The sequence below is a fragment of the Aegilops tauschii genome, chromosome 7, assembly GCF_002575655.3.
Source record: "Aegilops tauschii subsp. strangulata cultivar AL8/78 chromosome 7, Aet v6.0, whole genome shotgun sequence".
NCBI classification, from domain to species: domain Eukaryota; kingdom Viridiplantae; phylum Streptophyta; class Magnoliopsida; order Poales; family Poaceae; genus Aegilops; species Aegilops tauschii.
The window spans coordinates 177,618,321-177,762,499 of record NC_053041.3 but is presented as its reverse complement, the minus strand read 5'-3'; the positions used below and the strand labels follow the sequence as shown (position 1 = coordinate 177,762,499).

At 45.6% G+C, this 144,179-nt stretch overlaps 5 protein-coding genes and 1 long non-coding RNA gene across 7 annotated transcripts; 5 read left to right on the top strand and 1 right to left on the bottom strand.

Annotated features, from left to right (window-relative positions):
- Window positions 1-16,412: 16,412 nt before the first annotated feature.
- LOC109770094 (ADP,ATP carrier protein) lies at window positions 16,413-20,067 on the bottom strand. Of its 2 annotated transcripts, XM_045230728.2 has the most exons (5): window positions 19,991-20,067; window positions 19,758-19,907; window positions 17,342-17,836; window positions 16,875-17,246; window positions 16,413-16,787 (listed from the first exon to the last, which is right to left on the bottom strand). In XM_045230728.2, exons 3-5 carry the CDS (start codon window positions 17,810-17,812, stop codon window positions 16,491-16,493), a joined length of 1,140 nt encoding a protein of 379 aa, XP_045086663.1. In that variant the 5' UTR covers window positions 17,813-17,836; window positions 19,758-19,907; window positions 19,991-20,067; the 3' UTR covers window positions 16,413-16,490. The 2 variants fall into 2 exon arrangements, with proteins under 2 accessions (XP_045086663.1, XP_020184396.1); XM_020328807.3 differs by having other exon boundaries at window positions 19,758-20,036.
- Window positions 20,068-58,974: 38,907 nt separating this feature from the next.
- On the top strand, window positions 58,975-66,573 carry LOC141027165 (UDP-glycosyltransferase 90A1-like). The gene is made up of 2 exons (XM_073504140.1): window positions 58,975-59,096; window positions 65,703-66,573. The coding sequence occupies exons 1-2, from the start codon at window positions 58,975-58,977 to the stop codon at window positions 66,571-66,573; spliced, it is 993 nt and encodes a 330-aa protein (XP_073360241.1).
- A 2,122-nt stretch (window positions 66,574-68,695) lies between these two features.
- LOC109770089 (UDP-glycosyltransferase 73C7-like) lies at window positions 68,696-85,466 on the top strand. The gene is made up of 4 exons (XM_073503911.1): window positions 68,696-68,700; window positions 68,863-69,274; window positions 84,587-84,597; window positions 85,304-85,466. The coding sequence occupies exons 1-4, from the start codon at window positions 68,696-68,698 to the stop codon at window positions 85,464-85,466; spliced, it is 591 nt and encodes a 196-aa protein (XP_073360012.1).
- Window positions 85,467-86,164: 698 nt separating this feature from the next.
- Window positions 86,165-86,985, top strand: LOC120969719 (uncharacterized). Its single transcript, XR_012189152.1, has 2 exons — window positions 86,165-86,463; window positions 86,581-86,985. It is a non-coding gene; the product is annotated as an uncharacterized lncRNA (long non-coding RNA).
- Window positions 86,986-96,695: 9,710 nt separating this feature from the next.
- Window positions 96,696-97,461, top strand: LOC141027001 (uncharacterized). The gene is made up of 3 exons (XM_073503910.1): window positions 96,696-96,841; window positions 96,953-97,262; window positions 97,360-97,461. Exons 1-3 carry the CDS (start codon window positions 96,696-96,698, stop codon window positions 97,459-97,461), a joined length of 558 nt encoding a protein of 185 aa, XP_073360011.1.
- A 9,592-nt stretch (window positions 97,462-107,053) lies between these two features.
- Window positions 107,054-111,876, top strand: LOC141027000 (uncharacterized). Its single transcript, XM_073503909.1, is given in 8 exon segments — window positions 107,054-107,419; window positions 107,741-107,815; window positions 107,901-108,140; window positions 108,256-108,462; window positions 108,851-109,578; window positions 109,875-109,951; window positions 110,348-111,556; window positions 111,869-111,876. Coding segments are annotated over 8 exon segments (2,625 nt in total). The 5' UTR covers window positions 107,054-107,338.
- The last annotated feature ends 32,303 nt before the right edge of the window (window positions 111,877-144,179 follow it).

Genomic DNA, 144,179 nt, shown 5'->3' with positions numbered 1-144,179 from the left:
AAAAGGTATATTTGATATACATGTTATTGATGTGTACCTTACTAATGCTCGTAGTAGCGCCTGGGTATTTGATACTGGTTCTGTTGCTCATATTTGCAACTTGAAATAGGGGCTATGGATTAAGCGAAGATTTGCTAAGGACGAGGTGACGATGCGCGTGCGAAATGGTTCCAAAGTCGATGAGATCGCCTTCGGCACGCTACCTCTACATCTACCTTCGGGATTAGTTTTAGACCTGAATAATTGTTATTTGGTGCTAGCGTTGAGCATGAACATTTATCTGGATCTTGTTTGATGCGAGACGGTTATTCATTTAAATCAGAGAATAATGGTTGTTCTATTTATATGAATAATATCTTTTATGGTCATGCACCCTTGATGAGTGGTCTATTTTTGTTGAATCTCGATTGTAGTGATACACATATTCATAATATTGAAGTCAAAAGATGCAAAGTTAATAATGATAGTGCAAATTATTTGTGGCACTGTCGTTTAGGTCATATTGGTGTAAAGCGCATGAAGAAACTCCATGCTGATGGGCTTTTGGACACTTGATTATGAATCACTTGATGCCTCATGGGCAAGATGACTAAGACTCCGTTCTCCGGAACAATGGAGCGAGCAACTGACTTATTGGAAATAATACATACTGATGTATGCGGTCCAATGAGTGTTGAGGCTCGTGGTGGGTAACGTTATTTTCTAACCTTCACAGATGATTTGAGCAGATATGAGTATATCTACTTAATGAAACATACGTCTGAAACATTTGAGAAGTTCAAAGAATTTCAGAGTGAAGTGGAAAATCATCGTAACAAGAAAATAAAGTTTCTACGATCTGATCGTGGAGGTGAATATTTGAGTTATGAGTTTGGTCTTCATTTGAAACAATGTGGAATAGTTTCACAACTCACGCCACCTGGCACACCACAACGTAATGGTGTGTCCAAACGTCATAACCGTACTTTATTAGATATGGTGCGATCTATGATGTCTCTTACCGATTTACCGCTATCGTTTTGGGGTTATGCTTTAGAGACGGCTGCATTCACGTTAAATAGGGAACCATCTAAATCTGTTGAGACGACACCATATGAACTGTGGTTTGGCAAGAAGCCTAAGCTGTCATTTCTTAAAGTTTGGGGCTGCGATGCTTATGTGAAAAAGCTTCAACCTGATAAGCTCAATCCCAAATCGGAGAAATGCGTCTTCATAGGATACCCAAAGGAGACTGTTGGGTACACCTTCTTTCACAGATCCGAAGGCAAGATATTCGTTGCTAAGAATGGATTCTTTCTAGAGAAGGAGTTTCTCTCGAAAGAAGTGAGTGGGAGGAAAGTAGAACTTGATGAGGTAGTTGTACCTTCTCCCAAATTAGAAATTAGTTCATCACGGAAATCAGTTCCAGTGATGCCTACACCAATTAGTGAGGAAGTTAATGATGATGATCATGAAACTTCGTAGGTCAACCAGAGTATGGTCCGCACCAGAGTGGTACGGTAATCCTGTTCTGGAAGTCATGTTACTAGACCATGACGAACCTACGAACTATGAGGAAGTGATGATGAGCCCAGATTCTGCGAAATGGCTTGAGGCCATGAAATCTGAGATGGGGTCCATGTATGAGAACAAAGTGTGGACTTTGGTTGACTTGCCCGATGATCGGCAAGCCATAGAGAATAAATGGATCTTCAAGAAGAAGACTGACGCTGATGGTAATGTTACTGTCTACAAAGCTCGACTTGTTGCGAAAGGTTTTCGACAAGTTCAAGGAGTTGACTACGATGAGACATTCTCACCTGTAGCGATGCTTAAGTCTGTCCGAATCATGTTAGCAATTACCGAATTTTATGATTATGAAATTTGGCAAATGGATGGCAAAATTGCATTCCTTAATGGATTTCTTGAAGAAGAGTTGTATATGATGCAACCAGAAGGTTTTGTCGATCCTACAGGTGCTAACAAAGTGTGCAAGCTCCAGTGATCCATTTATGGACTAGTGCAAGCCTCTCGGAGTTGGAATATGCGCTTTGATAGTGTGATCAAAGCATATGGTTTTCTACAGACTTTTGGAGAAGCTTGTATTTAAAAGAAAGTGAGTGGGAGCTCTGTAGCATTTCTGAATATTATATGTGGATGACATATTGTTGATCGGAAATGATATAGAATTTCTGGATAGCATAAAAGGATACTTGAATAAGAATTTTTCAATGAAAGACCTCGGTGAAGCTGCTTATATATTGGGCATCAAGATCTATAGAGATAGATCAAGATGCTTAATTGGACTTTCACAAAGCACATACCTTGATAAAGTTTTGAAGAAGTTCAAAATGGACCAGTCAAAGAAAGGGTTCTTGCCTGTGTTACAAGGTGTGAAATTGAGTCAGACTCAATGCCCGACCACTACAGAAGATAGAGAGAAAATGAAAGTCATTCCCTATGCCTCAGCCATAGGTTCTATCAAGTATGAAATGCTGTGTACCAGAGCTGATGTGTGCCTTGCTATAAGTTTAGTAGGGAGGTACCAAAGTAATCCAGGAGTGGATCACTGGACATCGTCAAGAACATCCTGAAATACTTGAAAAGGACTAAGGATATGTTTCTCGTTTATGGAGGTGACAAAGAGCTTGTCGTAAATGGTTACGTCGATGCAAGCTTTGACACTGATCCGGATGACTCTAAGTCACAAATCGGATACGTATTTATATTGAATGGTGGAGCTGTCAGTTGGTGCAGTTCCAAGCAGAGCGTCGTGGCGGGATCTACGTGTGAAGCGGAGTACATAGTTGCTTCGGAATCAGAAAATGAAGGAGTCTGGATGAAGGAGTTCGTATCCGATCTAAGTGTAATACCTAGTGCATCGGGTCCAATGAAAATCTTTTGTGACAATACTGGAGCAATAACCTTGGCGAAGGAATCCATATTTCACAAGAGAACCAAACACATCAAGAGACGCTTCAATTCCATCCACGATCAAGTTAAGGAGGGAGACATAGAGATTTGCAAAATACATACGGATCTGAATGTTACAGACCCGTTGACTAAGCCTCTTCCACGAGCAAAACATGATCAGCACCAAGACTCCATGGGTGTTAGAATCATTACTATGTAATCTAGATTATTGACTCTAGTGCAAGTGGGAGACTGAAGGAGATATTCCCTATAGGCAATAATAAAGTTGTTATTTATATTTCCTTATATCATGATAAATGTTTATTATTCATGCTAGAATTGTATTAACCGGAAACTTAGTACATGTGTGAATACATAGACAAAACAAAGTGTCCCTAGTATGCCTCTACTTGACTAGCTCGTTAATCAAAGATGGTTAAGCTTCCTGACCATAGACATGTGTTGTCATTTGATGAACGGGATCATATCATTAGAGAATGATATGATGGACAAGACCCATCCGTTAGCTTAGCGTAATGATCGTTTAGTTTTATTGCTATTGCTTTCTTCATGACTTATACATATTCCTCTGACTATGAGATTATGCAACTCCCGAATACCGGAGGAACACCTTGTGTGCTATCAAACGTCACAACGTAACTGGGTGATTACAAAGATGCTCTACAGGTGTCTCCGAAGGTATTTGTTGGGTTGGCATAGATCAAGATTAGGATTTGTCACTCCGAGTATCGGAGAGGTATCTCTGGGCCCTCTCGGTAATGCACATCACTATAAGCCTTGCAAGCAATGTGACTAATGAGTTAGTTGCGGGATGATGCATTATGGAATGAGTAAAGAGACTTGCCAGTAACGAGATTGAACTAGATATGATGATACTGACGATCGAATCTCGGGCAAGTAACATACCGATGGCAAAGGGAATGACGTATGTTGTTATGCGGTTTGACTGATAAAGATCTTCGTAGAATATGTAGGAACCAATATGAGCATCCAGGTTCCGCTATTGGTTATTGACCGGAGATGTGTATCGGTCATGTCTACATAGTTCTCGAACCTGTAGGGTCCGCACGCTTAACGTTCGATGACAATTTGTATTATGAGTTGTGTGTTTTGGTGACCAAAGTTTGTTCGGAGTCCCGGATGAGATCACGGACATGACGTGGAGTCTCGAAATGGTCGAGAGGTAAAGATTGATATATTGGAAGGTTATATACAGACACCAGAATGATTCCGGAGAGGTTCGGGGATTTTTCGAAGTACCGGGAAGTTACAGGAACCCCCCGGGAAAGTTAATGGGCCTCATGGGCCATAGTGGAGAGAGGGAGGTAGGCCACAAGAGGTGGCGCGCGCCTCCCCCCTGCCCAATCCGAATTGGACAAGGGGTGGGGGCGCCCCCCTTTCCTTCTCCCTCTCCCCTCTTTCCCCTTTCCCCTCTCCGTTGGAAGGAAGGGGGCGAATCCTACTAGGGGTGGAGTCCTAGTAGGACTCCCCCCTTTGGCGCGCCTCCTCCTGGCCGGCCACCTCCTCCCCCTCTCCTTTATATACGGGGGCGGGGGGCACCCCAAAGGCACATCAATTGTTCTCTTAGCCATATGCGGTGCCCTTCATAGTTTACTCCTCCAGTCATAGCGTCGTAGTGCTTAGGCAAAGCCCTACACGGATCACATCAACATCACCGTCACCACGCCACCATGCTGATGGAACTCTCTCTCGACCCTCTGATGGATCAAGATTTCGAGGGACATCATCGAGCTGAACGTGTGCTGAACATGTAGGTGTCGTACGTTCGATACTGAGATCGGTTGGATCGTGAAGACATTCGACTACATCAACCGCGTTAACCTAACGCTTCCGCTTTCGGTCTACGAGGGTAGGTGGACACACTCTCCCGCTCTCGTTGCTATGCATCTCCAAGAAAGATCTTGCGTGATCGTAGGAATTTTTCTGAAATTGCATGCTACGTTCCCCAACAGTAATACCGTCATCGTTCGATCTAGAAGACCAGATCCTAAGGTTTCCCTCGGAGCAGCACGAGTGGGTCGACAACAATTACACGACGATGCCTTCATCAAGGTAACGATGCAAAATGCCGCCATCGCCCGCCAACGACTCGGTTTTCACCGGCAACTATGTCTCCCCGACTCGAAGCCGGGACTAGGTGATGAATCTCGAGATCCGACCACCCAGCCGTGGGCCGACCACCTCTGGCGAAACAGATGACCACCACCGCCGGTTGCACCAGCCATAACAGATCTGACTGGCGATGCCGCCGACGCTACCACCAGGCCCTCCATGCCGCTACCACCGATCCAAAGGTAGATGGCGCGCTGCCGCCGCCGCGCCCGCGGCCCACGCCGCCTCTGACGCCGCTGCGCCACAGATCGGATCGGGTGCGTCTCCATACGAATCGGGACTCCGCAAAACCCTAGAGACGCGGGACATAGGTGATGTCCTCCGCCACCGCCGTCGGCCCTCGGGCTTAGACCGGCGACGTCCCCCAGCGGTAGCGGAGGGAGGGAGGAGGGAGTGCGGGCTGGCGGCGGCTAGGTTTTTGGGTGCCGCTCGGGTCGCCCTAGCGGGAGGCGACGTGGGGGGCTCACAAAAAAAATCCAGGACCTGGCAATAGCAATAGCGGTCACATAAATTGCTTTAAATAATGGGTGCCACCTTATTTCTGATCACTTGTCTTGTGGCCATATGCAAAGGATCACTCGAGTAACTAAAGGATAGTTCTCGAAATATATTTTTAATGGTAATATTCCGAGTCTAAAGAAATACTCCCTCCGTTTCTAAATATTTGTCTTTCTAAACATTTCAACAAGTGACTCCATACGAAGCAAAATGAGTAAATATACACTCTAAAATAAGTCTATATACATCTGTATGTGGTAGTCCATTTAAAATTTATAAAAAAACAAATATTTAAAAACGAAAGGAGTAGTATTAGTATGAGTAGAATGTACCCGGGTTTCCTAACTTGACAAGTTGGTTCACTTTAGCAAACAGTAAGATCAGCGTCTTTTACTCCAAGTGTGAACACATCAGAGAAAACTTGCCACGATGACATGCAGAGCTAGTCACCTGGGCTACCCCTTGTCCTTTTAACAAAAAAAGTATTTATAAATCCATTTAACTACTTGTGTGTTGTCCCACTCACCCGACAACGAAGATCATGAGGTAAGGACGTTTATTTTGTCTAAAAGATTTTTATTAAATTATTGAACAAAACCTTGCAAAGTAAATACATGAGACAACTCAAAGTCACCTTTCTGACAAACACTGTCATCATACCTACAAATTTGATGATGTGCTCTGATCTCTCATCAACACACACCATGAGATCCGGTGGTCTCATCAATTCGCTCGCTGGCTAGCCGGGAGCACCAACTGGTCTAGTAGACCCTAAACACACACCACATGCACGCGGTCAATACTCCATCGTCGCTATATTTTGTTGTCCCATCTTCAGGAGTGCTCAATGCATTGACGTTGGCAGACGCTTCTGCCGTCGATGCCACCATGATGCCAGACAGCGCCATCCTCCTGCGCGTGCCCATCAACACGCTCCAGCACCAAGACCCCACTATGCCACGCCGCCGATACCCACTCTCCGCGATGCCGAAGATGCAACACTGCTCCACCTCCCGCCCTTTCCAGCTAGCACTTGCTCCAAAACGATGCTCCCAGGAGGGAGAACGACACTGACGGTGCCGTCATCGTCCGATCCAGGATACCCAGGTATGAGGCGAGGAGGTGGCGATCGAGAATGAAAACACCACCCCACATTGCAATGCTTCAATTGAATGGAGACTGGTGTTGGATTGTGCATTCGTGTTGACTAAAGTATTACTCACATCCTTTCCATCTTCCTTTGAAGAGAATTAGGTAAGACTTTTACCAAAAGATCATCGAATAACTTTTGGTCCATATGTGATTGTGTTTCAAAGATTCTGGTTGCTCAGTTAAAAAGAGAGAAAGATTCTGGTTGCTTAGGGATGTTTATTTCTTCAGTAAGCCGACAACGGTTGCAAAGGCTTTCTCAAAATGTCACTATATAAAGAAGTTGCGCTATGAACTGAATTGATAGATCAACGTGTCTACTATAGAGCTACTTCATTGATGGAGGGGACGCTCAGAACGTACATGAATGCTCATGTGCTCTCTATAGCAATATTGAATTACATATAAGCATCCAGCCACATTAAAGTTGCACCACATGATATGAAGTGGTCCTATTTAAGTGTGAGAACACATGGAACATGATCATAATTCACAAGGAAGAAATCTTGCGTACCCGAGCCGAGCAAGGAATAGAACTTACCCATTGCTATGTATCATCATGCCATGATTGAGCAAGGTTAGAGCTTACCCATTGCTATGTATCATCACACCATGCTTGCACGCTGCCAAAACCCACACATAACTAGGACTTGGAAGCATCAGGATATGTGAGTGTGCTGGACTGGATGCAATCAGGACTTCAGACATGCCCTCCAACACCTACGACTTATGCTTAGTAATTTTGATCTCTCATGACTTTGCTTGCTGTGGTGTGTGTGCGTGTTCAAATTAGCATGCGTGCACTCTAGTAGTGGAGAGTTCGTGTATGTGCTTATCATGCCAAGTATCCCCGTAATGCTATATTAATAAGTTCACCCTTTATCCAAAAAAAAATCAAGCAGTAAGTCACATCACCACCATGAAACCATCTTTAGATAACTCACGAAAATTCCAAGCAATCCTAAGACCTCCGAGAGTGAGGTGTCATAAAATAGTACCATGCATCCTTATGCAATGCCAACTAGTCATATGAATGACATGAGACAATATAAACTGAAGAAAGAGAAGCTATTAGTATCATACTGTGGTACCATATCATAATAAATATGATACTAGTTTAAGACGATGAAGTAGTAAATGAGTTAATCTTTGTGCATGAGTTTGGTGTTTGGGCTGTCTTAGAACCTTAATAAATTATTCCCTGAAAATGTTTGCCGAGGAAACTTTGAGGAGGTTGAGAAATAATACTTGTCACATGCAAAGATTTGCCAGAACTAGTGGTAAGGCTCAATAAAGTTTGATAATTTGGATATGCACTGCAAATGATCTTTAGATCAATTTCATTTTTGCAATTTTTGTAAGCAGGGTGTACTTCCTTGATTACTCGGGTTGAAATATAATCTTAAGCGATAATTTGCTCTACATAACGGGGTGCCACCTTATTTCTGCTCACTTGTCTTGTGGCCATATGCAAAGGATCACTCAAGTAACTAAAGGATAGTTCTCCAAACATATTTTTAATGGCAATGTTCTGAGTCTAAAGAAATATTAGTATGAGTAGAATGTACCCGGGTTTCCTAACTTGACAAGTTGGTTCATTTTAGCCCATAAACTCTCAAACGGTAAGATCAGCGTCTTTTACTCCAAGTGTGAACACATCAGAGAAAACTTGGCATGATGGCATGCTAAAATGGACAAAGTGCACGTGGGAGCTAGTCACCTGGGCTACCCCTTGTCCTTTTACAAACAACAAAAAACATCAAGTATTTATAATTCCGTTTAACTAGTCCTTGTGTGTTCTCCCACTCACCCGACAACGAAGATCATGAGGTGAGGAGGTTTATATTTCCGAAAAGGGGGATAATCCCAGTCTCTGCATCAAGCGATGCACACAATGATTTTTATTAAATTATTGAACAAAGCCTTGCAAAGTAAATACATGAGACAATCAAAGCCACCTTCCTAGCAAACATTGTCACCATATCTACAAATTTGATGATGTGCTCTGATCTCGCATCAACACACACCATGAGATCCTGTGGTCTCATCAATCCACCCGCTGGCTAGCCGGAAGCTCCAACTGGTCTAGCAGACCCTAAGCACACACCTGATGCGCAAAATAATCCGTCGTCGCCATCTTCCCCCGCCCCATGTTCAGGAGTGCTCAATGCATTGACCTTGGCAAGCCCTTCTACCGTCGACGCCACCATGATTCCAGACAACTCCATCCTTCTGCGTGTGCCCATCAATACGCGTCCAGCACCGAGACACTACTGCGCCACGCCGCCGATACCCACTCTCGTTGATGCTGAAGATGAACCACTGCTCCACCTCCTGCCCTTTCCAGCTAGCACTTGCTCGAAAATGATGCCCCCTAGATGGAGAATGACACCGAAGGTGCCGTCATCATCCGATCCAAGATACCCAGATATGAGGCGAGGAGGTGGCGATCAAGAATGAAAACATTGCCACACATTGCAATGCTTCGATTGAATGGAGACTGGTGTTGGAACTATGCATTCGTGTTGACTAAAGTATTACTCATATCCTTTCCATCTTCCTTTGAAGAGAATTAGGTAAAACTTTTACCAAAAGATCATCGAATAACTTTTGGTCCATATGTGATTGTGTTCCAAAGATTCCAGTTGATCAGCTAAAAAAGAGAGGTTTTGGTTGCTTAGGGATGTTTATTTCTCTAGTAAACAGACAACGGTTGCAAAAGCTTTCTCAAAATGTCGCTATATAAAGAAGTTGCGCTATGAGCTGAATAGATACATCAACACGTCTACTATAGAGCTACTTCATTGATGGAGGGGACGCTCAAAACGTACATGAATCTTCATGTGCTCTCTATGATGGCAATATTGAATTACATATAAGCATCCAACCACATTGCAGTTGCACCACATGATATCAAGTAGTCCTATTTAAGCGTGAGAACACATGGAACATGATCATAATTCACAAGGAAGAAATCTTGCGTACCCGAGCCGAGCAAGGAATAGAGCTTACCCATTGTTGTATCATCATGCCATGCTTGCACGCTGCCAAAACCCACACATGACTAGGACTTGGAAGCATCAGGATATGCGAGTGTGCTGAACTGGATACAATCAGGGCTTCAGACATGCCCCCCACCGTCTACGCCTTATGCTTAGTATTTTTGGTCTCTCATGACTTTGCTTTCTTGCTCTGTGTGTGTGCGCGTTCAAATTGGCATGTGTGCACTCTAGTAGTGCAGAGTTCGGATATGTGCTTATTATCCAAGTATCCTTTATCAGAAAAAAATCAAGCAGTAAGTCACATCACCATCATGAAAACCATCTTTAGATAACTCATGAAAAGCCCAAGCCAATCCTAAGACCTTCGAGAGGAGGTATCATAGAACAGTACCATGCATCCTTATGCAATGCCAACTAGTCATATGAATAGTATCATTAAGCAACAAATGTTCACTACATCATACACATGACAAGATATCATGTGCAGGAAACTTGACTTTATGCAAACCTTATTTAAATTAATACGGGATTTAATTCTCAGCATGATTCAGCTATACATGCATCACCAAACTGCAAATCTACGCACCTTCATATAATTTGTGTGTTTTCTTTCACTAGCCATCATTCTTCTTTTTACAGAGTAACTAGAAATATAAATCAGATGCTCATAGTCTGATTCAAATAGAGGTGAAGATAGATAAGACATCAAACAAGGAGGGCTAACAAAACAAGGTACTTGAGTAGTACCTGGTGGCAACGCATGCAACCAAAAGAGCATCACGGTAGTGAAGGACAACAGGGCAGAAGGTGAAAAGGCAGATGGTGGGGTTACTTCTGTGTGTGTGTGTGTGTGTGAGGTAGAAAGGTACACGGTGAAAGGGATGGGTGGTATTTATAGCTGGGTGAATGGCTATGTCGGTTTGAGAAGGAGTATATGTGACCTGCATCGGTGATTTGGTTCGCATGCATGCCTCCACTTGTCTTTCTGTGAGCTGTACTAGTGACAGGTGTAATTTGCTTGGCTAGCTATTAATTAGCATTTACTTTGTGTGTAAGAAAACGAGACGAGGGTTCAATTGTAAATTTTCAAACTATATAAAGGTTTGGAGAACAAATATTGTGTACATGGCTAAATGCTATCTGCTGAAATAAAAATTAAATGTCAGACGTTGCTATGATTTTAACTAATGTTTTGTGCCTGAAAATTATCGTTATCTAATTTTTACGGTTTTTACATTAGTCACGAGTTTTCCAAACAAAAGAAAAAGACAAATAGGGTTTCATGTTACTGAATCAGTGTTGGGCAGGCCAGGTGATTTTAACCGTCTGAACTCTGGACCGTTGGATGACTAGGTGAAAAGTGTTAGAGTAGTCATTATGGTATACGACTTCTAGTCCAAGTCAGTTTTGTACCCCTACCCCAAGTCGGTTTGTACCCTCTTATATACTCTTGTATGCCGCACCAAATTATCAATAAGCAACAGTTTTATTCAGCTTTCATGGTATCAGATACCGGTCCCAGGGTTTAGGGTATGGCTCCGCCAACGCCACCGCCGCCGCCGCCGCCCGGCTACTTCGAGCGCCGGGCCGCACTCATCGCCAAGGCTGCCAACGCCGCGGCCGCTTCTCTCTTGGCCCTCACCATAGCTCCACAAAACTACCCTGCACCGATCCTCGCCGCACCAATATCTCTTGCTGACACAATCTCCGACGTCAGCCCCTACATCCCCATAGTTCTTGATCTCGCCGCCCACAACTACTACCATTGGAGACATCTCTTCGATCTCCACCTCGGCCACTGCAACCTGCGCTCGCATGTCGCCGCCAACTGTCTTCCTCGCCCCGACGATCCGCAATGGTTGAAAGACGATCTCGCGATCGTCCAGTGGTTCTACACCCGCATCACCACCGAGATCTTCAACATGCTCGATCACGACGGCGCCACCGCTGCCAACATCTGGCACTCTCTCCGTCAGCTCTTCCAAAGCAATACCGACGCTCGGAAAAACGCTCTCCACACCGAGCTTCGCAATATGGTGCAAGGAGACGCCCCGGTGAACCTGTTCTGCCAGCGCGTTAAGACCATTGGTGATGAGCTCCGCGAACTCGGCGATACAGTTAGCGACTCACAGCTAATCAATATCGTCGGCGGCGGCCTCAGCGAAGACTTTGACAAGCAAGCCTCGTTCATACCGATGATACGGCCCCCTCCTACCTTCGCTGAAGTTCGTTCCTTGCTACAACTCGCGGCGGAAACACAAGCTCGCAAGGACTCTCGCCCCAAGGTCTTTCATGCTGCGGCTCGTCCTCCTCTGTCGTCTACACCAGCGCCGCCTTTCAGGCCGGCTCCTGCCGCCGGGCCGTCCGCATCGTCATCTGTTGAACCGCCCCCAGGCTGGCGTCCTAGTCCGAACTACCGCGGCAAAAACCCTATCTACAGGCCGCCGTCGACTCGTTCGGTTCCGCCTATGACATCCCCAGCACCGAGTCCTGCACCACCCACCAGTGCTCCATCTGCGGTTGCATGGCGGCCTCCTCATGATCCTTGGACGGGGCTTGTTCAAGCATGGCCCATGCCCTGGTCCGCTCCGTCCACCCTCGGTGCTCCGCCGACATACTCAGGTGCCTGGCAACCCGGCCTTCGGCCGCCTACTGGTGCTCCCGGGGTTCTCAACCCCCGACAGCCGGCCAATTCCTATCACGCCGCCCCGACGTATGCTCCTTATGGTCATTACAGCACCGACGGCGGCGCCTACTACACACCTCAGCCGGTCCTGCTCCCGACGCCACCCCCACCACAGCCGGCCAATGCCTACTACACTCCCCAGCCGGCCCTACTGCCTTCACCATCGTATCCGCAGGCACCGCTTCCGACGCCACCCTCACCTGCGACGCCGAGCTGGGATCAAGCTGCCTTTCTCCAGGCCATGAATAACTTTGCTGCACAAGGAAACTCAGGTACGGATTGGATCTTTAATTCAGGGGCCTCTAGTCATATGTCTGCATCTAGTAATTGGTTATCTTCTTGCACTAAATCTCCTTTCCCTTCCATTATCCTTGGAGATGGATCATCTATTCCTATATATTGTGTTGGTCAGGCTCAACTTCCCTCTTCCACCAAACCTCTTTTACTTCGCGATGTTCTAGTTGCACCCGCCCTCATTAAAAATCTTATCTCTATTCGCCAATTTACTTGCGACAATCTAGTTTCGGCTGAATTTGACCCTTTTGGTTTATCCGTGAAGGATTACCTGACCAAGGCCGAGATCGCTCGCTTCAATAGCTCCGGTGATCTTTATTCTCTTAATGGAGTTCCTGCCGCCACCCCTCCAACATCCATGCTGGCCTCCGTCGATCTCTGGCATCGTCGCTTGGGCCATCCCAACCCCGCCGTCTTAGCTTCTATGCTTAGTGAATTTACCATACCATGTCATAGGGACTCTCATAATTTTGTGTTTTGCGAGTCTTGTCAATTAGGCAAACATGTGCGTCTTCCCTTTAGTTCCTCTAGTTCTTGTAGCACTTATCCCTTTGAATTAATACATTGTGATTTATGGACCTCTCCCATTGCAAGTATTTCGGGTTTTAAATACTACCTTGTTATCCTAGATGATTTGACCCACTTTGTCTGGACTTTTCCTCTACGCAACAAATCCGAGGTCCATTCTCTTTTACTTAATTTTCAACGCTATGTGTCTGTTCACTTCTTTCTCCCAATTCGCTTTATCCAATGTGACAATGGTCGCGAGTTTGATAACATAAAAAATCGTACTTTCTTCTTACAACATGGCATCCTGCTTAGGTTCTCATGTCCCTACACCTCCCCTCAAAATGGTAAAGCAGAACGCTCTCTTTGCACCCTCAATGATATAGTTCGCACTCTCCTCATTTAATCATCTATGCCTCCCAAGTTTTGGGCTGAAGCCCTACACATGGCCACCTTCCTTCTAAATATTCAACCTTCTAAAACTAAACCCAACACTACTCCCTATTATTCCCTCTTTCTTTCCCACCCCGACTACTCCGCAGTTCGTGTTTTCGGCTGCCTCTGTTTTCCCAATGCCTACGCCACTTCTGCAAATAAATTGTCACCACGCTCTATCCCATGTGCTTTTCTCGGCTTCTCTGACGAGCACAAAGGCTATCGCTGTCTCGACCTTCACACCGGACACGTTCATGTCTCTCGTCATCTCACGTTTGCTGAGCACATTTTTCCTTTCTCACAACGCACTACTACACCATCCAACACCCCTAGCTCCGCAAACACACCCTCTCCCCGTCCTTTCCAACTATATACTCCCCTACCTGCCGAACACAACTTATCACCACCACCATTAACACCCACCATAGCCAATCCCAACCATACACTCACCCCACCCGAGACGTCTCCAACTCCCCCGACCCCTGCTTCCTCCCCAACACCCCCGGCCCCTACTCCCACTCCACCACCCAGCCCTACTCCTTCGTCCGACTCTTCCGCTGCGCCGGACTCACCAGTACCCACCTTACCCCCTCGTGCTATTCCTACAGCAGCCCCGATTAATGATCATCGCATGCGTACTAGGGCCAAATCAGGATTTCATCAACCCCAAGACCGCCTAAACCTTCATACCTCCATATCTCTCACTTCTCTTCTAAAGAATTACAAAACTGCTCTACTTGATCCCAATTGGGCCGCTGCCATGCAAGAAGAATATAATGCTTTACTTCAAAACAACACCTGGCAACTTGTTCCTCGTCCTCCCAATACAAATATTGTTTCTGGCAAATGGATTTTTTCGCCAAAAGTTCCACTCTGATGGGAGCCTCTCACGATATAAAGCCAGGTGGGTTTGTCGTGGCTTTTCTCAGCAACAAGGAATTGATTACGAAGAAACCTTCTCTCCTGTTGTTAAACCTAACACCATTCGCACCGTTCTTAGTGTTGATGTCTCCTCTTCATGGCCCATTCACCAACTTGATGTTAAAAATGCTTTCCTCCATGGTTCCCTTCAAGAAACTGTCTACTGCCAGCAACCTCTGGGTTTTGAAAATCCATCCTTTTCAACTCATGTATGTCTTCTTCAGAAATCTCTCTACGGTCTTAAACAGGCCCCACGAGCTTGGTTTCAACGCTTCTCCTCCTTCATTCAAACAATAGGCTTCACTCCATCTCTCTCCGACACCTCTTTTTTTGTGTATCATCAAACTTCTGACACTGCCTATTTACTTCTCTATGTAGATGATATCATTCTTACCGCCTCCTCTCAAAAGTTCCTAGATCATATTGTCTCTCTTCTTAGATCTGAATTTTCTATGACTGACCTAGGACTCCATCATTTTTTAGGCATTGCTGTTGTTCAAGATTCCTCCAGCCTTTTTCTTTCCCAACGCCAGTATATTCTTGATCTTCTTAATCGTGCTGGTATGCTTGACTGTCAATCATCTCGCACTCCTGTCGATACTAGTTTTAAACTTTCGGCTACCGGTGAACTCTTTTCCGATCCTACTCTCTATCGTAGCCTAACAGGTGCTCTCCAATATCTCACCATTACTCGTCTTGAAATCTCTTTTGCTGTTCAACAAGCATGTCTCTATATGCATGATCCCCGGGTTCCTCACTATAATCATGTTAAACGCATTCTTCGGTATTTAAAAGGAACTCTCAATCATGGTCTCCACCTCAATAATTCTTCTCCAAACTTGCTTACCGCATACTCTGATGCAGACTGGGCTGGTTGTCCTGACACTCGAAGGTCCACTTCCGGTTTTTGTGTTTTTCTTGGTAACAATTTGATTTCTTGGTCTTCGAAAAGACAGGTTACAGTCTCACGTTCGTCGGCCGAGGCTGAGTATCGCGCTGTGGCACATGCCGTTGCAGATACCATCTGGATTCGGCAGTTACTCTCCGAGCTACACAGGCCTATTGAGCAGGCCACTATTGTCTACTGTGACAACATATCAGCAGTCTACATGACCAGCAATCCAGTTCAACACCGACGCACAAAGCATATTGAGATTGATATTCATTTTGTTCGTGAAAAGGTTGCTCTTGGTCAGGTTCGGGTGCTTCATGTTCCCTCTACGGCTCAGTTTGCTGACATTTTCACCAAGGCACTGCCTACTAAGCCGTTTCAAGATATCTGTTTCAGTGTCAACGCCGTCGAGCCTGCCGTTGATACTGCGGGGGATGTTAGAGTAGTCATTATGGTATACGACTTCTAGTCCAAGTCAGTTTTGTACCCCTACCCCAAGTCGGTTTGTACCCTCTTATATACTCTTGTATGCCGCACCAAATCATCAATAAGCAACAGTTTTATTCAGCTTTCAAAAAGGTCTTCGCCTTCGTGGGCTGAAAGTGTTTGACCGGTACAGTTAACTGAACAACAGAAACAGATGCCCGGTACAGTCAAGTGGAGAACAGATGACTGATACCAATACTGAAGAACTGGAATTGGATTTGGTATAAATTGAAAGATGATCAATAGCTTACTGGCTTTGTTATTTCTGAACCAAATCTTCGAAAATAGGTTTCATTCATTCCTCCATCCATCACCGTTAGAGCCACATGATGCTGCAAAGTGCAAACTAGTCTCATACTCTGCTATTCAGTTTGTTCGTTTGATCAGTTGATGTCTGTATTTTTTATTGCTTTGTGTGATGTTTCGTGTTTGCAGGAAGGAGAGAACAGATCCACCGGAGAGCACCGTTGGCGCCGAAATAGGATCATCCACAAGATACACACCCCATATGGCAGATTTTATTCAAAAGCAGCGCTACACCATCGCACAAAATTTAGCCCTACAGCATCCATACTTAGCCGCCACCGGACCCATACTTCTTGCCAAAGACGACCACCTGGAGCTTGTCATACACAGCAAGCACACCAGCACCCGCAACAGCACGGAGGATGTTGGCGCCAGCACCCTTGAAGAGGGACTTGGCGCCCTCCTCGGCGATGATCTTCCTGAAAGCATCCATGGAGTTCTTATACTTCACGGACTCACCAGATGTCATCATCATACGGCGGCGGACGGTATCAATGGGATACGAGGCAAGCCCTGCACCCATCGTCACACCCCAGCCAAGCAAGAAACTGGCAAGCAAGTTATCCTGCAGAATATGCATAGAGTAAAGAAATATGATATCAGTGAAAAATGTGTAGAGTGAATTTACAGAAACAATGGTATGGTTACTCACCTCAAGAGAACCAACAAGAACCGCCGGCTTGAGGGAGTCGTACATTCCGAAATAAAGACCTCGATAAACGATGATGCCCACACAGGAGACGTTGAAGCCACGGTACAAGCCGCGGACACCGTCGCTAGCAAGGGTCTTGCGATAGACATCTACGATGCCATCGAACTGCCTCTGGCCACCCACCTTTGCAGCCTTGGCATCATTGGCAAGGCGAGTACGAGCGTAATCCAGAGAATACACAAACAACAGAGAAGAAGCGCCGGCGGCTCCTCCGGAAGCTATGTTGCCGAAGAACCACTTCCAGTAGCCATCCTTGTCCTTTCTAAAGTTGAACATGCGCTTGAAGTGGTCCTTGAAGGCAAAGTTTAAGGCCTGAAGCAAAGGTGGAAATCATTCAGTCCACTTTCATGAAAAGAAAAATGCAAAAAGAAAAAAAAAGTAAGGGCGGAATGTGTAGGATGCAGGACCTGAGTCGGGAAGTAACGGATAACATTGGCTGTGTTTCCCCTCCAGAGTGCAACCACACCCTCATCTTTTATTGTGCGGGTGAAGCAATGGCCGATACTTTTGTAAGGATGAGAAAGCCTACCACTCTTGATCATTTCATCCTGGTTCTGAATCAAGAGCTTAACACGCTCAATCGGAGCAGCCGCCGTTTTGGAGACGGCAGCAGAAACTCCACCCATTAGAAAATCGATCATGAATCCAGAAAAACCCTTCTCCTCGGGCGCGGGGGCACGGATCGGGGATGGTGTATTGCGAGGCAAACGCCCAATACTTCCATTCGTCTGATGGTATTTTGTCACGGAGAAATTGCGCGCATAATGTGCATTGTTGATTACATGACTTCTCATGGCAGAAGAAGAGATTTCTCTGAACAACATGGACTGTCCATGGAGCTTCTGGACCACAGATGGAGGCCGCAGCTCATCCATCATTTCAATATGCAAGTCAGAAGTGATCTGTCAGACAACAATTGTGGACATGTTTGGGTTAGATTGAAGTTAATCCATCAAACACATCTTAGATTATAAATATCTCGTACTCCCTCCGTTTTTATTTACTCCGCATATTAGCTTTGGTCAAAGTCAAGCATTGTAAATTTTGACAAAATTTATAGACAAAAATATTAACATATACAATAACAAATCAATACCATTAGATTCATTATTGAATGTACTTCCACACATCATATAGATTTGTTATGGTATTTATATTCTTTTCCATAAACTTGGTCAGACTTTAGGAAGTTTGACTTCAGTCAACTCTAATATGCGGAGTAAATAAAAACGGAGGGAGTACAAAGTTACAAGTAGAACACAAAAATAATTAAAGGGAATTTATGTTCCAACTACATTCCTTTAAGGATGAGTGCAGCAGAAAATATTTCAATTGAATATAATGGCAGTAGGGAGAACAACTACATGTTTAACAGCATATTGATGTGCACCCAAATAATCTAAACAAAATAAAAATGTTACTCCCTCCGTCCCATAATATAAGAGCGTTTTTTACACTACATTAGTGTCAAAAACGCTCTTATATTGTGGGACGGAGGGAGTAGTATTTAAGTAAACATGAAAATACATCGCCAACATTACGGCCAGCAGGAGGTTGATGATATCTAAGCAACAAATTGTTACACAAAATTTTGCACTTAACTACGAACTAAGCTTAGCTCAGATGGCTAGGTTCCTTGTCGTGAGACCTGCCCACTACGAGACAGTATCCAGCAACTTCGTCAATCTAAGATCTGTTGGCTCAATCTCTTCGAGGTACTCATAGGTGTAGGGTTGAGGTAGGGTGTGCGTGCGCGTATGTGAGCATTTGTGTCTGTAGTGTGTTTCTCAAAAACAAAGTTGCACTTATCTCCCTAGAGACTGAAGCACTATTTTGGTGTGGTGGTAACTTTGTAAGTCCCAGCAACCAAACTATAGTATACCAAGTTCTTTATTCCGATTTTTCTTTCGCCGACATGGGGGGTCATCAATTTGACAAGTACAAATTGCCAGTGTCATGAATCAAACACAAGACCATGATGTCTAGAGTAGTACTTGCATATAATATATACCCTAAAAAACTTGCATATAATATAAAAAACCAAATATCAGATTTTTTGAGAAAAATAAATCAAGAAATATGATTTTGCTGAAACATTTCCAATTTTTTCCCCTTAACTTCCAGAATCGGATGGAATCCCCATATCTTGAATGAAGCGAAAGAGACATACAAAAATGAAGTTGTATTACTGCTTCTAAGACCCATCTTGGGATATAAGGCATCATTGAGTACTCAACAACCCTTCCATGTGAGGGCACATGGCAGTCGTGTTGTGTGCCAAAAAGTTAAAATCATGTGTAATATTATTCACCGAACGTTCGCTGGGGTGCATGGCAAAACGGACGTTTTTCACGACAACTTATGTGTTGGGAGCATGGCAGTTCTTTCCAGCGAACAGGGCAATTTTCTCAGTAAAATCCTCTATTTGCCAGAAATTGTCATGTGCTTTCATAGAATTTGGCATAAAAAACAATCGCAATTGTCATGCCCCACAGCGAGCCGTTCACCGGCTAGGCCAAATTAACAGCAACAAGCCTGATCACGGCGGAACTAAAATTCCCTACTAAGAGCAATTCTGGAGGAACAAAGCGATTCTAAAAACAGAATTATCCACGGACAAAGTGTGAAGAACTCTCAAAAACAGATATTGCTGATTTCTGTTTGCCTCTGTACCGGACTCCGAGGCTAGCGGCGGCTATTGAAGAGGAAACGAAGATCTAGCGTGAGAAGCACCAGACGAAGATCTGAAGAGCCTAGGAACCATGAAGAGGCCACAGGCATCTACAGCTGCAAACCACGAACTGATAATGCGATTTTCCATACCTGCAGAGTATGGTCGACAGTTTATCTGCTGGCTTGGTGGACTCTGCGAGGAGCGGAATGATTAGAGGTCCAATAGCACTGCGTGTTCCCCTTCTGAAGCCTAGTTTTGCTGCTGATTGGTTGATCTTCTCCCTTTGTTCGCCTGGATATCTGTTCTTTCATCCCCTTCTGTATCAATGGAAAATGTAGAGCTGACGTTAAAAAAATATAAAGAAGGGTCGAGAGAGAGCTGCCCTGCCCCCGTGTGCTGGTTCGGTTGGCGTCTGATCTTCTTCCAGAGAGCTCCATGGGACACCTTGCCGCCGCTTCTCCTGGCACTTTCTAGGATGAGTGGTGAGCTGGACCGTTCTATGATTTTCAGCTGTTTTTCTTATTGAATTCAGAGATCGGAATGACTTGTTGTCTTTGGCAATTTTTCTTTGACTTGTTTGTTGTCTTTTAGCGATAACAATTAGACAAAGTCTAGATCTCAGTCCTTGCACGAAATCACTAATTAAGAAGTACTCGTTGCAAAGAACACTCCACCTTCCCAGGTCACGACAAGTGGCGTACATGCAGCGCGCCACTTGTCGCAACCGGGTAGTTTTCTCTTTTTTCGTAGATCTGTTTATTCAAAACATTTTATCTCTTAAACCGTGCGTCCAAATCTCAAACCGTTTTCACCATTGGATTCCTCGCGTCGAGATCTTCAAAACTAGATCCCATGTTGATAGGTTTTAACGAACTTTTTTTTCATGAAAAAAAACGGATGAAAAAACCAAACCGGGAGCACGTTTTTTTTCCTTTCTGAAAGAGGCACGCCCGTGCCTTTCGCGAAATCACAACCGTGCCTTTCGGGGAAGCAAAACCGTGACTCTCGTGGAAGGAAAAAAAAACAGAAAACACGTTTTTTTTCCTTTTTCGAAAGAGGCATGCCCGTGACTCTCACGAAAACACAACCGTGCCTCTGGCGAAAGCAAAACCGTGACTTTCGCGAAAGAAAATAAATAGAAAACGCGTATTTTTTCCCTTTCCGAGAGGCACGGCCGTGGCTCTCGCGAAAGCACAACCGTGCCTCTCGCGGAAGCAAAACCGTGACTCTCGCAAAAGAAAAAAAAACAGAAAACGCGTTTTATTTTTTCCTTGCCGAGAGGCACGGCCGTGACTCTCGCGAAAGCACAACCGTGCCTCTCGCGGAAGCAAAACGGTGACTCTCAAAAAAGAAAAAAAACATAAAACGCGTTTTTTTTGTTTCCAAAAGGCACGACCGTGACTCTCGCTAAAGCACAACCGTGCATCCCACGGAAGAAAAACCGTGACTTTTCGCACACAAAAAACGAGTTTTTTCGCGTAATTTTTTTTTTCAAAAGAATTTTTTTTGTCGAAAAGTTAAGGAAGGCCGGGAGAAAACCAAAACGTCGAAAAAACCCAAAAAAACCATTTAAAAAGCCGAAAACGCGTGTGAAAAAATAAAAAAAACCAAATCTGAAGGGAGTGTCCAGAGCGCGACACGTGGCGAATGACTGAGAGCGCGCCAAGTGGCGCTGATCGTTGCGAGGCTCCCGAAGGAGCGCTCGTTAACTAGTTGCTCTCCCGTTCGCATGCCTGGGGTTAGTTTCGTGTTTGTTTTGTGTTGGCCTGAGTTGGCCTCTGTTGGCTCACCAAGTGGGCTGCTGTTGGGCTGTATTGACATTGTCCATTCGTTGTGCCTGTGTTTGTTTTCTTATTTTTTTTATTTGTGCGTTTTACTGGAATTGCTAGAATATTGTCCCGTTGGTGTATTGCTACACAGCACAATGTAGCTCTTATTTTTTACGCTAGAATTGCTAATGCTCCGTTCCTTCTTTTTGTGTCATCTTGTTTTTCTTTAATCTTTTTTTACAAAAAATATTTTGTATTCTTAAATGATAAATAAATATTTAATGTAACAAATAGAAAAAATAAAAACAAACAACATATAAAGAAGAAGACAATTTAATTGAATTGTCTGTGACTGACGAATAACTATATGCGGCCGACTAGTGTGTAAATGGGTATCAATATTATTTTGGAAGGGGAAAAAGTATTTTGCATGCGAATGACATGTAATTGTATGCAACACGTAATTGTGTCCGATCGAGGACATGCAATTGCATGCGGCTAACATGTGTGCACCTAGGTAGACGAACAAGCAACTCATGTGACCAACGTGTGTGCCACCTGATGGCAAATATTAAAAAAAGAAAACAATGAAGTTTGCTAGCAAATATTTAAAATACGGATTTGAATCTTCCCTCATCCCTCACAAAACAATAAAGAGTTGCACTCTCTTTGAAGACATGCAATTATAGTCGGGCGACGCTTGCACTGGCGTGCATAGTAGCAACTGCAATGCCTTCCTTCACCCGGACAGAACAGTACTGAGTTGGAGCTGCAATCAGAAGACGCGCATGCAATTACGTGCCTACTAGCAAACTCCATTCACAACAGTATTAAAAATGTGTCCGAGGATCTGGACAAGTAACTCTTCTCTACTTTAATATGCTCCTTTTTTGAGAAAACGAGCTCCGCTGTCAGAATCAGATACAAAAAAAATATCTTCATCCTTCGAAAAACAAAAAAATGCAAAAAGAAAAAAGGAAAATAATGTGTATGATTTCAAAAAATAAGAAAAGAAACACAAACTGGTTGTGAGATCGGGTGTTTGATTTGTGTTTGCATGGCAGAAAACGGGGGTGTTATGGTGCTCGTGTGACACATAGCGAGGGTAGGGGATTCACGGGGGAGCTGCCCCCTTCCGACCAAGCAAAAAAGTCTAGTTGCGAAAAATGTTTGTAAAAAGATATGTAGTTATAGTCCAGGGGACAACGCTTGCAATTTCATGACTAGTTGCCTCCCTCTCTCTTGTTGCCGCCCCTCCGACAAAACAAAAGCGCCTAGTTGCAACTAAGTTAGAAGATACTAAGTTACGACCATGCTAGAAGACATGCAGTTACATGAGTATAGTCGGACATGCAGCTGGACACCTCTCTCTCGTTGCCGCCCCCTCCGACAAAACAAGCCCCCCCTAGTTGCGACCAAGTTAGAAGACATGCAGTTGCGTGCCCGTTGTGGGTCATGCAACTGGCCCCATCTCTCTCAACGGCGTCCCCTCCGACAAAACAAGGGTCCGCCCCAGTTGCGACCATGGTCGAAGACATACAGTTGCGTGCCTAGTGTTGGACATGCAACCGGTGCCTCTCCCCGTACAACAAAAAATGGAAGCTGAGTTGCAACCAAGTTATAAGACATGCATCTGCGACCAAGTTAGAAGACATGCAGTTGAGTGCCCGTTGTGGGACATGCAACTGGCGCCCCTCCCCGTACAACAAAAATGGAAGTCAAGTTGCAACCAAGTTATAAGACATGCAGTTGCCACCAAGTTAGAAAGACATGCAGTTGTGTGCCTAGTGTGGGACATGCAACTGGGCCCCATCTCTCTCGACGTCGCCCCCTCCAACAAAACAAAGGTCCTCCCAGTTGCGACCAAGTTAGAAGACATGGAGTTGTGTGCCCATTGTGTCAACCCGGCAATCCGACCCAAGGGCGGCCGCGCCCATGGGCACCCGACCCGAATGGGTAGGGTATGGGTCGCCATCTTCACCCATGGGTAAGCCCGATGGGTAACCCGATTAGTCATGGATAGGGTATGGGTATGAGTTCGTGCCCGTGGGTTACCCATGGGTCGCCCGATTAATATTAATAAGTATATATATGTTTTACTTTACATGACTTGTGAATATTTTTGGTAAGATCTTTTAAGACATCATGCACCCACGTTGCTTTGTTATTGCTGTAGACAGACTTTTCTTTTGAGTCTAAACACACTTTATTATTCAAGGAAGTTCATAGGGATACAATGAATGTCTGGTGGGTTTATAAGCCACAAATGGCGCCCAAAATCCAGACCGAAAGTGTGCTTAGCAAGACTATGCGCCTCAATATTGGTGGATCTACCTTGGAAGATGAAGGTAAACTGATGAAAATCTCTTGACGTCTCAATAATCTCCTTGACAGTGCTTGCATACGTCCCTCCTGTACCATGCTTGATATCGTTTACAACACCCTGACAGTCAGTAGCAACAATGAAATCGGTCAAAGCCAAGTTTGAAGCTAATGCTAGCGCCTCCCGGCAAGCTAGCGCTTCGAGAGTTGCAGGCTCCGTGATCCCATGTATTTTAATTGCTGATGCGCCCAAGAACTGACTAGAGGAGTCTCTGCAAATGGCGCTGAACGAGCCATGCAGGTTATCTCTCAAGACCGCACCATCCACTCTGATCTTCGAGAGCCCCGGCGGTGGAGGGATCCAGTTTTGCCTTGTCTCTTCAGCACTTGGGGCTGAATGCGGTACACTCTTCTTGGGTTTACAATCCTCCAACTCTCTGATGTATCTCATGATAAAATTATGCGTGGTCAGGGGACTTTGGAAGATATTTTCATGGAGTGTCTGCCGACGAGCATACCAGAGAGCCCACATGGTAACTGCTACCTGGGTGAATTCAGCGGAAGAAAGTGTATCCAAAAGGGAGAATAGCCAACGTCGTGCATCCGGTTCATAGGTGTTGTTTAAAGCTTCAACCAGGTCATGATCTTGCAACGCCCAAACACATCGAGCTACTGTGCAATGGAGCAAAGAGTGCTGCCATGAGTCTTCAGAGCCGCACAGACCACACCTCGTAGTGGTTGACATGTCCCGGTGGTGTAGAACATCTGCTGTGGGAATAGACTGTTGTGCTAGCCGCCATAGGAAGATTTTAACTTTGGATGGAACATCCACTTTCCATAGTCTCTCCCAGGACTTAGTTTCTCTGGCCGTATCTGACGAGTGGCCTCTACCCTCGAGCCAGGCTTCTCTCCTCATCTTTGTTTCAACAAGCATACGGTAAGCCGATCGAACTGTGAAAACACCGTTCTTCTCGTGTACCCATGACCAAAAATCCTCAATTTGTCTCGTACACAAAGGTATAGACATGATCGCTTGTGCGTCTGTAGGTAAGAAGATCTGTGAAACTGCAGCTCGGTCCCATTCTGCGCTGGGCAAAATGAGATCACTGACCCATTGTGGTGGCTTAGCGACCAGACTAGCTATAGGTCGCATATTTGCTGGTCTCAGGAGCCAGTTCTGATCCCATATACGTGTCGTGAGTCCATCACCGATGCATTTGATAATGCCCTGCTTGAGAACATCACGACCCTCAATTATAGCCCGCCAAATCTGAGAAGGAGCCGAGCCGAGCTCAGCATTCAAGATATCAACTCCTGGATTGATATTTGGCCCTCAGAACTCGTGCACTGAGTGAGTCTGGGTCCATTAATAATCTCCATGCTTGCCTTGCCAGGAGAGCTAGGTTAAAAAGCTCGATATCCCGGAATCCAAGACCTCCACAATATTTTGGCTTGGTCATCATGCTCCAGGAGACCCAACTTGGCTTCCTTTTCCCTTCTTTGCTCCCCCACCAAAACTTTCTGATCAAAGAGTTGATATGTTCACAGAGGCCACGCGGTAATTTGAAACATGACATGGAGTAAACAGGGACGGACTGAGCCACAGATTTTATCAAAACCTCTTTGCCCCCTGCAGACAAAAGTTTTTCCATCCACCCCTTGACCTTATTCCAGACTCTGTCTTTTAAGAATTTGAAAGCTCCATTCTTGCAACTACCCACGTCTGTTGGCATTCCCAAATATCTATCTGAAAGTGACTCATTTGTAATATTTAGCGCATTCTTTACTTCGGCTTTGAGAGTGGAGGGGCAGCCCTTACTAAAGAACATAGACGATTTTGATAAGTTAATCCTTTGACCAGAGGCATTACAATACCTTTCCATCAAGGAAGACAACTGATTTGCTCCATCAGCTGGCTTTGACAAACAGCAGGCTATCATCTGCAAAAAGCAAGTGGCTCACCGGCGGTGCCGACGGAGCAACTCGGATTCCACTGAGGCTCGATGATTCATCTTGGGTTTTTAAAAGGCACGAAAGGCCCTCCGCTGCCAGCAAAAACAGGTATGGAGAAATTGGGTCTCCCTGTCGGATTCCCCTAGAAGGGAGAAATTCCTCTAGCTTGCTACCATTGAAAAGAACTGAAAATTTTACCGAGGTTACCATGCGCATAATTGTAGCCACCCAAGAAGGGGCAAATCCCAACTTGGTCATGATAACTTCAAGATAATTCCACTCGACGCGGTCATATGCTTTCATCATATCCAACTTAACTGCACAATATCTATTCCTTTTGGCTTTGTTCCGCTTCATGAAGTGTAAGCACTCATAAGCTGTTATAATGTTATCTATAATCAGCCGTCCCGGAACGAAGGCAGACTGCTCCTCTGAGATTATGTCAGGTAAGATCCTGTTTCAATCTGTTAGACAAAACTTTTGAAGCAATCTTGTATAAGACGTTGCACAGACTAATAGGCCTGAACTGGGATAAATTAGTGGGTTCCTTCACCTTTGGAATTAAAACAAGGATCGTTTCATTGATTACCTCCGGACTTTCTTCTCCTCGCAGAATGCGCAATACCACGTTAGTTACCTCGGCGCCACATAATTCCCAGTGCCTCTGAAAAAAATGTGCCGGGTATCCATCCGGCCCCGGGGCCTTGGTAGGGTACATCGGAAAAAGGGCTTTTTTCACGTCATCACCGGTGTAGGGAGCGGTCAGGAGCGTGTTCATCGCATGAGTAACCTTGACCGGGACTGCATTAAGAACCGAATCCATCCCCGTCGTTCCTTCTGAAGCAAACAGGTTTTTGTAGAACTCATTTGTGAGCGAGGCCATCTCGGCGGGATCGTTTGTAGTCGTTCCATCCGATCTTTCTAGACTTTTTATGGTATTCTTCCGTCGACGAAGGCTAGCTCGCCGTTGAAAGAACTTGGTATTTTTGTCCCCCACCGTAAGCCAATCCACACGTGATCTCTGCCGCTGTTTAATTTCCTCCATGTGGTAGAGCTCAACTAGCCTATCCGCGATTTTCGTCTCTGCATGTGAGGGTGAGATCCGCTGGGGGTCATTCTGCAAAGTGGTCAGCTCCCTTTTCAGCTTTTTGATCTCCTTCCCCACGTTTCCAATCGTATATGCACTCCATTGTCTCAACAAAGCCGACAAGTCCCCCAGTTTTTTGCTCATCTGTGTAACTATTTGTCCATCTGGTGACCCGCTCCACATTGCTTCGAGAGACGAACCAAAGTCCTCATTTCTTTCCCAATACACCTCATATCTGAATAATTTCCTTTGAAGTTGGACAGGGTTAGCAGGTTCCAATTGCACTCTAATCGGACAATGGTCCGAAGAGGCTGCCGTTTCGTGTGTAAGATTAGCATGCGGGAACCTAGCTGCCCAATCCATATTTGATAAGGCTCGGTCAAGGCGTACCCTGCAATACCCGCCTCCGGCAGTTTTCTTCTCAAAGGTCCATGGTTTGCCTTGATAACCTATATCGGCCAGAGCACACACGTCCATGGCTTCCCTGAAAGCTTGCATTTGTGCATGTCTTCGTTGTCCCGTACCTACCTGCTCGTGTGGGTGAAGGACTTCATTGAAATCTCCAATGCATAACCACGGCAAATCATTTACGGACACGAGCGACTTGAGCATATCCCACGTTATGTACCTCTCCCCAACTTGTGCTTCACCATACACACACGTGAGCCTCCACTCACCCTGATCAGAGCTAGAAACTGTTGCATCAACATGGTACTCAGAGTAACCAAAAACATCAAGATTTATTCCATCATTCCAAAACAATCCAATTCCGCCACTCCAGCCTGAACTACCAACAGCATATGAATGATTAAAGCCTAAAGTACCAGCAAGATTTTCGACACGTGCCTTAGATATTTGTGTTTCTACGATACATAGCACTGTCGGGGCAAATTGCCTCGCTAGGTCGCGAAGCTCTCGAATTGTCGCGGCTCTGCCCGCACCGCGACAATTCCAACCGCGACAATTCCAACATATGATATTCATTGTGCCCGGCGATCCTCCACGCGGGAGGTCGCCGATTTTGCATCTTGTGGTTTCTCTTGAGCAGCGTTCTTCTTCAGGCCATTCTTGTCTGAGTTAACTCGAGTTCTCTTTGGATCTTGCTTCGAGGATGGACTTGCAGGCACTTCAGGCGGGAGTAAAGCTAATGCACTTGATGCTGCAGGGGGGAACAGACTTGGCTCCTCCATCTGACTCAGCCGAACACTTCCTGCTATCTTCCACCTACCATGACAGCATCAGCATCACTTTCTCGTGGCAGCTCGGGGTCTGCAGCACCCGTGTTGACATGATCTGATCCCCGCCCCAGATGAACGCCCACCACGGCGACCGCCGCGGCGTCCTCGACCACGACCAGCCCCTGGACCTGCTCCCACACGCATGTTCCAGTCCGCTCTGAGATCTTTAAAGTGCAGCGCAGAGGGGGGATGGATTCCATCACCATGCTCCTTGTAGACATGTCCAAGGTGACCACAGACCGCACACCAGTCCGGCAGGCGTTCATACTTCACACGATAAATTTGTCGCTTTCCATCACGGACCATGGTGACCGCGTTTTTTTAGAGGATTGGGCACGTTGATCTTGACCCAAACCCGATAAAAATTCCCGGCAAAGTTTTGTGTCATAGTTTCTGTGAATAGGACTTCGCCAACTCTTGCCACTAGGGGCTGGACAAGGTGTGCGTAAAGATCAGGCACATCATGGATCTGGATCCAGATATTGAGCGTGTCAAGGTTAACCTCTGTTGGCTTGGTGATTCCATCATATGGGGTGATGATGACCGCATGACCTCTGAAGTTCCATGGCCCATCCTGCGTCACCTGTTCCCAATCACCCAGACATTGGAAACGCAGGGTATAGAGGTTATCCTCAAGGGGACGGAACTTGACATCATGAGCCAGATCCCAGGACACCCTCATGTTCTTGAAGAACCAGTATTGATTGTACGGCTTGTCGATATGAACCCTAGCCACCGCCGTCCACCTGGTTGCCTCTGGTGGAGCATCCTTCTCATCGAAGACGACATCGTCGAGGTCTCTCACGGAGGCCTAATTCAGCCATCATCTTCTCTACTTCCGCCGCGGAGGATGAGCCAGACGCTCCCATCGATCCCATCTCCGCCGAATCCTGAACCCTAGCCCGAGGTATAACATGATCGGACTTTTGAAGCTAGCCCTAACTCTCCTTTCGCCGCCAGGGAATCAATCAAGGCTGGGTAGTGATGCCAGGATCACCCCGTAATCGGCCCGAATCGAAAGCTTGGGGCGATTGGAGGAGGGGAGGTGAAGGTCTTGACGGTGGCGAGAATCGCCGCTGGGAGAAGAGAAACCCTAGCTTTCGCAGGGAAGATTGGTCGCTTATTGCTGTAGACAGACAAAAGCATAAAATAACAAAAAGCTTAGCTCAGTAGCATCAATGGAGCAACACGTTCGGCTTGTTGGGCCACAAAAGCCAGCCCATGTGCTGCTCTGCATGCACGTAGCAAGCAGAATACGCAACTTTCCGGCTGCATTAGTACCACCTCGCCTAGCGAGTGCATAGGAAGTGGAGCGCTGCCTATATAAGTCAATAGAAGGAGCAGTATGCGAGTAGAAATCCTTGGTTCGGAGGAAGTGCATGGCCCCAACAGGTAGCATAAATTAAATAATAAATAAATGTATTATGCCCGATGGGTGCCTGATCGGGTTGGGTAACCCGATGGGTTCGGGCATGGGTTTGGTAGAGGTCGACTCGACCAAACCTGATCCGATTGCCAGGTTGGCCATTGTGGGACATGCAACTGGTGCCTCTTCCTGAAAGTTGAGGTTATAAGACATGCAGTTGCGACCATGGTTGAAGACATGCTATTGCGTGACTAGTGTGGGACATGCAACTGGTGCCTCTTCCCGTACATCAAAAAATGGAAGTTGAGTTACAACCAAATTATAAGACATGCAGTTGCGACCATAATCAAAGACATGCAGTTGTGGGACATGCAACTGGCGCCCCTCCCCGTACAACAAAAATAAAAGCCGAGTTACAACCAAGTTATAAGACATGCAGTTGCGACCAAGTTAGAAGACATGCAGTTACGTGCCTAGTACGGGGCATGCAACTAGGCCCCATCTTTCTTGACGCCCCCCCCTCTCCGACAAAACAAAGGTCATCCCAGTTGCGACCAAGTTAGAAGACATGGAGTTGCGTGCCCATTGTGGGACATGCAACTGGCGTCTCTCCCCGCACAACAAAAATGGAAGCCGAGTTGCAACCAAGTTATAAGACATGCAGTTGCGACCATGGTCGAAGACATGCAGTTGCGTGCCTAGTGTGGGACATGCAACTGGTGCCTCTCCCCGTACAACAAAAAATGGAAGTTGAGTTAACGTTGCAACCAAGTTATAAGACATGTAGCTGTGACCATGCTCAAAGACATGGAGTTGCGCGCCTGTTGTGAGACATGCAACCGGCGCCTCTCCCCGTACAACAAAAATGGATGTCGAGTTGCAACCAAGTTATAAGACATGCAGTTGCAAGCAAGTTAGAAGACATGCAGTTGCGTGCCTAGTGTAGGGCATGCAACTGGGCCCCATCTCTCTCGACGCCGCCCCCTTGACAAAACAAAGTGTTGGGGAATGTAGTAATTTCATAAAATTTTCCTTCACACACGCAAGATCATGGTGATGCATAGCAACGAGAAGGGAGAGTGTTGTCCACTTACCCTCGTAGACCGAAAGCGGAAGCGTTAGCACAACGCAGTTGATGTAGTCGTACGTCTTCACGATCCGACCGATCAAGTACCGAACGCACGGCACCTCCGAGTTCAACACACGTTAAGCCCGATGACGTCTCTCGAACTCCGATCCAGCCGAGTGTTGAGGGGGAGTTTCGTCAGCACGACGGCGTGGTGATGATTTCGCCTAAGCACCGCTACAGTATTATCGAGGTGGACTATGGTGGAGGGGGCACCGCACACGGCTAAAAGATCAAACGATCAATTGTTGTGTCTCCAAGGGGTGCCCCCCTCCCCGTATATAAAGGAGTGGAGGAGGGGGAGGGCCGGCCCTCTCCATGACATGCCCTAGGAGGAGTCCTACTCCCATCGGGAGTAGGATTCCCCCCCTTCCAAGTAGTAGGAGTAGGAGTCAAGGAAAGGGAAGAGGAAAGAGAAGGAAGGAGGGGCGCCGCCCCCTCCCCATAGTCCAATTCGGACTAGTCAATGGGGGGGGGCTGCCTCTCCCTCTCCCCTAAAGCCCAATAAGGCCCATATACTTCTTCCCCCGTATTCCCGTAACTCCCCGGTACTTCGAAAAATACCCGAACCACTCGGAACCTTTCCGATGTTCGAATATAGTCGTCCAATATATCGATCTTTACGTCTCGATCATTTCGAGACTCCTCGTCATGTCCCCGATCTCATCCGGGACTCCGAACTACCTTCGGTACATCAAAACACATAAACTCATAATATAACCGTCATCGAACTTTAAGCGTGCGGACCCTACGGGTTCGAGAACAATGTAGACATGACCGAGACACGTCTCCGGTCAATAACCAATAGCGGAACCTGGATGCTCATATTGGCTCCCACATATTCTACGAAGATCTTTATCGGTCAAACCGCATAACAACATACGTTGTTCCCTTTGTCATCGGTATGTCACTTGCCCGAGATTCGATTGTCAGTATCTCAATACCTAGTTCAATCTCGTTACCGGCAAGTCTCTTTACTCGTTCCGTAATACATCATCCCACAACTAACTCATTAATTAGTTACAATGCTTGCACTAGTGACGTGCGTTACTGAGTGGGCCCAGAGATACCTCTCCGACAATCGGAGTGACAAATCCTAATCTCGAAATACGCCAACCCAACAAGTACCTTTGGAAGCACCTGTAGAGCATCTTTATAATCACCCAGTTACGTTGTGACGTTTGGTAGCACACAAAGTGTTCCTCCGATAAACGGGAGTTGCATAATCTCATAGTCATAGGAACATGTATAAGTCATGAAGAAAGCAGTAGCAACATACTAAACGATCGAGTGTTAAGCTAACGGAATGGGTCAAGTCAATCACATCATTCTCCTAATGATGTGATCCGGTTAATCAAATAACAACTCTTTGTCCATGGTTAGGAAACATAACCATCTTTGATTAACGAGCTAGTCAAGTAGAGGCATACTAGTGACACTATGTTTGTCTATGTATTCACACATGTATCATGTTTCCGGTTAATACAATTCTAGCATGAATAATAAACATTTATCATGATACAAGGAAATAAATAATAACTTTATTATTGCCTCCAGAGCATATTTCCTTCACAAAGGTCCTTCTAGTTGCGACCAAGTTAGAAGACATGAAGTTGCGTGCCCATTGTGGGACATGCAACCGGCGCCTCTCCCCGCACAACAAAAATGGAAGTCGAGTTGTAATGAAGTTATAAGACATGCAGTTGCGACCAAGTTAGAAGACATGCAGTTGCGCGCCTAGTATGAGACATGCAACTGAGCCCCATCTCTCTCGACGTAGCTCCGTCCGACAAAACAAAGGCCCCCCTAGTTGATACCAAGTTAGAAGACATGCTGTTGCGTGCCCATTGTAGGACATGCAACTGGAGCCTCTCCCCGCACAACAAAACTGGAAGTCGAATTGCAACCAAGTAAAACCAACAAAAGGGCTATACAACTCCTAGTTATGGCCCAATAATACATACGAGGGTATTTGAGTTCAGAGATAATCCTCAAAAACATGGATCTGATTCCGCGAAAGTAATGTTTCAGCAAAATCATATTCTTCGACCTACTAATGTCGACTAGAATAAAACAAAACAAGTGAATTGAATCACTCATGCTGATGGCTTCAGTAATGTGTATGAGGGGATATGAGAGAAGCACTTCTTGAGACACCAAAAAATATCCCAGTAAAGAACAGTATAAATGATAGCTCTCACCAGATTAAAAAAGAAAAAATGTGTCCAAAAAAAGATAACTAGCAGAGATTTATATCCTAAAAAACAAAAAAGAATGTCAACTTAGCAAAAACCCCAAACACACATCTGTCTTGTCACCTACTCATGAACAGAGGGTGTAAAAAAATGCACTATACTCTCAGAGGATGTACAGAGGGGTGTGAAAATTTCTCTATAAGTACGTACAAGCATAAAAAATGTGTTGATCAAATACTACTTCCAGTACAATCCAACGGAGAAACACACTTCATCTTCAGTCCTTGGCCTACTAAAAGAAATTTAGTACTACTAGTTGTAAAACAATCTTTACGGGAAAGAACCTCAAAATAAACAGCAAAAAAAGCAAAAAATAAATAAATCTGAATGACACTTGACGGTGGCATATAAAAACGGAGATTTATTTATCAAGGTAAGTGAATCTACCTACAAGCAAAGAAACCAGTTTCATCGTCATAAAATCCACCACACCGACATTGCCGATAGACACGCGTGAGCGAGAGACATGTAGTTGTAAACTAGAAGGCAATATTTTCAAATAAACATAAAAAAAGCAAGTTTTTAATAAATAATTTAAAACAAAAAGGTAGGAAGAATGGCCATTAGCCTGAAAAATATTTGTAAAGACCAAAAAAAGTCACATAATCAACCGATTTTGCAAAATGAACACGCCCAAAGTTGCTTATATTCCATTGGATATCGACTTCTAGGTCGGGAAAGAAGAAATTTCAGAAACACAAAGAAATAAATTTTTTGTAAAATGACACATATCAGGCATCTCATCCCCACACACACTACCTCATCGTAGTTGCAAACACATTGTACTCCTTGCAGTTGCCCGTGAGTTTGGATGCAGGCAGTTGTGCAGGCGTTCTACGAGAAGTGCATGGATGAACTCTGGTACATATGAACCCACTTTGAAAAACACATTTCTAAATGCTAAAAAAATCTGAAAAATGTTGCACGGGTATGTCTCAATGTTCTATATGCGTGCATAAAGTTTCATGAAAAATTAACTTTTTTTGTGGCCTGTGCAAAAAAGACAAAAAATTATGTGATGGAACACTATTTAGAAGCACTAAAATTTGTTTTTTTTTGCGGAGACAAAACAAAAGACATTTTTTTCATAAAACTTTGTGCCGCGTACCCACATTTGCGAACATGTATGCATGATATTTTCTTTTAAATTGTTTGACATTTTTAAACGTGCTTAAGATGATTTTTTTTTAAAAGTGGGTGCATATGCCCATGGATTCAGGGGGTGCCCTCTCGGCGTTCTACCCCCTTGTAGTTGAACGTCGTTCCCATAAATACAATTGTGCGTACGGGACACATGATTTTTTTAGTGGTAAAAATACAAAGTAAAAGCAATTGTTTCTCTATCAACCTGACATAGAAAAGAATAAGACATATAAACATGACTAAAATATTTTTTGGTAATACATAAATGAGAAAAGCAAAAACTATAAAAAGAAATAGGCAAGATAATAAACAAAAAAATCACGTAGAAAAGACATCAACAAAATTAGAGTAAAAATAGCTCAAGCGTGCCAAAAGGTTTGTTTTACAATATTTTAGATGGTCCATATTTCAATAAAAATAAAAATATAAATAAATTTAAAAATAGCTTAATAAATATGATAAATAAATGCACTAAAATAGAAAAGAAAAAATAAATAAAAAGGAAGGATAAAAATAGACGTGAATACACAAACTGAGTTGCTCTAGTGAGCTTCTTACTGTGCACACTTGCCCAACAAAAAAAATAAAGAAAAATACAATGCATTCACATGGCAGACCTATGAGAAAATAAAAAACAGAAAAGAAAAAATATAAAGAACCGCAAGCGACAACCCATGGCCCAGATAGGAAAGCAATGCAGCGGCAGAAGGTCCAGTGCCCGCTGGGACAAAGCCCAGTACGTTTGGACAAGAAATACATCAGCGCAACAGAACACAGATCGATCAAAGCAAAAGCAAATCGTACTGCTAATCATCGACTGAGACTTCACTAAATCTCAGTCGACTGAGATATAGCAAACCCCAATTATTATTTCCTCACCTGGAGATCAAGAGCTACCATTGGTATACATAATCACATCAGGGCAAACATCAGCTATTACAGGGCGTAGGTGTCACCCAAAATAAGGAAAATCAGGAGCTGGCTAGAATCGATACTGCGACCCGCCGTTCACAGGCGTCCCGGATAAACCACCAAGCCACGGCGGAGAAAAATCAGGCGCTGGCTAAAATCAGGTTGGCCTAGTTTGGATCAGTACGCTTCCGTCCGGCGCTTGCGAGTCGCCAACTCTGAACCACCGGCGCCTCTCCGCAGCTGCAGTACTAGCATCAAGCCGCCAGTGCCCCGCGACCCCTGGACCTCGTCAAATCGCCGGGCCACCCGGCTGCCACTGCCGTGGCCTCGCCTTGCTTGAAGTCGCCACGGACTTTCTGACCCGCCTCGTCTTTGAGACGCTCGCATCTGAGCCGCCGCATCATCACCAGGGGCTGCCACAGCGCCCGCTTCAGCTGCCGTGGGCCGTATCATCGAGCCGTCACCGCGACCCGACTCTCGCATCAAGGGCTCTCGCCGTCGCGGATTCGCCTATAAACCGGCTTGCCGCCTCTACTGTCGCACGCCGGGCCGCCGGAATCTGCCTCTGCCGTGGCTCTCTTGCTCGTGAGCCGCCATCCGCTTCCATCGGTCACTGCTGTGACCCGCCATACCTCTGTCACGGTCCGCACAACCGGCCACCAAGTGCTCGGACTCGCCGCTGCAAGCCACCGACGGCCTTCTACCTCGAGCCGCCTTTCCGCTCTGGTCTCCACGCATCTGGGCCGCCTTGCGCTGCATCATGCTGGCTTTCCACCGCGCCGGCTGTCTTTTTTCCTCTGCTGTGGCACTGCCGAGGCTGCGGTGAGCCGCCCCGGCGTGAGTGGTCTCGCCTCCGTCATGAGCAGTGCCGCCGGTACATTACCGTTGTCGCTGGTTGACGCCTCCAAACTGTCGGCTGCAGTTGAGCCGTCGTCGTAGATTCGCCGTGGCCGCCTCAACTCTCCGCAAATCGCCGAGCTCCTCGCCTCGCCTCTGACCCGCCCTCGCGCGGTCCCTCACAAAGAGCCGCCGTTGCGACCGCTTCCAGGTTGCCCTGGCCTGCTCCACTTCTGCCAGGCCACCGCCTTCGCCGCCGGCCTCGAGCCGCCCTGTGATGGCGGGTCTCGTTTTTGCTCTTAGGCCCTCCACTATGTGACCGGTGCCTGGTGCATTAAAATATGGTAGATTGAGCATCGATGCCCTCAGGAAAAAATTTGGCACCGCCCTTACACTGTTGGGTTGTAAAACCCGTAGAAAAGCGGGACCCGCACGTACATAAAGAAATCGAGCAAGCCAACCTCCCCCTCGATCCTTCGCGTTGGAAGTGGGCATCGGTGTACAGTTTAATGTATTTTATTGTCATGCTAGAAGTCGGCATCGGTGCCAGCACTTGCTCCGGTTCCCACAATATTTTTTATAGCACCGCATGGGTTATGGAGGGCACCGGTGCCAAATTGTGCAGAAGTAGATTTGGCACCTCTTTTGGCCTACATAGTGAAAGACCTTAACAGCGAAAGAAGAGATAAGAGGAGATTGGATTGAAAGAAAAGTCAAAATGGTCAAAAAAAGTCAACATGAGCCGGAGGATCCCTTCTAAGCCGCCCCGGGTCGCGCTTTAAGCCGCCACCTCTATCATTGTTGCTGCAACCCTACAGCTGATATTTCGTGATAAAACATATTAGAATTCACTATTGCAAAGGAGGCCATCAAGCTATGGCCCTTGCCTACACCGGATGGGTCAATGGACAGGATCAATTATAACCGTCAAGATTCAACATATTCCACCAATCTACTGGTCATATCATGGTCAAGAATGGAGAGTCTCAAGCCAACTCCTCGAGTAGTCTTAAGACTCAGGGGCTACAATGACATGACTCAGCAAATCTTGCCAGTTCCAGCAGATTCAAGAACCCGAGGACGTTGGAGGGAAAGATAACCCGGTCCCGGAGGCTACTGCCATATTGATGAAAATTTAAAGGCCGTCAGAAAATTTCCGGCTTAAAGAGAATATTCTGGTTTAAAATCTGGTCCAAGGGAAATCTGTCTCCCACAAAGCTCTGAAATTTCCAAATCCGGTTTAAAATTCCGGCTCAAGAAGAATTATCTCTTGCAAAGTTGAGTTCTCAGGAAAAATTAAAGGTTGCCAAAGAAAGCTTGCTGCCATGATGCGCGGTTCAAACATGGGTATTCTGCCTTATTGGCTTATCTTATGGTCACTTGGTGGCTTCCTGATCGTATACGAATCATAGATGTGAATATCCCTCTTGATCGGCGCAATGCCACACTTATAGTCACTTGGGGGCTTCCTGTTCAAACATAGGTGTATTCACCAAAGAAACATAGCGTTACTACCCTCTTGACCGAATATGTCACTTGGGGGCTTCCTATTCAAACATAGGTGTATTCACCAAAGAGGACATAGCGTTACTACCCTTTTGACTGGGTCATTTTGTTCAAACATAGGTGTATTCACCAAAGAGGACATAACCCTTCTAGGTCATCCTACCTGTATACCAGCTGCTTCTTCATCAGGTAATCCTGATTGACCCGCCGAACTCTTAACAATCAACCTTTTACGGTGTATTCACCAAAGATCCTGAGCTTGTCAAGGTTAAAACGCCGGTTGTCATGAGAGAGCACGGCTTACAGATAGTCAGGATAGATCCAGGCTACTAAAGCTGCCTTCATTGAAACTTGGTTAAACCTGCCTGTTTGCTTGATGCTACTCCGACCTCGTGTACTCTCGATAGTCATATCTGAACTTATCCAGGTTCAAACATCGATTGGGTCATGTGAGAGCTGGCTACAGAAAGCGAGGATACTCCAGTGGCTCATGCTAGTTTCATTGAAGTATTCTATTATCATGCACATACATCATCATATATTGCACCATACATTGCATCATCATTACATCATCATAGCATGCATGCATAGATATACTGGTTTATATTGCAGGAACCGGTTTACAAACCAGGTTATATTATTCAAATCTTTAATAGCCAACATGGCTGGATTTTTATTATAGTTATCAATAACTAGTATTATGATTAAGGTTTTCAAAGTCGCTTCAGCGCAATGGCTAGTATTTATCAATGGATATGATTTATTCTACAATGAAAGGAATAGTCCCGAGTTGCTGCAGGCTTACGACCCGGCACTTGGGGGCTACATTATTCAGATTGAGATTACATCAAATATACAAGTCCCATGTCACTGCCAGCATGCACCATGGCACTTGGGGGCTAATGCAAAGTCATTTTTTGCTCACCTTATTGAAGACCCGACTCATCACATTCTAATGAGCTGGCCCTTGGGGGCTACCAATTGCTCCTATCAAAAATTCAAGGTACACAAGCCTTAATCCATTATATTGAAGGGTCCACTACTCAGTTGGTAGAGTACAAAGCTCTTAACCTTGTGGACGTGGGTTCGAGCCCCATGGCAGGGGTTACATCATATGATGTTATTTTCAATGAAATATACATATAAAGTCCCAGCTCAGTATTATCTTACTGAGCCGGCCCTTGGGGGCTACACGTTGTTGTTCAAGTCTGCATGATCATATCTACAAAGTCCCTGCTCATTATTGCATAATAACCCGGCCCTTGGGGGCTACACTGGTTGAAATTTTTATGAGCATAAGATAATTACAAGTCTCAGGCTATTGCAAGCATGACAACCCAGAACTTGGGGGCTACAGGTAATATGGATATATCTTCAAAATTCTCAGTTTTGAGTAAACCAGATTGACCCGGTATCTACAACAATTATGACCCGGCGTCGGTAACAATTATGACTCGGCATCATCTGTTTATAACCCGGCAATTTTGGTAATCATAAATTGGCAAGCTTTACATATTCAAGCCGTTTGAAGACCAGATGAGTATTTCAAGACTAATATTTTTTGTTAGCATTGGGAGCTGAGTCAAATGAATTATTCTTCATAATATTTCTGTGAGAAACCAACGTTAGCAAATTGAGTATGAAGCTGGCCTATTGACCCGGATTTTCTAGAAGAAGGAAATGACAAGGACTTAAGGATGTTCAGGTGCCGGCTTAGAAGAATATTTAAACCGGAGCACAATGTAACGCCCCAGATCCGTTGTGCCAGGTGTCTGCGAGTTATTCGCCGTCCTTGCCTTGTCATCTGCTTGCGTGTTGCATTTTTGTTCATGTCATGCATCCCATATCATGTCATCATGTGCATTGCATTTGCATACGTGTTCGTCTCATGCATCCGAGCATTTTCCCCGTTGTCCGTTTTGCAATCCGGTACTCCCAACTCCTCCGGCGCACCCCTCTTGTCTTCTTTTCGTGAGCGGGTGTTGAACATTCTCGGAATGGACCGAGTCTTGCCAAGTGGCCTTGGTATACCACCGGTAAACCACCTGTCAAGCTTCGTTCCATTTGGAGGTCGTTTGGTGCTCCAACGGTTAGCCGGGTAACCGCAAAGTCCGTTTGCGTGTTGCAGAAAACCCGCCTCCAAACAGCCCAAAACCTCTCTAAGTCTCCGCCATGCTCTCGGTCGTTCGATCACGATCGCGTGGGCGAAAACCGCACCTCGTTTGGACTCTCCTAGCTCCCTCTACCTATATATAGGCCCTCCCCTTCCATTTTCGCGCAGACGAAACCCTAACCCGCTCCCCTCGCGCCGCGCCGGACATGTCCGTCCGCGCCGGACGCTTCGCGCCGCCGCCCCGGACCAGTGGCCGCCCGCCACGTGGCCTCCTCCGCCGCCAGCCACCGCGCCCCGCCGCCAGGCCCGCCGGGGCCCGAGGCAGGCCCGCCCCGGGCCGCAGCCGGCCGCTCGCCTCGCTCGCCACCCGCGCCCTCCGCCTCCTTCGCCGGCGCCCTCCGCCACCGCCGCCGCGCGCGCCGCCGCCCAGCGCCTTTCCCGCTCCTCCGCCCCGCCGCCAGGGTCGCCGGAGCCCCTGCCCCGCCGGCGCCCTCCGCTGCCATCCCATCCGCCGCCATCGCCCCGAGCGCCGTGCCCGCGCCTCGCCGTCCTTGCCGCCTCGCCTCCTCCCCATCGTCGTGCCGCCGCCTCGCCGGGTCCCCGCCGCCGGTGCTCGCCGTCGACATCCACGGAGCTCGCCGAAGCCTCTCGCCGCCAGGGCTCGAGCCCCGATCCGATCCAGATCGAACCCCGCGTTGACTTCGCCCCCCCTCGAGGTCGTTTTTTTCGCCAAGTCCCCAGTATTTCTTAATATGTGTGCATGTTTGACCTATCATAACTCCATGCATACTGCTCCGATTCATGCATATTATATATCAAAATGTTCGCCTCGTGATGCTCTTCATTTTGTTCCATTGCACCATGTTCATTTGAGTCCATCTTGATGCCCAAATCTCTGATGCAAAAGTGCTATATGCTGTTAATTTCTGTTTCTTATCAGAACATGATGATTTGTTATTCTTGTTGCATTTAATCTGTGCATCTTATCAGCACGAGCTCTACATGTGTTTTGTTGTATGCCATGCCATCTTTACAGAGGTATATGCCATGTATTTTTGTGATCTCTGTGGTGACTAGCACAAGCATGCAAACTAGGCTTCGTGATGTTTCTGATTTCAGAGACTGTAATTTTACCAAGTCTGGGACTGCTGATATTTTGTTGCTATGTATCCATGTGGCTACAGAGAGATCCGTGCTTATTTTGAAGATGTTCACTAAGGATGTTTTGTAGATATTGTTGTAATTGTTCTATCCGTGCTCATGTTTGCAATTATGGAGTGCCATAACATGACTCAATCTTGCTCTACTTTTGCTATAAAATGTTCCTGGCAGATTGTTTACATGTTATTCAATTTTGCCAAGCTTGTTGTAGTTGATCCTTTCATGCTATGTATTTGCTCTTGCCATGGATAGCTTCATAAACATGCCGTCTTGCTGTAGGTATGCTTGTTTTGTCATGCATTGCTTTGTGATGAGTGCATCAAGCTCACAAAGATGCCTTCATAATGTCTGTTTTCTGCCATGCTGTGTTTTCTGCTAACTCTGAAACCTGATAGCGAAACTTGCTATGTTTACATGGGTGCCATCATATCTTCTGATCTTTTTTGGCTTATGGTCAGAAAGGAACTTTTGTTCTATGCCATTATTAGATTCATTCCATGCCTTTAATTGCCATGATATGTTCCTGTAGCATGTTGTTTGCTTGCTCTGAACATTGCAACCTGATGTTATTTCTGCCATGTCCAGTAATTTCTGCCAAGTCTGTGAACCTGTTATTATTTGCAATCTTGCCATGTCCTTTTGAGCATGCTCTGTTGGTTTCTGGAGATAGCTCAGTGTTCATGTTTTGTTGTGCTTTACCTGCACATCATGTCCATGCCTTTTGTTTTCATGTTGAGTTGCTGTAGCATATTGTTTTAATGCTTGCTAGATGCCTAGTTGCTGTTTTGGACAGATTGTTGCTATGTCTTGTTTGGAGTGTATGTGTTGCGGCGTTGCTCCGTTTTGAGCATGTTCTATATGAAACTTGCTTAGATTTGCATGTAGTTTCATATTATCATGTTGCATCCTTGTTTTGAGGTGTTTGCTTGATGTTTGCATGCATTTTGCATCAATGCCATGTTTAACTTGTTTTGCTCTTATCTTCTAAACCGTAGCTCCGAATCTAATGAACTTTATATGTAACTTGACTAAATTTTCGTGTAGATCATCATGGTGCTCTTTAACTTGCTGTTTAACAACTTGAATATAGGGTTTATTCAGTTCTGGACCAATTTCGAAATTTGCATATGAGGACTTACCGGATTTGTCATATGTTGTTTCCGGCCTCATTTAAACTTGCTTTGATGTGTTGTTCTTGTATGCATCTTCTCTTACCGTGTGTAGCTTCATGTAGCCTTGTCATGCATCGTACTTGTTTGAGCATCATGCTTTGTTCATGTGTGGTGTGTTTACCTTGTTGTGTGCTTCTTCTCGATAGTTCCCGTTTCGTTGCGTTCGTGAGGATTCGTTCGTCTTCGTGGCTTCATCTTCTTCATGGACCCGTTCTTCTTCCTAGCGGGATTTCAGGCAAGATGACCGTCACCTTGGATCTCATTACTATCATTGCTATGCTAGTTGCTTCGTTCTATCGCTATGCTGCGCTACCTTTTCACTTGCTCTTCAAGCCTCCCAAATTGCCATGAACCTCTAACCTTTGTCACCCTTCCTAGCAAACCGTTGTTTGGCTATGTTACCGCTTTGCTCAGCCCCTCTTATAGCTTTGCTAGTTGCAGGTGAAGAAGAAGATTGCTCCATGTTGGATTATGTTTATGCTGGGATATCACAGTATCTCTTATATTATTAATGCATCTATATACTTGGTAAAGGGTGGAAGGCTCGGCCTTATGCCTGGTGTTTTGTTCCACTCTTGCCGCCCTAGTTTTTCGTCATACCGGTGTTATGTTCCTTGATTTTGCGTCCCTTACGCGGTTGGGTGATTTATGGGACCCCCTTGACAGTTCGCTTTGAATAAAACTCTTCCAGCAAGGCCCAAACTTGGTTTTACATTTGCCTCACCTAGCCTTTTTCCCTTGGGAGTCGCGCTCTCGAGGGTCATCTTTATTTATCCCCCCGGGCCAGTGCTCCTTCGAGAGTTGGTCCAAACCTGTCAGTCGCCGGTGGCCACCAGGGGCAACTCTGGTCTGGCCTACCGGAAGCTTGGACAATCCGGTGTGCCCTGAGAACGAGATATGTGCAGCTCCTATCAGGATTTGTCGGCACATTCGGGCGGCTTTGCTGGTTTTGTTTTACCATCGTCGAAATGTCTTGTAACCGGGATTCCGAGACTGATCGGGTCTTCCCGGGAGAAGGAATATCCTTCGTTGACCGTGAGAGCTTATAATGGGCTAAGTTGGGACACCCCTGCAGGGTATTATCTTTCGAAATCCGTGCCCGCGGTTATGTGGCAGATGGGAATTTGTTAATATCCGGTTGTAGAGAACTTGACACTTGACTTAACTAAAACGCATCAACCGCGTGTGTAGCCGTGATGGTCTCTTCTCGGCGGAGTCCGGGAAGTGAACACGGTTTCTGGGTTATGTTTGACGTAAGTAGGAGTTCAGGATCACTTCTTGATCATTGTTAGTTTCACGACCGTTCCGTTGCTTCTCTTCTCGCTCTTCTTTGCGTAAGTTAGCCACCATACATGCTTAGTCGCTGCTGCAACCTCACCACTTTACCCCTTCCTTACCCTTTAAGCTTTGCTAGTCTTAACACCCATGTTAATGGGATTGCTGAGTCCTCGTGGCTCACAGATTACTACAACACCAGTTGTAGGTACAGGTGTGCGACGATCATGACGCGAGAGCGATGTTTCTTGTTTTGGAGTTCTTCTTCTGCTTCTTCTTCGATCAGGGGATAGGTTCCAGGTCGGCAGCCTGGGCTAGCAGGGTGGATGTCATTTGATCTTCTGTTTGTGTTTCATCCGTAGTCGGATGTTGATCTTATGTATGATGTATTGATGTTTTCTTGCGGCATTTGTATGCCTTGTATGTATCCCCAAATATTATGTAATGTTGATGTAATGATATCCACCTTGCAAAAGCGTCTTCAAGATGCGCTTCTATCCTTGGTGGGACCTTCGTGTTCCTTTAGGATTGGGTCACATCTTGGGCGTGACAAGTTGGTATCAGAGCCTCGACCGACCCTAGGAGCCCCCCTTGATTGATCGTGTAGTTTGGCCGTTGTTGAGTCTAGAAGAAAACTTTTTTCTGAGTCTAGTTATATCGGAGAGTAGGAATTCTTTTTACTCCTCAGCCCCTTTCGTCGCTCCGGTGAGTAATCTTGACGTAGGTGTTTTGAATTACTTCTCTTCCCCTTCAAAATTTTCTTTAGGATCACGCAGTTGGTTTTTAGTTCGTTGGCTCTCAGTTCTTTGCATCCAGTGCTTTTCTCTTCAAGATGATTCATTACTCTTTGACTTTTGTGAGATCAATCCTCAGCTCTTTTCAATCGACGTTGTTTTCCCTGTCCGAAGTTGTCCTTGTTTTTCCCACCCGCCCTCCCTTCTTCTTCTCGGAACCAGAGTCTGTAATCGAGTATCCATCATACTCGTGCGAAGTCTTTGCATTCTTTCCTCAATGATTTCAACCGGTGCTTTTCTCTTCAAAGCTATTCGTCGATTTCCCCTTCCTAGTTGCCGTTGTTTTCCCGCCCTCCCACCCTTTTTATTCCCGGAGTCTGAGCCTCTTTTCGAGCATCAATTTCATTCGTACGGAGCTTCTTCAGTTTTTCCTCAATTATTTCAACTGGTGAATTTCTCGTCTCATTTGACATTCTTCATCTCTTTTCTTCTCCGGTGGATTCAATTCCAATTTTCGGTAGTGATTATATTCTTTCCTCGGCTCAAATGTTTTTCCGTTGCTCGTTCCTCTCTCGTCATTTAATCGTTCCGGAGTGATGAAGACATCTCAGGAGATTCGTCTGTGTTCGAATTAATTCGAGGTTGTCACCTCATTCAAATATTTCAATTGTTCCGGGCATCATTTCCCTTTCAACAATCCTTTTTCAACGGTGATTTCTCTTCAGTGGGCCCTAACCCACAGGTCTTTTCCCAGGATCTTACCTGACTCTTCTAATTTTCCGGAGCTATTCTCAAATCCTTTTCAAAGTTTGATGTAAGTATGTATTTCATCAGTCATATGTTTCTCCAAGATCGCTTTCAAATTCTTTCATGTTCGGGCCAACCTTTTTCTCCCGGAGTATCTCAACAATTTTGGCGTTATTTCTCGCCATCATTCTCAACATTGAAGATCGAAGTAGAATTTTCTCAAATCTTGTCCGTTCTCACGGAAATTCGCAGTGCTAGCTCGATGGTTATCCTATCAAATTGTTTCTAGTCGTGCAATTCTTTTCATCCATCCGGAGTATTTCAGGAGTTCTTTTCCATCTCAATTATCCGGAGGTCATCTTTTCGAAATATTTCCTTGTTCTAAGTTTTCAAATCCGTTCTCCGATTATTCTATATTCATACCGTTTCGTTCATCTCCATATTCTTCCGGTGCTTTGCTCTTTAATTAGTTTGCGATCTCTTCGTTCTCTTGTCTCTAGATTCCCTCAAGTATCTTCGTGCTTTTCTAATTCTTTCCGGTGAGTCATTCTCCTTCGTCAGTCAATTTTGAATTCTAACGGTGGCTCGTTCAAGACCCCTTGTCATTCGTAATGATATCAATTAATTCGTTCTTTCCAAATCCTACCGGTGGTTCACGAAGATTTTTCTCAAGTTTTGGCGCTATATCTCCCTTTAATCTTTTCCAACGAGAATAAGTAGTATGTAAATCCATGGTATCTCATCAATTTAATTGGTGGAGGACAAGCATAACGTATTTCTTATTCTTCTTTCTTCATGTGGATTAATCTATTATTTTCGGAGATTGATCATTTCATCACATTCTCGGTGCAAAGTGTTTTCATCTTTCCTTTTTCCGGAGTTCCAAGCTTCCTTGGCCATCCCGTCGGAACCTCCATCGGAATCATCGCAAAGCTCAAATCTTATTCTTTCATCCTTCAATTTTTTATCTCGTCATTCTTTTGTTACCAGAGTTCTTCACGGTGGCTCGTCATGATTTAATTCATTCCTCAAGTGTTCATCAAGATTCTTATCGAAGGAGCTCAAGTACCTTTCCTTCTTGCTTTTCGAAGTGCAATTAAATTCTCCGTATTCTTTTGAAGTGGAGTTTTGCATTTCTTCGTTCTTCTCAGCTATCCAATCGTTTCCGTTTGTGGCTGGTTATCACCCTATGATATGGAGATGTTATCCATAAGTCCACAACAAGCTTATTCTTTTCGTCGTTGATTTTCTCAACAACTCCGTTCAATCCATTCTTCGAAGGTTGCTTTCTATTTCAGTCGTGGCACAAGTTGTCATTTTCTTCCCCGTTCGTTTCATTCCACTATTTTATTTTCTTCCGGAGATCTTGTGTCGTGCCTTCATCAAGTATCATTCCATCCTCTCAAGCTCGTGTTCTATTCTTTCCTTGTTCAGCCGGAGTGCTGCCTAATTCTTTCATTCTTATTCCTTTTCTATCTTGTTCTAACCGGAGTGGTTTCAGAGTCTATCTTGTTTCTTGAGCTTTACATTCTCTTCAGATCCTTCGTTCTTCTTTTATACCGGAGTGCTCTTGATTTTTGTTCATCTTCTCTCTTGCGTTCTTGTTTCACCTTATCCCTTTTTCCTTCCATCTTGTCGGGGATATACCCCGCGGTATGACCCGGCCGGAATTGGCGGCTCACTGGTGACCCGCCCGGAGCTTGGCTCTTCACAGATAACCTGGCCGATCTTGGCGACTCATTAGTAACCCGGCGGGCGGGTCAGATGGACAACAAGGCCTAAAGCCCAGAAGGCCGGCTCACGTTATGATGGGCCGGATTAAAAGGAAAGGGATGACGAATATTTCCTTTACGAGGAAGCAAGACCCGAACTTGTAATTAACTTGTAAGAGAAGATAGACTAGTCCTAGTCCTACTAGGACTCCACATGTAATCCGCCCCTCTAACTTATATAAGGAGGGGCAGGGCACCCCAAAGAGGGACGAGGAACAAGAAACAATCTCTAGGGCTAGACACCGAGAGCCGGTTCCCGGCGACTCTCCCGTGATCATAATGAGACCTAGCCTCAAATAGCATGTAGGGTTGTTACCGGATGATGTTTCCCGGGGCCCGAAGCTGTCTAAATCCTTGTCTTGTGTTGCGTCTCTCGATTCCGCCCAAGCCCTCTCAAGCTACCGCATAAATGCGTTGGCCTCACGACTAAGTCCTTACACTAGGACATCTGCCGTGACAATTCCACGACAGTTGGCGCCCACCGTGGGGCTCGCGCACGGTGGTGTTGAGTTCTTGGAGGGATATTTTCTAGGGTATCGAGAAGCTCACGATTGAGTAGAAAAAGAAGAGCCGGCGCAGAGAAATTGCGTAGGGTAACCCGGCGTGGTACAACCTTAAGCAAATCCGGCAAATTCAGCAGTCAACTGGAACAAATCATGGGCGAGAAGAAAAATATTTTTGATCCACGAGAATTGTGATTGAGGAGATCAAGGTTTTCGTCTGTACGCGCGGCCACTGTGTCACGGGGTCTACTTTCCATTAAAACAGCAGTCATACGGATCAAGTCCCGAGAGGCACGGTCGATTTACTCGGTGGACGCTCCAAGAATTATAAAAGAAAAGAAAAATCATCAGCTCAAAACGCTGGACGCGAAGGACCGGGTGTGTCCACAGCGCGCAAGCCCCACCCGGTCATCACTCAAGAAGCAGAACCAGCCGAAGAGCCAACAGGAATCAAATCTCGTTTCCCAAGGCGATCTTGGAGGGTGCATCACGGACTCCCAAAGAAAGTTTCTTTTGTGCACAAGAACACAAGTCGATCTAGGCTACACATGACGTGGAGGAGAGAAGGCGATGCCACGGTTAATTGGTACTAGTCAGACCCCAATCGTACGCAAGTTACCGAGACCGTCAGGAATTTCTACTGCAGATTCAATCCGTGTAGCGGACATGTCCGATTGCTGCTATGTCTTCCTGTCTACATGCGACTGTCCGAGTCCCAAGGAGATTGAGATCTATACTTCTCACGTGGGCTGATTACTAATATCTGGCACTTGGAGAACAATCAAGTACATCTGGCGGTAGAAGGAGGCTATGGGGGCGCTATTGGTCAAACTACTACTATTGGTTAAAAAAAAAGAAAAAAGTGCCACGATGGCGTATCTGGCCGGAGAGTCACGGGTGCATGTACCATGAGCGGCCGTTAGGCCGATGAAAGCTGCTGTTGCTACTGTCATTGCTGCATCCCACACAAGGACAATTGTTCATTACAAATGAGGTGTTATACTACGCCGGTTTTTGGAGCCACGGCTGAATTACCTGTCTGTGCCCGTGGCCGATTCACCCGCGTCCGTGCCGCCTTTGAGCCCGTAGAGGCCATCTTGAGTTGCCGAGGCCACTCTAAGGCGCCGGGGCCACGTTGAGCCGCCTCTGCTGTGTTGAGACGCCGGGGACACGTTGAGCCGCCTCTGATGTGTTGAAGCCACCAGGTCCGCGTTGAGCCGCCTCTGCTGTGAGATCATCTGTCGTTTACAAACATCAGGTGATATCCATCTAAGTTTATTAAACATATTGTTTTCAACAAAGAACAATTACTTTGGTCTGTATATTTTTATGTGCAGCAAAGGTGGTGCCATGTTGTGCTTATGAAGTGTACGTCAGCACCATCACGCACCGGCGTCTGCACCCGCTTACTGATGGAACAGGTGTGCGCAAGTCGCCGCCCGTGCATCTTAATCTACATCAACCCACCGGAGCTGTGTTGAGCCGCCCTTGCCGCTTTGAGCTTCCAGGGTTATATTAAGTCGCCGGTCTGCCTGAGCCGTCGGATTTATATTGAGTCGCTGGTTTGCCTGAGCCACCTCTGTCGCGATAAACGGATCATCCGTCGTCTAAACAAATCAGGTGATATCCATCCAAATTTGTTTTATTAGCACATGTTGTTTTTGTCAAAAAACAAGTTTATCTTTGCCTTGGTCTGCAATATTGTTGATGCAGGGCATTTATTTATGACAAAAAGTGATATTATACCAAGGGGATGGAGGCACGCCAATATCTTTTGGCACAGGTGGTCGCCGTTACTCAACGGACTCCCGCACCGGCTTACAAACGCCGTGGCCGTCTCTCGCGACCACGCCGGCTTACAACAAGGAGGACAACTCACATGTCTGCGATCGGCTTACAATGTGACGGACAACTTACCTGTCCGCCCCCGCGGCCGACTCGGCGTCCCCGTCGCTTACCGCTCCTGCGGTTGACTCGCCCGACCGCACCGACTTACAACGCCACGGCCGGCTCATCAGTCTGCTCCCGCGGCCGGCTCGGCCGTGATTGGTTTCAGCTTCACCGTGATGATCATCAACTCCACGGTGGATAATTTCTGGCCTGACATATCAGGTGAAATCAATCCAGTAAATTTTTATATATTATATATTGTTTTCTTTAAAAAGAGCAATTACTCTGGCTTGCGAGGTTTTTGTTACAGGACAATTGTTCACTACATCAACACAACGTGGTTGACTCGCCCATCCACGTGGCTTACCGTGCCGGCGATCGATTCGCCCGTCCGGACCGGCTTACAACACCACGGCCGGCTCATCTGTATGTGCCGCCTCTGATGCAACGGTCGTCTTTACCATCCGTCTCTCGCGGGTTGGTCTATATAAACACGCTGGGCCGCACTTGCATGCATGAGCTGTTTATTGAATATGAGCGAGTCACTGCTTGGGAAGCCCGGTTTTCTTCCAACAAATTGGAGGCGAATTATCATGTATTATCAGCCGCCGTCTGCACTGGATGGTTCAATGGGCAGGCGCACAAGTCGCCGCCACTACAGTTTGGTTAACTTCAAAACATCCAGTTGGAAGGAATCGTTGGCCGAGTTGCTGACACGGCTCATACGGGATCATTTATAACCCGCCGCAGTCACTTCAACCTTCTGTGGATTCACATCGCGCTATCAACACCAATGATATACACCTTATGCTATATTCAATATGAAGAATCTCAAAGCCAACTCCTCGAGTCGTCTTGAGACTCGGGGGCTACAATGATATGACTCGGCATCATTGGTTGATATCAATGCATTCAAGAACTCCGGGTCATTGGAGGGAAAAATAACCCGGTCCCGGAGGCTACCGCCATATTGGTGAAAAGTTTAAAGGCCGTCAGAAAATTTCTGGCTTAAAAAGAAGGATTCCGGTTTAGATCCGGCTCAAGAGACTTGACATCTCCCACAAAGCACTGAAGCTCTTAAATATCCGGTTTAAAATCCGGTTCAAGGGAAATTTATCTGCCACAAAGTTTTGAAGCTCTCAAATCCGGTTCAAAATCCGGTTCAAGGTAAATTTGTTTATCACAAAGCTTTGAAACTTTCAATATCCGGTTTTTCCGGTTCAAAAAGAATTTATCTCTCGCAAAAGTTCGAGTTCTCAGGAAAAATTAAAGGGACCAAAAAGAGTCTGTTACAAAGCACAACCCAAACATAGGTACCCTGCTTTAATGACCATTGGGAGCTGATCGTATTCGAATTTAGCTTAACCCTTTTGGTGTGACTCTGATCGTATTCGAATCAGAGTCGTTAAATATTCTCATGATCACTAGGGGGCTTCCTGTTCAAACATAGGTCTTATTCGAATCAAAGAGAACATAGCTGTCGGTACCCTCTTGATCGGCACACTGCCGAGCTCACTAGGGGGCTTCTTGATCGTATTCGAATCATAGCTCAACCCCTTTTGGGAACCGACGTGGATCGTATTCGAATCAGCGTCGTTAAACAACTCTCAAGGTCATTTGGGGGCTTCCTGTTCAAACATAGGTCGTATTTGAACCAAAGAGAACATAGCTGTCGGTACCCTCTTGATCGGCAACGCCAAAGCCACTGGGGGCTATATGATCGTATTCGAATCGTAGCTTAACCCCTTTGGGACGGTTTTCTGATCGTATTCGAATTAGAAGCCTCAAAATTTTTTGAAGTCTCTTTTTGAAAACAATTTTTTGGATTTTATTTGAAGTTCTTTTGATCATATCTAAAGTGTATATGAGTGGTTTCTATTTAACCCGGCTTGATTTTCAATGATAAATCGCCATCTTATGACAATCATCATCTATTTGGAAGCGTTGGCTTCTAAAGATTGGGTTATCACCCTCACTGCACATGTCATGTAAACCGGCAGTACAAATTCAATATCACAGTGGTTATATGTGAGATATTGTGACCCGCCCTGCGGTAAACCGCCAAGGGATCTTGTGATCTACTTGTGTGCAGGATAAGACTACATTTGGGTGGTTACCCGCCCTGGTTTTTGACATTAAGTTGCCAGGGCATATGTTGTTTAAACTCTGCAGGATTTACAGAGCTATGACTTACATAAATGATTAAATTCAAGCCCGTCATCATAGATTGAAATTGGTGTCTCAAAAGGGTTATCAATTCTTGATTTTCTCAAAGGCTATAAGCCGTCGGGTTGTACAAATTCCGGCTTACAATGGAGGCGTATTAAATCGCCATCGGCCAAGAGCCGCCGGGTATTTAAACTCCGGGTTTACTTATCAACAGATGAGGTATTCAAAGTCGCTTTGGCGCAATGGCTATTATTTTATCAATGGATATGATTTATTCTACAATGGAAGGAATAGTCCCGAGTCGCTGCAGGCTTACGACCCGACACTTGGGGGCTACATTATTCAAATTGATATTACATCGAATATGCAAGTCCCATGTCACTGCCAGCATGTACCATGGCACTTGGGGGCTAATGCAAAGTCATTTTTTGCTCAACTTATTGAAGACCCGACTCATCACATTGTAATGAGCCGGCCCTTGGGGGCTACCAATTGCTCCTGTCAAAAATTCAAGGTACACAAGCATTAATCCATTATATTGAATGGTCCACTAATCAGTTGGTAGAGTACAAAGCTCTTAACCTTGTGGACGTGGGTTCAAGCCCCATGGTGGAGATTATATTATATGATGTTATTATCAATAAATTATATACAAAGTCCTAACTCAGTATTATCTTACTGACCCGGCCCTTGGGGGCTACACTGGTTGAAGTTATCATGAGCATAAGGCAATTAAAAGTCCCAGGTTGATGCAAGCATGACAACCTGGCACTTGGGGGCTACAGGTGATATGCACATAAGGGAGAAAAAATCTTCAAATTCTCAGTTTGGAGAAGATCGGATTAACCCGGTGTTTGCAACAATCATGATCCGGTGTCACTAATAATTATGACCCGGCGTCGGCAACAGTTATGACCCGGTGCTATGAATATTTACAAGCCGGCAATTTTGGTTATGATAAACCGGCAAAGTTTTACCTCTTCAAGCCGACTGAAAGTCAGATGAGTATTTCAAGACCAATATGTTTTAAGCCGGCGCTTTGGAAGCCGATTCAAGTGGATTATTTCTTACAATATTTCTCTACAAGAGACTAATGCGAGTAAATTGACTCTGAAGCTGGCCTAATGACCCGGATTTTTCAAAAGAAGTATCTGGATTTTTTGCATTCACAAAGTTTGAACATATCTACTAAAGGAGATTTGCTATGAGTTCATGGGCATGTATCAAGAAGGAAATGACAAGGATTTAAAGATGATCAGGTGCCGGCTTACAAAAATTTAACGCGGAGCACAACCTATCAAATTTGTTCTTGTGTTTATTTTACAGGATCAGTTTAACATGGATAAATCAAAATTAAACTGGGGGCTAATGTCGGGGATATACCCCGCGGTATGACCCGGCCGGAATTGGCGGCTCACTGGTGACCCGCCCGGAGCTTGGCTCTTCACAGATAACCTGGCCGATCTTGGCGACTCATTAGTAACCCGGCGGGCGGGTCAGATGGACAACAAGGCCTAAAGCCCAGAAGGCCGGCTCACGTTATGATGGGCCGGATTAAAAGGAAAGGGATGACGAATATTTCCTTTACGAGGAAGCAAGACCCGAACTTGTAATTAACTTGTAAGAGAAGATAGACTAGTCCTAGTCCTACTAGGACTCCACATGTAATCCGCCCCTCTAACTTATATAAGGAGGGGCAGGGCACCCCAAAGAGGGACGAGGAACAAGAAACAATCTCTAGGGCTAGACACCGAGAGCCGGTTCCCGGCGACTCTCCCGTGATCATAATGAGACCTAGCCTCAAATAGCATGTAGGGTTGTTACCGGATGATGTTTCCCGGGGCCCGAAGCTGTCTAAATCCTTGTCTTGTGTTGCGTCTCTCGATTCCGCCCAAGCCCTCTCAAGCTACCGCATAAATGCGTTGGCCTCACGACTAAGTCCTTACACTAGGACATCTGCCGTGACAATTCCACGACACATCTCGGTCCTAAGATCTCGGGACGAGATCTCTTGTTAGTAGAGGAGTGTTGTAACGCCCCGGATCCGTTGTGCCAGGTGTCTGCGAGTTATTCGCCGTCCTTGCCTTGTCATCTGCTTGCGTGTTGCATTTTTGTTCATGTCATGCATCCCATATCATGTCATCATGTGCATTGCATTTGCATACGTGTTCGTCTCATGCATCCGAGCATTTTCCCCGTTGTCCGTTTTGCAATCCGGCACTCCCAACTCCTGCGGCGCACCCCTCTTGTCTTCTTTTCGTGAGCGGGTGTTGAACGTTCTCGGAATGGACCGAGTCTTGCCAAGTGGCCTTGGTATACCACCGGTAGACCACCTGTCAAGTTTCGTTTCATTTGGAGGTCGTTTGGTGCTCCAACGGTTAGCTGGGTAACCGCAAAGTCCGTTTGTGTGTTGCAGAAAACCCCCCTCCAAACAGCCCAAAACCTCTCTAAGTCTCCGCCATGCTCTCGTTCGTTCGATCACGATCGCGTGGGCGAAAACCGCACCTCGTTTGGACTCTCCTAGCTCCCTCTACCTATATATAGGCCCTCCCCTTCCATTTTCGCGCAGACGAAACCCTAACCCGCTCCCCTTGCGCCGCCGCCCCGGACCAGTGGCCGCCCGTCACGTGGCCTCCTCCGCCGCCAGCCACCGCGCCCCGCCGCCAGGTCCGCCCGCGCCCTCCGCCTCCGTCGCTGGCACCCTCTGCCACTGCCGCCGCGCGCGCCGCCGCCCAACGCCTTCCCCGCTCCTCCGCCCCACCGCCAGGGTCGCCGGAGCCCCCTGCCCCGCCGGCGCCCTCCGACGCCATCCCATCCGCCGCCATCGCCCCGAGTGCCGTGCCCGCGCCTCGCCGTCCTTGCCGCCTCGCCTCCTCCCCGTCGCCGTGCCGCCGCCTCGCCGGGTCCCTGCCGCCGGTGCTCGCCGTCGACATCCACGGAGCTCGCCGGAGCCTCTCCCCGCCTGGGCCCGAGCCCCGATCCGATCCAGATCGAACCCCGCGTTGACTTCGCCCCCCCCTCGAGGTCGTTTTTTTCTGCTTAGTCCCCAGTATTTCTTAATATGTGTGCATGTTTGACCTATCATAACTCCAAGCATACTTCTCCGATTCATGCATATTATATATCAAAATGTTCGCCTCGTGATGCTCTTCATTTTGTTCCATTGCACCATGTTAATTTGAGTCTATCTTGATGCTCTACATGTGTTTTGTTGTATGCCATGCCATATTTACAGGGGTGTATGCCATGTATTTTTGTGATCTCTGTGGTGACTAGCACAAGCATGCAAACTAGGCTTCGTGATGTTTCTGATTTCAGACAGTAATTTTACTAAGTCTGGGACTGCTGATATTTTGTTGCTATGTATCCATGTGGCTACAGAGAGATCCATGCTTATTTTGGAGATGTTCAGTAAGGATGTTTTGTAGATATTGTTGTAATTGTTCCATCCATGCCCTTGTTTGCAATTATGGAGTGCCACAGCATGACTCAATCTTGCTCTACTTTTGCTATAAAATGTTCCTGGCAGATTGTTTACATGTTATTCAATTTTGCCAAGCTTGTTGTAGTTGATACTTTTATGCTATGTATTTTCTCTTGCCATGGATAGCTTCATAAACATGCCATCTTGCTCTAGATATGCTTGTTTTGTCATGCGTTGCTTTGTGATGAGTGCATCAAGCTCACAAAGATACCTTCATAATGTCTGTTTTCTGCCATGCTCTGTTTTCTGCTGTCTGAAACCTGATAACGAAACTTGCTATGTTTACATGGGTGCCATCATATCTTCTGATCCTTTTTGGCTTATGGTCATAAAGGGACTTTTGTTCTATGCCATTAGTATATTCATGCCATGCCTTTGGTTGCCATGATATGTTCCTGTAGCATGTTGTTTGCTTGCTCTGAACATTGCAACCTGATGTTATTTCTGCCATGTCCAGTAATTTCTGCCAAGTCTGTGAACCTGTTATTATTTGCAATCTTTCCATGTCCTTTTGAGCATTCTCTGTTGGTTTCTGGAGATAGCTCAGTGTTCATGTTTTGTTGTGCTTTACCTGCACATCATGTCCATGCCTTCTATTGTCATGTTGAGTTGCTGCAGCATATTGTTTTGATGCTTGCTAGATGCCTAGTTGCTGTTTTGGACAGATTGTTGCTATGTCTTGTTTGGAGTGTATGTGTTGCGGCGTTGCTCCGTTTTGAGCATGCTCTATATGAAACTTGCTTAGATTTGCATGTAGTTTCATATTATCATGTTGCATCCTTGTTTTGAGGTGTTTGCTTGATGTTTGCATGCATTTTGCATCAATGCCATGTTTAACTTGTTTTGCTCTTATCTTCTAGACCGTAGCTCCGAATCTAATGAACTTTATATGTAACTTGACTAGATTTTCGTGTAGATCATCATGATGCTCTTTAACTTGCTGTTTAACAACTTGAATATAGGGTTTATTCAGTTCTGGACCAATTTCGAAATTTGCATATGAGGACTTACCGGATTTGTCATATGTTGTTTCCGGCCTCATTTAAACTTGCTTTGATGTGTTGTTCTTGTATGCATCTTCTCTTACCGTGTGTAGCTTCATGTAGCCTTGTCATGCATCATACTTGTTTGAGCATCATGCTTTTTTCATGTGTGGTGTGTTTACCTTGTTGTGTGCTTCTTCTCGATAGTTCCCGTTTCGTTGCGTTCGTGAGGATTCGTTCGTCTTCGTGGCTTCATCTTCTTCATGGACTCGTTCTTCTTCCTAGCGGGATTTCAGGCAAGATGACTGTCACCTTGGATCTCATTACTATCATTGTTGAGAACCGGTTATATCCTCAACATTAGGCCCCAGATTGATTTGAACCGGTTCAAATCAATCTGAGGCCTAATGTTGAGGATATAACCATTAGAGTCACCCGCCCAGGAGGGGCTGGGTTACGTTATAATGATCATCACGTGAAGCCCAATACCAGGCTAGAGGATGGCGGATCAATAGTGGGCTTAAGACCCGGAGGCGGCTTAAGGCCCGTAGTGATAAACCGCCGTTATGACAAGACTTGTAATGTAAGGCAAGAGTAGTTAAGAGTTCGAGGCGGATACTGTTATAAGCCGGCCGGGACTCTGAGAGCCGCAGGGCGTCAACCTCTCTATATAAAGGGACGACCCGACGGCGGTTCAGGACGGGAGACAACAGATCGAGAGCCAGGCATAGGGATTAAGCTCCCTGGTCATCGAAACCCTAAGTAATACCACCTCAATTGGACGTAGGCTTTTACCTTCACCGTAAGGGGCCGAACCAGTATAACCCTCGTGTTCCTTGTCCCGTTTAACCCCTTTAAGCTTCCTAGCTGCGATGGCTCCACGACTAAGTCCTTGCACGAGGACATCTGCCGTGACAATTCCACGACAATCATTGCTATGCTAGTTGCTTCGTTCTATCGCTATGTTGCACTACCTTTTCACTTGCTCTTCAAGCCTCCCAAATTGCCATGAACCTCTAACCTTTGTCACCCTTCCTAGCAAACCGTTGTTTGGCTATGTTACCGCTTTGCTCAGCCCCTCTTATAGCGTTGCTAGTTGCAGGTGAAGAAGAAGATTGCTCCATGTTGGATTATGTTTATGTTGGGATATCACAATATCTCTTATATTATTAATGCATCTATATACTTGGTAAAGGGTGGAAGGCTCGGCCTTATGCCTGGTGTTTTGTTCCACTCTTGCCGCCCTAGTTTTCTGTCATACCGGTGTTATGTTCCTTGATTTTGCGTCCCTTACGCGGTTGGGTGATTTATGGGACCCCCTTGACAGTTCGCTTTGAATAAAACTCTTCCAGCAAGGCCCAACCTTGGTTTTACATTTGCCTCACCTAGCCTTTTTCCTTTGGGAGTCGCGCTCTCAAGGGTCATCTTTATTTACCCCCCGGGCCAGTGCTCCTTCGAGTGTTGGTCCAAACCTGTCAGTCGCCGGTGGCCACCAGGGGCAACTTTGGTCTGGCCTACCGGAAGCTTGGACAATCCAGTGTGCCCTGAGAACGAGATATGTGCAGCTCCTATCAGGATTTGTCGGCACATTTGGGCGGCTTTACTGGTTTTGTTTTACCATCGTCGAAATGTCTTGTAACCGGGATTCCGAGACTGATCGGGTCTTCCCGGGAGAAGGAATATCCTTCGTTGACCGTGAGAGCTTATAATGGGCTAAGTTGGGACACCCCTGCAGGGTATTATCTTTCGAAAGCCGTGCCCGCGGTTATGTGGCATATGGGAATTTGTTAATATCCGGTTGTAGAGAACTTGACACTTGACTTAACTAAAACGCATCAACCGCGTGTGTAGCCGTGATGGTCTCTTCTCGGCGGAGTCCGGGAGGTGAACACGGTTTCTGGGTTATGTTTGACGTAAGTAGGAGTTCAGGATCACTTCTTGATCATTGTTAGTTTCACGACCGTCCCGTTGCTTCTCTTCTCGCTCTTCTTTGCGTAAGTTAGCCACCATACATGCTTAGTCGCTGCTGCAACCTCACCACTTTACCCCTTCCTTACCCTTTAAGCTTTGCTAGTCTTGACACCCATGGTAATGGGATTGCTGAGTCCTCGTGGCTCACAAATTACTACAACACCAGTTGCAGGTACAGGTGTGCGATGATCATGACGCGAGAGCGATGTTTCTTGTTTTGGAGTTCTTCTTCTGCTTCTTCTTCGATCAGGGGATAGGTTCCAGGTCGGCAGCCTGGGCTAGCAGGGTGGATGTCGTTTGATCTTCTGTTTGTGTTTCATCCGTAGTCGGATGTTGATCTTATGTATGATGTATTGATGTTTTCTTGCGGCATTTGTATGCCTTGTATGTATCCCCAAATATTATGTAATGTTGATGTAATGATATCCACCTTGCAAAAGCGTCTTCAATATGCGCTTCTATCCTTGGTGGGACCTTCGTGTTCCTTTAGGATAGGGTCGCATCTTGGGCATGACACACAACCTGTTAAATTTGTTTCTTGGAAAATAATTTTACAGGATCAGTTTAACATGGATAAATACAAATTAAACTGGGGGCTAATGTCGGGGATATACCCCGCGGTATGATCCGGCCGGAGATATGACCCGACTAGGACTTGGTATTTCATTGGTGACTTGGCAGATTGTAAGCCGGCAGATGTTAAGACAGATTATAAGCCGGCAGATTGTAAGACGGCAGATGTTAAGCCAGATGTTTAAGCCGGCAGATGTTAAGCCAGATGTTTAAGTCGGCGGATGTTAAGCCCAAGACGTTAAGAAGCCTATGGTGAGAAGCCCATGGAGAGAAGCCCGTGAAGAGAAGTCAGAATAGTTTAAGTCTTAATCCGAGTTGGACTCTACATGTAACCCGCCCCTTCAACTTATATAAGGAGGGGCAGGGCACCCCAAGAGGGGGAGAAGAAATAATCTTAAGGCTAGACACAACTAGGAGAGCCGGTGATACGGCAACTCCCTCATAAGCATAATGAGACCTAGCCACAAACAGCATGTAGGGTTGTTACCGGATGATGTTTCCCGGGGCCCGAAGCTGTCTAAATCCTTGTCTTGTGTGTTGATCCGCCTCGCGTCTCTCATCCCGATCAACCCCTCTCAAGCTACCACATAGATGCGTTGGCCTCACGACTAAGTCCTCACACTAGGACATCTGCCGTGACAATTCCACGACAATATGTGAAAATAACACGATAATTTACAAACTGTATACCCGATAAGTTACATACAAAAATCACAGTAACTTCAACCAAGAAGGCAAAAATTTGTTGAAAAACATATCCCCTAATAACTTCTATGAAATATCTATTTGGCACACCAGATCGTTTTGACAAAACTGCCGAACGACCTGGTTGTCCTTCGATCCCGATCGCTAGATCCACACAAAGTTCACTGCCCTCCTCCATCCCCACTCGATTCATGGGGGAAACCCAGCCGCACCCTTTCTTCGTCCTCTCTTTCGACTTACTCCCCAACCCCAAACCAGCAGTTATCGCCTACGCCGGCGATCTCACCGTCTTGTGCCGTCCTCCGCCACTGCCCTAGCATCTCTACCTCCCCTTCCCTCACCCTATCACCCTACCTGAGGCCCCAAATCGAGCAGCCTGGTCACCCGGCGGCTAGATCCACCACGGCCACCGCGGTACCTCCGGATCCGCGCCCTCGTGACGCGACGGAGGTGCTCGAGGGTGGTCGCAGCCACATGCGCCGAGAAGGGTTCGAGACGACAGAATGTTGACGATGGAAGTGCTCGAGGGCTTGCGGGCAACCATGCGTGAACCATCATGCCCAAGTCTGGACGCGATTGTTCAAGTACAATGATACCCAGATGGGGAAGTTGAGCATTGTTGCTGGAATGGCACCATCGAACCCATGTCTGGACGCGGCTCAAACAAATTCAGCGCTCCAAATGCAGGTGTTCAAGATGACACTGGATACCAAACGAACAAAGTTATTTGAAAAACATACCCCTGTTAACTTATGTAAAAATAGCATGGTAATATATGAACAACATGGACAATAACTTACATACAAACACCTAGGTAAATTTAACCAAAGGGGGAAAATGTTGTTGAAAGCCATATCCCCGATAACTTGTATGAAAATAGCACGGTAAAATATGAACCGTATACCTGATAACTTACGTACAAACACTGCAGTAAATTTGACCAAGGGAGAAAAAGTTGTTGAAAAATATACCCTCGAGAATTTCTGTGTAAATTGTATGGTAATAAACCAAATCCATACCTGATAACTTAAGTACAACCACTGCGATAACATTTTTTTTACTATGGGCAGGGGGGAAGGAGTTGTTAAAAATATACTGCGGAACTTCTATCTAAATAGCATGGTAATATGCAAACCACATAACGAATAACTTAAGTACAAACACCATGGTAATATTTGACCAAGGGGAAAATGTTATTAAAAAATATACCCCAGTAACTTCTATGTAATTAGCATGATAAAAGATGAACCCCATACATGATAACTTACGTGCATACACCATGGTATTTTGCATCTAAAAAGGAGGGAAGGGGACACTCGGGTTTGTGAACTCTGTGAACTGGTGTGAAACATGTAGAAAAAATATGAAACTAGGGTACATAGTCCTAATACCCGAACTAGTGAGGCTCTCGGTTTGAATTTTAAGTTACTCTTTTTTTGTTCAATCTCGTCTCAGCAAGATACGATTAGTCTGTAAATTGTTTGTAATTAGTAGAGCCGACAAGCCCAACTGGATGTTGTTGCTAAATTTACTATGTTTGTCCTGGGTTCGTGAAGGAAATATGCCCTAGAGGCAATAATAAAGTATTATATATTTCCTTATATCATGATAAATGTTTATTATTCATGCTAGAATTGTATTAACCGGAAACATAATACATGTGTGAATACATAGACAAACAGAGTGTCACCAGTATGCCTCTACTTGACTAGCTCGTTAATCAAAGATGGTCATGTTTCCTAGCCATAGACATGAGTTGTCATTTGATTAATGGGATCACCTCATTAGGAGAATGACGTGATTGACTTGACCCATTCCGTTAGCTTAGCACTCGATCGTTTAGTATGTTGCTATTGCTTTCTTCATGACTTATACATGTTCCTATGACTATGAGATTATGCAACTCCCGTTTACCGGAGGAACACTTTGTGTGCTACCAAACGTCACAACGTAAATGGGTGATTATAAAGGTGCTCTACAGGTGTCTCCAAAGATACTTGTTGGGCTGGCGTATTTCGAGATTAGGATTTGTCACTCCGATTGTCGGAGAGATATCTCTGGGCCCACTCGGTAATGCACATCACTATAAGCCTTGCAAGCATTGTGACTAATGAGTTAGTTGCGGGATGATGTATTACGGAACAAGTAAAGAGACTTGCCGGTAACGAGATTGAACTAGGTATCGAGATACCGACGATCGAATCTCGGGCAAGTAACATACCGATGACAAAGGAACAACGTATGTTGTTATGCGGTCTGACCGATAAAGATCTTCGTAGAATATGTGAGAGCCAATATGGGCATCCAGGTCCCGCTATTGGTTATTGACCGGAGAGGTGTCTCGGTCATGTCTACATAGTTCTCGAACCCGAAGGGTTCGCACGCTTAACGTTACGATGACAGTTTTATTGAGTTTTGATGTACCGAAGGAGTTCGGAGTCCCGGATGAGATCGGGGATATGACGAGGAGTCTCGAAATGGTCGAGACGTAAAAATCGATATATTGGACGACTATATTCGGACTTCGGAAAGGTTCCGAGTGATTCGGGTATTTTTCGGAGTACGGGAGAGTTACGGGAATTCGTATTGGGCCTTAATGGGCCATACGGGAAAGGAGAGAAAGGCCTCAAAAGGTGGCCGCACCCCTCCCCATGGTCTGGTCCGAATTGGACTAGGGAAGGGGGGCGCACCCTTCCTTCTTTCTCCTTCCCCCTTCCCTTCTCCTACTCCCACAAGGAAAGGAGGAGTCCTACTCCCGGTGGGAGTAGGACTCCCCCCTATGGTGCGCCTCTCCCCTTGGCCGGCTGCCTCCCCCTTGCTCCTTTATATATGGGGGCAGGGGGGCACCCCAGAGACACAACAATTGATCCTTGAGATCTCTTAGCCGTGTGCGGTGCCCCCCTCCACCATATTACACCTTGATAATACCGTTGCGGAGCTTAGGCGAAGCCCTGCGTCGGTGGAACATCATCATCGTCACCACGCCGTCGTGCTGACGAAACTCTCCCTCAACACTTGGCTGGATCGGAGTTCGAGGGACGTCATCGAGCTGAACGTGTGTAGAACTCGGAGGTTCCGTGCGTTCGGTACTTGATCGGTCGGAACGTGAAGACGTACGACTACATGAACCGCGTTGTGATAACGCTTCCGCTGTCGGTCTACGAGGGTACGTGGACAACACTCTCCCCTCTCATTTCTATGCATCACCATGATCTTGCGTGTGCATAGGAATTTTTTTGAAATTACTACGTTCCCCAACAGTGGTATCGGAGCCTGGTTTTATGCGTTGATGCTATGCACGAGTAGAACACAAGTGAGTTTTGGGCGATATAAGTCATACTGCTTACCAGCATGTCATACTTTGGTTCAGCGGTATTGTGAGATGAAGCGGCCTGGACCGACATTACGCGTACGCTTACGCGAGACTGGTTTCACCGTTGCGAGCACTCGTTGCTTAAAGGTGACCGACGGGTGTCTGTCTCTCTCACTTTAGTTGAACCGAGTGTGGCTACGCCACAACTATCGTTGTGGTTTTGATGCGTAGGTAAGAACGGTTCTTGCTAAGCCCGTAGCAGCCACGTAAAATATGCAACAACAAAGTAGAGGACGTCTAACTTGTTTTTGCAGGGCATGTTGTGATGTGATATGGTCAAGACATGATGTGAAATAATGTGTTGTATGAGATGATCATGTTTTGTAACCGAGTTATCGGCAACTGGTAGGAGCCATATGGTTGTCGCTTTATTGTATGAGATGCAATCGCCATGTAATAGTTTTACTTTATCACTAAGCGGTAGCGATAGTCATAAAAGCAATAAGTTGGCGAGACGACAATGATACTATGATGGAGATCAAGGTGTCGAGCCGGTGACGATGGTGATCATGACGGTGCTTTGGAGATGGAGATCACGAGCACGGTGCTTCGGAGATGAAGATCACAAGCACAAGATGATGATGGCCATATCATATCACTTATATTGATTGCATGTGATGTTAATCCTTTATGCATCTTATCTTGCTTTGATTGACGGTAGCATTATAAGATGATCTCTCACTAAAATTTCAAGACAAAAAGTGTTCTCCCTGAGTATGCACCGTTGCGAAAGTTCTTCGTGCTGAGACACCACGTGTTAATCGGGTGTGATAGGCTCTACGTTCAAATACAACAGGTGCAAAACAGTTGCACACGCGGAATACTCAGGTTAAACTTGACGAGCCTAGCATATATACAGATATGGCCTCGGAACACAGAGACCGAAAGGTCGAGCGTGAATCATATAGTAGATATGATCAACATAGTGATGTTCACCATTGAGACTACTCCATCTCATGTGTTAATCGGACATGGTTTAGTTGCTTTGGATCACGCAATCACTTAGATGATTAGAGGGTTGTCTATCTAAGTGGGAGTTCTTAAGTAATATGATTAATTGAACTTAAATTTATCATGAACTTAGTCCTGATAGTATTTTGCAAATTATGTTGTAGATCAATAGCTCGCGTTGTTGCTTCCCTATGTTTATTTTGATATGTTCCTAGAGAAAATTATGTTGAAAGATGTTAGTAGCAAAGATGCGGATTGGATCCGTGATCTGAGGATTATCCTCATTGTTGCACAGAAGAATTATGTCCTTAATGCACCGCTAGGTGACAGACTTATTGCAGGAGCAGATGCAGACGTTATGAACGTTTGGCTAGCTCAATATGATGACTACTTGATAGTTTAGTGCACCATGCTTAACGGCTTAGAATCGGGACTTCAAAGACGTTTTGAACGTCATGGACCATATGAGATGTTCCAGGAGTTGAAGTTAATATTTCAAGCAAATACCCGAGTTGAGAGATATGAAGTCTCCAATAAGTTCTATAGCTAAAAGATGGAGGAGAATCGCTCAACTAGTGAGCATGTGCTCAGATTGTCTGGGTACTACAATCGCTTGAATCAAGTGGGAGTTTATCTTCCAGATAAAATAGTGATTGACAGAATTCTCTAGTCACCATCACCAAGTTAGTAGAACTTCGTTATGAACTATAGTATGCAAGGGATGACGAAAGTAATTCCCGAGCTCTTCGTGAAGCTGAAATCGACGAAGGTAGAAATCAAGAAAAACATCAAGTGTTGATGGTTGACGAGACCACTTCAAGTGTTGATGGTTGACGAGACCACTAGTTTCAAGAAAAAGGCAAAGGGATAGAAGGGGAACTTCAAGAAGAACGGCAAGCAAGTTGCTGCTCAAGTGAAGAAGCCTAAGTCTGTACCTAAGCCTGAGACTAAGTGCTTCTACTACAAAGGGACTGGTCAACTGGAAGCGGAACTACCCCAACTATTTGGTGGATAAGAAGGATGGCAAAGTGAACAAAGGTATATTGGATATACATGTTATTGATGTGTACTTTACTAGTGTTTATAGCAACCCCTCGGTATTTGATACTGGTTCAGTTGCTAAGAGTAGTAACTCGAAACGGGAGTTGCAGAATAAACAAAGACTAGTAAAAGGCGAGGTGATGATGTTTGTTGGAAGTAGTTCCAAGATTGATATGATCATCATCGCACACTCCCTGTACTTTCGGGATTGGTGTTGAAACTAAATAAGTGTTATTTGGTGTTTGCGTTGAGCATGAATATGATTTGATCATGTTTATTGCAATACGTTTATTCATTTAAGTTAAGAGAACAATTGTTGTTCTGTTTACATGAATAAAAAACCTTCTATGGTCATACACACCAACGAAATTGGTTTGTTGGATCTCGATCGTAGTGATGCACATATTCATAATATTGAAGCTAAAAGATGCAAAGTTAATAATGATAGTGCAACTTATTTGTGGCACTGCCGTTTAGGTCATATTGGAGTAAAGCGCGTGAAGAAACTCCATACTGATGGGTTTTTGGAATCAATTGATTATGAATCACTTGATGCTTGCGAACCATGCCTCATGGGCAAGATGACTAAAACGCCGTTCTCCGGAACTATGGAGAGAGCAACAGATTTGTTGGAAATCATACATACAGATGTATGTGGTCCGATGAATATTGAGACTCGTAGCAGGTATCATTAATTTCCGACCTTCACAGATGATTTGAGCAGATATGGGTATATCTACTTAATGAAACAGAAGTCTGAAACATTTGAAAAGTTCAAAGAATTTCAGAGTGAAGTGGAGAATCATCGTAACAAGAAAATAAAAGTTTCTACGATATGATCGCAGAGGTAAAATATTTGAGTTACGAGTTTGGCCTTCAATTAAAACAATGTGGAATAGAGTTTGGCCTTTTATTCCTTCTGTGTGTTACGTTACTAAGGCCATCGGTCTTATGGAAAGAGAAGGCATATAATCGATTCTTTGATCGGCTTCGCTTCTTTCGTGATTCACGTAGATTGGAATTCACTTTCTTTAGGGCATGGCTAGTTTCGGGTTTTCTAAAACCATCGCCCAACTCTTTCTTATTCAGACACGCCAACTGATATGTTGGATTAACAAGCTAGGGAATAATCAAACCCCACCAATGCCTTATTTTTTACTCTTTCCAAGGAAAAACATGGTGTGGACGTGGGATCGAAGGTAGGAGGTCGCCGTTTCTTTTACCTATTTTGTGCGGGGATCGGGAGGAGCCCAGAAAATCGGGAAGGACGCGGAAGTTCAAGAGGACGTGGTTTTTTTGAGGGAAGGGAGGACGTGGAATTGCAAGGTGGGAAGTAGGTTGGTACTTTTGCAATCTGTCACACGGTTGATGTATATTGCAGTCCTTAATATTTTAGCTTTACGATACAAATACAAATATATGTGTAGTGATATATACACGCGAATACAGGAAACACAGAGACCAATTTGCGAATCTTAATGCAGATCAACAACACACGGTCCGCGTGCCCCGGACCTGCATGCCCAAGGAGGTAGTCTGCGAGTGTAGCGATGACGAGAGCAGGTAGGCCGACGCTATGATATGCTTGCGTCGTTGAAGATGGAATCATTAGACTTTTATAAAAACACGCCTTTTTGCTCGGTGGAAGATCGTCTCCTTCGCATCCGATGCCCGCCAATTACATATGACGGGGATACATTCGCCCCGCTGAATTTCACCTCCTACTAGTTGCGAACTTGCGCGGGTTCAACACGAAGATTTAGCTTTAGGCGCGGTGTGAGTGAGTATATAATCGGAGAACGGCGGACGTACGAGACTGCGTGAGACTCACACACTTGCACAGCTGCCCCATCTATCTATCCATGGCTGCTCCAACGCCGCTCCGTCACGTGGCCATGCTCCCCTTCATGGCCAAAGGCCACGCCATGCCACTCCTACACCTCGCGTGCCTCCTCCTCGGCAGCCGCGTCGCCTCCGCCGTCACCTTCTTCACCACCCCACGCAACGCGCCCTTCATCCGCGCCGGGTTAGTCGGCACCGGCGCCGCTGACATCGTCGAGCTTCCGTTCCCCTCTGAGGACGCCCCGCAGAGCACGGACGAGCTCCCGTCCTTGACGCATCTCGTCGACTTCGTTTCCGTGGTGGCGGCGCTCGGCCCTGCGTTCGCGGACGCGCTCACCGCGCTCGAGCCCAGGCCGGACATGCTCGTCCACGACGGCTTCATCGTGTGGGCCAAGGACGTCGCCGACAAGCTCGGCATGCCGCTGCTCATCACCCTCGGCATCGGCGGCTTCACCTTGTACGTCTACGGGGCGGTCATGACGCACAAGCCACAGGCACTCCCGAGCTCGCCGACCGAGCCGTTCCCGGTCCCCGCCTTGCCAGACCTCTGCATCACCATGGCCGACCTCGGCCGGCCCTTCGACGTCCCGGAGCCGGCCGGCCCGCACTGGTACTTCGTGTGCGAGAGCTGCAACAACATGTACTCCAGCAGGGGCATCATCGCCAACTCCTTCAGCGAGCTCGAGTCGGTCTACATTGACCTGTGGAACAAGAACCGGGGGTTCGACATCAAGATGTGGCCGATCGGACCGCTCTGTCTTGCGGTCCCCAAACCGGCAGTCCAGAGCAAAGACGACCGTGAGATCTCGGACTGGCTGGACTCGAGGCTCGCCATGGACCGGCCGGTCCTCTACGTCGCGTTCGGCTCACAGGCCGAGCTGAGCCGGGCGCAGCTTGAGGAGATCGCCGTCGGGTTAGACCACTCCGGCGTAGACTTCCTATGGGTGGTCCGGTCCAAATGGTTCGACAAGGGGATCGGTTTTGTTAGATAATAACGAGAAATAAACGAGACACGAGAGACACGGATTTTTACATGGAAACCCTTGCGGGAGAAAACCACGGACGCACGAAGGCGCAATCACTATGAGGAGGAGTATTACAAGCACGAGACGACAGACCGTCTTAGGTGCGACTACATGGGATATATATGAGGGGCAACACATAGGAGTCCTTGTAGGACAAGTTAACGAGTTGTACTCGTACGCGTCGGTACCAACGCAAAAGCCCACACCGTATGTACTACGTCTAGTCCAATACGGTAGAATTTGGATCATAATTTAACAATCTCCACCTTGAGCCAAATTCCCTCCAGTAGTCGAAGAAAGTGAATAACTCCATCCAAATCAGCATAAACACCTTGTGCGTCAAAGTCCATAGGACTAGTGAGAAATACCAACTAAGCCTGAGCAAAGCTCAAACTTATTGGTTGGAACTGGCTTTGTCATCATATCAGCAGGATTATCATGAGTACTTATCTTGCACACCTTCAAATCGCCTTCAGCAACAACATCTCGAATATAATGAAATCTGACATCAATGTGCTTTGTTCTCTCATGATACATTGGATTCTTTGTAAGATATATAGCACTTTGACTGTCAGAAAATATGGTAGGGCAAGATGAATCTCCACAAAGCTCAGTGTACAAACCTCTCAACCAGATAGCTTCTTTGCATGCCTCAGAAATAGCCATATACTCGACATCAGTAGTGGAACAAGCCACAATAGACTGCAAAGTTGCTCTCCAACTCACAGCACAACCACCAATGGTAAAAACATAACCTGTGAGCGATCTTCTCTTATCCAAATCACCAGCAAAATCAGAATCAACAAAACCAACAAGTCCATCTCCAGTTTTCCCAAACTGTAAATAAGCATTAGAAGTACCACGCAGGTATCTGAAAATCCACTGAACTGCTTTCCAATGCTCTTTTCCAGGATTAGCCATGTATCTACTAACAACACTCAATGCATATGATAAATCCGGATGAGAACAAACCATGGCATACATAAGTGAACCAATCGCACTCGAATAAGGAACTCTAGACATGTACTCAATATCTGCATCTGACTTAGGACATAAAGCTGATGATAATTTGAAGTGTGCAGCTAATGGAGTACTTACTGGCTTGGCATTATGCATATTAAAACGACGAAGAACTTTATCAATATATCCCTTCTGACTTAGATATACTTTTCCAGACGGTCTATCTCTGGATATTTCCATGCCAAGTATTTTCCTTGCTGCACCCAAATCCTTCATCTCAAATTCATTACTCAATTGCTTCTTTAGTTCAGTAATATCCGACATACTCTTTGCAGCAATAAGCATATCATCAACATAAAGGAGCAAATAAATAGTTGAACCATTGACAGTTTCCAAATAGACACAACTATCATAATTAGACCTTTTGAAACCTTGAGAGAGCATAAAGGTGTCAAATCTCTTGTACCACTGTCTAGGGGATTGCTTCAATCCATAAAGAGATTCTTTAACTTACAGACAAGCTTTTCTTTTCCAGGAATAACAAAACCTTCAGGCTGTTCCATATAAATATCCTCTTCTATTTCTCCATGTAAAAATGCAGTTTTAACATCCAACTGTTCAAGCTCAAGATCATGCATGGCAACAATAATGAGTAAAGTGCGAATAGAGCTATGCTTCACAACAGGAGAAAAGACTTCGTTATAGTCAATACCTGGAATCTGACTGTAACCTTTAGCAACTAACCTTGCTTTATATCTTGTCTCATCATTAGGAGAAACACCTTCTTTCCTCTTGAAAACCCTAATCCTCTCGTCTCAAATCTCGTATATGATGAAACTTGGCTCTGATACCACTTGTTAGATAATAACGAGATAAAACGAGACACGAGAGCACACGGATTTTTACGTGGAACGCCTTGCAAGGAAAAACCACGGAACGCACGACGGCGTATCATTATAATTGGGAGGAGTATTACATTACACGAGAGGACAAACCCTCTACGTGCTAATCTGGTGGATCTCTCTCATCTATTCTATGACTAGCTGGTACTATATAAAGGGGCAAACAACTCTCTTTCTGGGTGGACACGAAACAGAGTTGTAGTCATGCTACGTCTAGCACGGTTGGCATGACGTAGTCCGGTAGGACTCCATCTGTAGTACAACACTTGTATGAGACTCCATCTATAATGATACGCCGTCGTGCGTTCCGTGGTTTTTCCTCGCAAGGGTTTCCACGTAAAAATCCGTGTGCTCTCGTGTCTCGTTTTATCTCGTTATTATCTAACAATGACAGGTTCGGGGACAGGGGCAAGGTGGTGGGAGGTTTCATCAACCAGCTCGGAGTGCTAGGTCACAAGTCAGTCAAAGGATTTTTCACCCACTGCGGGTGGAACTCTGTGCTGGAGAGCATTACCATGGGCGTGCCAATACTGGCGTTCCCAATGGCGGCCGAGCAGAAGCTCAACACCAAGTTCGTCGTGGACGTGATCCACATGGGGCTCCGAGTTTGGCTAACAGGAGACGCGGACAAGGAAGGCGGTGGATTGGTTGTGTGTGGAGACGTGCAGGTGTTGGCAAGGGAGTTGATCTTCGGAGAGGAAGGGAGACATGCCGCAGCTAGAGCAAGTGAGCTCTTCGTGTCTTCTAGAAAGGCCATGGAAGTGGGTGGTTCCTCGTGTGAAAACCTGGCAAAGATGGTTCAGGAGGTCTGTGTAATGCCCATGATGCGGCTATATCTCCCACGTGTCGAGGCACGACTTAGAGGCATAACCGCATTGTGGTATTGTCGCAAGAAGGGTTATCTTCACACAATCCCATGTAATGAACAAGAAAGGGATAACGAGAGTTGACTTACAATCGCCACTTCACACAATACATAAATAATTCATAAATCATCCAAAATCCACACATAGACCGACTACGGTCAAATCCAAATTAAAAATAAGATAACCCCAAATGCTAGATCCCCGATCGTCCCAACTGGGCTCCACTACTGATCATCAGGAAAAGAAACATAGTAACGACCACGTTCCTCGTCGAACTCCCACTTGAGCTCAGTTGCATCATCTGCACTGGTATCGTCGGCACCTGCAACTGTTTTGGTAGAATCTGTGAGTCACGAGGACTCAGCAATCTCACACCCGCGAGATCAAGACTATTTAAGCTTATCGGAAAGGATGGTGTAATGAGGTGGAGCTGCAGCAAGCACTAAGCATATATGGTGGCTAACATACGCAAATGAGAGCGAGAAGAGAAGCAACGCAACGGTCGCGAAGCTAGAAATGATCAAGAAGTGATCCTGAAACTACTTACGTTCATGCATAACTCAAACCGTGTTCACTTCCCGGACTCCGCCGAAAAGAGACCATCACGGCTACACACACGGTTGATGTATTTTAGTTAAGTCAAGTGACAAGTTCTCTACAACCGAACATTAACAAATTCCCATCTGCCTCATAACCGCGGGCACGGCTTTCGAAAGATAATAACCTACAAGGGTGTCCCAACTTAGCCCATTATAAGCTCTCACAGTCAATGAAGGATAAACCTTCTCCCGGGAAGACCCGATCAGTCTCGGAATCCCGGTTTACAAGACATTTCGACAATGGTAAAACAAGACCAGCAAAGCCACCCGAATGTGCCGACAAATCCCGATAGGAGCTGCACATATCTCGTTCTCAGGGCACACCGGATGGGCAAGACGTCGGGTTGGCATAGACCCTGGTTGCCCAGGGGGCGCCGGACATCGCCCAGTTTGGGCCAGCACTTGAAGGAGCACTGGTCCGGGGTTTAAATAAAGATGACCCCCGGGCTCGCGAAAACCCAAGGGAAAAAGGCTTAGGTGGCAAATGGTAAAACCAAGGTTGGGCCTTGCTGGAGGAGTTTTATTCAAGGCGAACTGTCAAGGGGGTTCCATAAATCACCCAACCGCGTAAGGAACGCAAACTCAAGGAACATAATACCGGTATGACGGAAACTAGGGCGACAAGAGTGGAACAAAACACCAGGCATAGGGCCGAGCCTTCCACCCTTTACCAAATATATAGATGCATTAATTAAATAAGAGATATTGTGATATTCCAAAAAATATCCATGTTCCAACATGGAACCAACTTCAACTTCACCTGCAACTAGCAACGCTATAAGAAGGGCTGAGCAAAAGCGGTAACTTAGCCAAACAACGGTTTGCTAGGAAAGGATGGTTAGAGGCTTGACATGGCAATATGGGAGGCATGATATAGCAAGTGGTGGGTAGCACAACATAGCAATAGAACGAACAACTAGCAAAGCAAAGATAGAAGTGATTTTGAGGGTATGGTCATCTTGCCTGCAAGGTTCTCAGAGTTGTCGAAAGCTTGATCCTCGTAAGCGTACTCAACAGGTTCCTCCTAAGCGTACTTGTCTCCCGGCTCTACCCACAGCAAGAACACAAGCAACGGAACCACAATCAATCAAGGGAAATGCACAAGCAACATGATGCAAAACATGCATGATATGCGAGATGTGGTATGCGATGCATATGCGTGCTTCGGAAGAAAAAGAATGAACAAGGCAGTAACTTGGCAAACCAAGTATGTCACTGGAAAGATGAGATGATTTTGGTCGAAATCGATATAAAGATCACCGGAAACGGATGCACGGTTTGCAAATGGCAAGCAAAACAAGAATGACGCGATTCTGCGATTAACAACATGATAGCACTTAGAATGCAACAACTATGCTACAGCACTCCAATATAGCAACAAAGCATATGGAAGTAATCTACAGGAGATGTTTGACAAAAGATGAACACTAAGCTACGGCTAGATCACACAATAACAGGTTCAAACAAGCATGGCAATAGTGCAAAAGATATCAGGATCACAGACTTAGTAAAAATACTGGACATGGCAGAAACAACATCAGGTAGCAATGTTCAGAGCAAGCAATCAACATGCTACAAGAACTTAACATAGCAAAACAAGGCATGGCATGAATCTACTAAAATCATTGAACAAAAGTCCCTTACTGACCATGGTTATGATGCTAACCATGGCAAGAACAAGTTCATAGCATGTATGGATCAACTACAACAACCTTGGCAAAATTGAATATCATGTTAACAATCTGCCAGGAATATTTTATAGCAAAAGTAGGGCAAGATTAAGACATGCTAGGGCACTCCATAATTGCAAACAGGGGCATGGATGGATAGAGAACAACTATATCTACAAAACATCCTTACTGAACCTTCCCAAAAGAAGCATGCATCTCTCTGTAGCATCAAGTTTACATGGCATAAAAATAACAGCAGATAAAGACTTGGCAAAATCCTGTCGCTGAAAACAGAAACATCACGAAGCCTAGTTTGCATGCTTGTGCTAGTCACCACATAGATCACAAAAATACATGGCATACACCTCTGTAAAGATGGCATGGCATAGATCAAAACACATGTAGAGCTCATACTCATAAGATGCACACATCAATTGCAACAAAAATAACAATTCACCAAGTTCTGATAAGTAACAGCAGTAAACATCATATAGCACTCTTGCACCAGAGATTTGGGCGTCAAGATGAACTCAAACGAGCATGGCACAATGGAACAAAATGAAGAGCATCTCGAGGCGAACATTTCAATATATCATACACGCAAAACGGAGCAGTATGTAATGAGATATGAGGCGATCAACATGAGCATATAAAGCAATATTTTCAGGACTTGGAGAATTTCGGGGGGGGGGGGAGAATGTCAACCGTGCGGTGGATCTGGATCGGGGCGCACGGACGCCGAGGCAGCGGCTCGCCGGAGTTTCGGGCAAGGGAGGAGGAGGAGGCGCCGGCGGGGACGCGGCCGGAGTGGCGCGGGGACGGGCGCGGCGGCGCGGTCGTCGGCGACGGACGCGGGCGGACGGGCGGAGACGGGCGGCGGCGCGGTTGGCCGGCCGGCGGGGATGCGCTCAGGCGGCGCTCGCCGGCGGGAGGACGAGGGCGGCGCGCGGGCGCGCTGGAGGAGGAGGCGCGCGCGGGGGCTGCGGCGGCTCGGGCCGCGGGGGCCGGATGCGGGCCCCGCGGGCCGGCGGCGTACGGGCGGTGGGGGCACCACGTGTCGCGCGCCGGTTGGCTGCGGGCGGCGGCGGCTTTCGTCTGGTGCCGGGCGGACGTGTCCGGCGCGCAGAGGGGGTGGCGGCTAGGGTTTGGACCCGGAATTTTGGATGGGGAGGGTGTTTATATAGGCATAGGGAGCTAGGAGACTCCAAATGGAGTGCGGTTTTCGCCCACACAATCATGATCGAACGACCGAGAGCATGGAGGTGACTTAGAGGGGTTATTAGGCTGTTTGGAGGGGGGTTTTTGCTGCAACACACAAAAGGTCTTTGCGGTTACCCGGTTAACCGTTGGAGTATCAAACGACCTCCAAATGGAACGAAACTTGACAGGTGGTCTACCAAGGCCACTTGGCAAGACTCGGTCCATTCCGAGAACGTTTAACACCCGCTCACGAAAAAGGAACAAGAGGGGTGCGCCGGTGCACGTGGGAGTGTCGGATTGCAAAACGGACAACGGGGAAAATGCTCGGATGCATGAGACGAACACGTATGCAAATGAGATGCACATGATGACATGATATGAGATGCATGACATGAACAAAATGCAAAACGAAAAACAAGAACCCAACCACGGAGGGAATATCATAACACATAGCCGAAAATGGCAAGAGTTGGAGTTACAAATATGGAAAGTTACATCCGGGGTGTTACAACACTCCACCACTACGAGAGGATCTCGTCCCAAGATCTAGGACTGAAAGAACTCTGGATATTCGGAACGGAGGTAGTCCTTGCGTTCCCAGGTGGCTTCTCGGTCGGAATGGTGCGACCACTTCACTTTCAGGAATTTGATAGACTTGTTGCGAGTCTTGCGCTCAGTTTCTTCGAGAATAGCACCGGGGTGCTCATGATAAGACAGATCTTCTTGGAGGTCAATCTCTTCGAAGTTGATGGTGCGCTCATGACTCTTGAAGCACTTGCGAAGCTGTGACACGTGGAACACATCGTGCACGTTCGCGAAGTTGGAGGGAAGCTCAAGTTGATATGCGAGGTCGCCTCTTTTGCCAATGATCTTGAAAGGACCCACGTATCTAGGGGCAAGCTTCCCTTTGATACCGAAGCGACGAGTGCCTTTCATTGGAGAGAAGCGGAGGTAGACATGGTCTCCGATCTCGGAAGCCACATCACGGTGCTTACTATCATAGTAACTCTTTTGGCGCGATTGCGCGGCTTTGAGATTCTCACGGATGACTTTACACATTTCTTCAGCCTCTGTGATTAAGTCATTGCCAAGAAGTTGGCGTTCACCAGTCTCTGACCAATTGAGAGGAGTACGACACTTTCTGCCATATAGAATCTCGAATGGGGCCTTGCCCGAACTCGCTTGGAAGCTGTTGTTGTAGGAGAACTCGGCATATGGAAGACAATCTTCCCACTTCATGCCAAAGGAAATGACACAACCCCCTGAGCATATCTTCAAGAATATGATTGACTCGCTCGACTTGGACACTAGTTTGCGGATGGAAAGTTGTGCTGAAGCGAATGTTGGTGCCCATGGCCTTCTGGAAGGAGTCCCAGAACTTAGAAGTGAAGATGCTTCCACGATCTGAAGAAATCAATTGTGGAATGCCGTGCAAGGAGACAATCCTGGAGGTGTATAGCTCTGCCAACTGAGCTGCTGTGATAGGTTCTTTGATTGGAAGGAAATGAGCCACTTTAGTAAGCTTGTCGATGACAACGAAGATAGCATCATTTCCGCGTTTGGACTTGGGAAATTCAGTCACGAAGTCCATTTCAATATGATCAAACTTCCATTCTGGGATATCAAGAGGTTGGAGGAGACCAGCTGGTCATTGGTGTTCTGCTTTCACCCTTCGACAGAGATCACATTCGTTCACGAATTGAGCGATTTCTCGCTTCATTCGAGTCCACCAATACGACTTCTTGAGGTCATGGTACATCTTCGTACTTCCAGGATGAATGGAAAGAAGAGAATTGTGCACCTCGTTCATAATGACTTTCCTTAGATCACCTTTAGGAACCACAATCTGGTCCTCGAAGAATAAAGTGTCTCTGTCATCAATGCGATAGCACTTGTATTTGGAAAGACCCTTATCAATACCATGTTTCACCTTCTTCACCATGGCATCAAGAAGTTGTGTCTCACGAATTTGATCTTCCAAAGTAGGAGAGACTATGAGGTTGGCAAGAAAGCCTTGAGGAACAACTTGGAGATTCAGCTTGCGGAAAGCTTCACAAAGGTCCGGTTGGAAGGGCTTGAGAATTAAGCTGTTGTAATAAGCCTTCCTGCTCAAAGCATCTGCAATGACGTTGGCTTTGCCTGGAGTATATTCAATACTCGGATTGTACTCTTGAATCATTTCGACCCATCGAGTTTGCCTGAGGTTGAGGTTGGGCTGAGTGAAGATGTACTTGAGACTCTTGTGATCGGTGAATATGTCCACTTTTCTTCCCAACAAGAGATGTCTCCATGTGATTAATGCATGGACAACTGCCGCCAACTCAAGATCGTGAGTGGGGTAGTTCTTTTTGTTGGGCTTCAACTGACGAGAGGTATAGGCCACAACTTTCTTCTCTTGCATTAATACAGCACCGAGACCTTGAAGAGAAGCATCACAGAAAACTTCGAATGACTTGGATTTGTCAGGAGGAGTCAAGACAGGAGTTGTGACGAGTTTCTCTTTGAGAGTGTTGAAAGCAACGTCACACTCAGGCGTCCAGACATACTTCACATGCTTCTGGAGGAGGTTGGAAAGAGGCTTTGCAATCTTAGAGAAATACTCAACGAATCTTCGGCAATAGCTTGCAAGACCAAGAAAACTTCAGAGCTGCTTGACATTCTGAGGAGGTTCCCAATTCACAATTGCAGACACCTTCTCGGGATTAATAGCGATGCCCTTGGCAGAGATGATATGACCAAGGTAAAGAACTTCATCAAGCCAAAACTCACATTTGGAAAAATTCGCATAGAATTGATACTCTCTGAGCTTGTCGAGCACCACGCAAATGTTTGGCATGATCCTTCTTATTCTTGGAGAAGACCAAGATATCATCGAGATACATCAGGACAAATTCATTGGTATAGGGATTGAATACGAAATTCATCATTCGAGAGAATGTTGGAGGAGCATTGACAAGACCGAAAGACAGGACCGTATATTCATAAGAACCAAAGCTTGTTCTGAATGCTGTCTTGGGAATATCTTCTTCACGAATGCGAATCTGATGATAACCCATACGAAGGTCAATCTTGGAGAATACTTTAGCACTTTTAAGTTGCTCGAATAGCTCATTGATGTTGGGAAGTGGATACTTGTTCTTGATTGTCTTCTTGTTCAATGGACGGTAGTCGACACAAAGTCGGTCCGTGCCATCCTTCTTCTGGACAAAAAGAACACCACAACCCCATGGAGATGAACTTGGTCTGATCAAACCCAGACGCTCTTGTTCATCGAGCTGTTTCTTCAATTCCTTCAGCTCCTTAGGTCCAAGCTTGTAAGGACGCTTGCAAACGGGTTCAGTGCCGGGCTCAGGATCGATAACGAACTCAACTAGCCGGTGAGGAGGCATACCCGGAAGCTCTTCTGGAAAGACATCTTGATACTCACAAACGACTGGAATTTGAGAGATGGCATTCAACTCGCCCTTCTCATTGAGAGAAAACAACCGAATGGTTTCATCACGAGCGGCATAGATGATAACATCCTCAGAAGAGTGTGTCAATTGAATTTCCCTGGCAGCACAATCAAGTTGAGCCTTGTGCTTAGAAAGCTAGACCATCCCGAGAATTAGATCAATATCCGAGTCACCAAGAACCATTGGAGAAGATAAAAATTTATAGTTGCCCATCTTGATAGAAACATCCGGAGCCATCATTTTGGTATTCATGAACAAGCCCGGAGAGGAAACCGCTATCGGCTTAGACAGATCGACAGTATGCAAATTGTTCATGGATGCAAAAGGTCTTGCTATGAAAGAAATAGATGCACCAGTATCAAATAAGACTTTTACAGGAATATCATTAACTGAGAGATTACCCATAATCACATCAGTAGATTCCTCCGCTTGAGCTGCATTCATCATGTTCACCTTTGCAGACTTGGGATTATGCTTGACCACTTCATTGCTGGAAGATCTCACAGGAGGAGGAGGCGGAAGGCGCCTTTGGTTGAAGCACTTGTTAGCATAGTGACCTTTCTGCTGACACTTGTTGCAAGTCACCTCTAAGAGTGGACGATGATAAGAAGCATTCGACTTTGGAGCTTGATTCTGAGACTTGTTCTGATAGCCAGGGTTGGGTGGGTGGGAAGATCCATGGCCACCTTTGTTCTTCTGCTGGAAAGGCTGACGAAACGGAGGAGGAGGAGGCAACCAGAACTTCTGTTGCTTAGCAGCCACTAGTGAGGAAGAAGAAGACTGAATTGCGTCCCTGACTCTCTTCTTAGAAGCCTCACACTTGAGCTGAGCAGCCTCTTGCTTCAGAGCCATATTGTAGAAATCATCATACTTGGTCGGCTCAAAAAGCACGAGAGGTAATTGCAGTTCTTCTTTGAGGCCACCTCTGAATTGATAGATCATGCTCTTTTCATCAGGAACGTCTTGCTTAGCGAAGCGAGCGAGTTTCTGAAACTGAGTATTGTATTGATACACGGACATGCTGCCTTGCTTGAGATTGCAGAACTCCTCACGCTTGCTCTCAACAACACTTTGTGGAATGTGGTGAGCTTTGAAGTCTCGACGGAAATCATCCCAGTTAATCACACGACCTCCTCTGGAATCTTTGTATTGTTGATACCACTCGGCAGCTTGATCCTTGAGTTGAAAAGAAGCGAACTTGACAAAGTCCTCAGGCCTGACATTGCTACATTCAAAATGCTTGTTGATGTCCACGAGCCAATCATCGGCGTCTGTGGCCTTAGCACAGTAGCTGAAAGACTTGGGCTGATTTGCGAGGAACTGGTTGAGGGTAGCGAAGTGAGGCTGATTGTTGCCTTGGCCTTGATTTCCTTGATTGCCTTGCCCTTGGGTGCGTTCTTGCAAGAGTTGCAAAATCATCTGAGCATTGGCGTTGGTGGCTGCCATGATAGCTTGCCATGCCTCCGGAGGCGGAGGTGGTGGCGGAGGGTTCGCCTGACTCCCTTCATTGCGTTCCGGATTCTGACGCGTTGGCGGAGCCATCCTGAAGAGGGTGACATCCGTTAGCATCTTGATAGACAAATAGACAAGTTGAATCAACGAATAGAAATTGCAACATATAGTCTTCACAATAAACATTCGAACAAGGATGAACGAATGAATTCCATAGTAAATCATCACACTTCCATTAAGGTGAGAAGCCACTTGATAAAAGGATTGATGAAAAAAATAAAAAGGTACGAGTGGAACAAATAAGTGGTAAGGATTACCCAATCACAAACCAAATATCTACGGGAAGAAATGCTAAGAGCTACTTGAATCCCACCTATAAACTCCCGAAACTTTCTGGTTATGCAATCTGGTGTTGGGGATACAGGGGACACAAAATATATCACCCAAACTAGCAATCCCTAGATCCAGCTGTATCCATCTGTCAACACATAACCAAGAAACCTTCGGAAATTGTGTACCTCAACCTTCGAAAAGCATCCGTTATACGAGTTATGGCAATACTCCCGAACTCCCGCCCCAGTACTGGGTGGCGTCGAGGTGATCTCACCAACAACTGCATAAAAGAGATTTTCAATGTCGGCGAAACTCAGGTATTCCAGAACTGCAACGATAAAATTGTGACGACAACACCTCGGAGCTCAACTCCCCGGGACACTGCCACAACCGCTAAATGTCAGGAGGCACCAAGAACAATGTTCTCGTCACAAAACCATCGGAACAACTCTAAGATACCCGCGTGATCCTAAATTTTTTTTAGTGAAATTTGAGGAGAGAAGAGTCAAAACTTCTACGTCAGGAGACCTCACCAGAGCGACGAAGGGACTGAGGAGTAAAAACAATCGTACTCTCCGATATATATAATCCTAAGACTCAAAACATTTTTGTTCTAGACTCAACAACGCCAGCGATTCGATCAAGCAGGGGGCTCCTAAGTCGGGGATGGCTCTGATTACCAAATTGTAACGCCCATGATGCGGCTATATCTCCCACGTGTCGAGGCACGACTTAGAGGCATAACCGCATTGTGGTATTGTCGCAAGAAGGGTTATCTTCACACAATCCCATGTAATGAACAAGAAAGGGATAACGAGAGTTGGCTTACAATCGCCACTTCACACAATACATAAATAATTCATACATCATCCAAAATCCACACATAGACCGACTACGGTCAAATCCAAATGAAAAATAAGATTACCCCAAATGCTAAATCCCCGATCGTCCCAACTGGGCTCCACTACTGATCATCAGGAAAAGAAACATAGTAACGACCACGTTCCTCGTCGAACTCCCACTTGAGCTCGGTTGCATCATCTGCACTGGTATCGTCGGCACCTGCAACTGTTTTGGTAGATTCTGTGAGTCACGAGGACTCAACAATCTCACACCCGCGAGATCAAGACTATTTAAGCTTATAGGAAAGGATGGTGTAATGAGGTGGAGATGCAGCAAGCACTAAGCATATATGGTGGCAAACATACGCAAACGAGAGCAAGAAGAGAAGCAACGCAACGGTCGTGAAGCTAGAAATGATCAAGACCAGAAACTACTTACGTTCATGCATAACTCAAACCGTGTTCACTTCCCGGACTCCGCCGAAAAGAGACCATCACGGCTACACACATGGTTGATGTATTTTAATTAAGTCAAGTGACAAGTTCTCTACAACCGGACATTAACAAATTCCCATCTGCCTCATAACCGCGGGCACGGCTTTCGAAAGATAATACCCTTCAGGGGTGTCCCAACTTAGCCCATTATAAGCTCTCACGGTCAACGAAGGATAAACCTTCTCCCGGGAAGACCCGATCAGTCTCGAAATCCCGGTTTACAACACATTTCGACAATGGTAAAACAAGACCAGCAAAGCCACCCGAATGTGCCGACAAATCCTGATAGGAGCTACACATATCTCGTTCTCAGGACACATCGGATGGGCAAGACGTCGGGTTGGCATAGACCCTAGTTGCCCAGGGGGCACCGGACATCGCCCAGTTTGGGCCAGCACTCGAAGGAGCTTTGGTCCGGGGTTTAAATAAAGATGACCCTCGGGCTCGCGAAAACCCAAGGGAAAAAGGCTTAGGTGGCAAATGGTAAAACCAAGGTTGGGCCTTGCTGGAGGAGTTTTATTCAAGGCGAACTGTCAAGGGGGTCCCATAAATCACCCAACCGCGTAAGGAACGCAAACTCAAGGAACATAATACCGGTATGACGGAAACTAGGGCGGCAAGAGTGGAACAAAACACCAGGCATAAGGCCGAGCCTTCCACCCTTTACCAAATATATAGATGCATTAATTAAATAAGAGATATGGTGATATTCCAAAAAATATCCATGTTCCAACATGGAACCAACTTCAACTTCACCTGCAACTAGCAACGCTATAAGAAGGGCTGAGCAAAAGCGGTAACTTAGCCAAACAACGGTTTGCTAGGAAAGGATGGTTAGAGGCTTGACATGGCAATATGGGAGGCATGATATAGCAAGTGGTGGGTAGCGCAGCATAGCAATAGAACGAACAACTAGCAAAGCAAAGATAGAAGTGATTTTGAGGGTATGGTCATCTTGCCTGCAAGGTTCTCAGAGTTGTCGAAAGCTTGATCCTCGTAAGCGTACTCAACAGGTTCCTCCTAAGCGTACTTGTCTCCCGGCTCTACCCACATCAAGAACACAAGCAACGGAACCATAATCAATCACGGGAAATGCACAAGCAACATGATGCAAAACATGCATGATATGCGAGATGTGGTATGCGATGCATATGCGTGCTTCGGAAGAAAAAGAATGAACAAGGCAGTAACTTGGCAAACCAAGTATGTCACTGGAAAGATGAGATGATTTCGGTCGAAATCGATATAAAGATCACCGGAAATGGATGCACGGTTTGCAAATGGCAAGCAAAACAAGAATGACGCGATTCTGCGATTAACAGCATGATAGCACTTAGAATGCAACTAGTAACTATGCTACATCACTCCAACATAGCAACAAAGCATATGGAAGTAATCTATAGGAGATGCTTGACAAAAGATGAACACTGAGCTACGGCTAGATCACACAATAACAGGTTAAAACAAGTATGGCAATAGTGCAAAAGATATCAGGATCACAGACTTAGTAAAAATACTGGACATGGCAGAAACAGCATCAGGTAGCAATGTTCAGAGCAAGCAATCAACATGCTACAAGAACTTAACATAGCAAAACAAGGCATGGAATGAATCTACTAAAGTCATAGAACAAAAGTCCCTTACTGACCATGAGCCAAAAAGGATCAGAAGATGTGATGACACCCATGTAAACATAGCAAGTTTTGTTAACAGGTTTCAGACTTGGCAGAACAGAGCATGGCAGTAACAGCATTATGAAGGCATCTTGGTGAGCTTGATTCACTCATCACAAGGCAATTCATGAAAAAACAAGCATACCTACAGCAAGATGGCATTGTTATGATGCTAACCATGGCAAGAACAAGTTCATAGCATGTATGGATCAACTACAACAACCTTGGCAAAATTGAATATCATGTTAACAATCTGCCAGGAATATTTTATGGCAAAAGTAGAGCAAGATTAAGACATGCTAGGGCACTCCATAATTGCAAAAAGGGGCATGGATGGATAGAGAACAACTATATCTACAAAACATCCTTACTGAACCTTCCCAAAAGAAGCATGCATCTCTCTGTAGCATCAAGTTTACATGGCATAAAAATAACAGCAGATAAAGACTTGGCAAAATCCTGTCGCTGAAAACAGAAACATCACGAAGCCTAGTTTGCATGCTTGTGCTAGTCACCACATAGATCACAAAAATACATGGCATACACCTCTGTAAAGATGGCATGGCATAGATCAAAACACATGTAGAGCTCATACTCATAAGATGCACACATCAATTGCAAGTAATCTACAGCACTCCAATATAGCAACAAAGCATATGGAAGTAATCTACAGGAGATGTTTGACAAAAGATGAACACTAAGCTACGGCTAGATCACACAATAACAGGTTCAAACAAGCATGGCAATAGTGCAAAAGATATCAGGATCACAGACTTAGTAAAAATACTGGACATGGCAGAAACAGCATCAGGTAGCAATGTTCAGAGCAAGCAATCAACATGCTACAAGAACTTAACATAGCAAAACAAGGCATGGCATGAATCTACTAAAATCATTGAACAAAAGTCCCTTACTGACCATGGTTATGATGCTAACCATGGCAAGAACAAGTTCATAGCATGTATGGATCAACTACAACAACCTTGGCAAAATTGAATATCATGTTAACAATCTGCCAGGAATATTTTATAGCAAAAGTAGGGCAAGATTAAGACATGCTAGGGCACTCCATAATTGCAAACAGGGGCATGGATGGATAGAGAACAACTATATCTACAAAACATCCTTACTGAACCTTCCCAAAAGAAGCATGCATCTCTCTGTAGCATCAAGTTTACATGGCATAAAAATAACAGCAGATAAAGACTTGGCAAAATCCTGTCGCTGAAAACAGAAACATCACGAAGCCTAGTTTGCATGCTTGTGCTAGTCACCACATAGATCACAAAAATACATGGCATACACCTCTGTAAAGATGGCATGGCATAGATCAAAACACATGTAGAGCTCATACTCATAAGATGCACACATCAATTGCAAGTAATCTACAGCACTCCAATATAGCAACAAAGCATATGGAAGTAATCTACAGGAGATGTTTGACAAAAGATGAACACTAAGCTACGGCTAGATCACACAATAACAGGTTCAAACAAGCATGGCAATAGTGCAAAAGATATCAGGATCACAGACTTAGTAAAAATACTGGACATGGCAGAAACAGCATCAGGTAGCAATGTTCAGAGCAAGCAATCAACATGCTACAAGAACTTAACATAGCAAAACAAGGCATGGCATGAATCTACTAAAATCATTGAACAAAAGTCCCTTACTGACCATGGTTATGATGCTAACCATGGCAAGAACAAGTTCATAGCATGTATGGATCAACTACAACAACCTTGGCAAAATTGAATATCATGTTAACAATCTGCCAGGAATATTTTATAGCAAAAGTAGGGCAAGATTAAGACATGCTAGGGCACTCCATAATTGCAAACAGGGGCATGGATGGATAGAGAACAACTATATCTACAAAACATCCTTACTGAACCTTCCCAAAAGAAGCATGCATCTCTCTGTAGCATCAAGTTTACATGGCATAAAAATAACAGCAGATAAAGACTTGGCAAAATCCTGTCGCTGAAAACAGAAACATCACGAAGCCTAGTTTGCATGCTTGTGCTAGTCACCACATAGATCACAAAAATACATGGCATACACCTCTGTAAAGATGGCATGACATAGATCAAAACACATGTAGAGCTCATACTCATAAGATGCACACATCAATTGCAACAAAAATAACAATTCACCAAGTTCTGATAAGTAACAGCAGTAAACATCATATAGCACTCTTGCACCAGAGATTTGGGCGTCAAGATGAACTCAAACGAGCATGGCACAATGGAACAAAATGAAGAGCATCTCGAGGCGAACATTTCGATATATCATACACGCAAAACGGAGCAGTATGTAATGAGATATGAGGCGATCAACATGAGCATATAAAGCAATATTTTCAGGACTTGGAGAATTTCGGGGGGGGGGGGGGAGAATGTCAACCGTGCGGTGGATCTGGATCGGGGCGCACGGACGCCGAGGCAGCGGCTCGCCGGAGTTTCGGGCAAGGGAGGAGGAGGAGGCGCCGGCGGGGACGCGGCCGGAGTGGCGCGGGGACGGGCGCGGCGGCGCGGTCGTCGGCGACGGACGCGGGCGCACGGGCGGAGACGGGCGGCGGCGCGGTTGGCCGGCCGGCGGGGATGCGCTCAGGCGGCGCTCGCCGGCGGGAGGACGAGGGCGGCGCGCGGGCGCGCTGGAGGAGGAGGCGCGCGCGGGGGCTGCGGCGGCTCGGGCCGCGGGGGCCGGATGCGGGCCCCGCGGGCCGGCGGCGTACGGGTGGCGGGGGCGCCACATGTCGCGCGCCGGTTGGCTGCGGGCGGCGGCGGCTTTCGTCCGGCGCCGGGCGGACGTGTCCGGCGCGTGGAGGGGGTGGTGGCTAGGGTTTGGACCCGGAATTTTGGACGGGGAGGGTGTTTATATAGGCATAGGGAGCTAGGAGACTCCAAATGGAGTGCGGTTTTCGCCCACACGATCGTGATCGAACGACCGAGAGCATGGAGGTGACTTAGAGGGGTTATTAGGCTGTTTGGAGGGGGGTTTTGCTGCAACACACAAAAGGTCTTTGCGGTTACCCGGTTAACCGTTGGAGTATCAAACGACCTCCAAATGGAACGAAACTTGACAGGTGGTCTACCGGTGGTATACCAAGGCCACTTGGCAAGACTTGGTCCATTCCGAGAACGTTTAACACCCGCTCATGAAAAAGGAACAAGAGGGGTGCGCCGGTGCACGTGGGAGTGTCGGATTGTAAAACGGACAACGGGGAAAATGCTCGGATGCATGAGACGAACACGTATGCAAATGAGATGCACATGATGACATGATATGAGATGCATGACATGAACAAAATGCAAAACGAAAAACAAGAACCCAACCACGGAGGGAATATCATAACACATAGCCGAAAATGGCAAGAGTTGACGGGAAGGTTTGGCACCTCGATGTCGGCTCTTCGCCACCTGGAGCTGTAGGTGGTTCCAAGGGAGTTACAAATCTGGAAAGTTACATCCGGGGTGTTACAGTCTGTGAGACCCGTGCCAATACTGAGTAGTAATTCTAATCATTTGCAGATTGCTGTTTGGTATGCGTGTTTGGCATTATTTTCGCTCCGGTGGATTGTTTGGAGCCGTACGTGTGTATATTATCTTATCTTTATTACAGTTTTATAGTACTCTACTATTATAAATGTGTGATTGTATACGTCGTTTTTCATGGTACAACGTCCTTCCTCTCATCGTCTCGAATAAATGTTGACACGTACAGATGTTGACAAAGGAATGATTTTTGGAGACGAAGAGTAGGGAGCTCTCGACTTCTTCGAGGAAAACGATTAACATAGGTGGATCCTCGTTCGAGAACTGATGCAAGTGATTCAAGATATCAGTGAGACACATGCTTCAGGTTTTATGAGTAATTATAGTTGTTTGCTAATGGTTGATTGGTAAGTGTATTAGGCCATTAGGGGATTTTGACATCATCCGCGGCCAATCTGAGGCCCGTCCATAAGCATGTGCGAACGGCGGTATGGCGAAATCACTAATTGAGGAGCGCTCCTCGCAACGATTAGTCGGAGAGCGCTCCCCGCGCGCCAAGTGTCACGCGCGGAGCGGTCGGGAGACTTTTCCGACGCGCTCCGCGCGCGACACTTGGCGCGCGCACGGCGTCTCCCGTGTTTTCTGGTTTCTGGTTTCCCTTTCTGGTTTTTCCTTTTTCATTTTAGTCCTTATACTTTTAACGTTTTGTAAAACCTTTTGATCTGTTTTGAGATCTGTTTCTCTCTGGTGTAGGCGAACCGTCGTGGAGCACGTTCTTTCTTTGCCGTCGTCTCCGCCCGTCGCGGCCGCCGCTCTTGTCGCGTGGTTACGGCGGCCCTGTCCCGACCGCCGCGCTTGTTGCCTGCTCTTACGGTGGTCCTTCTTTAGCGTCGACTGCGCTTCCCCGTTCGCGTGATCGCCGTTCCCTACCGGTTGCCTTCGTGGGTTCCCTGTTTCCCTTTCTCGTTTCTCTTTTTGTTCCCATTATATTTCCGGGATATGGAGATTTATGGGGTAGTTATGGGTGGGGACTACCAACACTATCAGATGTCAAGTTTCAACTGGGTTTTGTGGGATTAGTTCTTGATAATCATTGTGTTCCTTGCAGTTATGGCTTGTCCTTTTTGCCGTATGCCTGGTGGCCCGTGTTCTTCTGTTGATTCTTTTGTAGATGGGTTCAGTGTGGTCCTGGATCGGCGTTGTTGGAGGCGTGTTGTAAGAATATCATTTTATAATTGTTCAAATTTTGGCACACACGCTTATTTATTTTGGTGCTGCTCATGCTGTTTAGGTTTTGATTATGATCCTTGTTTTGATTTGTTGTGTAGTATGTTCCATGCAGTGTTAGAGTTCATCTTGCTCGTTACATCGAGGAGTGTAGGGCTTTAGCCATAAGGAGGGGTGACGAAGATACTGATCTTGCTTTTCAGTGCAATGAGGGTTATTTGTATGGTGTTCTGTTTAGTCATGGTCGGTTGAGGAGCAAATTCCATGGTCCTTCCTGGAACGATTGGTCAGTGATTATGGTGGCCGTCCTCGTGATATAATGATCATTAGGCTTGAACATTATGGAACATGGATTGGTATTGATTTTTATCGTGTTGGTCGTGGAGATGCGTTGTCTCCTTTACCGTCTGTTGGTAAGGTTTATTTTGAAGGAAGTTTTTAGCTTGTTTTATTGCACATGATGATTTTTCTGTTCCCTTGAGCCTGTGTAATTATATTTTGTAGCTCTTGATGGTTTGAGCGACTCCGAGATGGAGCTTGTTGGGAGTTGTTATTACACCCGTGGTGTTTTTCTTAATTATCAGCAGATGTATTTCATGAGGTGTCAACTCTTTGATGATGTCTACATACCGTGTTGTCCTTTTGTTCACAGGATTGATTCCATGAATGTTAATGGTCATCATATGGTCAGATTTTTTTCCACTAATTTTTCTTTGTTTCTGTTTATTATTTATTTTTATTATCTCTTCTATTTATAGTTTTGAATTTTTTTCTATTTCTGATAGCTTGATGTTTTTTGTCAGGTTATTCCTGGTATTGTTGTGAGGAGTTTGAAGGAGTTTGTGACTTTTCCTAGGACTGGCGTTTTAACCCTTGAAGTTACTTTGGAATCTGGTGATGATGATATATATGTGAGCACTCCTTGCTCCTACTTCATTGGCTTGGGTAGTAGAATGGTGTTCAAACAGGAAGGTTTTATTGATTTTCTCCAGGCATCGTCTATTGAAGTAAACAACTTGGTGCTGATAACTTTCAAAGAGCGTGATGGGAGGCTTGTTGTTATCTTCAATCTTCTGCCGCAGTGATGTTAGTTATAGCCTTTGAACATAAATGGATTTTGTTTAAAAATCTATGCTACGGTTTAATGTTGTCTAGATACATGAAACGATATGAACCTAAGTGTTCATTGCTGTTGTATGTTTGTAGAAGAGGTATGGTTGTGCATCTCTTTTAAATATGTTTTTTTGGACGGATGTTATTTAATTGGGGTCATAGTTATCAATACAGTAGAGGCACGTGTGTTGTTTACTCTGAGGCACGGCTGTGCATCTCTTTTATGTGAGGCACGTGGATTAAGCAAATGAAGGCACGGAATTGAAATCAGTGCAGGCACGGTCGTGAGGAGGCACGGGTATACTGAGAGGTACGTGTGTGCAGCGCCAAAGTTGTAGGGCGAGATACTATGGGTTTCATGCGAGAGGCACGTGTGTGTGTAGTACGTAGAGTTACTGTTGGTTTTATGTGAGGCACGTGGATTGAGCAAAACGGAGGCATGGAATTATAGTCAGTACAAGCACGGTTGTGGAGGTACGGGTATACTGAGAGACGCGTCTGTGCAGCACCAAAGTTGCATTGGCGATCACGCGTGCGGAGCACGTAGAGTTACTGTGGGTTTCATGTGAGGCACGTTGATCAAGCAAACAGAGGCACGGAAGTGCAGTCAGTACAAGCACGGTTGTGTGGAGGCACGGTTTTGAACCCTCTTGCTGCTGTCAAGATTCTAGAGGCACGGATGTATGGCAGTAGAGGCATCGTTCCGAATATCAGGTTAGAGGGGCTCGGTTAATGATGCACAGGTGTGTAGTCTCTAGGGTCACGGGTGCGTGGCACCACAGGCATGGATTGAGTAGACACTTAGTGAGTCACGCTTGTACATAGGTCAGTTGCACACAGTAGTGTAGTCTTGTGGCATCGTGCAGAACTGGTGTACGGAGAGGAACCTGTGTGCAATAGCAAGGATGTTCTGAATGGACAGAGCGGTGTTTGATGTGAAATGGAGGCAAGGATTTTTTTTTCAATGTGGTTAAAGTAACAAAGCTCTCGTCACTTGTGACTGTGTACCAAATGATCTTCTGCAATATTTATGAATTGTTCACGCCAATGTTTAATAAGTATTGTACTGAAAGTTTACAACGATATCATCACATATTCTTGTAAATGCACGATGCATCTTGTAAAGGTTGAGTATGAAAATTATAATACAATATCGTGCGAGATATCTCTCGTTCTATAATCATGGATACAATATATGCTTGCTCAGTACTGGGACATAACTTACTAATTGCATTTAGACATGCAAAACGTAGTATGCATTTGTACATGAGCACACCACTGTGTTCAAAGTTCAAACGTAAAATAGTAATACAATACACACAGCATCTTTGAGCAACAACAAACATATTTACAACATAGGTTCATACAATCTAAATTATGATAATAGTAGTTCCTACTAGTTTAATGTAGACATCCATTTTCTCGCAATTTACCAACCACTGTTTCCCTTCTGGCGCTTCCAGCCGCTGGAAGATCCCTCGTCATTGCTCTTATGTGGGCGGAGTCTTTCTTTCATTGGTTGTTGGTGCAGGTGACGTAGCCCGTTCTTGATGATTAGGATTCTACGGTACAACTCGTAGCTAACATACCCGTCCTTTGTCGCGTACTCAAGGTGTATCGGTGAAAGTGGCTTCCACTCCTAGAACTGGTGCTTCTCCTTTGGGAATGATTTCTTCATGTTCTTGCATGAGGGGTCGATGATGGCCGCTGCAAGGTCAGCCATGGAGTCCCTTTCTCCACCACCCTTGATGCAGAATAGCCTCTGGATGTCGACGTGGTGCTCGTCTGGAATTTTGATGCATGCACGGGCAAGCATGGTCTTGTCGTTCCTGGTGTCGACGCTAGTGAAAGTTACCGCTTTCCGTTGCAGGAAGTCAACTAACGCCTGGGAGCGCTCGGATCTGCAGTAGTGGTATAGAAGGACATGCTAGCGCATGGCAAGTTGGACGACGGCGATTCCTTGTCGTATGTAACTGCTCTTACGTGTGTACTCGAGGTCGAGGCCGACGAACTTGTTCTTCTCCTCCTTTAGCCATTCTTCGTACTTTTTGATGATCCGCTCCACGGTCCTTGGATCGTTGGTGTACACCACCTCGAGCATGGTTGTACCGTGGGTAGTGATGTGTTCGGTGAGTGTTGTTAGTTTCCCGTCGTCCATGGCTGGAGGTGTGCGGTGGTGAACTGCGGCCGGCGAGAAACTTTCGAGGAAGAGGATGAAATGGAGTCGGAAAAGTGAAAGGGTTATTTTGTCGTGCAAAAAAGGAAACCGCCAAAGCGCAGTTGCTAGTCACGCGGCGGTTCCAGGCGTAGAATTTCGGAAACAGGGGTTTGTTTTATTTGTTTTTTTAAGTTTTTCACTTGTCTTGTTCATTGCATTTTTTTATTCGTTGCGTGCTGCCTGCGTGATCCATCTTTGGCTGTGAAAGTAGTCGTGTAAACGGTAGAACACTCAGCAGATGCATGGTCGTGCCCTTGTTGTGAAAATGTTTTTTTCAATTAATAATCTTCCTTGGTTAGGGAGGCACGGTTTTTATATTATTCGGTGCACAAGTGTGTGTTTAGGAAAAGTTGAAGTAAATATAGTTTGTACTTGAAAACGGAGTCCTGTTTGGTTTTTAATTGAGATATGTTTCACTAGATGGTTTGAATAAGTTTGATAACATGGTATTGGTAGAGGTTTTGAATCACAAATTGATTCTTGTTTCATTTGATTTTTGAAAATGAATCTTTTTGTTTTTTGGTTTTTTGAATTGTGAACTTTTCAAAGGATAAGAACTACATTTTTTCGAATGAATCATTTTGATAGTTCAAACAGCATTTGTTTCAAAGGATCATTCCGATGGTTGAAACAGCAAGTTGAGTGTCCGTAAGAGCTACATAAGTTGCAAAATATCATTCCGATAGTTCAAGAAAGCACATGGTCCATAATAATTAAATTACTCTACCATCCTAACTAGCAAACTTATAGTAATCAGTGTTTTGCTCCTGGAGGCATCATCATGAAACGAGCGTTGAACATTCTAGGAGATACACTGTTTGCTTCCATTTTAGGTGCTGGTTCCGACGGAATCTACATAATGCGCTGAATGATGATGGACACAGAACGGTCATGGCGCTATTTGAAAGTGATTAGAACAACGTTCTTTTCAACGAAGGATGCAGCTGATATGAAGTCTCTGAAAGAAGAGTTTTCTATTACCATCCTGCCGTCGTTTTTGGAGGTGTAGTACGATGAAGGAGTGATGACATGTGTAGGTTCATCAGGAGCTTCAAGGGTTACCCTGCCATTGGTTGGCATGTCCACCCATCTCTTCAGTGTTGAGACAACACTCCTCGGAATTTTCTAGAAGAAAATCGAAATTAAATAGAAATTAAAACCGTTGATTTGTCACTTGGACAATAAATAAAAGAATATCTGAATATGGTGAGTGCACAAACATTAAGAAATTCCATATTGGAAGTAATATAGTTCCTGGCATGTTCTGGTTTGTGTGTAAACAGGTAAAACAACATATTAAGAGAACAACGGAAGTTTTGTTGTTTTAGGTTTGAATAAATAGGTTCTTTATAATTTTACATATAAGCAATATTACGTCAGTATTGTTTATATTACATATGAGCAAAATACGTTTGGTATTTTAACAAGGACAGTTGTAACCAACCATGACGTAGTCTTTGGTCTTAGTGTGAGTCAAGACATGGACAAATGGACGGCAACGGATGAAAGTATCTCCGAAAAGGCGTTGTAGAAAGAATCGTGTCTGGTCGTAGGTAAGCTCAATATCCTTAGAGTAGACACAGCAGTGAACATGGTCGAAATCGTCAGAAGAAAGATCGCCGAGAGCTAGAAAAAGAAAAAGCTTTTAAAGTTAGATAAAGTTATATCCAACACAGGGTTAATATTATTCAGTTCGATTCATGCATATAAAATTACAGCGAAAGAAGATAAGTTTGTAATATAAAAATATAACGAAAGAAGATAAGTTTGTAATGTTTGTAATATTAAATACCAACCAACGTGGGGTAATGGAAGCAGCCTTTTGTTATCTCGATATGTTTGTATTTTGAGATTGAGACCCTCGTCTGGTAGTTCAAATTCTATTCGGTCTCCAGCACGAAGTTCATAATCAGCCGCAAAGATGTTCCACTCACAACCGCAGAACTTTGTGTAGTTTGCCCTATGATTAAACAAAGCATCGTAAGACCTCCCTTCATGTGTAAGAAGGGCTGGCTCTACCTGCTGTTTACGCAATTTTCTTGCTTATTTCTTCTTCTCTTCAATGTATTCAGCGAGAAAAGCTCTAACATTACAAGGTACATACTAGAAAAAATAGTGCAAATAACAACCTGTAAGTATAAATTTGAACTCGCGTACTATTAATGTTAAAAGTTTTCTTAAATTGGATATGAATTTTTGATAACAATTACAGATAACAACATAATTGTATTATAACTTAATGGACACAGATTTTTGGCATATGTTGACTAATTTTAATTAGAACTGAAGATGCATTATAGTAATCAAGGCATAGGCAGGCAAAACTAATGGACTATATTAATCAGGGCATAGGCAAGCAAACTAATGGAAAATGAAAACACAAGGCAGTTTTGAAGAAGTGACAGCAGGGGAACCTAGTGCAGGTGCAAGGGGGTATGAGTGACAGTGACGATTTTTACTGTGTTGTAAGCAACTAATTTGTTAGTGATGCTTACTAACCATGCGGCTCTAGCAATTTTCATCAAGAATAACCTCAAACTCCTGGAGAACTTCAGGGTATAGTTCGCAAGGGCCGCCTGGTTGGCGGCAGGTAGGGAAAATCATACCTAAATAATTCAGAAAAACTATGTTAAGAAAACAAGAATATCGTAACAATTTAAAAACAAGCTTCAACGTGGAAGGTAGTCAACGACTAGCTTCAAATATGTTAGCCATATTGAAGGTAGGCACCAACTACAAATTTACCATAAATCTTCTCATCTATCCTTCGAGAAAAGCAGTATGACAGAGTTTATAACACTTGTTTAGATTTTCAAATGGTTTTTATATTCCTTTAGAGAATGAACTCGTTGTACCGGATCTGATGCTTCAATAACTATCAAATGAAAAACCTAAACATAAAACGTAAATACGGATCGGAGCATGACATGCTGCTTACGCATATGATTTTTACCTAGGACAGAAGAAGAACGAGGCTTGACAAACGGAGATTTGGGTAGGGGAAGCTTAGGGCAAGCGCACACGGCTAGCAAAATCTACGAGAGAAGCACGACCTGGAAGTTAATCAAGAGACCCAATAAAAACTCTACAATAACTTGTTTGAAATGAGACTGTGTGCGGGGAAGAAGCACGAACCCTAGAAGTAGGCGGACGGATAAGGCAGATGGGTTGTGATCGGAAGCTTAGGGCAAGCACCCACGACCAGCAATCTACGAAAGAAGTATGACTTAGAAATTAATCGATTGTGTGCGGGTTAGAAGCACGAACCCTAGAAGCAGGAGACGGAGAAGAAGCACGAACCCTAGAAGCAGGCGACGGAGAAGGCAAATGAGTTGTGTTGTGGCTGAGGGAGTCGGAGCTTATTAGAATATAAAGGAGACGGGAGAGAGCAAGAGTAGTAATGAGTGCTTCTTGTTTTATTTTTATTCTGTGAAATGGAATGAATGCTGGTTGTAGTTGGTGTGCGTGCATCCCGAGGTGTTATGGGGACATGAGATGTTTGACTCGTCCAGCTGCCTCCCATTATAGTTGTCCAGCTGTGCTGCCTCCGAGCAGAGTCTTTTACGTGCCTATCCTGCCTCACATACTTTCTGTGAGGCACGGTTATACATGCTGAAAAGCATGCTCGTGCTTCTGTGTTTTTTTAATCACATGTTTAATCAGATATGGTTGGGTGTTTCTTTAGGAGAGGACCGGTGATGATGTTATTAGATGCACGGTTGTTGTAACAGGAGAGGCATGGTCAATATGCCGGGGGATGCAAATTGAGGGGAGGCATGATGGTTGCTAATGAGAGGCACGTTTGCATCTGAAATCGAGTCACGGTTCGTGACTTTGGTATTGCAATTTTTTTCAGGCAGTCGTTGACCCAGGGGAGTCACTGTTTTTATGTACGCTGGCTTCAGGCGGGAATATGTATGATAGCCCACGGTTATATGCATGTCAGAAGCATGGACGTGCTTTTGTTTTGTCAATGTTTCTGATGGTACGCAAACATGGTGCGTTGATGTTAGTGAGGTTTGTCTTTAACCAAAGTGGATGCACGCGTGTGGCTTTTGTTCTGGCGAACCGTGCTTCTATTTTTGTTCACTCCCAGTGTAGTATTTGTACGACTGGGTCATCTCGTTTGCCTCTTCGCATTGTTCTCTCGGTCAAAAGATGTGCTGGTGACCGATGGGATGGCTATTTATTGTTAGTATTTACTGTGCCAGATACCGTGCTAGATTTAACCTAGAGGCTCCTCGATTACAGCGTGGTAGTTGTGACTTTTGAAGTGCATGGTTTCACGAGCTGCAGAAGCACAATCGTCCATTCACCGTTTCCTTAGCAATTAAATGGGCGCATGGTAACTGAGTCGTCTCTCCCCAAAGGTTAAGTAGTGGTCTATTCCTGGAGGTTATCGCGTCTTATTCCCTCCAGAGAAGTGCAGGTAGCTCCCGTCATCCTCGCCTCGTACGAGAAGCACAGTCAAACTCCATTGTCGTCTCAGCCTCGGTTCCATGGACGACTTCAGGCACTACTAAGCGTCTCTTTATAGATGCTGATGGTAATACCAAGCTCGATGTGTTGTACACCAATGAGCCCCACAAGGTGGAGGAGATTCTTACTCTCTATGAGGAATGGCTGCGTGAGGACAGGTACAAGTTTGTTGGTCTTGATCTGGAGTACACACGAGAGGATTATTTTGATCGTAGTAGAAAATTTGCCGTTATGCAACTTGAGATGCGCAAGCATGTTCTTGTTTATCACTTGTGCAAGGCCAGGACGGAGTGCGCTGCTCTGAAGGATTTCCTTTAGAACAAAGGTATAATTTTCGCTAGTGTCGACGTCAGGAACGATATGGATGTTCTCGCAAACAGTTACCTCAAAATCCCAAGAGAGTGTCACATCGACCTTCAAGAGGAGCTCATGATCAAAGGAGGCAATCTAAGGGATTCAATGGCAGATTTGGCAGGAGCCGTCATAAACAAATCTTACTTGAGTATCAAGTCGTCTTTTCCACAAGGTCTGCATGACTACTGGGAATGGAAGCCGCTTTCCCTTGAACACCTAAAATATGCGGCAATTGTAAGTGAAAGTTTCGTCTTTATATTTTTGTTTTATTGCAACAAGAGTACTTTTCCCCTTTACGTATATCTTCATTCTCATCCGCTTTTTATTTTAGGATGGGCATGTCAGCTACGAGCTGTACTGCCGAGTTCTTTCTATGAAGGACATGATGCATCCTCGTTGTCCTCCCGACCCCGGACGCCGTTGATGCTTTTGAGCAGAACTCCAATTGAGTAGAATGGTCCCGGTGGTCTGAGCAGAATGGACTCCTGGAAGACTTTCATTTCTTTTTTTGTATAATTAATGAGTACTTTTAGTTCAATCCTATGGAGTACCGTCTCATGTTATGTGAATATAATTTCTTATGTTTTTTCATGTTACAAGTTCATTGTTGACGTTTGCGCGAGTTCATGTATATTTAGAGAACCTGTTGAAGTGGCGCATATGTATTGTTTGGGAGAAGCGCGTTTTGTGTTTCGCTTTTATTCAGTGCTGTTTGTTTGTGTTTGTATTGTTGTCTTTTACATGTTCGCACAAGAGAGGCACGTCTGCTAAAGTACGAGGCAACATTTTAGTTTCGTGTCTTTGTGTGCTTTAGGACCGTGCCTCGAGAATCCGGGCATCCGTGTATGTTCAGGCTTCACTTCCGTGGCTTCTTTCCGTCTATGCATGTACATCCGTGACACACGCCATGTCTGTAACGTGCTGGTTTCACACGGCAGTTCCTCTTGACACTACACAACCGTGCCTTTGCCACCACTCTCTTGAGAAGCCGCAATTCCGTGCCTGTATACGCTTTAATTCGGTGTCTCCTGTACGTGCATTTGCGTGTCTCAGGCGTCATGCTGGCTGTGACTCTACGTGCCTTTGGTGCCAGACGCCTGTCCATGAGGGGACGCATATGTATTGTTTGGGAGAAGCATGTTTTTTGTTTGGCTTATATTCACCGATGTTTGTTTGTGTTTGTATTGTTGTGTTTTACACATTCGCACAAGAGAGGCACGTTTGGTAACATACGAGGCAACATTTTCAGTTTCCTGTCTTTGTGTTCTTCGGGACCGTGCCTCTAGAAGCCCGCATCCGTGTCTGTGGAGGCTTCACTTCCGTGGCTTCTTTTCCGCTATTCATGTACCTCACATGACACACGCGATGTCTCTATGTGGCGGTGTCACACGACAGTTTCTCTTCAAACTACACAACCGTGCCTCTGCCACCACTCTTTTGTGCGTCCAGGTGGGTTGTACTCGTGCCTCGAGAACGCCAATTCGAAAGCCGTACCTGTGCGACAAAAGTCGCAATTCCGTGCCTGTATACGCTGCAGTTCCGTGCGTCCTGTACCTGCATTCGCTTGTCTCAGGAGACATGCTGGCTATGACTCTATGTGCCTGTGGTGCCAGATGCCTGTCCGTGAGGGGATGCGGTGGCTGTGACTCGTCGTGCCTGTGCTTCTACACGCCCGTGCCTCTAGACACTTTAAAACTGTGGCTCTTTCACTTCTACCGTTGATTCGCTGCTTGTATTTGATGTATCCTCATGTGATACACGTCACGTGTCTATGTGTCTGCGGTGTCACATGGCTGTCCCTCTTGAGAGTTTGCAACCGTGCCTCTCGAACAGAGTGTTCTTACCGATGCCTCTGCCACCTCTCTTTTTTGCATCCAGAGGATTTTTATGCAGAGGATTTGTATCTGTGCCTCGAGAATGCCAATTCAAAAACCGTGCTTGTGCGTCGGAGAACCTGCAATTCCATGTCTGTACGCAGAGGGTGTCTAGCCGTGGCTCGAGAATGTTAATTGCAAGGCTGTATTCATGCCTTGCCAAGCCGAAGCACGTGCCTGTAGAGGCTACGTTTCCGTGCCTTTGTTGCCTGCATTCACGTGTTTCCGGCAAGTTGCTGCCTGTATCTCTACGTGCCTGTGGTGATACCCGTGCCTGTGGAATAGACATGTATGTGTGTCGTGTGCCTGCATACCCGTGCTTGATAGACACGTATGTGCGTCTTGTGCCTGCATACCCGGGCCTCACCTGAAACCAGCCTTGACTATCGAGGGACAGATGTTGTGAATCTAGCTAGATGAGGCACGGATGAGTTTTGGCCTTCGGATCTAAGGTGTACGGCTGGCTGTTTGTTTGCTTCATTGGATTCTTCCGTTGGTGGTCTTTGTTCAAAGGAGGAATTGATGACCGATGTGCCGGCTGTTCGATGTGACTATTCAGTGTGTCAGTTACCGTAAAATAAAGTTAGAGGCTCCTCGATTTCTCCACGGCATCAAATATTTGTGCACAGCCGTGACTTTACGAAGTGCATGGTTTTATGAGCTTCGAAAGCACAACCGTCTATTTGCTGTTCCTAGTTCACACGTTAATGCGCATTGCAACTCAAAGGTTCCTCGCCAAGGTTAAATACTGGCCGTGTTTGTGAGGTCTTCACGTCGTATTGTATCCACAGAACATCAGTCAGTTCCCACCCTCCTCACCACTCCCCAACCTTGTCGCAGGGTCTTAGGAATCTCCATTGGCACCTTGCTGCTCGTTGCCATGGTCGACTTTTTGAACACCACCGAGTACCATCCTATAGTTGTCGATGGTAACACGAAGCTCGACGTGTGGTACACCAACGAGCCTGGCAAGGTGGAGGAGATCATTGGCTTGTACGAGGATTGGTTGCGCGAGGAGAAGCACAAGTTTGTTGGTCTCGGCATGGAGTTCACGCGAAACGATTGTTACGGGCATAGAAAAGTCGCTGTCATGCAACTGTCTATGCGGAATCATGTTTTGCTCTATCACTTCTGCAGGGCCAGGACGGAGTGCCCTGCCCTGAAGGATTTCCTTGAGAATAGAGGTATAACTTTCTCTAGTGTGGGCGTCAGGAATATTAGAGATGCTCTTTTTCAAGATTTCATCAGAATTCCAGAAGGGTACCACATCGACATCCAAGAGAAGTTTATGATCAAAGGCGGCGAAGAAAGGGACTCCATGGAGGACTTAGCAGGAGCCATCATTGACGAATCTTATTCGAAGCTGGAGTCAGCTTTTCCAGAACTTCTTCATCACTACTGGGATTGGAAGCCACTTACTTTTGATCACCTGAAATATGGAGCTACTGTAAGTGAAGATTTCATTTTCGTTAGTTTCTGCCTTTGTTGCTAGAACAGTACTTGTTTTTTTTGTATATTCATGTTTTCATTTGATTTTCCTTTAGGAAGGGTATGTAAGCTATGAGCTATACCGCCGGTTTCTGTCGATGAGGGACATCCTGCATCGTCGCTGTCTTCCTGATCTTAGATGGCGAGGACGTTTCTGAGGAGTCGTCCAGGTGGAAGTGCTGCCAAGATGGATTGTGTGATGAATTGGTTATTTGATAGTTATTGTATGGGGTAATATTACATAGACTGATGAATTTGTAATTGTGGTTGTTTTATTTTGAACCGGATGGAGTTGACTAGTTTGGAAATTTAAGTTTATTTTCGTTCCATTATGTTTTTCTTGATTGGGTGCCTTCAAGAATATTTCCTCTATGATTTGTTGCTACGAGTTGGTATAAGATGAGATGTATTAAGGAGAGCACTCAGATGTGCACTTTCGTGATTCTAGGCAGCGCACAGTCGTCTGTTCAGGGAGGCATTGTTTTTGTTTTAGGCAAGGCACGCTCTGGTCTTATTAGTTTGCTAGCTTCTTCACTGACAGGTAGGGGCTTTACTTTTGCTTTGTGTTTGTACTGTGTTTGGCACGGTTGTTTTTATATTGAATATATGGTTGTGGTTGTGTGTTTGAAATGTTTTTATGTAGAGCTTTAGTGTGTTTAAGATTCTTCAGATTTTCTCACTTTGCTGTCTGTTTCAATATATGTTGTCTGTTTCAGTATATGTTGTCTGTTTTAGGCACGGTAATCCAGTGTGATACTTGTTGTGGGAGTATTGTGTTATCGACGGTTGCGTTTCTGTGTTTCTATTATTGTGGTGGTACTTTGATTTTGAAAGGCATGGCCATGAAGGCATTGGATGCATTGTCGTATGTTTGGTAGAGGCGTTATCCTTCCTTTGGGTATTAAATTCGGAGAGGCACTGCGTTATGTTAGTATGAGTCACTGTCATGGTTGTATGTTCTATAATATTTCTAGTTAGTCTGCTAGTGAAGTCACGTCTGTCTAGTTAGTGGAGGCATGTGCTATGTTATGTTGAGTCAGAGTTCTGTCTGTTGTTCGCAAATGCTTTCTCTTACACGTTCGCTCGGAGAGGCACGTCTACAATGTTATCAAAGGCATGGTCGTGCCTTTCTTTCGAAACGTTTGCTTTCACTTATTTGCTGAGAGAGACTCGTCGTTGAAACTTGTGAGGTCACGGACCTTTTACAGTTGAAGTCCCGGTCGTTCTTCTGTTTTGGTAATTTTTTCAGTTTAGCCGTCTATCACAGAGGATGGTTCTTCTTTCATTAACTTGAGCCACGGTCGTGCTTCCATGACTCATTTGGCTTGGAGAGGGACCGGTGTTAAGCTGTCGAGAGGGGACGGTCCTGTGTTAACTGGTGGCGCACTTGTGTGTGTCAGCTTAGTTGTCCGTGGTAAGAGAGGCACGTTCTACGTGGATAAGAGGTACGACAGTGCCTTTGTGACCCGGATTACTAGAGGTGAGTCATTTAGCTCCTTCGTCAGATGCTTACGAATTGATAGTGTTTTTCCTCTGTGTTTCAATTGTTTCTTTTATTATGTCTTATTGAAGTGAGTGGTGTTCGAGTGCAAGGAAGTGATGTGTTGAATATCATGTTTAGAACTTTTGGAGAAAATATGATTCTTATTTGTAAATGTTTGCTGTTCAGGAATTTAAGACTTGACCATTTGAACGCACAACTGTGTTTAACGGGATCCATAGCAGATATCTTCGACGGACACAAAAATAGGTGAAACATTGCTGTGATTACATATGAGTCGATATGGCTGGCTGAAACAATGTTCGTATGGCTCCAGCTAAATTAAGGCACATTTAAGCAGTAGTCATCTTCTTCCAACTCTTCTTCTTTCGCGCCGGATATTGTGCTTGTCGAGGACGATGCTCAGTGCCTCAAATACATGGCATGTGTTGTGGTTGGATGCTATCGTTTTGTAAGTTAGTTGTTCTCTCATCGGTTTCACATGGATCTGCAAACACATAACCGTGCAAATTAATAAAATTTATTGTAAAACTTAATGTTCAGCTGGCTTGGATGAACGTATGTTGATGTGTTGTCAATGAGAGTGAACTTACATTATTGATAAAAAATGAATTATTATTCAAATTAATGAGCGGCATCAAATGCATGGTGTAAATAGCACTGTCATCCCTGAAAATTGAGAGCATTAATGTCTGTGATTAGAAGGTGAACAGTAGGTATGGGATGTGTAGTGGAACAAAAAGATGCATGGTTTAAATGAGGTAGAGCTACAGTTAAAAGAAACTTACTATCTGTCTGAGTTACATACACTCTGCACAGGTTTGACATGAAAGGAGGCCATGGTGTGAGGATAGTTGTTGTAAGCAGAATGGTAAGCTCTCTTGAAGTTTTCGATGACAATGTCCGAGTGTTCCTTTATACCGTCGCAACTGATATAAGGACACAGAATTTCGAAGCGACGCATTGCAAGATTCACGATGATGAGGTAGATAAAATGTGGATCCTTTCTCACAGGTATTAAGACCTAAAACAATTAACATGGAATAATATCATTATAACAAGAAAAACTTTTAGAATCAAAGACGAACACTGGGCAGATAGAGTGAGTAGGGTGAATTCACAATGTTACATTTGTTGGGCAGCCTGTACCCAATAGTTTTTCCACAATGTGTTCCTTGAGTAGTTCTGTTCTTGCTCCTAGAACTTTAAATTTATCCTGCAGAAAATTCAAGCTGTGTCACTCAGTGTGGTAGTAGTAGTAAATGTGGTTTGTTATTATTATTTATGAGAAGCAAGAACTTACAGAAGCGTCCATGTACATTATATGCTTGTGCACAAATGCTGGCATTGCGTAGAATTGTTCTTTCATCAGCAACGCTGAGTAAGCATCGACCACGAATGAGTTGATATATCCATATACCTTCATTGACAAACCTAAAGTTCGATGATCGGCCCAACGTCGATCGACGGAGAATATCCTCTTGCTGTAAAAAAACAAATGAATTTTAAATCGTAAGATTTTCTTTTTTAACATAAGAGGAAATGATTAGTATTCAATTTCAATAGTAGAAGAATCGAGCCGAAACACTTGAATATGATAGCTTCAGGCAGAATATATTGCATTAGTAAACGAAGGGACCAAAACTTTACTGTAACACGAACAACGAATTCATTACCTATCATTTTGCTTGATAACTGGCGTGTTGTCGACGATTGTTTCATACACTTCTTTCTCCTCGTTTGTGGAATCTCTTATTTCCAAAAGTTGGCAGTGATCTTGATGGTCATTCCCTTGTTCAGTGAATCGAGTCTGTTCTAGCTCAGAATGATGTTGATGAGGCTGGAAGACATGACCACCGGAGTTCAATTGACCATTACTAATTTGCAGACGGCCCTCATTATAATTGTTGTTTCTTTGGAACATTAGGCGTTGTGGTTGGTGCTGCATGCGCAGTTCTAATGTTCTGACAGTTGGATCACCGGTTGAGCTTGAAGGAATATCTGTTGGAAAATGCTGGAGAGGATGGCCGGAATACTGCATGCTGTTGAACTGTTGTTGCAAGGCATTGTAACTTTGCCCATTAGACCCGCCTTTGTGTGGTTGTTGATTGTTCTGCTCTTGAGGTTGGCGTTGTTGGCACCGTGTAGTGCTGTTATTCTGAGCATCATTGTGTTGGGGGTAGTGGGCATCACGGATAGTGGTTTGTTGCTGGTACTTCTTGTGACTTTGGTTGTTCATCGCATATGGTGAGCGCTGGCTTTTGTTTGAACCGCCGTTATTCTGAGCACCAGGATGTTGGTAGAAGTGGTTTTTGATACTAGGAGCTGGTTGGTTGTAGTGTTGGGACAAGGGAGTTGCTGGTAAACTTTGGGACAAGACAGTTTGAGTTAAACCTGTAGAGTATGACGTATCAAAGGCCTGTGTGAGGTGGCTACTGCCTGACATTGATCCTGATCTGCTGGGTATAGGTGGCTCTGGATAGTTAGAAAGGGAAGATCTAGCTGACGAGCTTGAATTCTTGGCCAAGTGTGAGACAGTACCAGGTTGGCATTGTTGTGATGCTACTTGGTTATGAAAGGGTTGTTTCTTTTTTTGTTCAATGACTCTGTCAAGTTGTTCATAGATAGATGGATCAGACCATATTTGATCATCATCAATGAATCCACAATTAAGGAGGCCTTTGTGGTTGTCAGCTTGTAGAGACTGGTTGTTTGCAGTTTCTGTTGAATTATGTGGAGGCTCCAGTATCCTAACTCTTTTCATAGGAGGCGCTGTACTCTTGTTACCTGGATCTTCTGACTGCTTTAAGGACCTCTTGTGAGTTGCCATTTGTGGTTCCAGTTCTGGCGGTTGTGCGCTTGTGGTAATAGGGACGCTGTCTGTGGGATCAATAGGTGGTTGCTTCATACACTGTTCATGTTCTTCTGCAATGTTATTGTCTTCTGCATTGACAGATGGTGCAGCAACCAGTGGAGAATCACTAGTGGATGGAATTGGTTTTCCCGTGTCCAGTACTGAGCCAGAACCGCTGGCAGAATCACTGGGGACTTCTACTGTAGGAGCAAGGGAGGAAGTAGCTCTTGTGTGTTCTGTTTCAGCAATGTTCTTCTCGTCACTCAAAGTTGAAACAAGATGGACCTTATCTTCCTGCAGCGAAGAAGAACGTTGTCCAGTGACATTGTTTGATTTTTGTGCAGGCTGGGATACAGTGAGGCTCTTTGTGTTGGTTGAAGAGTTGTTGTGAGCGCTATCAGAACCGCTGGACCGTGCAGTAGTTGGTGACGTTTTCCCAACGTGATAAACAGGTGCTCCAAGTGTATCTGTTGAGATTGGATCAGTCAGTAATTGTTTGTCAACCGCAGAGTGCGAGGCTGATGTTTCTGTTGCAGTAGGTTTTGCTGTTTCATCCAAGAGTTTTTCTAGTGGGCTTGTCAGAGAGTTGTGGTCTGCAGATCCTCCAGCAGAATTTTGGGTTTCAATCGGTACAGAACACTCAGATGAATTTTCACCTGTCATTATAATTGCCCCGCTCTCCAGCATCTCGGATGTTGACACGAAGGGCTCATGGTCCGGCAAGCCATCAAGGCAGTTGTGCAGATGGTTATGCACTTTGTCCAGATGAATCTTGGCTTGTTCATCAATGTCCTCTTTGTTGTGGTCGATCATGTTCACTTCCAGTAGCAACTTAATCTGGGTTTATGATTTTAGGCATGAAGATAGACGAATTTGGGACTGCTCTTTGTCGTACGGATTCTGGGATTCTGGGTCAGGGGTATCGCAGCAACCCTTTAAATTTTCCAGGGAGTATGATGTGGCGTGAAGGACACTGGTTGAGCCACTGCTGGAAGAACTTTGACTGCTTGTCGTGCTAGAACTTGGAAGCATAGAATATGTTGAAGGGAGAGATGAAAAAGTTTCTTTTTTCATTTGAGTTGTCCTGTTGCAAGTTACAATAAACGCCCTGGTCTCTGGTCTTGGTTTCTTTTGCACTAAGATCCCTACCAAGTGAAAGGAGCTTCTCCAATTTCTGCTCGAGAACTGGTAGAAACCGCGAGAAAAGTTCTGTGTACATTTCATTGATAACTTTGGCAATTTTCATCTTGGCCTGGAATTGAAAAATTTATTAACACCGAGAATGAAAAGAAGTTATTAATACCAAAAATGAAAAATATCTTGTGAACTACTGTACGTTCTGTCAATAATTGCAGAAATGGCATGGAATAATGTGCGCAGAAGGACACATGGTGTGCCGCGGGAAGCGCGGCTAACAAAGTCCATGAATCATGGTGAACACATTCCTTGAAAGAGCACAGTCGACCTACCTTACGAAGCATGGTTGATCTACCATCGTAGGGAAGCAGTGCTATATTTAACACAAAGGCACAACTAACGTACTATAGGAAGCACTTCTATATTTAACACAAAGGCACATTTAACGTACTATAGGAAGCACTTGTAGTTTTAACACAAAAAGCACAGATGACGTACTATAGGGAGCACTTCTGTATTTAACACAAAGGCACAGTTAACATTCTATAGGAAGTACCTGTAGTTTTAACACAAAAGCACGGGTAACGTACTATAGGGAGCACTTCTATATTTAACGCAAAGGCACAGCTAATGTATTATAGGAAGAATTTCTAGTTTTAACACAAAAGCAAAGCTAACGTACTATAGGAAGCACTGTTAGTTTTAACGCCAAGGCACGGGTAACGTATTATATGAAAGCACTTCTAGTGTTAACACAAAAGCACATCTAACGTACTATAGGAAGCACTGTCAGTTTTAACGCAAAGGCACGGCTAACGTATTATAGGAAGCACTTCTAGTTTTAACATCAAAGCAGAGCGAACATACTATAGGAGGCACTTGTATATCTAACACAAATGCACAGTTAACGTACTATAGGAAGCACTTTTATATTTAACACAAAAGCACGACTAACGTATTATAGGAAGCAGTTCTGGTTTTAACACAAAAGCACAGATAACGTCCTATAGGAAGCACTTCTGGTTTTAACACAAAGGCACAGATAACGTCCTATAGGAAGCACTTTTATATTTAACACAAAAGCACAGCTAACGTACTATAGGAAGCACTTCTATATTTAACACAAAAGTACGGCTAACGTCCTATAGGAAGCACTTCTGGTTTTAACATAAAGGCACAGCTAAGGTACTATAGGAAGCACTTCTATATTTAACACAAAAGCACAACTAACGTACTATAGGAAGCACTTCTAGTTTTAACACAAAAGCAGAGCTAACGTCCTATAGGAAGCACTTCTGGTTTTAACACAAAAGCACAGCTAACGTACTATAGGAAACTGTCTGGATGAACACAATAGGACATGTATCTGTTTCGTAAAAACTTAGGGAACATCATTTCAAACATAAAATCAGGTGCAGAAGCTGGAAATCACTTACGGAACAAAGTTTTTCTTGAGGCACAAATTCTTCTATGTAGGCTTCTAGTCTGGGACTCATTTGGAAAAATGGCGCCTGAAAGCCAGGCGGTGGTTGGAAAGGCGTGCGCCTAATGTCTTTCAACTGCCATGTGGAAGGAAAGAATTACAGTCAAGTCAAATTAATACATGGCAACTAAGTCATTATGTTGAGTCGAAAAGTTCGCCAAAGGAAAATGATGAAAAGTTGACTCACCGTGTGTTTCCCAAAAATTCCGTCCTCTGTTGACAGGCTGTCTATGTTAGCATAATTCTTAATGGCCTCTGTGTCCCACATGACAAGTCTTGCAGGAGTGTTAGGTTCCAGGTCCATAATCTTCGTATCCAGATACTCAAAATACGTTATCTGCAAGTGGGGAAGAGGTAAAAATTAATCATGTTCTTGTAGCTGCTTGTGGGTATAAATAAGTGTACAAGTTAGTGAACGAACCACTGGAATCAGGAGGCAGCCACACAGGGTGCCTGCGAATCCTTTGTCCTTGAAGGTCTGGAGTGATGTCACCAGTTTCTCTGTGACAGCATTGGACCAATCATATGATGATATGTTACTTGCTGGTCCTTCTAGAGCGGCTAAATAGTCGGGGCTAACGCAATCATATGTCGTTGGGCATAGAAATACCGCTGTTGCAAACATCACGAAAACCCGTTGAAACACTTCTCCTGTCAGCTCTGGGGTTATGAGATCAGTTAACTCTCTGATGTTTGGAGCGTGCCCAGCACACCGAGTTTCAGACTTAACCTGACATCTGAAAGCTTCTGATCATTTTCTAGGGATAATCTGCCCGCCCAGTGGAATTCCTAAGATCCGGTGCACGGTGTACGAGTTGATAAGGAATCTGTATCCACTAGGCAGTATGAAACACCTGGAAGGGCAATCAAAATAGCGGACAAGCCAGCGAACGAAACACCTTGGAATCTCGCGACAGCACAGATCTAGAAGGTATCCAAAACCAATATCTCTGATAAGCTGTTTTTGTGGTTCTGTTAGCTTTTCACAGACAGAAATGAATTTCTGGAAGCTAAGTTTTGTGCTGAACTCATCTTCGTATTCACCCATTGCAGCAGCTCTGTGGACAAAGATAAGAAATGACCTTTAGCAAATGTATTGTTGAACCACATGCTTTTCTGGCAGAAGCTTACATATAAACGCTGAGTCAGCAAAACAGAGATAAATATTTAAGCCGTGATTAAAAATGCAGCTAGAATGAGAGGCATTGATTTCCAAAGAAATTTCAACGACACACGCGCGATGCATGATAAAAAACACCTACTTCGAGGCAGCAAGCTGCTTCTTTGTCCTGTACTCCTCAACAAGCTTTTTGTGCGCTGCACGTTTTAACTCGATCCTTAGTCTCTCTGTCTCTAGTTGGTCATGAACCATGAAATCTTGGGTGACAATCTCCGTGCCATCGACAGACTGAGACTGAGTCTCCGACAGCTGTGGGGTGGAGTCCATCTCATCGAACTCTACATAAGAGGTCATGAGCCGTCATCGTTACCAGGTCAGCTATGTAAGACAGTTGTTAGCAGTGCATGTGAGACCATCATCAACAGGTTGGTTAGCTAAGACGGGTTCTAACTCTGAGTTAGTAACTGCTTTGCAAAAACGGACATAAATCCTTTGGATCTCTGCTATAGATTGCGGATCTATACAAATAATTTGACCTGTCTCTAGTTGGTTAGCTAAGACGAGTGCTTAAGTTTTGCATGGCTGGAGATATAACTCAAGTTAGCAAAACCACGGCGCAAGCATGCAGTTGGCATGGTTAAAGTGAGGTTAGCTGAGCCTAATTTTAAATCCATAACCCCTCTGCTGTTAAGACGGCGCAACAGTTTGAGCACGGACCAGCTGAAGATAATTGGATCCGGAACCGATATTCAAATCGCGCCCCACCTGCTGTGTTGCGCACATGCGGTGTGTACGCAGCCCACGGAATTGCTAGCACCGGTAATTTTTTTGTTTAAACGTTGAATCGGTGGCATAATCATGGTGAGGATGCAATGGATTACCTGAACAGGAGATCCACGGCGAGTGAGATGAAGGAGACCGATAATTTTTCAGTGACGAGCGAACTCTGCGGAGGGATCAGGATTGGCTTTCCTTTGGAGAGCTCGCCTGTCGCCACCGATGCTAGATGGAGAGAGATCTGGAACTCATCTGCGGACGACCCCACAAGTTAGTCAAATACTTGGAGGAACTATTTGAGAGCCCACATGTCAGTATGAGTTTGAAGTCCACCTACCACATTTTCTCACCTTAGATGGAGGTACTCCTCGTAGGACTCATATAAGGCCGACCCCACAAGTTAGTGAGAGACTTAGAGGAATTAGTAACTGAGAGCCCACTTGTCAGTGTCGTCGATGGTCAAGTGAAGTCGACCTACCACATCTCGTCACGCCCAAGAAACATGCCCATCTCTCATGCGTCGCAAAACTCACCCCACCTATCAGGTTATTCTTCTCCTGCACGCAAAAAAACAAAGCAGCCTCTCTCTTTCTTTCTCTCCCTCTCTCTTTCTCTTTTCTCTCTCTCCGAGATTCAAAATCATTGAAGGGGATCACTGACAAACTGCAGGGAAGTAGACCCCCCCCACAATTTAGAAAGGTGTGACTTCCGACAATCAGCGCATAAGATTCGGCAATCAAAGGTTAGTAAAAAATTTATCAACGCACCTTTTGTGTGGCGATTCCTGATACATGAGATTCAATTCGTTGATGAATTTTTTGTGGTCGGGATTCATAGAATAAAACTGTTTAGTTTTGCACTATAGCTTTGATTTGAGTTTGTTTTTTGTTTTGTATCCTCTCATCCTTGTAATACGAGGTTGTTACTTTTGTTAGGTTTCATGGTTATCTTTGTGTTAAGTGTTGCACAAGCAAATTAGCATCAGAGGATCTCACTTTGGTTGAGGTTGTAGTTTAATTAAAAATTAATATGTGTATATATTTATATATGTTAATTATATCGAACTAAAAATATATCTCTGTTGATATCGACTTCGAAAAGTTTCAACACTGATACTGCAGGTTTATAACCTTTATATTTATTACATCTCTTTTTTGGGGTAGATGTTCAGGAGTGCGTCATCTGGTCAGAACAACAGGGACGGTCGGTCTTTGAACGACATCGGCAAGGATTATGGGAGGCAGGTGATAGTAAGGAAGTTGAACATTAGTGTTTGGTCTTTTATTTCTGGGACGTTTGCTGTCAAGGTGTCACCACTGAGAACACCAAATAGTAGATCATTAACAACAACAAAAATGATTTATATATCCTCGATGAATGCTGTAATATCTGTTTATCCTGTGCATCTACTCTGCAGTTGAGTATCGAGAGGTGGAAGAAAAAAATTACTACAAAACGAGAAGAAGATCAAGGATGCAGATGCTGTCAAACATGCACATGCCATGCGGGGTGGAATAATTGGAGTCAAGAGTGAGATACAAGTTCTTGGCAAACGCCCCAACCAGGAGCATGGTGTGCAACAGACACCTGCCAAGAGGAGCATTCTAAGGAGCAGAGACTCCACTAAGCAGATTGTGCAGGTAACGACTTCAAACTTCAAACGCTGGTTTTAACGTACGTGGAAGTTTTAGTCGCACGTGCCTCTAATTATTTTTTGGTTTGAAGACACAGATGCCCACAAAGGCGCAGAGCGGGCGTTGTGACGGCCCAGCGTTTCTAGGCGGTCATACTGAAGAGGTGCAGGGTAACAGAATTTCCTTTGATGCAAGCAGAAGGATCATTGGCAACAAAAGCATTGGTGTTCAAGGATTCGGTACGGTTTGCACAAGCAAGAAGAGCCCAACGACAAAATCAAACATAGGAGCAATAAGCTCTACCATACAGCAGCATCGGAAAGCAATACATGTGACAACATATACGAACGTGCAACAACATTTAAAGCAAATGTATATTTTTTTGTGAGCAATTTTTTCTTTGTTTTCGTCTGGTATATTTAAATTGCAGTATCTTCCACACGCAGGTGTACGAGGAAGGAAGCAAGTATCGCGGTAGTCCGCGAATCGATGAAAACACAAGGCAAGGTCCTTTGAAAGGATCACCTGTGGCGTTCAACATGAGTGGTCCTTCCAAAGGATCTCCGATGGCATTCAAAATCGTCAGCGAAATCACCAATGCACGGAGGTTGTCGCCAAGATTTACTGGACAAGAGAGGCATGGGAAAACAAAGGTGACGTCGGAACTATGCTTTTTCAATTCAACACACAAACAGTTTTATGGGAGAACAGGGTAAAGTTGAAAATAGGAGGACGGCTGTCCGTCTTGTACGGCTGTATGTGCAGTTGTTCTTTTATATAGGATGTTGTTGTGCCTCTCCGGTTGTATGTTGTAAACAGAAGCACATCTATGCCTCTTTTTGTAGATGTGTGTGTAGCATGGTCACATTCGTGATGTGAACAGTGCCTCTGGTGTACCGCTTATACTCGGTGAAGAGGCACGGGTCTGGTTTTGGTATACCAGATGAGCCCTGATGAGTCATATAAATCTTTTGTTTAGAAATTAAAAAAAATGCATATGCTGCTCTGGACACCTAATTCTGTTTCTTGCCATGTGTTCAGGATTTGGTGGAGGGGATAACAGATGAGGGAAAGAAATATCATAGTTCTCCATCCATTTCGAAGGAAACGCAACGTTCACAGCAGCAAGTAGCGTACAACGCCAGCACATATTGCATGGTAGAAGCAGCACAGTCCCTTGGTTGCACGAGTGCCGGAGAAACAGGGAGCAGCATTGCACAATGCAACATTGGAGAGGCAGACTCATTTATGGATTTGGCCGTGCCATGCAGAAACGACGCTGTTGCATGTGACAAACAACAGAGCAGCAGCAGCTCCGCTGTAAGTGGACCTGTGGCTGGCGATGAGACTGATGTCGTCAAAAGTGAATGCGATCAGACGAACGAAGACACGGTAGACAGAATCATCATGGCGCCGCCGACCATTGTAGAGAAAGAAATGGACAACATGTTTAAAGAAGGCATATACCCAACGATTCAGGAGGTCACCGAAGCGCTCGAACCAGTGGGTGGTATGGTATTCGGATCATTGGATGAGTGCTTTTTGTTTTTCTGCAGATATGCTAGAAAGGTTGGCTTTGCTGCCAAGCAATCAACGAGCAGAAGATCGACATATGATCAGCAGCTTGAAAAGTAGGTGTTTCAGTGCACTAAGGAAGGGTAGAATAAAACAACTGAGAGACATGTTAAGGAGAGAAGGAGCAACTGCTTGATCCGGACAAGCTGCCCAGTCCAAATAACAGCCAAGAGGGATACAAATAGGAGGAAATGGTATCTGAAGAACGTTCGTCTAGAGCACAACCACCAGCTTCACCCATCTGATTGGATGCTGAAGTTCATGACATGCTATAAGAAGATGACACCTCAGGAGAATTCCTTATACAAGTGCTATAGAAGGCGAGGTTAGAACCAAGGAAGGTTATGCAGATTTTTACTGGCATGGGGAAACCGAGGCGAGAAATTATGTTCGACACGATTGACATAAGCAAGATTGCATGCCGGGACAGGGCTGGAGAGCGCGGCACTGATATCGCAGACACCATGAAAATGTTTGCTGATATGCAGAGGCGGAGGCCGGGATTCCACCCTGTGGAAGAGACAGAGAACAATGTAGTGCGCAGCCTGTTCTGGACAGATTCCTTGTGTAAGATGAATTATGATCTATATGGAGATTTCGTGTCTTTTGACACCACGTTCTCCACGAATATATATGGCTTGCCATTTACACCAATTATAGGTGTCGACAACCACAGGTCGACCGTCCTGTTTGGAGTAGGCCTTTTGAAGGATGAGAAAATAGGGCCATTCAAGTGGCTCCTAAGCACGTTTGTCGAGGCAATGGGAGGTAAAGAGCCGAAATACATAATAACAGACCAGGACCAGGCGATGAAGACTGCAATAAAGGAAGCTCTTCCGAGGACGAGGCACAGGTTCTGCTGGTGGCATATTAGGAAGAACCTGAAGGAAAATAACGCAGCAGTGTTTGCGCAGCACCCAGGGATGTCTGATGATATATTTCGAATAGTCAAAAACTCACTAGATCAAGACGAGTTTGAGTGTGCCTGGAAAGCAGCAATTTCTCTGTACAAGGCGGAAGGCAACAAACACCTGAACACGCTATGGGAACTCCGAAATTTTTGGGTGCCGGCCTACTTCAAGGACTGTTTCTATCCTTTCTCGTCAACAACCACTCACAGTGAGAGCACGAATTCGATGTGGAAGAATTACGTCGACCACAAGGACACTATAAAAAGGTTTGTTAATGTGTATCACATGATTCAGCAAAATTGCCTCGCCACGCTTGACAAGAAAAGACACCGAACAGAAGAGAAGGCGCCATCACTAGAGACGGGTTTTCCGATTGAAAGACAAGCAAGTCAAGTATACACGAATGAAATTTTCAGGAAATTCCAGCCGGAGCTACGGAACCGGACTTACTTCAAGTGCTCTGACCTGGCAAAGGGGAGGCAGTATTTTTTTAAAAAGATTATTGAGCCTGGAGAAAAAGTGTGGAAACCATATCCGGGCGAGGAATTTGACAGGTCTGAGTTCAGGGTAGATGTGGATGAGCAAAAAGAAATATACAGTTGCACCTGCAAGAAAATGAGTAGGGATGGCATTCAGTGCTGCCATGTGCTTAAGGTGATGGACCAAACAGGCATGATCAATCAACTTCCAAAATCTTTTGTCATCCCCAGATGGACCAGGAATCTATCAGAGAGTCTGAAAGTTCTGTCTACAAGTCAAGGTGATAGCATGACCATACAAGACGATGAAACTATGAGATTCGGCCTCGCTTACGCTGAGTTGTCGGATATTTGTTCAAATGCTTGCAGAAAAGAGAAGGCATACCGTGTGCTGCGTGAGTGTACGGAAGATATGAAAATAAAAGTCATGGCGGCACTTGCCGAGGAACCAGACACAAGCATTCTTGCCGAAACACTCAAGAACCCTCCCATGAGTGGCTCAAAGGGTACGAAAAAAGGAGATCGAATCAAAGCTGGTTCTGAGAAGAAAGGAAAATGCAACAAAGCCGCATCCAAGTGCGGCCGTTGTGGAGTAAAGGGTCACAGGAAAACAAACTGCCCGGATAACCCAGAAGTCCAGGAGAGGATGAGGATTGAAGAGGAAAAGAGGAAATCGCAGCAGGAGAAGAGGGCAAGGTCAATGAAATGGCCGACAACATCGACAACACCATCGGGGACATCAAACTGCTTAGGACAATGCACTCCAAGCCTAGGAGGAAGACGTCAGACGCCAGCAACTCCAACGACCCCACTGACAGCAGGGAGCATTTACGAAAGTCTTGCATCTACGCCAAAATCAAACATCACACAAGCCAGGCAAACAGAATGCGTACAGGGAAGCCCAGGACAAGGCACGGAATCTGCGCCGTCCATTTTTAGAAAGGAAAGGTCTGAGTGGAGACTTTTTGGTACCGAAGAACAGTACGAATAGAAAAATTAAAAGGTAATAATGCAGCTTAAACAGGACATAAGCAAGAAACAGTGATGACCGCAATCTTTTGCTTTGTTTTTATGTATGAATATTAATTTTACAGGTAAATAGGTTGAATAGCTACGCAGAAGGGTGGGGTTGCACAAGGGTCGAGAAGGAAGAATGGATCGCTGAACATTTAAAAACAAGGCCGCACGTGGAGCGATGAAATAGCAAGCAATTGGTGGGGAGGGCGGGCGGTTGTCGATTGTTTATTTTCTTGTGCTGTGGTTATAAGAACGGCTTGTAAGTTAATTTGCTGTAGTTATGGAAACAAAACAAATTTAAATAAGAACGCCTTTTGCTTCTTTATGTATTTTTTACTCGGCGGACAAAAATATCAGAGGCACAGGTTTCCTTGTTATTTTCTGCAGCCGCGTCGGTTTTTGAACATGGATGTTGTAAGCATACAAGCATGCTTCTCTGCTGCGTGACAGAGAGATAAAAATAACCTAAGGGCATAGGCAGCGACGGTCATGCCACCGGTGAGTCTTCAACCGTGACTCTCACGGTTGCATGGTCACGCCCGCCGTTATGGAACAAAAACGTTTTTAAGCACAGAATCTGGGTCGTGCTTCTAGGGCTGCATAACCGTGGCTTTCGTGGTAACTGTGCCTCGCCTGTTCTAACCCATGTTCTTCTGTTATGAATGCATGACTGTAAGTAATTCAAATAACCATGCTTGCGATGCGTGTCCAACCGTGCCTCATGTGCCTTCACGCGGTGCTTCTGTGATGCAAAGATTTCAAACACAACGGGTCACGGTTGTGTTTGCATTTCTGTTTTACAAATGGACATAGTGCCTGGCAGTAGGTTCACGGTGTTTGCTGTGAGAGAATCACGTCTTTACATGCTACTAAAGCACGTGGAATCACAGCCGTGCCTGTGTGTGGCATGTAGAACAGTGCTTTACAATGCTGAAGGTAGGACCGTGTGTCTCGTTCTTGAAAAGCCGTGGTTCTGCCATCACTTCATTCACTTGGTTTTGTCCGCGTTTTAGCAGAATCATCTGCAAAGCAGAGGCACGACCTTGAATCTTCTAGTGACTTAATTGTAACATGCACGCTGGGCTTCCGCAATTAACGCATGAACGTGACTCCACGTAAAACACAAGCATGCCTCCCTGAGCATCTTTACCGTGCCACTCCTGGTTATAGATCAACAGATGCATTTTGGAGCACAAAGAGACACGAAGGTGACCTCTGACTTGAAACACTGACACACTTGACGGTTCGTGCATTTGAGTTAAAATCTTACAACAAAAACAATTGTAACATGGACAGTCGTCCGATTCTATTAGGTTTCCGTAATAATCGCACAATCGTGACTCCGGGTAAGAATAAACCATGCCTCTCCACCGACTCATTATGAATACAATTAGAAAACCTCTGTGTGTGACTCTATGTAATTAGAAGACCTTTGAGGGCTGTATGCCCGTGCTTGTGACCCTTGACACTAAAACACAGAGTAAACGCCCGTGCCTCTATGCTGTATGCACGTGCTTATGCTCGTACAAGGAAATACACTTTTAAAAATAGGGTCTCTCGTATAGGCCATTCCGTGCCTCATAGAGTAAACGCCCGTGTCTGTGCGTAAGACAAAGATTAGCGTGACTCTATGTAATACCGCCGACCATGCCTTTACGCGCTTCATGCCCGTGCCTGTGATAATTTTGATACCGCGTAAAACGCAAGCATGCCTCTCCGGGCCTCCATACCGTGCCTCTCCTGGTGTTAGAGTCAACGGAATCATCTGGAACACAAAGAGACACGAAGGTAGACACGAACTGTTCTACATGCCTGTGTGGCATGTAGAACAGTGCGTCACAATGCCAAAGGCAGGACCGTGTGTCTGGTACGTGACAATGCCAAGCCATACCGTGTGTCTGGTACGTGACAAGCCGTGACAGGAGCGTTTAAGCAGAATCATTTGCAAAGCAGAGGCATGGCCTTGAATCTTCTATTGACTTAAATGTGAACGTGTCCGTGGAAAATTTTGTTGCTCGTAGAGGCAAGATGACTGTAGAACCGTGCTTCCGGCGTCAAACAGATTCTTCTATTGAATGTGTGCCGTAAATAATTAAAACACGGACGGGCACGCCCGTGCCTGGTCTGCGTGTGCAACAGTGCATCTCGTACCTTGAAAGCCGTGGTTCTATTTAATGTTTCAAGTAGTCACCTACCATTGACTTGCTACGAGTAGTACTTAACCCGGGCCCCCCTGTCAGAAAAAATAGAAGAAGTAATTAATCTGGACCCTTCTGCTCCCCGTCGTGGGTATTTAAGCCGTCTCGTGGATTGACAGGCTGTAATCCATTTCTCCAGATCCACCTCAGTGAGCACTGGTCGTGGGCGGCGCCACCCCAGCAACGGAGGTGGAGATGGAAAGCGCTGCTCGTAGCATCAAGAGGTCGAGAGTGGTGCCACCGGCGACGCCGCTTTCTGGTGGTGTGTTGGTCATCGGAGGGGATGGAAGCGGCGACCGTGCTCCCTCCCGATCCGATGAGGAAGAAGAGGGATGTCGTGCGGACCGCATCAGCGATCTCGCCGACGGTGTCCTAGGTGAGATCATCTCTCGTCTTCCCATCAAGGATGGCATCCGTACTCGAATCCTCGCACGTCGCTGGCGTCCTTTGTGGCCCATCGCTCCTCTGAATCTGAACTGCCCCGAGATCTGTGACTGTCGTCTTTTTAATGATGGTGAAAAAGTTCATATCGAGACCATATCTCATCTGTGCGCCTTCACCAAGGAGCCCGTTCGCAAATGCTATTCCAGAACGCAGCTCTATCGAAATCCTGTTGTCAGTCTTCCGGAATCCATTCTGTCCGGGCATGCTGGCTCGGTTAGCCGCCTCTCTATTCCGGTGTGCTACCTACAGTGCAGGCCCTCCACCGTTGATGCCTGGCTCCAATCCTGGAAGTTGAACAATATCCAGGTTCTTGAGTTCTACTACCTCTTCCCAGAATTTCTGACGCAAGAGGTAACTCTATTGGATCTATGCACTTCAACTACGCCCTCGGCACCGGAGTCCGTGTTTCGGTTTTCCTCCTCTCTCCACACCCTCGGCTTTGCTCTTTGCCAAATACCAAACAATTACGTAGGGACGCTTAAGCTACCACTGGTGAAAAGACTCTTGCTTGTGGCTATTGATATATCAGACGCGTCGCTGCAAAGCATAATCCACTCTAGTTGCCCTGCACTTGAGTCTCTCCTGCTTGTTTGCAATAGAGGAGGTCGTCGCGTCACAATAAACTCGTCTAACCTTGTAAGCATTGGCATTTGTTGTCCACACGGTGAACTCATTGTTGAGGATGCCCCTTTGCTTCGACGGTTGATTGTTGATTGTCTGGTTGTCGACTGTTCGATAACTGTTGTCTCTGCACCTAAACTAGAGACGTTGGGTGAATTCGTGTTTGTGTCTCCCTCGAAGTGTCTTGAGGTACTGACTTTCCTTAATACTGGAACAGAGTTGTACTTGTTTCGATGTTTGTTCTATTAATTTGATGGTCTATGTTCTATTCTTCATGCAGAGTCAGGACTTGGAGGTAACCGCTGTCTATGCGTCTGAACCGTATCCATGTCGTCTCACATGTCTTGAGGTATTGAGTTTTTATGATACTTCCAGCTTAACTTTATTTGTGAGGAAACAAGTTTTATTTCATCCAACATTTATGCTATTAGTTTTGTGATCCATCTTCTGTTAATTTTCATCAAGGGTTTGAAGGCAGTCAGTCTAACAACAATGCGTCAATCTGTCAAGACCTTGCTTATCTACATGTATTATAAGGTGGACACCATCGTTGAATTGCTGCAATGCTTTCCAAAACTGGAGAACTTGTTTGTCGAGGTGATGATCTTTAGAAATTTGCATTCTGTAGTACTCGTTCCTTTTTGAAATGCTTGTCTTAATTTTGACTGAAATTGATGCACCCATATCTACACATGATTTATTTTTGTATACATCCATATATAGACAAGTCTATGTCTAACTTCTTGTTACGGAGGTGGTAGAACTAATTGTTGCATTTGGTTTTTTGATGGTTTGTATATCTTTCTGTAGACGCTAAGTATTTTCAACCTATCATTTATATTTTAGGGATCGTTGATTTCTCATGGTGAAAAAAACAAATGGCGTCGTAGGTACCAACAGTTTCTCAAAGATCACGATGTTTGTCTGAAGACAGTATCGCTGGAAGATTATGTTCGCTCTGGGAGTTATGCTGAATTTGCAATGTTCTTTGTACTTAGTGTAAAGGATCTGGAGACCATGACCATTAAGTTTACCTCCCCTCCCGCAGAGTTCACGGGAGTATTTTATGAAAAGCAACAAAGGGTTCTGGAGTGGCATAGAAGGGCTTCTAAACATTCACGTCTTAGATTATCATCAAGTTGCAGCCACGCGCGTCCGCATTTAAGAAAGAGGAGTGTTGAATACCTGGATTTGACGGTTCCGTTCAGGTGTGGATGCTGAAATCAGGCCTTGTGTTAGTTGTCCAGGTGTATGGAGTTATTTGTTGTTGCGTTCTTTTGAGCTTGTGTTTTATGTAAACTTTATCAGACAACCGTTGTAGTCTTTGCACCGTGTGTAGGCTTGTCTGTTTTTGTGTTGCGTGCAGTTATGAAGGAAATGTGTGGTTTTGCGGCTTTGTACGGGACGAAGGACCATAAAATGTTGTGGCACCAAGGTTAAGAGACATAAAGTAGATTTAATGTTTCAGTTGAGAGATGCGCGCTGCATGTGTAACCGTGCTGTGTTGTATGTACGACGGTGCCTGTCTTATATATGTACCTGTCATGCACACAATGCATGCGCAACCGTGCCTGCGTTGCAGGTAGAGTGGTGCTTCTCGGATGTACCTGCCATACACACTGAGGAGCTGCAGTTGAGCCTTGCACTGATGGAGCTGCATTTGAGGCGCTGCACTGCTTCTGGTCCTCGTACTGTGGTTATAAAAAACGGCTTGTAAGTTTATTTGGTGCAGTTGTAGAAACAAAGCAAATGTAAGCATAACAGATTTTGCTTGTTTAGGTATTTTTATTACTCAGCTGGGAAAATATTATAAGGGCGATAGGTTTGTTTGTAAATGTTTGCAGCCCTTTCTTTATGAAGTTGGATGGTGTAACAATACAACCATGCGTCTCTGCTGCGACACAGGAGCGATGAAAAGAGCTGAAAGCATAGAGAGCCACCACAACGGTGAACCAAACCTGTTTTGCGGGGCGTTACGTAGTGCTTCTGGTTACCGCACAACCGAGTTTCTACTCAACACGCCACACCGAAATGCGTCTCGAGGATTCTAGCCGTGACACTGTAGACTCACAACCATGCTTTTGACCTTGTCCTGGCATCGTGATGTTCGTTCTTTGCTTGAATAACGTGCCTTCCACAGCCACCCTACTGTGCGCGTAGCAAAGGAGCAATGCCAGCTAATAAAGTGCTTTTTCTACTACTAAAAGTGTGGCCCTCGTTGCATGACTTCCATGCGTTTGACAGTGGCTCTTTTGTACAGAACCGTGGTTGCAGAGAGTTCTTGCCCGTGCTTTTATGGATAGTGTCTCTTGGATCGGTCATTGATTGCCTCACAAAGTAAACAGTGAGGGTTCACATCTGAATCCAATTCTGTTATGTTTCTGTAGTAAACGCACGACGTGACTCTGCCTAATACTCAAGTATGCCTCCATGGGCTTCTCGTCCGTGCCTCTCCGTCTAAACGAGTCGACGGAATCATTCAGAAAACAGACACAAGCGAACATGACTCTATATAATACTACATGATGCCTTTGTGGATTTGATGCCCGTGTCTACGACCCTTATCACTAAAATACAAAAAGTCACAAACGCACATAACCGTGGCTGCAGAGACTTTATCAAGAAAGAAGCGTGACGCAACTCAGTACGGAACCGTGTCTATATGGACTTTACGTCCGTGCTTTTAAATACAAGGAAATAAGCTTTTAAAATCAGTGTCTCTCATATAGGCAATTCTGTGCTTCATAGAGTAAACGCCCGTGGCTGTGCGTAAGACAAAGGTTCAGTTCTGTGGGCTAGACGCCTGTGCATCTTCGTCTGATCGAGTCTCACAAGCGAGCATGACTCTGTGTAATACCATCGACCATGCACAATAAACGCATGATTGTGACCCTGCCTATTACTAAAGTATGCCTTCATGGGCTGCTCGTCCGTGCTTCTCCGTCTGAACGAGTCGACTGAATCATTCAGAACACAAACACAAATGAACATGACTCTATTTAATAACACACGATGCCTTTGTGGATTTGACGCCCGTGGCTGTGATCCTAATGACTGAAACACTGAAACACAGAGAGTGCAAGACCGTGCTTTTAAAAAACGCGCAACAGCGGTGACATCTGCAATTATGTCCCTGCACTGTGCCTAACCGTACCTCATGTGCATAACCGTGCTTGCGATCCGTGTCCAACCGTACTTCATGTGCCTTCACGCGGTGCTTCTGTGATGCAAAGATTTCAAACACAACGGGTCACGGTTGTGTTTGCGTTTCTGTTTTACAAATGGATATAGTGCCTGGCAGTAGGTTCCCGGCGTTTCCTGTGAAAGAATTACGTCTTTACGTGCTACTGAAGCACGTGGAATCACGGGCGTGCCTGTGTGGCATGTAGAACAGTGCGCATCGTATCACTTCACGGCCGTTGTGTGGTTCGTGGCAAACCGTGCGTTTTCCATGGTCGTGCCTGTGTGACAGGTAGAACAGTGCGTCTCGAATCACTTTTCTACGAAGTCATGATCGTCTGTGTTTGCTGACAAATCGTGGTTCACTGAATCATTCGGAACACAAACGCTAGCACAAGCGAACATGACTCTATATAATACCACACAATGCCTTTGCGGATTTGACGCCCGTTCCTGTGACCCTTATCAGTGAAACACAGAAAGTCACAAATGTACATAGCCGTGGCTGCAGAGACTTGAAGCTCTTTTAGTTAATGAAATGTACGACATGAGCAAAAGACCGTTTAGCCATCGACCGAAATACCGAGTTCGCTGTTGGCAAGGTTACAGATTGTGCAAAAAAGGTACGGGCATTGTTTCACCACACCTACATAAATTCCAAACCGGAAAGTGGCGGCAACATCTCACTCCAGCACTGTTTTCAGCACTTACAAGTGAATGGATCCTTTAAATACAGGTGCTCAACACATGCGTGCCTTAGATCCAAGTTCCCGTCGTTGCAACTTGGCAACAACCTAAGGCAAGCATGTTTAGAAGCCTTTTTGTCCCACTGAAGCACGTCTTGTTGCTGTTTGTAGAATTCTTCCGTGAAGTCTTCCTGAAGAAGAAACTTGATCCTCATAGTCTGCAGCTGTGCTGCGTTGAGAATAAAGAATGTCGCAAATCGAATGCTTTTCTCGCATTGAACATAGCTTTCCAGCGTCAGTGACTTCAAACGAACGTCATGATGGTGCTTGCAAGAACAATCTTTCGCAAGACTTTCTTCATTAGAGGCTATTTCCTGAATAAACATGAATATTTGAAATGGTTAAGCTCCATAAAGAGTGATTCTGCTGGGAGAGCAAGTGAAGGAATAATTCTATAACATCTGTTGTAATAAAAGCTTTTTTTAGTTTTGTCCTAATATTGTCCTTGACTATATACACCTTTGTCCATTACATACAAATGTATGTGACGTTTTTTTTGTTGAATGGAGTTCTACACCATGCATGGTATGTGTTTTACAATTTGTGTGAGAAGCATCACCTTGGTATACAAGTTTTCCAAGCTTCGGAAGTGTTCCACCAAGGAAAAGACTGCGTGCAGGTCATAATACATGCTGATAGACAACGTCTTGATAGAATGAACCGCTGTGGATGTGCTGACTGTCGGCAAACACTTCATGTAGAATAAAACATAATATTAGTAGAGTAAAGGTTGAATTGCATGGAACTTGTTCGTACCAATGAATGGAGGTGAAAGTATTGTTGAAAGTCAGTACCTGAATAATTATACGGTCATTTGTGACGCCGGATTCACAGAAAATATTAGATAATTTGCCCATGACCTGCAGTTTAGGTGCAGAGGTGATAACTATCCGCAAATTTTTGCAATCACCATCACAAAGCAACCGTTGAAGTGACGAGGCATCTTCTATAACAATTTTCTCATAGTAACCAGAAATGCTGATGCTTATAAGGTTAGGTGAGTTTATTCTGATGCAATGGTGCCTGACTGTCCAAACAAGCAGCAGAGACTCAAGTGTAGGAGAAGTAGAGCTGATGATGCTTTGTAATGAGACGTCTGATACATCAACATCTACTAGCGAGAGTCTCCTGAGCACTGGTAGTTTAAGCACCCGTACATAATTGTCTGGTAACTTGCAAAGAGCAAAGGCGATGGTTTGGAGAGAGGAGGAAATCTGAGGGTTTAATGCTGGTGGTGATGGCATGAGCGAAGGGCATGGGAATGGCCCTATGTCATGTTGTCTCAAGCATGGTGGGAACAGGTAGTAAAACTCGAGCACCTGGAGATTGTTCAGTCTTGGGGATCGAAGCCAGTCGTCAACCGTGGAGTGCCTGCAGTCGAGGTAGGACACCGGAATGCAGAGGCGGCGAACTGCACTCTGACGCCCGGAGAGGATGGCCTCTGGAAGGTACGAATCATCATAGGAATTATCTTCACCGACATGTTCTCCTCTAAAAAAAGTTCTAGTGTATGTTACGCGGACGAGTTCCTCCGGTGTGGTGGAGTTCGCAGTGACCAACTCGAAATGTACTTGATCTAGAGGGTTAAAAAGATGTGGGACAGGGATCTCACGCCAGTCCGGATTCAGGGGAGCGGCGCGCCAAATAGGGCGCCACCGACGTGCGAGGATTTGAGTGCGAACGCCTTCCTTAGTGGACAGACGGGATATGATATCACCGAGGACACCGTCCGGGAGGTTGCTGATGCGGTCGGGACCAGACTGCTCTTCTTGATCCTCGGATCCAGTAGGTGCACCCTCGCCGCTTCCAGCCGCTACCGCCAAACCACCAGAGGAAGGCGTCGCCGGTGGTGCGAGCCTCGCCCTCTTGATGCTCGGTGCACCGGAGTTGACCTCGATCTCCGTTTTCATTGCTGGGATCGCGCCGCCTGCGAGCGCCGCTTTATGTGGCGTGGATCTGGACAGTCCAAGAAAGAGGGTGTGGCTAGGGTTTCGAGACACCGTCCATCCGCCTTAAATAGCCGGAGCCTGGCCTCTGGCGACGAGCCAGACCGGCGTCACCGAAGGAGACGTCCGTCGGACCCTTGGGTTTCTGTGGCGTCGCCATGTGGAGTTCACACCTGAATACGTGGAGACGCCCGTCGAAATGTTGTGTTTCCGCAATCAACGCACGAACGTGGCTCCGCACAAAACACAAGAATGCCTCCATCACCATCCCGACGGTGCCTGTCCTGGTAATATAGTTAACGGATGCATTTGGAACACAAAGAGACACCAAGGTGACTCTGGATAATTACACGTCATGCGTTTGTGAGTTTGACAACCGTGCCTGTGACCTGAAACACTGACACACAAAAAGTCGTCTTCGTGCGTAAAGGATCGTGACGCTACTAAACATACAAAGTCGCCTTCGTGCATTTGAGTTAAAAATCTTACAACGAAAACAATTGTAACAAGGACAGTCGCCCGATTCTACTAGGTTTTCGTAATAAACGCACAAACGTGACTCCGGGTAGGAACGAACCATGCCGCCGTGGGCTGGACGTCCGTGCCTCTCCTTTTGACCGAGTCCACCGACTCATTCAGAACACAATCAGAAAACCTTTGTGCGTGACTATATAATAGCACACCATGCCTTCGAGGGATGTATGCCCGTGCTTGTGACCCTTGACACTGAAAGACAGATAGCCACGAACGTCGACGTCTTTATCAAGAAAGAAGCGTGACGCAACTCGGTACTGAACCGTGTCTGTATGGACTTAATGTCTATGCTTTTAAATACAAGGAAATGAGCTTTTAAAATTAGCGTCTCTCATATAGGCAATTCCGTGCCTCATAGAGTAAACGCCCGGGGCTGTGCGTAAGACAAAGGTTCAGTTCCGTGGGCTAGACGGTCGTGCAACTCCGTCTAGTCGAGTCTCACAGGCGAGCATGACTCTATGTAATACCATCAACCATGCACAATAAACGCATGATTGTGACCCTGTCTAATACTAAAGTATGACACCATGGGCTTCTCGTCCGTGCCTATCCATCTGAACGAGTCGTCTGAATCATTCGGAACCCAAACACAAGCGAGCATGACTCTATATAATACCACATGATGCCTTTGTGGATTTGACGCATGTGCATGTGACCCTAATGACTGAAACACAGAGTCTCACAAACGTACATAACCGTGGCTGCACAGAGTGCTAGCCCATGCCTTCGTGGGCGTCATGTGCGTGCCTCTCTTTCCTACCGAGTCCACCGTGCTTCCGGTGTCGAACAGATTCTTCTAGTGAATGTGTGCCGTAAATAATTAAAGCACTGAGGGGCACGCCCGTGCCTGGTCTGCATGTGCAACAGTGCATTTCGTACCTTGAAAGTCGTGGTTTTATTTAATGTTTCAAGCACCCATCTACCATTGACTTGCTACAAGTAGTACTTAACCCGGGCCCTCCTGTCAGAAAGAAAAATAGAATAAGTAATTAATCTGGACCCCTCCACTCCTCGTCGTGGGTATTTAAGTCGTTTCGTGGATTGACAGGCTAGTCCATTTCTCCAGATTCATCGTCTGTCCAGATCCATGCCACATATAGCGGCGCTCGCAGGCGGCGCGATCCCAGCAATGGAGACGGAGATGGAGGTCTACTCCGGTGCCCCGAGCACCAAGAGGGCGAGGCTCGCGCCACCGGCGACGCCTTCCTCTGGTGGTTTGGCGGTAGCGGCTGGAAGCGGCGAGGGTGCGCCTACTGGATCCGAGGATCAAGAAAAGCAGTATGGTCCGTACCGCATTAGCGACCTCCCGGACGCCATCCTCGGTGAGGTGATCTCTCGTCTGTCCACTAAGGAAGGCGTTCGCACTCAAATCCTCGCACGTCGGTGGCGTCTTTTATGGCGCACCGCTCCTCTGAATCTCGACTGCAGTGAGATCCCTATCGGTCGTCTTTTTAAGCCCCTAGAAACAGTTCATATCGATGTACTGTCCATGCTCCCCAGTAAGGATGTCATTCGCATTAGATATTTTGGAACTCGGTGTAGTTTTCAACCTGACGTTGATGGTTCATGCCTTCCGGAAGCCATCCTCTCTGGTCATGGGGGTACAGTTCATCGTCTCTGCATTCCGACATGTTACCTCCACTGCAGACCCTCTATAGTTGACGCCTGGTTTCGATCCCCAAGACTGAAGAATCTCCAGATTCTCGAGTTCTATTACATGTTCCCTGGTTTTGTGGGAAAAACCATCACACTACCACACGAAATCTCTTCGTCCGCGCCCTCACCACCGACTTCCACGCTGCTGTTTTCCTCCTCGCTGCACACCGTCACATTTGCTCTTTGCCAGATACCTGATAAGTATGCACGATCATTTAAACTTCCACTCCTCAAGAGGCTTTCATTTTTGGAAGTTGATATATCAGACGTCTCACTGCAAAGCATAATCAGCCATGGTTGCCCTGCCCTCGAGTGGCTCCTGCATGTTTGCAATAACTTGGACCACTGCATCATAATAAACTCAGGCAAAGTTGAAGTCATATGTATCCTTTGTGAGAATGATGAACTCGTTGTTGAGGATGCGCCCTCACTTAAACAATTGATTCACGATATTCAGAGCCGGCACTTGTAGATAAGTGTCTTTTCTGCACCTAAGCTTGAGTGTTTGGGTAATTTTTATGAAGGATTTCTTGAATCCAAGATTGTTTTTGGCTCTACAGTTATCGAGGTACTCACCTTTTGCACTATACTCTCTACTTGCATTCCTTGCAGTGCCGAAGTTTCATGTCACGCGACCTTTTATCCAGCTAATTTTATGATATGTGCTTGTCGCAGGCTTTGTCTGTAGTCAGCCTATCAATGGCGGTTCAATCTGTGAAGACCCTGCTTATCCACATGTCATTAAATCTAAACAAGGTTGTTGCCTTGATGCAATGCTTTCCTAGCCTAGAGAACCTGTTTATCGAGGTAACGATTTCCAGACACATTGAAAGCACATACAATGCATAGCGTACTATATTCGAGGCCTCCATCTTCCTTTGTAGTCGTCGAGTATTCTCACTCTTCATGCATTTTCAGGGAGGAGTATGCCGCGAGGAAGGTGTAACAAATAAGTGGCGCCACAAGCACCGGGTGTTGCTCAAACAGCATGACATTCGCCTGAAGACAGTAACGCTGGAAAAATATGTACACTGCAACAAAAACATTGAATTTGCAACGTTCTTTGTTCGGAATGCAAAGGAGTTAGAGACTATGAGGCTTAAGTTTCTCTCCCCCCAGACAACATCACTGAAGGATTTTATGAACATCAAGAAGAGGTGCTTCAATGGGGTAACAAGGCTTCTAGACATGCTCGTCTTATATTGTCAGGGTATTGTGGGCATATGAACTTGGATTTAAAACTACACATCTGGACAAACCAGTGTCCAATCATGGATTTGCCGGATCCATTGACCTGTGGATGTTGAAAACGGTTATCCGGCTGTCAGAGATAGGTGTTGTTGCGTGCTTTCCAGTTTGGACTTCGAGCTTGTACTTTATCCATTGTCTGTATGGTTGTCAGGAACTTGTTTTTGTGCTCTTCAGCCGTGAAGCAACTCACAAGCTCAAAAAACTATCAAGTTTTCATGTTTTTGTGCACCGTCTGTATGTTTGGATTTCCTTTTGTGAATAGAGCGAGCGACTAAAATCATCTGGAACACGCAGTCACGTGTGATGTGACGGTCGTGCCTCTCCAAATAACTCGTTAGCTGAAGTATTTTACACAGAGGCGGGCGTGCCTCTTGTACCTGTAAGACTGTGCGTCTGTTGTCACTGCACGACACTTCCTTTGTGCATGTCCGTGACTCTGTGGTGAACGTTTTGGGTGGAAACACGCTGCACAGTCTAGAACATAGTGTCTTGTAGAACCATGACAGTGCTGTTTCTGCAAATCGAGACGTGCCTGTCGTGGAACCGTTGTGCTTGTGCTTTGCTTAAAAGCATCACCATCCATCTTCTTCTACTCCGATCCAACTATCTGGCTATCAGAGCAAGAGCGACACGGTGAGAGATCGGCCATGGAGGCGATTCAGGCGACCACTGTACGTCTTATCGAGGTGGTCAGGGAGGGCAACCCGCAGCCCAACGCGCTGCAGCGCCTCCAGGGGCTGTTGATGTCCGCCACGGCGCATTCCTTCTTCGACGCCAGCTTCGCCGCCTGGCTCAAGGGTGCACTGGAAGACTTCATTCACAAGTTCAGCTTCGCCAACAGCAAGGTGAAGGACCTGACTGCTCGCCTCCATTCCATGCGTCGCCTCCGTAAAGGCCGAGCCTCCGCCTCGGCTTCCCTGACCCGGCTCGCCTCCATTCCATGCGTCGCCTCCGTAAAGGCCGAGCCTCCGCCTCGGCTTCCCTGACCCAGCTCCCGGTCGGCACGCCGCCGGAGGAACACCTGGAGGTTGCTCTCGCCGCGCAGCGCCTCATCATGCATGATGACATCAACAAGTTCAACCAGATCTACGAACAGATTGTTTACGAGGACACCTGCAGCGCCGTCCACGAGTCGACCATAGCGGCCTACTTCGACCACAGGCAAACTTTGGCGAAGCTCGTTCAGGAGCACATCCACCTCACCGACGCTGCCCCCACTTCTCGTCCAACCTCTGGACCATCAAGGGCACAAGCCCGGGTGCCTTGATTAGGTCCTTGCCTCGGTTCTCCGTTCATTTGCTGCAAGCCACATCCCACATGCTTGGAGGCAAGTTCTATATATTTATGCTAGCTACTACTACTTTTGAGTTTCCAGTGACCCAGTCGATCTATCATGATCAGCAATTCTATTTATTGTGTGTGCTCTACTATAAATTTGACTCTAATATTGTATGCATGTCGTTAATTTCCATTATTAGTTAATACCATCGGTCGTTTAGTACTACCAACTTAGTTTATCTCTTGTAGTCCACTTTTTATGCATCTCTCTATATGCGTGCGCATGTATAATCTGTTTCATTTGTGGTGATGTTAATCTACATGCCTCCTCGTGCCTCTTGTACCTGTAAGACTGTGCGTCTATTATCACAGCACGGCACTTCCTCTACGTATGTCCATGACCCTGTGGTGAACGTTTGGCTGGAAACATGGTGCACAGCCTAGAACATAGCGTCCTGTAGAATCACGACAGTGCTGTTTCTACAAATTGAGACGTGCTTGTCATCGAACCACTGTGCTTGTGCTTTGTTTAAAAGCGTGTCGTCGCTATCTTTTAAATACAAGGAAATATAGATAGCCACGAATGTCTACGCCTTCTATATCGAATAATATACGTAACATCAAGAAAGAAGGATGACGCAACTCAATACAGAACCGTGTCCGTAGGGAGTTCACGTCCGTGCTTTTAAATACAAGGAAATAAGATTTTAAAAACAGCACCCCTCGCATAGGCCATTCCGTGCCTCACAGAGAAAACGCCTGTGGCTGTGCGTAAGACAAAGGTTTAGCTCTGTGGGCTAAATGCATGTCCATCTCCGTGAGCCTATGTAATACCATCGACCATGCCTTTTGAGCGCTTCAAAAACAGCGTCTCTCTAATCTGCCACTCATTGCCTCACAAAGTAAACAGCGAGTGTTCATATCAGAACCCAATTCTGTTCGGTTTGCGCAATAAACGCATGAACGTGACTCTCTAATACTAAAGTATGCCTCGATGGGCTTCTCAGCCGTGCCTCTCCGTCTAAACGAGTCGACGGAATCATTCGGAAAACAGACACAAGCGAACATGACTCTATATAATACCACACGATGCCTTTGCGTAAGACAAAGGTTCAGCTCTGTGGGCCAAACACCTGTGCATCTCCGTCTGATACAGTCACGGGCTAGCGTGAGTCTATGTAATAATACTACCGACCATGCCTTTGAGCGCTTCATGCCCGTGCCTGTGTCCAGCTTGAGCTTGTCATAATGTATGTGTCCAGCTTGAGCTTGTCGTACTGAAGGTCGAGCTTCGCCTTCGCCTTCTCATCCATAGGATTGATGGAAGTCTCAAATAAGGCAACATCACCAAGCATCCAACAACAACTCAAGACAGTTTCAAGTTGAAGGAAGTCTCAAATAACCGCTGGGGCAACAGCAAAACAAGCCCCAAACATAACAAGTTCATTTCACAGCGATACATGGCCCATTTAGTGAACCTAGATATATATAGATGGATAGGTACGGTAATACACGACAAGTACTTGGAAACAAGAGCTAACATACCAAGTTCATTTGACATCGAAACATGGCCCAGCCAGTTCTAAATGAGGTTGATGGTGATCATCATCCTCAAGTCACGGCGATGGGTGTTCGCAACAGTGAGTAGGATCCCCTGACCTACCCGAAGATTCTTGCCATGAAGGAACTTCTTCCACCCCGCCCGGTTGAAGACAGTGCGACCGTCCGTGTCCACTGCGTAGGCACAGGTGGTGATGGAGCCTGTTCTGGTAAGGCGTAGTCCAGCAGCCATGCCTTCTTCATGCGTCTCGATGCCACAAGTAACAGATAACCTCTTAGGTAATTTCTGAAAACAGTTGATATGATATATGAGCATGTCACGTGCAATTATCAGCAAATCATACACTTGAAGACAGATATATCATTGGATTCAACACTGAGCATATATATCATCACATCACTACACTAGACGCTAATCATCAAATTACTACAGTAATTAAGCATATCATGAGTTTACTACGTACACTAACCATATCATCGCATATTACTACACTACATAAGGATATATCGCATTACTACAACACATGCATACCATAAAAAATTCTGCACTAAATGAATTCTACACATGGCATATCATCACAGTACTACAACATGCATATCATATCAACTAGTACAGTTATTAAGCATGCATATCATGTAATTACCACAGTAAGTAACATACCATGATATGCTGTTTAACATTCGTCCTTGTGAGGTGGGTCACGAATGGCATCCCGACGTAGTCTTCACGTAGCGGAAGCATGCCCCAGAGGTTGCATGTTTCATCGCCGCTCAGCCTCAGTCTTTGGGCATAGAGTGCTTCATCAAGTGGGTTCTCATCATCATCTGAATCCTCACCATCGTCCTCCTCATGAACTTCATCCTCACTGTCAGAAATCAAATTCAGATAGATAATAGAAATCCTGGGCCTTTCTCCTCTGAAGGAGAAGCTAATCAATTCACCCCCACTAAGACGCAAGCGGGCGATGAAACGATCCCATTCATCTCCTCCAATTTGGGTTATCGTTCGCCCCTTATCGACCTGGATAGTGTACGGCCCCCAAGAGCGTCGAAGGTCACGGTGTCTCCGACGAGCTCATTGAATGCCAATCTCACATTGCATGGGACGATCTGTGCAAGATAAAAACAAATAACAAACACAATGCATTAGTGGAAATAGCAATAAAAACAAAATTAATGAACTGTCAGAAGGTTCATATAAATTATTACCGCTGCAAAAACAAAAGTAGGCTGGAAGTAGATGCCGAACAGTGTGGCAGTACAAAGGCTGGTCCGGCACCGTGACTTCCACAGTTGATACGGTGCTTCCTCCATTCTACACAGAACATATTGAACTCTAAGTTGAATTGTACGCTACCATAGTACAATACACGGTGCTTCCTCTCTTTTCCCTCGTACGGCTCAGATCCTACACTACGACATCCATCAATCTATCAAAGAACCATCATATCCATCAACAAATCATCTACCGCATGTATCAAATAAAATTTCTGGATCAGATCCACGCCCGGAGGGAGATGCATGCGGTTTGGGAAGGGAAGAAGATTCGCGAGGGGGATGAGGGGAGATCTCACCTACTTGCCGGAGTTGGCGGCGGCCGCGCAGATCCGGCGGCGAAGAGATGCATCGTCGGGAGCTGGCAGCGGCGGCGCTTGTCGAGAAGGGCACGAAGAAGTTGAAAATGATGTGGAGTACTAGGTGCACTTAGCCAAATGTGGTACATGTGGTGGCGCGTTTGTGTGGATGACAAGGGGACCCCACGTGTCGGTACCCATAGAAAAAAATTGGCATTTCCAACTGCCTCACGGGGATTCGAACCAGGGCCGTGCGGCTGTGAGGTAAAGGGTCTAGCCAGTTCGGCTGATGCAGAATGTTCGGCCGAACCAATTTGCCTTTCCTTAAGACATTTATCCAGACACAGACACATGAAAAAAAACCATGCACTGAGGCTGTGCTCCATGTGTGGCATAAGTGGTCCTGTGAAGCTGCAACTAGGACCAATGTTGATATATGTTGTTATTAGCTAGGGTACCAACACTATTTATTGAGGAGACGCCCGTCGGACCACTGGGTTTCCGGAGTAACGACATGTGGCGTTCACAGCCGAATCTGAGGAGACGCCCGTCGAACCGTTGGGTTTCCCCAATAAAGGCACGAATGTCATGCAACGAAAACAATTCTAACAAGGACAATCGCCCGAATCTATTAGGTTTCTGTAATAAACGCACAAACGTGACTCCGAGTAAGAACAAACTATGCCTCCGAGGGCTTGATGTCCATGCCTCTCCTTTTGACCGAGCCCACCGACTCATTCGGAATACAATCAGAAAACCCTTGTGCGTGACACTATATAATAGCACGCCATGCCTTTGAGGGTTGTATGCCCGTGTTTGTGAACCTTGACACTGAAACACAGACAACCACGAACGTCAACGCCTTTATCAAGAAAGAAGCGTGACACAATTCAGTACGGAATGGTGTCTGTATGGACTGCACGTCCGTGCTCTTAAATACAAGGAAATAATCTTTTAAAAACAGCGTCTCTCTTATAGGCCAATCCGTGCCTCGCAGAGTAAACGTCCGTGGCTGTGCGTAAGACAAAGGTTCATCTCCGTGGGCTAAACGCCCGTGCATCTTCGTCTGATAGAGTCACAAGCTAGCGTGACTCTATGTAATACCACCGACCATGCCTTTGAGCGCTTCATGCCCGTGCCTGTGACCCGAAACACTGAATCAAGGATGAGGCGGTTGCCGCGGGTTTCCGCTATAAACGCACGAACGTGATCCCATGTAAAGCATAACCATGCCTGTCTGGGCTTCATGGCGGTGCCTGTGCTCGCGGACAGTTCAACGGATTCATTTGGAACACGTAGAAAAACTAACGTGATTCTACACAATGGCACGCCGTGACTTTCTGGGACTCACGACCGTGCGAGCAATATACCAGACCAGCGTCTCTCGAATAAGCCATTCCGTGCCTCACTGAGTAAACAGTGGGTGTTCTCATCTGAACCAATTCCGCTGGGTCTCCGCAATTAAAGAACGAACGTGGCTGTGCGTAAGACAAAGCTTTGCCTCTGTGGACTTAACGACCATGCTTCTTCATCTGATCGAGTGGACGGAATCATTCGGAACACAAAGACAGGCGAGCGTGACTCTATATAATACAATACCATGCCTTTGAGGACTGTACGCCCGTGCCTGTGAACCTTAACACTGTGACACATACAACGACAAACCTCCACGCTTCTATTGAATAATATACGTAACATCAAGAAAAAAGCGTGACCCAACTCAGTACACAATTGTGTCCGTAGAGAGTTCATATCTTGTGAACTTTTATTAACAAGAGTTCGTGTCCGTAATACCATCGACCATGCCTTTGAGCGTTTTATGCTCATGCCTATGACCCTTAACACTAAACGCCCGTGCGTCTCCATCTGATAGAGTCACAGGCTAGCGCGGCTCTATGTAATACCACCGACTATGCCTTCCTGTGGCCTGAAACACTGAAACAAAGAAAGGCAGGAATGTCCACGCCTTCATGTGTGCACAAGACATGACTCTAGTTGGTTCAAAAACTTTGGCTGCAGAGACTTCACGTCCGTGCTTTTAAAAACAACGTCCCTAGAACTGGGCATTACGTTAATGTTCATCTGTACCAATAAACTTGGAATGAACGTGACCTAGGAAAGTAAAACACATTTGTTATCAAAGTTACTGACGGCACAAGGTAACGGAAGACAAAATAAGAAACTTTTAGTGCACTACTTAACAGCTTCAGATACGAGGATCAGGGTCGCTGCTGTCTACTTAGTCCGGCGAGACTTCTTTTTTGGTTGCTCGGTGCGAAGTTCCTTGATCTGTTTCTTCAGAACATATGATTCCAGCTTCAGCTTATCGCGCTGAAGTTTGAGCTGCGCCTTCTCATCCATCAGAAGTGCAATGATGGCTTTGTTCTCTTCGTCCAACTTCGTGGATATCTTCACAAAGTCTTCCACAGTATTGAACAGGTTCTTCAGCTGGTCAAAGGAGAAGATGTCAGATTGATTTCAGGACGCACCCTCATCAACATTAGGATGAAGCACCACAATGATCCATGTTTCACAACTAAATCAAGTAGCCGAAAGAAAGAAAAAACGAATGAAGCCGAAGCAGAGCGAACTCACAGATGAGGAACCCTCGCCAGCCGAGATCTTCTCCTGCGACTGGACATGGCGCTCTGGAGGAGTCTCCTTCTGGACAGCCGTGGCTGAGAGTGTCAGGATAGAGAACAGCAAGAGGAGTGGATGTCCCGGAGGCGGACAAAAGGACGAAGGGGATGTGGCTAGGGTTTCGAGACTTCGTCTGGCTTATTCACGTTTCACAACTAAACCAAGTAGCCGAAGGAAAGAAAAAACGAATGAAGCGGAAGCAGAGTGAACTTACAAATGAGGAACCCTCGTCAGCCTGGATCTCCTGCAGTGTCTGGACACTGGGTTCCGCAGTAGTCTCCTTCTGACCAGCCATGGCAGAGAGGGTCAGGATAGAGAGTAGCAAGAGGAATGAATGGACTGGCGGCGGGCAGAGGATGGAAGAGTGTGTGGCTAGGGTTTTGAAACTCTGTCCGTCCGCCATAAATAGCCGGAGCCTGGCCTCGGGCGACGAGCTAGAGCGGCGTCACCGGATGAGACGTCCGTCGGACCCTTGGGTTTCCGTGGCGGCGCCACGTGGAGTTCGCACCCGAGTAGGTGGAGACGCCCGTCGAAACGTTGTGTTTCCGCAATCAACGCACGAACGTGGCTCCGTGTAAAACACAAGCATGCCTCCCTCGACATCCCGACCGTGCCTGTGCTGGTAATATAGTCAACGGATGCATTTGGAACACAAAGAGACATGAAGGTGACTCTGGATAATTACATGACATGTGTTTGTGGGCTTGACAACCGTGCCTATGAGCTGAAACACCGACACGCGTAAAGGACAGTGACGCTACTAAACATATAAAGTCGCCTTCGTGCATTTGTGGGCTTGAAAACCATGCCTGTGACCTGAAACACTGACACACAGAAAGTCGTCTTCATGCATTTGAGTTAAAATAATACAACGAAAACAATTCTAATAAGGACAGTCGCCCGAATCTATTAGGTTTCCATAATAAACGCACAAATGTGACTCCGAGTAAGAACAAACTATGCCTCCGAGGGCTTGACGTGCATGCCTCTCCTTTTGACCGAGCCCACCGAATCATTTGGAATACAATCAGAAAACCTTTGTGCATGACTCTATGTAATAGCACGCCATGCCTTTGAGGGCTGTATGCCCATGCTTGTGACCCTTGACACTGAAACACAGACAACCACGAATGTCGACGCCTTTATCAAGAAAGAAGCGTGACACAATTCAGTACGGAACCGTGTCTGTATGGACTGCACGTCCGTGCTCTTAAATACAAGGAAATAAGCTTTTAAAAATAGCGTCTCTCTTATAGGCCAATCCGTGCCTCGCAGAGTAAACGTCCGTGGCTGTGCGTAAGACAAAGGTTCATCTCCGTGGGCTGAACGCCCGTGCATCTTCGTCTGATAGAGTCACAGGCTAGCGTGACTCTATGTAATACCACCGACCATGCCTTTGAGCGCTTCGTGCCCTTGCCTGTGACCCAAAACACTGAATCAAGGATGAGGCGGCTGCCACGGGTTTCCACTATAAACACACGAACACAACCCCACGTAAAACGCAAGCATGCCTGTCTGGGCCGCCATCCTGTGCCTCTCCTGGTGATAGAGTCAACGGAATCATTTTGAACGGATCCCTCCACTCTTCTCCCCTTCCCTCCCGTCCCCAGTTATGTTTCGACGGGTGTCTCCTTGTATTCGGGTGTGAACGCCACGTGGCGCCGCTCCGGAAACCCAAGGGTCCGACGGGCGTCCCCTCCGGCGACGCCGCTCTGGCTCGTCGCCCGAGGCCAGGCTCCGGCTATTTAAGGCGAACGGACGGCGTCTCGAAACTCTAGACACACCATTTTCCTTGGTCTTTTCAGATCCACGCCACATATAGCGGCGCTCGCAGGCAGCGCGATCCCAGCAACGGAGACGGAGATGGAGATCCACGCCGGTGCGCCATGCACCAAGAAGGCTCGCGCCACCGGCGACGCCGTCCTCTGGTGGCTTGGCGGTAGCGGCTGGAAGCGGCGAGGACCGCATCAGCGACCTCCCCGACGCCATCCTCGGTGAGGTCATCTCCCGTCTCTCCACTAGGGAGCGCATCCGCACTCGGATTCTCGCATGTCGTTGGTGTCCTGTTTGGCCGACCGCTCCTCGGAATCTTGACTGCCGTGAGATCCCTGTCGCTCGTCTTTTTAACGCCCTAGAAACAGTTCATGTGGAGATCATCAGTAGGGTCTGTGCCTACAGCGAGGAGCTTGCTCGTATACGATACATCGGAACTTGGCATCAGGGAAAAATAGTTCCTGGTGATGGTTCTTGCCTTCCAGAGTCCATCCTCTCCAGCCATGTGGGCGCAGTTCTCCGCCTTTGTATACCGGCGTGCTACCTCCAATGTAGACCCTCTACTGTCCACGCCTGGCTTGAGTCCCCCAGATTGAACAATCTCTAGGTGCTTGAGTTTTACTACCTGTTTCCACCATTTGTGAAAGAAACTGTCAAACTATCGCACACATGCTCTTCATCTACGCCCTCACTATCGAAGTTCGTCTTTCGGTTTTCCTGTTCTCTGCGCACTGTGAGCTTCGTGTGTTGCCAGATACCAGACCATTATGTACAGGTACTTGAACTACCACTGGTCAAGAGACTTTCGCTTGTTGAGGTTGATATATCAGACCTCTCGTTGCAAAGCATGATCAACTCTAGTTGCCCTGCACTCGAGTGCCTGCTGCTTGTTTGCAATAGAGAAAGGCATCGGATCACAATAAATTCCCCTAACCTTGTAAGCATCGGCATCCGTGGTGAGAAAGAAAAATTCATCATCGAGGATGCCCCGCCACTTCAAAGGTTGATCCATGATCTCCAGAGCAATAACATGGAGGTATTCATCATCTCTGCACCCAAACTGGAGACATTGGGCAAATTCAGGATCTTGCTTGACTCCACAGGTCTTATGGTACTGACATTTCACAATAATTCCAGCTGCATTTCCTTGAGAAAGTAGTTTCATGTCATCCAACCTTTTGTTCTAATAATTTTATGTTTTATTTTCTATGTTATGTGAAGGGTTTGGCGACAGCCAGCCTATCTACAATGCGGCAATCTGTCAAAACCTTGTTTTTGGCGATGACTTATCAAGTGGACCTGGTCATTCACTTGCATAAGTGCCTTCCAAATATGGAGAACTTGTTTGTTCAGGTGATGGTTTTCACGCCCAATGAAAAGGTCATACCGTGCATAGTGGAGCACTCCTTGCATCTCAAAAAGCTTATCTCACATTTTGTTTGCAATGGATACACCCTATGTCTAGGCATGTTTTATTATTATTATTATACATACATCCGTATCTAGGGAAATGTTCGACGAACTGATTGGGACGGGCGTCATGGAATTTATCGTTCATTTTGTCCTTCCATAGATCTTGAGTATCTTTCAACCTTTATGTGTTTTCGGGAGGAAACGTTCCTGATGGTGCAAGAAATTTTTGGCGTCGCAAGCACCGTGCATTTCTCAAAGAACACATCATTCATTTAAAGACAGTAACGCTGGAAGATTATGAAAAAGCGGGAAGAACACTAAGTTTGCGAGGTTCTTTATTCTGAATGCAACGGAGCTAGAGACCATGAGGATTAAGTTTCGCTTTCCCTCAGGCTTCACGCAGGAATTTTACGAACAGCAACAGAAGTTGTTCCTGTGGGAGAATAAAGTTTCCAAACGCGCCCATCTCAAGTTATCAGCATGCTGCAATCATCTGTGCTTGGATTTGAAACACAGGCGTGTTGAATGCCTGGATTTGTCAGATCCGTTCACTTGTGCCTGCTGGACACAGGGCTGTAGTTAGTTCCTCAAGCTAGTACAGTTAGATGTTGTTGCGCCAATCTGATTATGTGTTATGTCTAAACGTGGCTGAAGCCTTTTGCACCATTTTGTAAGCTTGTTATAACAATGCTTTTGTGCTATGCACCTGCTGTTCTGAAAATTTGATAGTTTTATGTCACTATCGTGATGCTACAAAAACATTCGTGTGCGGTGTCGACCAGGGAACAAAAAAATTTGGAAGAGAAGAGGCACTGCCTTGCCTGTTCTGCAAGGAACGTGCATCTAGTGCATGTAAACCAGTGCGTCTGCAGTGACCAGAAGGCACTGCCTCCTTTCGTGGCAGACTGTACGTGCACATGGCCGTGGCTCTGCTTAATCTCAAACCGTGCTCCCAGCGACCTCAGACTGTACGTGCCTTTCGTGTAAACGCATGTCCGTGAACGAGTTTATGTCTGAGTACAAACAATCGAGTCGGCACTGGCGTGCGTCGGCTTCAGGAGTAAGCGCGACTCAGTAGATTGTAGATTTTATGTGTGTCAGTGCTAGTGCGGTGCTCCTGTCTGACATAGGACCGTGCCTTTGACAAGTCAGTGCCACGTCACCAGAGGCATGGTTCCCCATGCCTGCCAAAGCGACATCTGTGCCTTGCAAGATTACGGTAACCCATGTCTCGTGGAACGATCCAAGATGAAAGATTGCCGGATGCGCCCTCTTTGAAATATAAAAATATTCAGGAGATCAATATTTGATGTGTGTAGACCGTCACACACCGTCTGAAAGATTGCAAAAAATGAGATACATGCCTTTAGTCAAGTAACCATGTCCAAGCATAAACTTATACTAGACGAGTATCCCTTGCAACGTTTCAAAAGAAGGCAACTGTTAATGATCATTCTTCGAGGATAACCTTGATCATCAGGAGGTCATCAGTGTTCGCAAACCCTTGCCCCAAAAGATCACAGATGACACTTTGCATCTTCTTTCTATTCTCCTTCAGCTTATGCACCTCCTCCTTCAGAAAATCCCTGTCCAGCTTAATCTCACCCTTGTCGTCCTTAAGATTATGAATGGCACTTGTGAGAGACCTCTGAATGAGCTTGACGTCTTTATCAACGATACCCATCTACTTCTTCTGCCTATCAATCTTCATGGTAGTTACATTAGTTCTTTCGACAGCTGCAACAAGATTCTCGAGCTTAAGGTTCACTTGTTCATTATCCATTTTAAGCCTGCTTATCTCTTCATCCTTTGCTTGCCTATCATCATTGCTCTCATCTAACATCCCCCAGAGCTTGAGTAGGCACCTCTGCATAATGATAGGCCATGGGCGGTCAACCCATTCGACGACTCCACAATTCACGCCTCTCTGCGAACAAAATAAACAGAGACTATTAATACACTCCTACAGAAGCTCTGGAATATAATAAAGTTCACATATACTTGGTTTATAACCTCATTCAACTAACTATGAACTGTGTTTGTGCAATGTGGCACTTCAATGGTTAGGTACCCACAACACTAATTATGGTGCTTCGCCCACCCTGTCCGCGGGGTTATTTCATAATTGTACTTAGTTTCTTTTAAGCCGGCTTGAATTAATCTGGAGCTACCTCTGCAGACAACTTATTTAGAGAGTTTTTTTGAATAATATACTGACTATTAAACAGAAGTCCCATTTGTAAACAAACATGAGAGTGTCTAGATCACTTCTTTTGTGTTTAATGATGTAAATAAGTAGTGACCTTTACCCTTTTATGTAAAGTAAAAGGACTACACAATGTTTCCTACAATCAACCGGAAAACACAAGAAGAAATTAGTCTTCTTTGGTAGACTACAAGTCCTATATCCAAACAGTTTGATTCAATAAGAAAGTAACTCGGATTTTCGAAAGTGACTAACTTTCACAGCACAGCCGAAGAACCTCCTCCCCGTGTCACTTCCTTCAAAAGCCACACACCTGAGAGGCTTGGTATCATGAAGAACACAGTAGAGAGGACGGACGAGCTGTTTGCCACAGAAATCATGGTCTTCGATGGTGTCAGGGTTCTCCTACAAGGACACATGAATGTTTGGAGCTCGGATCTTTTGTTTGGAAAACAAACCCCTGTTCAACGCTCCGCATGTAGCAGGAAATCACCTACATAGAAATCAAAATCTAGTTCAAGGAAGTTCAAGCCTTCCTTCCTCCCCTCTTGTCTGAAGTTTTGTGTCGACATGGCCCAAAGGATGTGAGCAGATGCGATGCCGTACGTAGGCGGCGTCGAATTCGAGAGGAGAGAGTGAGAGAGGAAGAGATATAGTGAGAGAGCGAGAGGGGAAATGAAGGCGAGGGACTTCGACATGGTCCGGTTCGACCAAATACTCCACCTACTCGCCAGACCCACCAACCCCCACCCCCCACCCACGCCCCTTTTTTGCGCTTGGATGGCAAGGAGCCATTTACTGTTGTCAGTAGTTTCAGCTTTCATTTCCCCATAATTACAGAAAATTTCTTCCCTCTCCATAATTACTCCATAAATACATCGTTATGTGCGTCTAACCTCCCGGGTCACTTTCTCTTCCGCTCCCCTTCTCTGGTTCCTTCCGTCTTTCTTGCTTCGCCTTCTTCACTCTACAGTCCACATAGATGGATCTACGATTCGCCCACTTGCTCTGAAATACAGTAAATTTTTTCCCCTCTGCTTAATACTTACGCGTTGCGCACTGTCTTTTTAGATAGATTCTTGTTGTATGTTACCCTCTTAATTTTAGTTTTTGTGTTAATATCCTACCCCTTTGAAGAGGTTCTATAGGCGAATAATCTTGGAGGACAACAGTTGATTTTTTTAGCTAGTTCGCTGCAAGAGCTTGTAGATTTGAAGAGGTCTGTGCGTGTTCTTTCATTTTTTACAGAGACACTAACATCAATGGATATCACCATATCAGCATTCGCTCCGCTCTGTCTTACTCATTGAAACAAGCGTGTATCAGTGATATACAGTCCTTTAATTCTTTGTGCCATTAGCGGAGTGTTGAAATAAATTTTTCTTTAATAATTAATGAACCCGAGTCTTATATATTGTTACATCTCGCAGACAAAGATGGCGTGTGATGTTTGCAGGAACCTCAGCTGTCCTGGTGTTGAATCTGATGTTGCCCAATCTTTCTTGATTATGTCTTTGCCTCATTGTTATGAGTCATGCCTGGTAAGTTTTGCTACCAAATCACGCGTGGCTAGTAAAAAACCTTCGTCACTGTATTTGTTACAGTTATCTTTATTCAGCAGTCAGCAACCACACGTATTCCTTCGGAGCAAACTATACTGCGCATGCTTGTTTTTATTTTATAGGCCTTGATGTAATTAGAAGTTCAATGGTTTTGTATAGGTTTAATTAAATGTCATAGATGTTGCCTGTGCCCGTGCCTGAAAGCCAAGGAATTTCAAGGAAAAAAAACTCTTTCATGAATTATTTTTTCTGAAAATTAGTAAAACATTTATATACCTTTGTCTTAATTTTACTTTTATGCAGTATGTCCCATGCTACTACCGGAACCAGGTCCTTTCTTTGATCTCTTTATGGAAAGATGAAGCTTTCGAGGATGGTTTTGAAGACGAAGATTTTGACCTTGTGTTCGGCACTACTGAGGAATTGTCTTACAGGATTAAGTTTACAGATGGCAACCATAGGTCCAAGTTTCATGGACCTGGATGGGAAAAGTTGATACGTGACTATGATCTGTTTTATGGTGATATTATACAATTGGATTTGCAAGCAGAAGATTTCTTCTTTCCCATTGACTTGATGTTGAGTGAATCTCGAGGAGGTCACAAAGCGTTTCCCAAACCTTCCGTTGGTATATTCTGATCGCTTATCAATATTTGTTCTGGTTTAACATTTATCTATTATAATTTTACTGTGGTATGCCGTTGATATTTATGTGCTTAATATCTGTGATATAATGTATTAAATCTTTCTTTGTACTCACAATGTAGTTTAAAACTGTAATTTCCCTTTTAAAAGACAATATTCGTTTATTTTAGTTTTAACTGCTCTATTCATTGCTTCACACATATGGCTAATACATGGTTGTGTTTATTTAGCCCTTGAAGGCCTCAGTTTATCGGAAAGGAGCCACATAGACGAGACCGTCTACACTCGGGGCATAAAACTTTCCTATATCGACATGGCTTGCATGATTAAACTAGTCCTAAATGCTAAACACATCCCTGCCATTACCTTTGTGGACCGTCTATGTTTCACCAACGTTCACACAGACCGTTTGGTACGTCGTTGTTTCTTTTTCTAAACCACAGTCAACATGCGTGTCTTCGTAATCTAATGCCAGAATAATTTGTTATTGTACAGAAAATCCCAGCTATTGTTACCAATGATCTTAGGATGAAGCTTGGATATTTGCCTCCCAAGGGCAGCATCAGGCTTGTACAAATTTTCAGCAGCGTTGATTTACCTGGCACCTACTGTATACACAAAGATGGAAGGATGGCGATCACCGGGATTTCTGCTTTTGCAGATGCAGCTAGGCTGACAGTTGATTGCGTTGTACTCATCAGTATCCAGTGGCACACTGTGCGCGTGCAGGACTCGCTCTCACTTGTGCTCACCGGTCTTTACAAAAAAACGGAATGACGCGATATGTGTACGGTGATGGAGGGATGGCATTACACCACATAAATTTTAACTACTGTGGTATTAAGTTAAGTATCGTACGTGTGTTATTTCAAACTATGAGTGCAGTTCAAATCCTCATAGTACATACCTAATAGAACTTATCAGTTCAAATTCTTATTCAAACTATGGTACTGAAAGCAGATGCGATCCTAAACATGGTTGTCGTCGCTGTTGTTGTTGGTGGTGGGTGTGTCTCTCGGTTCGGCATGTTTGCTCAGAGAGGCACTTGAACCTAGTGCAGGTTCAGTCTTGTGTTTAGAAGACTCATGGTCATGCCTCTGTGCTATGATTAGCTTAGCTGACTTTGTGCAATAAGAGAGGCACAACTGTGAAGTTAGTCAAGGCACAGTCATATATTATAAGAGGGGACGGTCGTGCCTCCCAGTTGTCATTATTTCAGCTGAGTCGTGTACTCAGATAGGCACGTTGGTTGAGCAAGCGGAGGCACGGTCCCAAATTAGGAAGAAGACTTGCGGTCGTGCGTCCCATGTCAAAAAGAAGAGTTGCGATCGTGCGTCCGTGCTCAGTATGTTTGTAGTGACACGCTGCTCGGAGAGGCATGTGCGTGAATTAAGTGGAGGCACGGATTACGGGTTGTTGCCACTGTCCGATGTCACTGTTCTCGCAACGACATCACTTAAAAAATACTATTTTTTGATAAATATTGTTTTGCAACACCTCCGTCCTCCAAACCGTCTTTCCAGATCCACCGCACCCGTCGCTCCTAGATGGAGTCCGACGCTTCTAGTACCAAGAGGGCAAGGCTCGTGCCACCAACGACGCATTCCTTTGGGTGTTTGGCGGTACCGGCGGGGACCGGTGAGGGTCCGCCCACCGAATCTGAGGAGCACGGGAAAAAACTCGTCCGGACCGCATCAGCGATCTCCCGGACATCATCCTAGGTGAGATCATCTCTCGTCTCCCCATCAGGGATAGCATCCGTACTCGCATCCTCGCTCGTCGATGGCGTCCTTTATGGCCCACCGCTCCTCTGAATCTCGACTGCCGTGAGATCCCTGCCACTCATCTTTTTAAGCCTCTAGAAACAGTTCATATCGAGAAAATCTCCGTGGCGCCTCCTACCTGGGAGCTCGCCCGCGAAAGGCACTTCGGAACTCGGTGCCCTCGCAAATCTGGCACTGACGATACGACCCTTCCGGATGGCATCCTCTTCGCCCATGTGGGCGCAGTTCACCGTCTCTGCATACCGGCGTGCTACCTCCAATCCAGACCCTCTGCTGTCGACGCCTGGTTGAAATCATCCAAACTGAACAATCTCCAGGTGCTCGAGTTCTATTACATGTTCCCAGATTTCGTGAGAGAGTGTGTCGTACGACCACTCACACACCCATCATCTGCGCCTTTTGCACCGGCGTCCTTCTCTCCGTTTGCATCCTCCCTACCCACCGCCACCTTTGCTCTTTGCCAAATACCAGACAGTTACGTTCAGGCTCTTAAACTACCACTGCTCAAGAGACTTTCACTTGTGGACGTTGGTATATCAGACATCTCGCTTGAAAGCATCATCCACTCTAGTTGCCCCGCACTCCGGTGCCTACTGCTTACTTGGAATATGGAAAGCCGCTGCATAAGAATAAACTCACGTAACCTTGTAAGCATTGGAATTCGCTGTGGACATGGCGAACTTGTTATAGAGGATGCCCCGTCACTTCAGCGGTTGCTTAATGATATTCTCAGCAGCAACTTGCAGATAACTGTCATGTCTGCACCTAAACTAGAGACTGTGGGCAAATTCCATGATTTTTTCTCTGAATCCAAGGTCACGCGTAACCCTACAATTGTCCAGGTACCTAGTTCAGCTGCATTTGTCCGAGTAAACAAATTTCATGTAATAGAACCTTTTGTTCAATTTTTAAAATCGTTGTGCGTGCACCATGCAGGGTTTGCCGGCAGTCAGCCTGACAACAGTGCTTCAAACGGTCAAGACTTTGCTCATCAAGATGTGTTTTGAAGTGGACGTGGCCGTTTCCCTGATGCAATGCTTTCGAAGCCATGAGAACTTGTTTATCGAGGTGATGATTCTCACACACATTGAAAGCCCATAACATGCATACTGTACTACTTCTACTGTATGTCTTAAAAGGCTTGTCTTACATTCGTCTGTAAATTGATACACCCGTGGCTAGACATGTTTTAGTATTACATACACCCGTATCTACAAAGAACCCAATAAATACCTTACACTGGATGCTCTTTCGACATAATCTCTGTTTTTAGAGCTTAAGTATTTTCATTCTTCATGTACATCTAGGGAGGACTCTGTTGCGTAGAAACAAATACATGGCGTCGTAAGCACCGACCGCTTTTCAAATGAGATGACTTTCGTCTGAAGACAGTAACGCTGGATGACTATGAACCCTGCTTGGTAAACATTGAATTTGTGAGATTCTTTGTTCTAAGTGCAAGCAAGTTTGAGACCATGAGGCTTAACTATCGCTACCACCAAGACTCCACGGAAGAATTTTACGAAAAGCATCAAAAGGATCTTCTGTGGCACAAAAAGGCTTCTGAACGTGCTCGCCTTATATTATCAGGAGCGTGCAAGCACCGGTTCTTTTATTTAAAACTCATGCGTGTTGAATACCTGGATTTGACGGACCCATTCAGATGTGACTGCTGAAAACAGAGCTGGAGTAAGTTGTCCAAGCTTGCAGGGTTACATGTTGTTGCGCCCTTTTGATCGTGCGTTTCGTCTGAACATGAACAGACAACCCTTGTAAATATTTTGTACCATCTGTAAGCTTGCCATAACAATCCTTGATTATAAAGTGTTGTAACTGTGCAAACGAAAGTGTTGTAACTGTGCAAACGTCAATGTTTCAGCGGAAAGATTCTGAGTATTTTACCGTCACGACACTGACTCTTTGTTAGTATAGTACCAGGTTCCCACTGATAATGAAATCGTCAGTGGGAAGCTTTCCAATACCGAAGCAAGTCCGTGATTGGTAGGCCAATAAAACCGTGTGTCTCGTGACATGACGGCTGTTCTTCGTCTTAAGGTCAGACTTTGTCTAGAAACTTCACAACCGTGCTTTTCTAACTGAGTATCAAGAAGGTTGTACACGTGCATGTAGAGCCCTTACTTCAGCACCTTCTGCTCACACTTTTCTGCACCCAGAGAGGGTTTATGATGTGTCAGGCATGGAGAAACGCCACGCCCGTGCGTGTACTGACTCCCCAACAGTGCCTCCTGCGCGTGCATCTACGTGCCTCCATAGCTGACATAAGCCGTGACTGTTAGGTGCCTGTGGAGCCAGACGCCCGCGGGTCCAGAGAGCTCACAACGGTGCCTCTCCAGCAGAGCATTCTCACCCATGCCTCTACCACCACACTTTTGTCCCATTGGGCTCACACTCGTGCCTAAGAGGCTTCATTTCCGCGCCTCTGGTGTTTCAATACACGTGCCTCACATGACACTTGCCGTGACCCTTGTGATTGCAGAGAATACACACCCGTGCCTCCATAGCTGAGTATTCTGATCCATGCCTCTGCCACCGAAATTTTGTGCATTCAGAGGGTTGACAATCGTACGTGCCTGTAGAGGCTAGACTTCGGTGCCTCCGGAGCCTGCACCCTTGTGCCTCTCGTGCCACGAGCCGTGGCTTTTATGTTCCGCTGGAGACACACTGCCGTGGATCCAGAGACTTCACAAACGTGTCTTTTCACCTGAGTGTTCGCAGGCATGCCTCTGCCACCACACTTTTGTGCATCCAGGGAGTCGATAGCTGGCTCTGTGGAGGCTTCAACGAGGTCCGTGCTTGTACAGACTGCAATTAGATGCCTCCACCGCCTGCACGCACGTGCCTCACATGACATTTGCCCCTGTGTCGTGGCGCCATACCCCCGTGTCTCTATAGACCGCGCAACCGTGCGTCTCTAACTGAGTATTCGGACACATGCCTCTCCCACCAAACTTCTATGTATCTGGACAGTTGATACCCGTGCCTCGTGAAGATGCACGTCTGTCCACGCCGTGACTATTCCACCACGTCTATCGAAATCTTCTAGATTAGGTACGTATATATATTGTCGTCTTTATGGATCGTAAAACCCTAACCCTTTTCCCAGATCCACCGCACAGAGACCTGCAATGGAGGCGGCACGAGCTTGGCAATGGAGATGAAGAAGCGTGCCTCTAGCAACAAGAAGACGAGGTTCGCGGCTGTACTCGTGCCCTCTAAGCTCGTTAAGAGGAGCGGATGTGGCTCGCCCACTGGATCCGAGAACCATGTTGAGTCTGGTCCGGACCGCATCAGCGATCTTCCCGACGCCATCCTCGGTGAGATCATCTCTCGTCTGCCCATAAAGGAAGGCATGCGCA

Excerpts from the sequence above, each read along its gene's own strand:
- LOC141027165 (XM_073504140.1), top strand. The coding sequence starts at position 58,975 with ATGGGGAAGTTGAGCATTGTTGCTGGAATGGCACCATCGAACCCATGT. Across the intron at positions 59,097-65,702 it reads CTGGATACCAAACGAACAAA|CCGCGTCGCCTCCGCCGTCA; the intron begins GTTATTTGAAAA and ends CCTCCTCGGCAG.
- LOC141027001 (XM_073503910.1), top strand. The coding sequence starts at position 96,696 with ATGGTCGACTTTTTGAACACCACCGAGTACCATCCTATAGTTGTCGAT. Across the intron at positions 96,842-96,952 it reads TTGCGCGAGGAGAAGCACAA|GGCCAGGACGGAGTGCCCTG; the intron begins GTTTGTTGGTCT and ends TCACTTCTGCAG. Across the intron at positions 97,263-97,359 it reads ACCTGAAATATGGAGCTACT|GAAGGGTATGTAAGCTATGA; the intron begins GTAAGTGAAGAT and ends ATTTTCCTTTAG.
- LOC109770094 (XM_045230728.2), bottom strand. The coding sequence starts at position 17,812 with ATGATGGATGAGCTGCGGCCTCCATCTGTGGTCCAGAAGCTCCATGGA. Across the intron at positions 17,247-17,341 it reads TCCGTTACTTCCCGACTCAG|GCCTTAAACTTTGCCTTCAA; the intron begins GTCCTGCATCCT and ends CCTTTGCTTCAG. Across the intron at positions 16,788-16,874 it reads TTCTTGTTGGTTCTCTTGAG|GATAACTTGCTTGCCAGTTT; the intron begins GTGAGTAACCAT and ends CATATTCTGCAG.